The sequence below is a fragment of the Galendromus occidentalis genome, unplaced genomic scaffold (assembly GCF_000255335.2).
Source record: "Galendromus occidentalis unplaced genomic scaffold, Mocc_1.1 scf7180000077488, whole genome shotgun sequence".
In the NCBI taxonomy this organism is placed as follows: domain Eukaryota; kingdom Metazoa; phylum Arthropoda; class Arachnida; order Mesostigmata; family Phytoseiidae; genus Galendromus; species Galendromus occidentalis.
This window is the reverse complement of record NW_003805476.1, coordinates 1086565-1230743: the sequence shown is the minus strand read 5'-3', so window position 1 is coordinate 1230743 and position 144179 is coordinate 1086565. Positions and strand designations below refer to the sequence as shown.

General features: G+C 51.2%; 3 protein-coding genes across 3 annotated transcripts; 2 read left to right on the top strand and 1 right to left on the bottom strand.

Moving 5' to 3' along the window:
• The first annotated feature begins 45721 nt into the window (after nt 1-45721).
• LOC100904962 (transcription factor egl-13) lies at nt 45722-46417 on the top strand. Its single transcript, XM_029112260.1, has 2 exons — nt 45722-46041; nt 46160-46417. The coding sequence occupies exons 1-2, from the start codon at nt 45740-45742 to the stop codon at nt 46257-46259; spliced, it is 402 nt and encodes a 133-aa protein (XP_028968093.1). The 5' UTR covers nt 45722-45739; the 3' UTR covers nt 46260-46417.
• A 5953-nt stretch (nt 46418-52370) lies between these two features.
• On the bottom strand, nt 52371-83051 carry LOC100904820 (transcription factor Sox-5). The gene is made up of 3 exons (XM_018640566.1): nt 82962-83051; nt 67905-68098; nt 52371-53214 (listed from the first exon to the last, which is right to left on the bottom strand). Exons 1-3 carry the CDS (start codon nt 83049-83051, stop codon nt 52371-52373), a joined length of 1128 nt encoding a protein of 375 aa, XP_018496082.1.
• Nucleotides 83052-141058: 58007 nt separating this feature from the next.
• LOC100904673 (uncharacterized) lies at nt 141059-143116 on the top strand. Its single transcript, XM_003746174.1, has 5 exons — nt 141059-141509; nt 141666-141967; nt 142175-142324; nt 142540-142770; nt 142882-143116. Exons 1-5 carry the CDS (start codon nt 141189-141191, stop codon nt 143114-143116), a joined length of 1239 nt encoding a protein of 412 aa, XP_003746222.1. The 5' UTR covers nt 141059-141188.
• Nucleotides 143117-144179: the final 1063 nt, after the last annotated feature.

Sequence of the window (144179 nt, the reverse complement as noted above, 5' to 3'; positions counted from 1 at the left end):
TCAAGACAAAGCTTCCCGAAGTGGGTTGACTTTTCTCCTCGCAGAATGTGCATCCGCGGTAGCGGGTTTGGATGCCGTTTCCCCGCGTGATCGTGCGGCTGATGCCCTGCGCCAGAGACAGTCCACGCAACATATATGAATGCAGAGGAGCGGAACAAAAAGAAAGGAAAGCAGGAACAGATAAGGCTCCGCCCACGTTTGCACCCTTGGCTGCCACCAGAGCGGCCGTCGCTGCCGCAGCTACTCTCCTTGTTGGAATCGATCGCCGGCGTGGAGGCTGCAACCGCTGCCGTCCTGGTAGCATATTGTCTCATTGGTGTGCCCCGCACTTCTCCATGCTCTGGATCCACCTTCACGTACAACACGATCGAATGATGGAAATTTGCGTCTCACCCATGAAATTTATTCACGTATGTCTTTGTGTCTTCCGTTTGAGGAATCTGCTACGGAAAGCTCCGCTTGAGCCATATCGGAGATCTCCAGATGAGCTCATCTTTGTTATTCGGACGAGAATCTTACGCGTAAAGGGGGAGCCGCGTTACGCGGTAGTCGAAAGAACGGAGAGGAAACGGATGGTGAGTGAGTGAAGAGCCAGCCAGTCCGTCAGTCAGCCTGGCCGGCGAGCACAGCAAAAGGGACTACAATGGCACGAGACTCCGCCTGGCTTTGTTGGGTGGGCGGTCCATCCCTCTCCGCCCGAAGTGGCTTCAGCGTCCCCTGGCGGACCCCGAACGGAGGCCGGAGCACTGCGTTAACAGCTAGATTCGTGCTGCCTGTCTGCCTGCTGCCAGCGAGCGAGCGACTGACGAGCGAAGCATACCGTGTGGCAGCCTACTTCCAAAGAACACTCAGGAACAATTGGGCGGGCTGGCCGTTTCCACTCAGTCCTGTGGATAGGAGAAAGACAGAAGACTCTGCCTAATCTGTGATTTGCTCGGGGGCTAGCGGACAGTGAGTGAACAGTGCCACCTCCCCCTTCCTGGTCCAGCAGACTGAGGAACAAAGCTTCTGTCAAATCGGATCGGAGCCAGCTTCAAGCTATTCCAAGCTTGAAAGTTGTTCTGTGAAACAATACACTTTCTCGATTGGTGCAATCGACGAAGTAAGCTCTGAGGCCACCAGTGGCTCAGAACTCTGAATCTGTTTGTGCAATCAAGTGACTCCGTGACACATAAGATGATTAGTGTTTAGGAGGTCGGAGGACACGGAGAGACTCGGAACCCTCGAAACGAAAAAGTGCGCCGTTCTTGTCCAATCTTGTTCATTGAGTTCTTGTTGTTGAGTTCTGAGAGGGAACCGCAGGACTACTAGTTGTATGGACTTCTAAGGGTGAGTTGATGGCTTTTGGGTTAATCTGATTCGTCCAGGCCGAATCTCAGCTCTTCGAGCGAGGCGGGTTATAATTCGTGATCATCTCGTTCAGAATCCGTGAGATGATTCCGACGATTTTGTAGGAAAGACCTGGGGGGTGGTCAGCACGGGAGTGGAACTCAGCTCCTCCGCGGAGTTACCCATTATGCATAGTTTCAAATCGACCCGTATGCGATACCACCGGAGCTACCATCGAGAGAAGCGCGGCTTTTTCTGATCCGCACTAAATTCTGCGAAGGTGATGATTTCGTCGCTTGCGGTGCAGAATGGAGGGCCCTTCAATCTGGAGCAGCTCTATCATTCTCCGCACGGCCTTTGCTGAAGTCCTCTGTGACTCCGTGCTCAAGTATGCGAGCACATCATTCTTATGTTCATCTATTCTACCAGATGAAGGAAATTCAATAGGTGTATTGAACGGCTCGTTTATAGCTGTGAGAGAGGTTGAGCAATTTGCAACAATTCCGCGCTCATTCCGATACGAATCGTGGGAGAAACTTCTGCCGATCTACAGTCAGGATCGAATGATCGGAGATACTGAAGCGAAGTTTCCCTTCATTGTTCCCGCAATCCCATCATGGAAGCAACTGATGATTGCACGGTCAAAATTCGGGGCGAAAACGGCGATTGGTATGAGGAACTCCCGTTCGATCGATGAGGCGATTCGCTTCATTGCGGTCCCGCTCCGAATTATTTGCATGCCGGGATCTCCTCTAATCTAAATCTTCTTCTCGAACATGATTTTCGCCGGGGAAATTTTGTTCGGGGTTTTCGTCGTACACTAATATTATTGTCTTATCGCTCTCATTATCAGGAATGTGACTCGGAGATTTGCGACTTGAATGAGTCGAGTATCGCTTTCATCCAACTCTCGTCGGCTCGGTCGCTTTCTGCGAGAACGAGAGGTGACTGCTGATTCGGAGAGAATTTACGAAGAACAACAACAAGCAGAGCAGTTGTATTTTTTCTTGAAAATTGCTTCCAGCTCCGAGGCTTCTTGTCCTCGTGCTCCGTTGATGTGTGAACGTTTCCAGTGAAAGAAGCGATTCCTAGTTTAGGATCCTTCCGGCAAAGACGTCGCCTTCTGCGTCGTGGGGAATTTTTCTCTCTAATAGGATTGTGATAAGTACGCGTGGCCCGACTAACTCAAGACTCGTTGTGCTTGGAGCCGAGTTTAATCGGAAGGAAACGATCAATCGATCGCTCCCCTGCGCGAACAAACGTTTCCTCTCGACTACATTCATTTATAATGTTGACACATTGCCCGAGAGAATAAGGGGCGTCGGAATTCCATTTGAGCTCGCTCAGCTAAGCCCGCAATCTGTAATCGGCTCAGAATACACCATCGACTACTTGATACAATTGTATCTCAGAATAGGCGGCAGAAATCGTCGTCCAACGCTTGTTCCACGACGTCTTCGTTGTCACCGCGGAATCCTGTCCCTGATCTCCGGCGACGTTCACTCGTTCCTTGTCCATTTTATTCGAACCGCTACAGACAATGCTCATCACGTTGACGGAGCGACAGAGTATCGAGAAACTATCCAGAAGCGACACTCTCCAGGTACAGATAGACAAGGGCAGAAATTGTGTGGTCTTTGACCACTCTACGTGGAACCACGACAAATAGTCATTGTCTATTGTGTGCGACCCTTGATTTACTAATTATTTATTTGTGACCGCACATGCTGGGGCTGCCATATTCGGAGTGCGACTTTTTACGATCACAGCTCCCAGTACCGATTCAGACGACCGTGTCACTCTCGGTTTCCGACCTGTCGAGGACACCTGATCGTTTGTTTTCGCAGAGGAGCCGAACGTACTGTTTGCGCGGATCCGCAGCAGATGCGATCCAAGCTCACAAACAGAGACATCTCAGGTTCTGTCCATGTTGCAACTTTCATCCCGTCGAGAATGAAAACATGAACTTATCGGCTTCTCTCCATTGGCTGGAAGCGCTCTGGCTGCCACGGAGGTCGCTGTCAAGCAGGGGATCGACCGTGCAACCTGAAGAATGTGATATGGTGCAGGTTCAAAGGTCGCAAGGAATCTAGCGGTCGCATTACGTCGATTTCTTTCTTCGAGGTTTTTCCTTTCTCACGTCTCTTCTGCTCGCGGTTCCCACAGCATCGTAGATAGATACTTCTGCTGACGCATTATTATGCAATATCTTCCATTGTGATCCCGGCGCTCATACTCCGGTGACAGTTCCTGTCGCGCCGCCCTCCTTATCTCTGCCGCTTGCTGTCCTCTTATTCGACTGCCCGTCTTTTGAATTCACGCCCGTTATCCGGACGCACGGGTGATGAGTCTTCTTCGGCGGTCCGCGAGACAATCGGGACAGATTATTATTACCCAGTCATCATCGATACGGTTCTCCTTGATACGAGGCGGTCGAGCTTTAGGGGAACAATTACGCAGAGTTCAGAGCGATAGTTGGGAGTGTTCTCCGAGGGTGTCTCCTTGAGATCCGTCGCTTCCACTACCGCGCAGACCCCGTGGAAGTATTCTGAGGCGAAGGACATCAACTTCATGGATATAAATGCCCTCCAAACTGCCCGATTGATCCTTTATGAGGCCGGTTGATCCTATATGAGGCCGCATGGTTTTGCGCGATGCGTACGCGAACGGGAGGATCGTTCCGACCTTATGGTTAGGAGAACACAGTTTGTAGCGCGGGAACCCACAAAGATATCCAATCGACGCTACGAGGAAGGGTTGCAGGTGCGTCAGACGATTTTTTTTCCCTGAGTTAGAGTTCTAACCCCGGCTCGGGAGTCACTCATGTTACTTATGTTTTCCTCCTCGCTCGAATCCGTGAAGTCGTGAATTCGAATGCCACTAACGAGTTGTTGGGATCGTTCCGTTTATCGGCTCAAGTTAAGTCTCACTTTTGGCGAAGGTGGTGGATTGCAGGCGTGCTTGGCAATTATAGTGGATTACCGAAAGGAGGACGAGAAGACAGGCCGGCTGGCTGAATAGCAGCAAGGAGCAACGGAACCCGAGAATCCGTGCAAGTCAAGCACGGCCGCCGCATTCAAAGTCGGCTCCGAAAATCGCCGACAGAGCGAGCCAAATTACCTCAAATTATTTTATTGTTGTTAATAATATCTCACGCTGGATCAAAGGGAGAAGAACAACTGAAAGAAATACAAGAGGTCGAGTCAGCGACGTTCAAGACAACGAGCGATCCCGAGCGGCAATCGCGCACGGCAATGATCATCATCATCACCATAGCCGCCGCGCCGACACCACCGTGAGCGAAAGCTACAATGAGAAGGTATTTTCGGCCTCCCCAATAAAAATCTGATGAATCGCTGCCTACCGAAGTCGGACCTGCCGGCTTGACAACGCCTCTCTGGAGCTAAACGTTTATTCGCTGCCCCGTGCGTTCGCTACGCTCGATCGGGAATACATCTTCCCTCGTGATGCGCGGGAAATCGTAGCGCTGATGCGCTCCTTCTTGACCGAGCTGAATTTTCCGAGATCGGAATATACGACACACCACACGCTTGAGGTTAGCGGACAGGGAGAAAATGGTCACAGAGCGACCACCGAGCCCGACTTGACAGAAGGACGAACTGGCGTATCGACCCGCAGATGGACGGCCACATAGATAGGTTTACACACACACACACAGACAGACAAGCGGAGGGCCGGTGAGAGCGGGAGAGAAACAGACGGACGAATGAACGAGCGGTGATGTTCTCTCCGGGGAGACCAAATGCACTTGCTGTGTTCAGGAGAATACCAAACAGTACTCGACAGTGGTTGCTAGTTGTTCCCTCATTGGTTGTTCCCTCTCACGTCTGTGCTCTGAACAAGCACCGAGAGAAGCCTTTCCAGGCTTCGGATTCTCCGTCCACAACCAATCCGCGAGCATCTCCTCCGCCACGTAGAAATCCGTGCTCGTTCTCGGGTCGCATTGCGGTAGATTCTCCCACGACATAGAATCGAACTCGTGAGCAACTGAACACGAGCTCGCCTACATCCATCCGGCACTTCGTCATGCCGAAAACTCAATCAGAAGAAATGCCACCTCCATTTTTTGGAGCAGCCATCGCCGCCCGAGAGATAATGAACGATACTGAGTGAGTTGTGGGTAAAATTCAAAAAGTCGGGCGCAACATCGCTGACAACATAATGCGATTTGGGCGGCGACGTGTTGCAGTCAACGCCGTCAGGAGTCTTGCGTGTGCGTGTCACATACATAGTGGTATATGTTAATAATGTCACAAAGAGCGACCGCACGATGATTCGGCGTTTTGTGATTTATAGTCTCGATTAAACGTTGCTACGTTCGTCTCCGGCAGACCGAGTAGTGGCTTCTTGTCGTCCACATCGTTGTTGTCGTCGTTGTTTCGGTGTCGCCGCCACCGTCGTCGTCCGATCAACTTCGGAGACGGCGACGACTACTGAAAGGCTTCACCGATGCTACTGATGATGATTTCGCTGCTTCTTCTTCTGGCAATGCTCTTGTTGATCAGACAGAAGGACAAAAAATCTCATTATAGCCACCACCACGGTCAGTGGCGGCGGAGAAGCCGTTGTCGTCATCGTCGACGTCTTCTCCGGTGAAGCTCGTGTTAACTGTGGGCAGTGGAGATGTTCCGCAGCCATTTTGCTTTTCTGCCAGCGTGCGGTGCAGTTGACCTCATTGTATCTTTCGGCGGCACCATATTTATGACGCTCCGTAATTTCTGTCCCCCTTAATCAACGTTTTCGCGACAACGGGGCTTCCTGTCGCATCTGTCGCATCCATTCGTTCCGAACACAATCGTTTCAGCCGAGTGGGTACCTACGCTTTCGGGGCGATTTTACGCTCCGCGTTCGACTCTCCGAACGGATTCATCTGTTCATTGAAGACCACGATGTGCCTCAGAGCAAGGCTTGTGTTTTACGAATGATCGTAATTTGCACTTCAGGGGGAGGAAGCCGATATTTTCCTCCCCGATCGAATCAGATCTCGTTGGAGGCTTTCTCCTTACCGGTGGCATTTTTACAACCGAATAACGAGACGCTCGTTCTGCCGCTCGCCTTTGTGCAATCCACCACCCGTCCGCGATGTACTCTGACTAGCTTTTCAATGGAGTGGAGGGCCCGCTCGAGAGTACAGAGGATAAGGCAGCGAGCGGATCATCGTATCGCCCGTGATCATGACATCATCTATGTATGCCCGGCCGCTGCCGCTCCGCTCATGTAACCCCATTGAATCGGTCTTATCTTGGAGGGATTTCATCGTTGTGTTTCAAATCGGGTCATTTGATCCAGTTCTTCTTTAATGGAGTGCGAATGGGGTGCGAATGGCTTCGGGTTTCGGTTTGGCTATGACATATGTTGCATGTTTGTTCTCCCCGAGGGGGTGCTCGGCAACGACCGACCGACCAGGCGTGTCTCGGCTTATTCTCTCCTGGTCCCCATCGGCTGCTGCTACTGCCATAGCCACCGCCGACAAGCCTGGTGTTACTCCCTCCGTGTTCGTACCCCTAGTAAGTCGTTTCTCCGGGCTTCCTTTTTCCTATTCCAAATCGTCCGCGAGCGCAGGTGAGTGCGAGACGGCAGCTACACCCTTTAGTCTGAGGGGTTGTGCTTCACCGCAAAGCACTTATCTGTCACGCACACACACACTCTCACTTGCGAGCTGATGGAATGAGGAGGCAACGTGTGTCAGCTTGGCCGAGTGACTGCTGTTCCGACGTGTCAAACAAACCTTTGGCTTGTCGATCCTCCGCGATGTCCCCTCATAACTCTATCAGAGGGTCTAGTTGCGAGCTAATTCGCTCCGGACGAACTCCCGACCAACTCTGACTGGCTGAGTGAGTCTCATGTATCTCGATTGTTGACGAAATATTCGCGATATATTCGGGAAGAGTTCCTCCGCATGCATATGTACATATCAGAAAGAATAAGCGAGCGGCCGACGCTGCCGTCGAGGGAATTCGAGGGGGATTTCATGGAGGGATGCATATCTGCGGCGGCTCGCCTAAAGTTGTTTCTCGTAACTCAAAGAGAATCGAGAAGCTCGGCTGAATTACCTGCACCGGCAGAGAAGGCTTGCGCTCGCTGTTATCATACCTAGCTCTCGCGACGGACATGAGTGCAGCGATGCGTGTTTGTGCATCGCTTCCCTGGCGCTTCCGAAACGCTCTATATTCCAAACTCAAATAATAGTTGGCTATTGTCAGAGCTCGGGCTTCCCGCCGTCCGTCGCTTTGGAAATATCTGAGCGGAATTCTTCTGCACTGGAAACCTGGGCTTTTCCCCCAGGCTGTGTATGTTTATTCCTTCTTTGCCGCTTCTCTTTACTTTTCGGAGGTTTCAAGTCGCTGCGTGCCGTCCCTCGTTCGCCAATAGTGCTCGCTATCCACGATCGGCGGTCATTCTCTTGGATGAGTTTGAAGAGTTTTCCGAGTCCGAACCCGGAGACAGTCACTCAGCTTGAGAGACCGGCGGCGATGGTGGTTTGAAAAAAGACTGACCTCAAAAATATGACGGGTCTTTGTCTAGCGGCTTGCTTGGTCGCAAACGCTGCCGGCGTCGCTGCTACCATTGTTACGGACGGGTGCATTTGCCTTCAGAATGCCACGATCGCGCCTTCGAGTGTACCTCCGCTCTCGCTGTCGAATATTTCCCGAAAAAATCTTGCCCATCAGACGGGTCTGGGCTGGAAGCACTCTCGAGTGTTGATGCTGGGACTCCTCTTGGGATTTACTGAGCTCTTTCTCGAGCTTTCGAGCTCGGGAATCGTCGGCGAGGGGACATGCGGAGCGAGAATCAAAATCAACCGATTCGATATCGAACTTTCTAGAGGACAGAGAGATGTTCGAGAGCCCATCCCACGCATAGACGTGTTTTGAAAGCTCGTTGTATCCGACCAAGCGCCTCGGATAGCAACAAAAAGGTACACACAATGCGCTGACGCTCATCACCAACAGCTCGAAACGTTTAAAATTAGAACGATGACGTATGCATCACAATCGTGACCGCGACAAAAGAGATGAAGCTCGAGATAACAGCTGTCTCGGGCACCCTGAGTACCATGGGCCGAACGCCACAATTAGAAGTTTCGCTCTTTTTGATTCCCTCTATAGATTGCAGAATCTCGCGGTAGAATCGATGCTTCCGCAAATAATAATTGACGAGCTCGCGTGGAAACCGAGGCTCGACAGAAATGCATGTCGACAACTTTGAGTTATGGTCCCGCTCCGAAGACAGAGTTCCTTGGACAGATAATGACAGTGGGGCAGAGAGTTTGTGTTCGTTTGTGTGTGGTACTACTCCAGAGACTTTTATCAAGATCGGTCAAGCTTTCTGCTGCTGCAAGCGAGCAGCGGCGGCAGCAGCAGAACCGGAGAGGCTTTTTCTACCCTCATCTCTTGTCCCCTCTCTCTGTTTCTCCTTTTCCTTAAAGACCCGCTTGGTTCTCCGACAATAATTAGCGAATATCACCGAGACCACACACAACGAAAATCTTGATGGGATGAACCCGTTCAAAAGATTTGCACGTCCATCCATCGTTTCCCCGCCGGACGGTCGGGCGGGTCGTGAGATCGGTCGGCCCGCCGGCAGACGCCTCTCGACCTGGGCCTGGAATGGGTGGACTCATGGACTGAGAGGTGGTATGGCGGGTGCGATACCGATGTAAGGTGGTGGGAAAATGATTTTCGTTGGTTTCCGCCGTCTATTTCTCGAAGATTCTGTGTCTCTCTACTTACGTGCGGTGACAACGAGAGCCAGGAGAATGATTGAAGAACATTTTCCACCGACATTTTGCGTGCTACCAACGAGCACCCCACAATTAAGACGTTTTTTTCCGTCGCCAGCGGACACCAAGGCACATTGTCGGTCAGCCGATTGGTCTGACGCTATGTCCGTCGACTCGATGGTCTTCGACGACGCATTTATCTATGTATCCGGCCGTCCGACCGGCTAGCCGATCGGAATACTGGATTCGCCATGAACCACGATCTCGGTGTTGGTGGTGTGTGAAAGATGACTTTGGTAATGATAACGCCATAATATCTCCTCCGAATTTCGCGGTCGTGGAGCTCTATCCCGGACAGTTCACCTTGCCGTTATGCTGTGATGACACTTTTTTTTGATATTCTCCCTCTTCCCGAGTGGCTCCGTCGCGCAAATGACGCTGAAATTAATTACGGGCCGCAACAGAAGACGAGGAGCCGCTTAAAGAAATATTTCGAAATGACGCTCGACAAGAACGATGAACGCTCACTTCGCATAATGATTCTTCAGGCCGCAAAATTATGCTTGCGGCCGGACAAAATTCCTACCCGGTGGCTTCTTCTTCAGATTGTGCGAAAATCGGACTCGTTGGAGGATCTTCCGAATAGGGCACATTATGCGCTAAAGTACCCCCATTTCCGCAAATTGGGGTGAACGGCGCATCTCGTCAAGTCCCAGACGAGGATCCGAATTGAAAACACGACTACCGGGCCAAAAGCACTTGTAATCGATTGTCGTTTACACGAGCGGTAATTCGAACGAATCCATCGCGGAGTTCTTCGATGGGAATCTGTCGCATTCCCGGTGACGATTTCCCAGCGAATTGCTACTTCATCTCTGACAAAATGCCGGGAAACAGCTCTGAGCATGCCAACATGTCTCATGACGTGGTCGGTCAACAGCTGAAATTCCGACGTTTTTTTTCCTCTCGTGCGATTTGTATTTGGCAGATGACTTCCCTTCGTCGCTCTGTCAGTGATTTTAATTAACAGAAATGGATCGCAGCTCGAGCCGCGAAGGTGATTGTGCTCCGGCGGTAAGAGCGCGATGGAGCCACAGATCCAGAATGCACGACGACCGGAGCGAAAGAGAGGAAAACAGTAGGAGGAGGAAAAGGCGAACACACTGCGGCAACCGAGGTAGCGAAGAACAGCGATCGAATCGGCAGCTCCAACACTGAGGCCAATTATTCATCGCAGCGCCCGTAGGACAAACGGACAACCACCGTCCGAAAGAAATGAATCGTAATGGAACGGAGTTGGTTCGTCGTTGTCGTCGAGCGCTCCGAAAGTTGTCTTCGACTTTTTCTTCATTGCTTTTCGTATTGCATCCTTAATTGCCTCTCTCTCTGAAAGAACGTTCATGCTTGATCAAATATTTAAGGAATTATTCCAGAAGAAGTCTCTCAGAATTTCTCGGCCCCGCCTCCCGGCCGGGAACAAAATAGAAGTTTTCCTCGGCGTCGCGTAGTTTCCAACTCGGACCGCAGGCGACGTTCCGATGTTTTTCTCCTCTGTCGCGATGCTGATTCGGAATCGGCTTTTCCCGATCTACGATCCCGGTCGTCCAGAGGGGGGAGTCGCCCGATAATCTCCCATACATATACGTTGTACATCTGAGGTTAATAGATGAGAAACCTTAAGCTAGACCTTAAGCTATTTTGAGACATTCCCGTGCTGGGAGCGCTCCTGCGAAGAGCTCCCTCAAAGGAGATCCCGATAGGCGCAGCTAGCCTCAGAACTGACTTCTTTTTTTGAGTCTCCGCCGCGCTCTACAAGCGACGCTGACGACGAGCAATGGTCGTGCTACGACTGTTTATTTTTTTCATTCCCTATTCTTCACTGTCTTCGCCTTTGAAACCAAAGTTCGGTTTCAAACCATCTTTTCGGAATCATATCCACGTTTGCTCAAGGAGTTCCTCTTTCGTTCGGCGTTGGCGGTGGTCAATGGAATGGTCATCGTTCGAATACTCACTCCCCCGACAAAAGCCTCGAACGGGATTCTTATTCAACTTTTGACGACGAACGCTCGTCTCACGAATATCTTCGTACGACGAGCTTTGTTAGCCTATTCGGACCAACAACAACAAGAAGTCTTTCTTCTCGAATTCGTTTCCCGATGGCCACCAACAATCGAGCGGTAGATGCGACCAATCGAGCAATAACGAGACACTCAACGAAACGATTCCAATGGTCAACTTCAGCGCCCGATCACGCGGACGAGCACCGAGAAAACATGCGATCGAGAAGCATGGGACTTCTTTCGCTACAGCGAGCTGCGGCTCGAGAAGTGTCTCCCGGGCAAGATCGGGAAAATGTTACACATCGCCATCGGGTCCTGGTCTGGCTTCTCACTCCCGTCATTGCTTTCTTTGTCTATGTCTCTCTTCTTCGTCGACTTGTTACCGCATTCCCAAGTATAACAGATCAGAGAAAATTGATAGCTGCCGCTAGCCGCCGAGAGTGTGCTCAGCTTTCGAATATTACTCCTATGGACGCCTGTTGAAATCTACACATCGATCTCCATCCAAGAGACGAAGCATCCGACGAACTGGGCGACCAGAGGTTTCCGCAAAGCCTATCACAACAAACGTGACAGTTCTTGCCTTGTTTGTCGAGCAGCGGAGTTCCTGCGCTTTTTCAACAGTTTTCCATTGAATCTGGAACAGCTGGCAGAGATCAATCGCTTCCGAAAGCCTCTCGCATTCAAACAATCGACTTAACCCCTCTCTCCCTCGTGAGCTCGAGCTCGAAGCTATGTTGAAATGAAATTTGAGCTCTCGCTCTCTTTGCTTACCTTGCTTCTCTTCTATTCGGTCGGTCTCGAGATCCGAGCTCTCGACTGAATTCCCGCGGTATTCGATCGAAAGAGGGATTTCCAAAAGAATGTTTCTCCTCGAGGCCATTATCGACCTGGGAGACAAGCGATACCTGACATCGCGAAACTCACGGAATACCGCGGGTTCGGGACTTGGGACGAAGATGCCGAGGCCTCCACAAAATATCGGTCGCTGATTTTCATTTGCGAATCAGTCGGAATCTCTCCCATTTTCCTCATTCAGTGCTACAGGGGGCAGATAAATGACCAGCGCATATGAAACCGTTAAATGGTCCATGGCCTCGAGCACCTCCGTCTCGTTCCCCAATCCCGGCTCCCGTCTCCGCCATAATGTGGACCGTGCCCCCGCCCTGGTCCCTCCATTCCTCCGTCTTTCAGCTCGAGTGTCTGCTAGCTCGCTCGTTCTCCTGTCCGTCCGTGGGTCCCTTCGCCTCACACAACCACTGCCTACCTACTTGGAAAACTGATCCCGATGTGTCTTCACTTAAAAATCCTTGCCACTTTTGCCTTAAGCCAGTTCAGCACTATAGTAGCCTGGCTTAGAATCGAGGTATGACTGGTGAGTGAGACTCGGGAGAACCGCAGCCCCTACCCTCCGCGAGCAAGCGACAGAGAGACTGGTCGATCCCTATGAGCGCGAGCCCATTAGAACGTCGTCGGTGGAAAGAACCTACCGCAAATGTCCTTTTTGGTTCGCAGAAAGAAATGAGCTGCGAAGTTGTAATAGTGCAAAAATGGGGTGGACTCACCACACCTTGCACAGCTCAGCACACACAGTTAGCCAGCTGCCATTGGTGCCATTGCGGCTCGTTCTCGATGGAGCCGCTGCCGCCGCCAGCGACTTCGATTCTCCACGACAAAGAAATCGAAGATCCGGAATGAGCTCTGAACAAATAATTCTCGTAACGAATCATCCGAGTCTCGACGCCTCGAGTCGGCCCATGTTCGGTTGACGCTGCGCTCGACGTGAGGCGATTCGCGAACGTGGAGGCTGTACCCCATATCGATACGGTCTGGGACTGGATCAATAGAGCATGGGGGAAAAACTGCAATGGGCAATAACCGAGCCCACCGAAAATCCGGTCCGGATTCCGTCTGGTCGCTCCACCGCGGCTCGGCTGTCATTGAGTCGTCAACGGAAAGCCTTGAATGACTATCCGCGAAGAAATCGCCGATTCGCCCGCCCCATCTCACCAGAAAGCAGAAGATCCAATGCGGCCTGTCGGAGTTGATAATAATGAATGCACAGGGTATTTGTCTTTCTTTGCGGCAGCCTTTGCGTTGTCTTGTCCCGGGGCGCATTGCGCGACCGCTCGCCTCCTCTCGGCTTTCTCTCATAGGAGGTAAGTCAGGTCTTATTCTGTTCATCGCGTCATCGTCCATGTCGTCGCCGCCACCGTCGACGTTGTTGACGTCGCTGTGGTCTTTGATTCGCCAAGTGGAGAGGAAAAAGAATAGAAAAAGGCAGTTTGGCGCTTCTCGCGTCCGTCGGTACGTCTGGCTTTCTGTAGGTCCTGTCTGCTCGTCCAGAGGTCATTGTGGGATGACCTGGGCCCTGCCTCGTCGACATCCCACTGGGACTCACTGCAGGCGGGCACGATGACAGGATGACGCGGAGCCGACTCAACATGATACCTACACGCTTCTGATCAGCAATACTTCTCAACAATACACTCCTCTGACTGAGGCGCCCGCTGCTGCTGACCGTTCGGTTTCATTTGAGCCGTTGATGTTTCGCCTGTCTCACCGTCGGTCGGTCTGCCATCCTATCGACTGTCTCAGCAATCAAGGCGGTTGTACAACATGCAGCCGAGCTCCTCAATGGTCTACGCATTCAAGCTTGGACCGGACAATTCATCAATCAATCATTCGATCAATTTCATCCATCTATCATTTCGTCTCGTCACATCCAGCGTTCATCCGCCAACGGAGGGTCTGAGCGAGTGAGGACTGTGCACTCGGCGTCGACGAGTAACATCGATGGCTCATGGCCGAGAACGAGAAGTGCACGTTCTAGCTGGCATGCGATTGAAGCACGCCAATGATGACATCTAACGCCGGTCATCACGGAAACCTCGTCCGCGACCGTTGTTGTGATGAGTGGCACTGCGTCAATGTACCCATCGGCTCGATCTGCTCAGCGGAATCATCATTGTCAGCATGGTTCTTCATTATGCTTACGAACATGGCCGTAGGAATCGTCGTCGTAGACGTCGACTCATCAAGAAGTATCGTCCGCGGCTACATGTCGCAGAATCGCTCGGAGCCAAAGCAGGCTCGCCCGAAGATTCATGAGCTCCTGTGGATGTCGAGAGAAATACAAGATTCCGCATCGAGCTCTTTCTTCCATGTCTCGAAGATTCAGACTGACTGAGTTAGAGATCCTCGCTCTACATTGTCTCGGGGAAAAATAATTTCACCGGAATGAGAGAAAAAGCCGAACCAGCGATCCCATCAACAAAGACGGCAGAGCGGAACGGTAGCGGGCAGGACGCTCCCCATCATCGGAGTGCACATTATACCTATTTCCCATTATTATGAATCGGACGACAGTTCGACTCGTAATTTAGCCACTAGCAGGTGATTTTTTATGTTTGTGTACATCTCGAACTGTCGCTAGCCCTCGCTCTGGGTCGTTATTACTCTTCATGCTTGACACGGTCGGCCAGAGATGCAGCGGGCCTGACTGTCCAGGAATCTAGCCATGGCCCATCAATTGAAAAGCAATTAAAGCCGCACTTATCAACGGAGTTGTTCTTCGCTTGTTCCCGCTGTCCGTGTTGAGTTACACCCCGGCGTCCAATTGCTCCAACAACCGATGGCGAACGCCGATCCGTCGGACTTCGTTCGACTCTGACTGAGCTTGTCCATCGCCGCTTGAGAGAGTGCTGAAGTTCTAATTGCTGTCCCAGCCCAGAAAACTTCTGCCGTGGACAGCAATGGCAAAGCATGAGGCTAGCATAAAACTCCGGATGTAGGTAGGTATGGAGAGCATTCCGATAAATTCTCCCATTCATCCGCAAACTTCCGTCAAGGGTTTCTTATTTGTCCAAGGGAGTCGTTCGTCGCGTCGTTCCGGAAACTACGACTTGAGCGGCGGTATAACGATTATAACTCGACGGTTGAACGTTCCAATGAATATTTGATTGACGATATCGACTGGAACAATTAAGTTTCGAGCTATCCGCACAATAAAGAGTGAGGCTTCGGGTTTCTGACATTTTACGGCCACGTCGATACCAATGTGCCCGCTCGGACTGATAAGGTGCGCGATGCGGCGGCGGCGACGATATTCTCCTCCGATTGTATCGTTTGATCGTTTCGTTGTTGTCGCTCGACTCCGTCTCGATTCCGATCTTCCGACGCTCACTGTGACGAGGGAGCGTAATCCACGCGTTTGGTCGTATCTTCCCCCCTAAACGCGCGTTCGTCTGTCCCAGGTAGTTCTTCTGCTTTTACAACGGAGCGAGCACGTTCACTGCAGAGCAAGCTTGACGGCGGCGACTCCTCGCCGATTGTGTCAGATTTGACAAGAGGATAATTTGTGGCCGGCGGTCTGAATCCAATCGTCGAGAGCGGGACTTTTTGCATATAACCTATCTGGATGGTGCACGGCTCATGGCTCTGCAGCGCGATCCTCGCGCGCAGTAATTGGCATCCGCGGTGTCACCACGCAAAGAAAGGATCCAGAAGATATCAGGGGTGAGATTCAATCTATCGATCGATCAATCAATCAATTACTGGGCATGGACTAGCTCAATGGGAATATTCCGTTCGTAGTATCCTCGACAGTGATCCGCAGCAGTGATCGGCTGACCCGAGCTCTTCACCATGCGAGCGCTCTCAGGTAGAAGATTGTTGCTGAGATTCGAACAATTCGGCGGCGGCAGCAGCAAGCAATTCACCCTGAATCGTAACGGATGCGTAAGCTCAAAAGTGCGGTTCATGTCAGGACCGTGGCTCCTCAATTACCTGCAGCTACCTGACTGCTGGGCAGGGAATCAAGCACCGGCGGCAGCGACCCTGCTCGCAGGACGAACAAGCTAAGCGACGAGCACGAACATAAAATACGGCAATAAGCATAATATCTTCCTTATGTGTTCCATCTGTCCATCCGAGGTACGAAGTATGTCGTTATGGGCTTTATGACCGACGCGTCGATGGTTGCCCCACCTCGTCCACTTGCGCGCTCTCTCAAGTGAGGCTTTGGGCTTCTCCTGAGCTCGTCGAGCGGGGTTGGAAGACGACGACGGCGAAGGGAAAAAGAGAACGACTCGGATAACTTGCAACAGTTTTTGGATGGGGCAAGCTGGTTTACTCGCGAGCTACTTAAGAACGAGGGCGTGCCCGCTCTCTCCGCACAGACATGGGATGCATGCACGCGTGACGACGTGCTTGTTCATCGTTTCCCCTCTGTGGCTTTCTTCTTGTTGTTGCTTATTTTCCCTTTTCGGTCAATGAACAATCTGACCGCATGGAAACTCATGTGCGGTAACTCTTTGACGGAGACGAGCGGAGGGATATCGAACGCCTGAAAGACTTCATCAATGGCGTAGACTCTGTCGATCCGTCGGGAGTTATCCGTTTCGTCCGGTGAAGACTCCTTTAATTACTCCGTTGTGAGTAGCCATGAAGCCTAAGGCTCGTTTTCTTCGGCGGAGTGCCGCGGAAAAGCATGAGAAGAGCTGAGAACATAAATTTACCCACGCGACGCGTCTCCGGCATAAACCGCATTATCATGGTTCAATCTAGCAATGTATCTTTCCATCTATCTGGTCATCCATCCATCCGAGGCTTTGAACGTCCAGCTAAGAATGCTGTTTTGTTTGGCCTTTTCATCGATGTTCCATGTGTCTCCCTTCGGCTGGCTACATGCTCGCTCAGAGAACTAGCTGAATGTGTCTGTGTTTTGCACCACAAGAAGAAAGTAGCAAGCAAAGGCGGCCTGGAGGACATATAATTATCTTTAATGACCATCGAGCCAGGCAGCGAGCAAGCGAGCCGGCCGGTCGACCAGGGAGGCAAGCGAACAGCTATCCAGGCAGACACCCTTTGATGGGACATAATTTCTGAGCGAGTTCTTTGAACTTCGATTCCCGCTTGCGATTGGCAAAGGCTAATCGACGGCCAGCTGCGGCGCCAGCTCCGTGTCGAGACCCACTGGTGGACATAAAAGCAGAAGACGACAAGGGACACTCATAAGAGCGACATTACTTTTTTCTTCGCCTCGAAATCGACGGCGCAAGAAGCAGCTTTGAGTTCGGCGTCGTCAAATGCAAATAGACAAATCCACTCCTCCAGGACCTTCTGAATTTCCTCGTGGAAATCATACGGGAGTTTCGAGATTGTGTCGCCGGTCTTCCGAGGCCGGAGGAACCCAAGGGAATAGGCGGGGACGAAGCGAACAAGGAGTCGAGTCATAGGAGGATAATTTGAGGACCTGCCTGCCTGACTAGACGAGGGCCAACGGAGACGGCGAAGATGATGATGATGACGACGAGAGAGTTCGGGAACGAAGGAGCGTGCGTTTTGGAACTTCAAAGGGAAGCAAGTGGAACCAACTTGTGTCTTTCATTCTTTGGTTCCTCACTCGCTCACTCTTTTCAAGTTTCTCTCTTTGAGTCGCTCCGTTAGGGTTCCCGCTCGCACGGTCTATCATCGGACTGGCTGAGTGAGCTGTTCGTGTGCAAACACTGACACGGTACGAGTTCCGATGGACTTTTGAAGAAGAAAGAAGCTCGGAAAAAAAAGAAGACCGCGACGATGACGACGACGATGTGTGTCGAAGTAGAAAAGAACTCGAGCCAACGAGCAAGCAATTATGAAGTCGCTCATCGCTTTGCACAGCATCTCCACCTCCTGCCCGAACGAGTGGTCGGCCTTTTTAACATTGAATCGGTCTCCTTCTTCTCGCTCGCTCGTTCCTTCACTCGTTCGTCGGTCCGTTCGTTCGTTTTTTTTTGCATGACATCGTCATCATCGTAGAAGTAGTATTTGAAGAGGGCTCTTTTTGGTCATCATTGTTTGGCTTCGGGAGCTCGCTCAAAGCATTGTAAGCCGCTCCCTTAAGTATTTTCGCTTTCCCGTTCTTCTCCCTCCGGTAGGACAACATCATGCCGACCAAACCTCACACTGATCGACAGCTACCACCACGACGTATACCTATGTAGATAGAGAGATAGCGCAGACCCCTTGCCGCTTATCGTGGCTTAAGGTTCACTTAGGCTTCGCATCGTACATTAAGTAATTCCTCTCCACCATAACCACTTCCTCTTATATATGACCACGCGGCGGACGATGCTACTTTGCCTTGTTCGGTCGTTTTGTTCTCGCTCCTTACGGATAAACAATTCACCCTTGTGGGAATCCTCCGTTGCCTCCCGCTTCTCTACTTTCCCGTGACCCCTATGGTTTCTGTGGTCTCGAGCCGGGGTTCGAGCCGCGGAGAAAGTGAGCAGGCCAGCTAGCCGGGGACCATCTGGGGGAGCGTGACCAATGAAATAGATTTGTCTAAATCAGACTTCTCTCGCGGAATCACACCACTGCAGCATATTTCGCCACAGTCGTTCGTTTCAACTCGCTTAGCGAGGGCTGCTAGAGGAGGTGCAGGTGAAGTTTTCCCGGAGAAAATTCTGAGCTGAACTGCCACTAAAATACATCTCTGCCTCGGCCAACAATCAAAGATGGATGGCCGGCGAAATGTGCGCCCTTGTTAACTATGTACCGCGGTTTGCGCTTGCGGTTGTAGCGGAGACCATCGCAAACACTGGCGCTGTGGTTAGTTTTCTTCTTGATCTCGCGAGGGATGGGTACTCGGTCCGCTTGTTCCACACAATGTGCGATCTCTGCATTGATGTACTTCTAATTTCCATACATGACCATGGTCGACGGTCGATCGACCGATCTGCCCCTCCGCGTTCATAGAGACGCTGCTTGAGTGGTCGGGATCGGGCTCGCGGACGGGCGGACTTTTTCGTGGCTCGTATGATGGTCCTCTCAAGCAAAATCCTGTATGGAGAGAGGACAAAAACTGACGATTGCAACTGAATGATAGCGAGGAATTTCGCAACAATAAAAAGCGCTTCATCACGGAGAAGCGCGGCGTAGTCGGAGGGATCCTATGAACAGTTCGCGGACTGGAATCGAGATTACCAGTCGGGGAATTCCAATCTTTTCCCTCGACGGGCGTTCCAGCTGCCCTGGCCAGGGACTCGATCCGAGCTCGAGAAGCTTCGATCCCAGGATCGAATGGCGTTTCGATCTCTTCTTCCACCTTTCACCAAGAGCATGGCTCCGCTGTGAGATCAAATACGCTTCGCGACATCCCCGTCAACCCTGTCCCGAGTGGATTCATGACAGCTGGCTGTTCCGCTGGTGGAAGGTAACCGTTCGGCGAATCCTGCTTGACTTTTTCTCTCCATATTCATTCATTCATTTTTCTATTCCTGCCTTGTCAACGTACTGTTCGAGTTTTTGTCCAACATTTCTACAACATTCTCCGGACCCAATCCCCTCCACACCTGGAACGGAGGAAAAACCCTGACAGAATGTAACACATTTCTGAGTGCAGAGCACCCGCCGAACATCTCACTACGTATGTCTCCATCGGATCTCTGAATGAGACGAACAAGAGTCCGATGACACTCGTCACTCAGAAAGGCAACAAGCAGCGCAGACAAAAACGAAGACAAAAAATACGCGTCGACATGCTCCTACAATCGCCGACACAGCTATAATCGTCCGACACGACATTTGAAGTACCATCCAATGTTGAAAATTGGGTTTTCTCGCGGCGCCAGACAGCGACGCCAATCGTATTGAAGGACAATGCAATAAAACTTATTTGAAGGCAGTCGGAAGCCCTAGAAGAGAAAAAAGGCTTCGCCATGCAATGAGTGAATGTTAATTGCGCTTTGATTCCGAGTTCCCTGCGAGAACAAGCAACACCTGTGATGATAATCCTCCTTTACAACTCGACTCGCTCCTTCGGAGTCCATAGTGTTTTTCTCGGCTGCGGAAACCCGTAATGGGGCGTAGCCTAATAAACTCCATTGGGGCTCTCCCTTCCTCTGGGCTCCCGTCGACGTTTCAAAAGCCCACTCGGATCTCTGAACTCGGATCGAATGGTTCTTTACCTCGATAAGACTCCGAAGCCACCGGTCTTTACGCTCTATGTTCGGTAAGAGTACGTGGTGCTCGGACGAAGCTTCCGCCGAAACGTCAGAACTTCATGCTTGGATACCCTCAGCTGGCTCCAGATCTCTGACGGAGCTCTGCCCGCTTGCCGTTGGGAGGAGATGATAATGAGAGAAATAGTCGAGTAATTATTTTCGTTCTCAAAAGAAGAGATTGCTGTGTGAAAATCCGAGTTTGTAAGCAAATCTCCATTTTGCTGTTGCTGGCTCAGCTGCTGAATATAATTATGGGAGGGTGGCTGCCGGTCGGTCGGTCTCACAGAGAGCAGCAGCAGCAGCAGAATTACCACCGCTGCCGACCCCCGACCACAAGCAAAGTTCACGAGAACCGACATGAGAGGGCGAGACTTGGAGAAACCAAGACACTCAGGACCGAGATACGGATCAAGACTCAGAGACTCGCGCGGCCGGGACTTCAGACCCGAAAGAGCGTTGGGGGGACCTCCCATTTATCGAGCGGTACCGTGAGGAAAAGCACGGCAGCGGTTAAGACGTCTCGAGGGCGAGGATTTTAATTTTGAAGAGATGTTCGCGAACTTCATTTTGCTAACGTTTGCGTTCGCGCTCAAATCAGTATCGAGATTGCATAATTATTATTTTTGCTTAGTTTTGATTTTCCTCTGAGTTTTCCTTCGTGCCGCCGATGTGGGTGGAGAACTCGTCCACCGTCCGCTTGTTCGAAAGAGCTCGGGAAGCTGTGGAGTGGATGAGACTCGTGAGTAGGGAAAGTGTCACTCCACCGATGTGAAGTGTTGCTCTATCCATCGTCGCGGAAGAAAAAAAGAAGAGAATAATGCCTGTGGAACCGAATCAGAAGAGGAGAAAAAGCCGCGAATTTATCCCGGAGAAATCTCGACTTTCTGCCTCACTTGCCCCGAAGAGAGCATTGTGAACAGTTCTCGTGGAAATGACAGCTCACCCCACACAGACCACAGTTGTCTTCCTCATGCTCAAACAATTCCCTCGCCCGTTTGTTCATGCGCTCGTTTGTTCCTATTACGAAATCGCTGTTGGGCTTCGTGGGGTTTCGTATGCGCGGTATCCATGAACTCCTTCCGAGCTCTTCACCTCATTCAGTGGAGATACGCATCAGGAGTCAACGAGGGCGGCATGGCTTCCGCCGCAGTGGATCGAACCAGATGAAATCGAGTTTTTCCTCGGAAACTATGCCCCGAACCGCCGCAAGCGCATGGAAATCCGATCTGCTCTTACCGAGCAGTGCCTCGCCTGAATTCGTCCATCATCAAAGCATCGGGGTTAAAGAGCCGACGGGGCAACATAATTTCGACGAAGGGAATTTCGCCAAACGCTGCCGGAAGGGAGGGAATCTGTCTGTGAGCTGGACACAATGCTTGGAGACTCGTTTTCTTCTCTTTATTCCTTGGCATCAACCACCGAAACTGAAGGCAGACAAAAAGAAGATCCACGAGATGGAGAAGTGTTCATGCAATGTGGGCAAACTGAGTCACGCATCTTGAGCCTGCCCGCCGCTTGCTCGGCCGGCCGGCCTGCTCGCCTGCTTCGCTGCCTGCCTACTTGACGTTCAGAACCGGTCGGCAGTGTTTGCTGGCTGAACTTGTGCAGCGCCTCAATCAATATCAATCAATCGTCTTCTGGTTGATTCTTCTCTTTTCTTCTTCGATAATTTTGTCGCATCTGCCATCGGCTCATTGTTACGGGTCGTTGTTGAAGACCAAGCGACCGACGTACGTAGAGCGGACGCACATGAGGACTTACGGGTGGACGGAACGACAGGCGAACGAAGCGACGAACGGGGGATCTTCGATAACACCGCACAAGAGGTTTAAGAGGAATTTTTTAATCAAAGAAAATGGCGTCCAATCCAAAATAATAGCAGTCAGATCATTTCAAGAATGGACACTGCAGCCGCGGCGGCCTGTCATTTCGAAATAGCTCGAACACAAAGAGCGTGTTTTGCGTGGGATGGGAGGAAACTTCTTCACAATGACCGAGATTACTTTCTGATGGAAGCGGTATAGCGGCTTCTGAATATAATCGGGTGGGTGGGCATCGGATTTCGTTATCGAAATTCTCACGGAAGAATGATTTTCATTCCAGATGGCCTCGAGGAGGAAAAGCCCTCCAACGAAACTGCATACTCCCAACGGAGAAGAACTCAACAACAATATCAACAGCAGTTGCAACAACAACAACAGCGAAGGAAGCGGACGCACGTCACCGGAAAACAGTAGTCAAATCGTAAGCGAAGCTCCACCGTAATAAATAGATCGAGCTCCGACCCAAACGTGGACGATTGACGTGGACAGAACTCACACGACGCCGACGATGGTCTATTCGAAGGAGCCCTCTTTTTCCCATGATTCTCTTCCGCGACAGTTTCCGAGAGTATGGGATTTCCGAGTCTCCCCTCGACTCGGGGAAAGGTCGCTCCGGCTTTTGTAGGATTGCCCCTGTGCAGAATGACGAGTCTCAGAGACTAGGGAAACACACAGACATAAGCGCACGATCACATAGACAGTCGTCGCCGGACTAAAAATAGCTGGCGCTCGCTCGCTGCCTGGATGAAGGAGGCTGGCACTTCCAATCAGCGGACTTGCTCGTAGAACGACCGTGGTACGAGCAGCGGGCGCGAAAGCTCTTTTCCCGGCAGTCGCTTTCTTCTGACAAGTCTTCGGTCCTCTCTCTGTCGCTCATGGTTTCTCTGGTAGTTGTTAAGGTTGTCCTGCTGTCTTTGCTCAGTTGCCTGCTTAGCGGATGGACGACAACGGCAGAACTCTTGTCTAAATCAGATAGAGAAGATTGAACGAAGATCAGTAGCGTATTTTTCACTGGATCAGTTTGTGTTGTTGTTGTCTTTGCTTTTGACTCGACTTGTGATTGCTGCCGCGTCGTCGACGCGACCGCTACCTCTGCACTTGATGAAGCCGTCTTGGTGGCCTCTATCGAAAATCTGCCGTAAACCTTACCCGCCTGCCTGCCTGACCGCCCGCCCGCCGATCACATGCGGCCTGAGACAAGTCAAGCAAGTCGAGCATGCAGCCGGCTTAAGTATTCGGAGTTCCGACGCTTAATCCCAAGTCCCAATAAACATGTTCTTAGATTATTTCGCCGCCCGCTCAGTCTTCAGAGAACGGAGTCGAGTTTTTACGAGTTCGATTCGAAGTTGACTTCTTCGGTTTTCGGGGCTTCCTCCGTCCGCTCGCCCGACGAAGCTGGCATAACAACTGGCTTGCCGTTCCTTGCTCACCGCAGGGTTCGCCATTGAACTCCAGAGCGAATGACAGAGTTTTACTACAGTACGCGACATGTTGGAGACCTTAGGAGCATCGCTGTCGTGTCAGTACTTCTACCGTCATTGAGTTTGTGACCTCCGATCGTAGCGGTGATACTCCGGCCCGTGGCGGAGAAACTGCTGCGGCCACAGGAAGGAATGCGGGCTCGGACTTGTATGGACAATGGTTTTAGACCCGGGAACGATATTCGCGGCTTCGCATGTTTTCATCGCGACAGAGATCTCTACGATTGATGACGATCGGCGTGATGAATATTCAATATGGAGGTTCGCTCAGAATGATCTTCCGTCTAATTAAAAGAAAAACGTCTTTAAAGACTGTCGGAAGAAGGGGGTGATGAATCGCTCTTAGAGTCTCCTCGGGAAATCTGCCTCCTCGCCTCTGCGGCTCCGGTTCCAGGGTCGTTGCTAGTCGCCGTGAAGCCTCGACTTCACGATGATTCCCAATGGAAAAACGAATTCCGTACCCGGCCGATAGTATCTTTTAATTTGACGGCTCCGAGGTGTCTTCATCCGACCGTGAGAGTGCGTGAGAAAAGCGAAAAAACTCGATGTTTCGGGTAGACGCCGGCGAGCCATGTTCGGATCGTCTATATTCCGATTCCGTATCGTGAACCGCGCTCCGAATGAACGCATGAAACTACCTATTGAGGGATCCATCTGGTCCGCGTCTCGTTATCGGCGTCGATCGGATGCGTGAACTGTCTCTCTTAGCGATCCATGCAGCATCGCAGAAGAAGAAAAAATGCTCTCTGGAACTGCGAGCCCGAACTATTCGGAACCGAGATTCTCCTGAGTCGGCCCGTGATTCGCCGTTGATCGAGCCGCAGCTCGGAGTGTGGACTCCTCCGCGAGATTTCCGATGGGCAAAGTGAACGGCGGCGCGGCGTTTGTCGCGGCCCGTCGAGTCCGTCGAATGGCCAAGTGTTGCGACCCATGTCACAGTGTTTCCTAAAGTCGCTCGATCGTTCGCCGTCGAGATAATATCTCGGTCACGAGCTTCTCTTTTGTAGGGCCGTCATCTTCGGCTCGTTGAACGGCCGGCCGGTCAACAGGCTAGCGTGCCGCCGTATATATCGCCGTCAGTTTTCCGATAGAAGCGCCGTGGGCGCCGCCGCCGCCACCACCACCGCCGCCGCCGCCGCAACTGAAGAATTAATACCGATTAAATGTTTTTCGTTTCTGAGCTGCTTGAGAGCGGCGATTCAGGTAGATCTTCGGCGGTGAGCGACCAACGGCTGCAGTCAGTTGTCAGCTTCGCGAGCCCGACTGTGCCGATTTACGCCACCGCACAACAAACGGTATCGACGATTCTACCGATGGTTGATCGGTTCGACGGTCGGTGACTAGCCGAGAGATTCGAGCGTGGTCGTGTGCTCGCTTATTAGGAACACCGAACGATCTCGATATATATTCTTGTTTGAGATAAGTTTCAAAAGTTGTTTTGCCGAACGAGGAGGAGGTGGAGAAGTGAGGATCCGTCTCCACGTCCGTAAGCAGCGACCCCTGTAGTGAGCTTTGCTTCATTAGAAACCTACGGCGCCACGACCCGTGACCCTCCTTTGTAATAAGCTTTGCCCGAAAGAAAAAAAAGAAAAATAATGTACCTAGCGCGGATGGACCGAGAGCCGTTTTCGCTGTTAATGCCGCTGCTTTTTCTCCCGAGCATGATCCGGCTCGTTTTCCTTGTTCCGAAATGACGATTGATTCTGTTGTGAGACATTGCGTGAGCCCGTTGAATTCATGCTAAGGAGCGACACAACGGTCCCGTGTGAGTTTCTTCGCCTCACAATAGTATTCGGCATGCACACCTCGCTGTGCGCCGGCAGCGGCGGGTTCAAGTCTCGTTACAGCCGCTGGTGCCGCCGTCGCTGGAGGAATTCGAGCCCTCGCGGGCAGATGCTTGGCAACAGGTTGTCAATAGATCCGCTCGGTATATTTGGGTGACTGTGTGTGAATTCCCTCTCTCGGCAGCGAGCGATGTTTGATTTTGTGACGACGTCTATTTAAAGTAATCGGAATTTGACTTTCAATACCGATTTCAATTCTACCCTGCTGACCTGTGACCTCGTCGCGGAGAAGCCAACAGCGCCAGAGATAACAGCATCAGAATAAAAAAAGGGCGCTGTGGTTTATCTTATTCCTTCTCCGACGCTCCATCAAGTATTATTGTCATTATCAGCGTCCTCCTCATTGTGCGCGATCCGAAGTGAGCATTGACGTTTCCGCTCCTTCCCTCACTGAAACGAGTCATTGTAGTCCCAAGTGAGCCGATTGCCGATGATCTACGTGCGAAGGGACGGAAGAATTTCTGAAAATCCCGAAGGTCTCGAACACTCCGAAGAAATAATGGAAGGGAATTCGGAATTCCTCGCTGGCCCGTTCGTGATTCAGCCGAGGGCTTATCGAATGCAAGTTTTCGAACTTGTATTGTCATATCGGATCAGCGCGACGTCGGCGCTGCGCCGCGACAGTAGACGTTCATTGTTTGTCGGCCGCGAGCTCTTTGTTCCCCATGTACGCACCACGCGTGCTTTCCGAGTCTTCGGACATTTTCTCCTTCCGTCTGTGTGAGCAGCGATAAATTCCTGGTATCTTCGTGTAGGGACTGTGAGCTGTGTGTGAGTAAGTGAGCTTTGCCACGAGCAGTCGACTTCAGTGAACAGGAGGATGTCGACACGGATTCTGAGACAAACCGAGGCGGCTCGAAAGCGATCGGAAGAAAGTTTTGTTTCAATTTTTCTCCTCCATAGAAGAGGTGATGCGAATCCGAATGCTACGACAACGTAAAGCGTCAACGATTGATTGATCATGACGTCAGCGGTACTGGTGATGATGATGATTGAAGGCGATGGCTATGATGATGACGATGGTGGCTCGTTGCTGTCGGCTGTCGTCGCTGGAGGCTGCGGTCATTTATTTGGTCGAAGTGTTTCTCGTTATTGGATTCTCTCTGGCTTCGTCCATTCGCTCCGCGAAGAAGGTAAGAGTTAGCCGAACGAGCAAACGAGCTAGCTAGCGACCGGCCGGCCGGCCGCCGGTAGAATCGTATGTCCATCCATTCGACCAAGCGAGCGACTGACCAGCTAGCGGGCTGGCTAGCTTTCGGACTCTCTGTGGAGAGAGCAGCGAGTGGAAAACCTCCTTCGTCGACGACGCGGCGGAGACAGCCCATCTGGAGGCTTCTGCTTCATCATCGGCTCTTTATTTTTTGACTCTTCATTTCTATTGACAATTTCAATTAGCGCGCGCGGCCTCACTTCAGCGGGCAAGACATGGGTGGCCGTCCGAAGGGCTATCCATCGGTCCGCAAGAGGATTTTTCTTCGTTTCTACTCGAAGACAGTCGCTCGGGGAACTGTTCATTCTTCGCCGATCGCCTTCACATCGTTTCGAGCGGTAGCTCGGCTCGCGCGCTGTCACTCACAATCAGTGCCTGTGATCGAGCCCTGTGTCTATTCCATGGGCGATCTGCCGCCTCATCATCATACTCCCCTCGGGATGCGTCTAGATATTTCCAGGAAAATAGTGAGGAGGTTATATGTCCGGGGAGGAATCGAGTTGAATTCCATTTCTTCTCCACTTTTTCTCCTCTATACTGAGGCGATATCCGATGGATTGTATGAATTGCAGAAACCACCGCGGAGACTCTCCGATACCTCACCGATCTCATGCCCGCCAATTCAGCTCCGGGCCCTTGATCGGTCGAGCGGTGGATCGCGCGAAAATGCCGGCTAGCACTTGACGGCTCGCTTTATGAGCGAAGAATTCGCTAATTTAGAACACAGAAATCGGAAATTAATTATTTTAACGCTAAAAGCGATTTAGGCGCCATTGTTCAAGCGAAGAAGAGAGATGCCCGCTCTGCCGAACTGAGCTGCTTCAGAGCCGAGCGAGATCCTCTTCTCCAATCCTGCTGAGATGGCTCGTTGCTACCGTTTACGTCAAAGCGGTCATCAATTCTTGCAAACAGCTTTAGACGGACGGACAGCAGCAGTTATCTTTAATTGCTATTGTACTTTGGCTACATCTTTGGTCGCCAGGTCGCTTGCTCGGACGGTCGCTTGTTTGGTCGGTCGGTCGGTCGCTCGATCGACCACTTTACTTCGACTTGGCGGTCAAACGCTGGCCAGAGATTTTTGTGAGAATGCTCACAATGAAGCCGATGATGATGATGTTGGTATGCTGAAGTATTGTTGTCGTTGACATCGTCCGAGGGACATCTCTGCTGGCGCGGCTTCAGCTTTCATCTGGTCATCGATACATGTCGTCGTCAACGTGGTCGAAATCGTGCCGGGCCCGGTCGCATCTCGTTCACCACAGTAAAATTCCTCACGTTAATGAAGGCTCGAGCAGGATATGCAGGATGCGGTGCCCGACGAATGAAGCGGTACTCGAATTAGCCAGGGAAAAGCGAGGAAAGGAGCAGAGATCCGAAGCCAAGCTCGTCAGGCTACCGAGCAGGCGAGTTCCACTCCCGAAGCTGCGCTCCCTGCCGCCATCCCGAACAATAACTACTGAGCGATTCGTTACGAGTGACTCCGGGAGCCTCCGCGAAGTCTCTAGCCGAAAGAAGCTTTCGAATTTGATTCATGACTTTCACTTTGTTTCGTTTCCCGTAATCGATCCGAGTCCGAATTGATTGTCCGGCAGAGAATCAGCTCGACCGGTCCATTCTCTGCGTCGCGTTCTGATTGAAGCTGGCCAGCTATATTCGTAAGTCCTGAGTTTCTCGAAGCTGTCTCACCGCACGGCCATGATACTGTGGTGTGATCGATGCGAGAACTCGAGCCCCTACGAACGCGGGACCTTCGTCGAGGAGCCTAGATTCCCGGTCAGATTCCACGTGTGTTCTCCAGTCAAATAATTTCTTTCATTCTGTCTGTTTATTATCTACATTGAAGAGCAGAAAACGACCGAAAAAAGTACCCGCAATAGCCAATGACTAAATAGCCAATGACTCTCCCGAGCGATGGCTGCATGCTGGCTCCTGCACACAGTAATTGCGCACTGTATCGAGAAAAGTAGGAGACGAAAAAGACGACGACGGCGACTACTACTACGAACGACGCCGACGACGTCGCCGATAGCGAATGAGAAGGAAGGAAATCAGGCAGAGTCACAGGAAAGCGGCGGCGACGGAGGAGATACCGCTCCCACTCCCAGAAGCGTAACGTCAGTGGCGATTATTGAAACACTCTTATGCAAATGTAATGATTTCATTATCAGCTGCTGCTGCTGCTTCTGTTGTCGTTGTTGACGGTTCCATTGCTGGCGGTGTCCTTATCGTTCGCTAACAATTACCAAAATGATTATCTACACGGTCGGCGTCCCCTTTAACGTCGCGAAAAAGGGTAACTACTCCGAGAATTAGAGCTCGAAGGCCCTTTTTATAGCTCTCGACACTGGGCCATCGGGAACATGACATATGGAATTCGGATCGTCCCGAATCATGCCTGATCGAACGATTGTAAATAAAGTCACTCGATGCCGTATATTTTTCGTTTCAAGTTGGTTTTTCCTCTTTACAGAATCTCGGCGACAGCATGACGCGACATTGGAGCTCTGACGAAGAGGAATGCCATAGCAGGTTGGTAGGAATTGAAACGACCCTCACTCACTCAGGAATTATTTTCATCGGTGTCCGAACCTTCAGGACACTATGGTTTTAATTTATCAGCCATCAGTGTGTCATCGATGCATTGGTGTCTCCAGAAAAAAATTGAGTGATTCCCACATGCGTCTCGAGAAGCCTGCTATGATTTAAGACCACGTCTCGACTCTCGAGAGGTCGCTCGGTCGAGCGGGCGAATGTTCCGTCGCTCTCGAGCTCGTTCGTTCGCTTGAACGGCTGGCAGAATGGTAGATTTAAGAGTTGCTTTCCTTGCTTAAAAACGCTCGTAGAGATTTTTATGCTCGCACTTTGAGGGAGATCTCCCGGGAAACATCGAACACAGATTCTGGCATTGTGTCTGCAGCTTGCGATCATTCTGAGATTCAGTTCCCTCTTGTGGACACGTCGAGTAAAAAAGTGCCTCGCACCATTACTCGAATCCGATTTTTCCTCAAGGATTCCCCGAAGTGAAATGCGACCAGACCCACTTCGAGATGCTCGGGTTTAGATCAACCAAATGTCCACAGTTGAGCTATGCCGCACCCATCCGCCGATAATAATTATTACACCCGGTCAACCGTATTCGGAACGGGTTGGACTGCGACGAGGAGAAAGAGCGAACGCGGAGTTGGAAATCTTAGAGGTTGAGACATATCTCAAGAGTAACACCGCAAAGGCTACATGTAGCCATGACACGACCGGCGGCGCGGTGATAGCATTGGTGATGGTTGGGCTTCTAGCGAGTCACCGACAAGGTGAGGACGACCCTCCGTCAGTCTTCCTTCCTTGAAAGCTAAAGACATCGCTGCGTAGGGCCTGCTTGTCACTTGAAGAACCACAACAAAGCAATAGCAAGCAGTCGACTGAGCGAGAAATTTCAAGCGCGGAGAACCAACGACGATTTGACAAAGGGCCCTTCGGGAGCTGCACCAAGCGCTGAGCCAGTCAGTCAGTCAGCACTGCGCCACTCGGCGGCCGTGGTAGGAGGGACCACAGCCGTAAAGACAATGGCCCGGCCCAAGCGGAATCACAATGCCTTATTATGCCGTTGTTTTGCTTCTTTTGCCAAGCCTGTTGCTCTTCGGTTAGATGCTCTAGAGATCGGTTCGATTGGTCCACCGCCGAAATAGCTTATCCGGGAACGGTGACGGGCATTATTTGGGCGAAATATGGGTGGTGGAATTCTCCCTGAATTTCCGCGTGATTCGTTAGCGCCTCCGTTCCGGAGGTACCTTGCTCAGGATCCTCAGACATCGAATAAACCCGTTCTCTGTTTATTGTTGGTCTGAGTGCCGAACGTACCCTTACAACACGTTTACGGTTTTTCCTTTGATTTGGGGGCTGTGGAGAAGTTTCCCGTCTGGGCATAGTCATGTCACGGTGTCGATAGTCTGAGCTGAAGGACTCTCGGATGTATCTGAGTAAGTCTAGGCGCTGCTCTGGGGAACCATTCGGATACTTGGATCAAGGATCTTAGTATTCGATATATTCGCTGCGGATATTCCTCCTGACGAAGACCGCTTCCCATCTCGGTGGATTCCCGCTCTGGAACAAGGGAGCGCTGCAGGGAGTCGGCGCGATATTTTCCGTTCCAAAGCAGAGGATCTCTGCCAATGGAAGGTCATAGAGTAAGCAACGAGGAAGTGACGGACGTCAGTCTAGAGACAACGAGGCAAGTCGCGTCACGCCGTCGACAACTGAAGCCAGTCGCTGTGATGAAGCGTCGAAGCGGAGGGTGGTGATGTATGACACCATCTAGAGCCACTAGCCGCACCATCAGCCGCAACGCCGCCACCACCACCACCAACGCTACATCCAGCAAATCAAGTGGCACCGGCAGCGAGCAGAGCTGCTCATTTCAGTCGGTACACTAGGCTGCTAGACTGCCTCTCGCTTCGCCAATGTTTCTCGCCAGTAGTTAAGTCCGCCGTTTCGGATGTAGCGGCCGCCCCTGCCAAAACGAGAGACCTCTGAACATCGTTTTCTACGCAAGCGCCCTGGCGAACGGGAAGCGCTAGCTTACCGCTGAAACATCAGATGCTTCTTCTGGTTCCATCCAACAAGCAACAAAAGCGGAACATTGCTTGACAATCGTCGCTACTGTGTGTCTTCCGAAATTATTGTCTATGCGTGATGAGCGAGCGACTCACTGACCGAACAAACCGACGAGCCTCAGAGCCCGAGGACGCCGAACACTAAGCGAAGAAGAAATGACTTTCCGCGAGAGATCAACAGCGGGCGGCCAAGATGCGCGATGATGATGAATGTGTCCCCGAACAAAATCGAGGCATTCCCGCAGGATCGAATTCTCGCCACGAACTCGTTCGAGGTGTCGACCTCGGAGTCCCGCAAGGTCATCGACCCGCAGCTGGATGTCTTCCACTGATACAATTCCATTCTACTACTCAGCTAAGGGGACCGTGTACCGGTGATCCGGTGCGGTATCCATGGGAGATCTCCCCCAATCGCTTTCATGTGCTAAGAGTTGCACGCAGGAATGCATGAATGAAGGAACACCCGGAAAATGACGTGGAGCGCTGCGAACCATCAAGCGGATAGTCCACCGACTCTTTCCGCGACGACTCGATCGTTCTTGGAAAACTCATTTCTTGTGTGCCCGTGTCTTAACTATTGTGAATACACGACTGAAATGCATGGCCATTCCCAGCGAGGGAGACAGCCTGACCATTGGTTTTACGTTTTCGCTGAACAGGACACAGAAAAATGAACTCTGACCAGAACGTATTGAAAGCGTCGGGGAGCGGAAAGGAAAGGAAAGGAAGGACGAGGTTGGAGGTCAATTCTACTATTTTGGGCGGGATGGAATTGTAAAAAGTTAATTCACCATCGTTGTTGGAAGAAGCGGCTCCGAAAGAGAATCTGCACCCTCGAGCTCGGTTCACAATGTCTAAACAGATTTCCACGGAACGCTGCTGACGCTTCGGGGAGTTCAAGCTGTTAATTGAATTTTCGTCAATACCATTTGTCTCTTCGGCCGATGTTTGTTTTTCGAGTGATGGTTCTGAGTCGTGGTTTTGGTGACTGTCGCTCGCTCGCTGGTTGGCTCGACCGGTCGATACGGTCTTCGTACTCGCGGTCGTGCACTTCGATGACCAATGTAAGACCTCTGGCTGGGTGCGAACGAACGCCTTCCCCACCTTGTTCACCGCGACCGGGAAGAGGGCACGTCGACGACGAGCCGGGCAAGCAATCGAGTATTTAGCATCATGACGGAGTGTCCCGCGAGCTTCAACGATTTGTTGATAAATTCTGTCTCCTAACGACTCACAAACTGAATTGTCGTGTCTGTGTACGCACGCCCCTGACGCCGAGGCGAACAATTCCAACTGATGGTGTCGTGGATTCGCTCCGATCGGTCATAGATTACCTTGTGGTTTTCGAAGTGAGTGGAACAAGAAAAATAAAAACCGAGCGTCAGCATTCCGAACGGATACCGGGAAGCGTTAAAAAGCGATAAGAGTCAAACTCAGGGACAAAACTTACGGACGAGACGGACGTCTGACGAGCCGCCATGAGCCAGACAAAAATTATCTAGCCAATATCATCAACGAGATTTACTGCGTTCCGATTTGGTCAGAGTTGTCAATTAGTAGTGCGTGATAAAAATATCACTAATCGATGGTTATATCTTTGTCATGATAGTTGTCGTAGAAAAATTAGGAGGAGAAGACGACGACAGAGAAGTGACTTGCGAGCGAATCGGCCGGACACCGTCGAGATATGCCTTCGCACAAGGCAGCCAGCGGCAGGCAAGCGGTTGGGCACTTGCTCGACTTGTCGCTTCCTTAAGTCACTCGGTCGGACGATCGGCTCTTCGGTTAGTCGCTTAGTTCATTGGTTTATTCGCCGCTGATGGTGGGGATGCGGGTCGCGGTGCCGATTGCGATATCACAGGCTTCAGGTGCAGTTTTGCTCGAAGAATCTGCTTTTCCATTCTTTCTAATTTTTGTCGTTGTTGTTGTTACTGTCGTCAATGTCGTTAGTTTCCTGTCGCGGTGCTTTTATCGCAATGAGAATGGATTCCTGATATCAGCACCTTAATTATTATCTCCGATACCATTGACGTTAGCGTCGAGTCCGCTACCGCGACGTCACTGCTTATCGAATGGCGAAGGGTGGTCACTGTGCATCATTCTACCAAGTCTTGGAGCTCCTCTTGACTTCGGTCCAGTTTGCCCCGAAAGAAAATGCGCGGCTGCCTTGGGAACTTCTCGCAGGTTTCAGAATCCTCCCGAGTGTTCTCAGTCAGTTGATTCTCGCGAAAAGTCACGGCAATCAGTCGTCACCTCGATGCCCGGGTGGGTTTGCGGTCTCCTTCCACTTTGTCGGTCAGCTCTTCACCAGCCTGGCTATCCGGAGTACGTATTCGACCCAAGTCCGGTCAGAAGCTGGTCGATTGGATTCTCACGAAGCTCAGATATCTATCCGTTGACGCTTCGGAAAAAGTTTGCGGATTTCTTTCAGTTCGGGAAAAGAAAAGAAAATTAATGTCGGATTTGGCGAAAAGGCTTTAGGCTTGCTACTCGACCGATTGGCGACTACTCTACTTTGGTAATTCCTTTCAATACATTGATCCTTCCTCTTTTTCCTATCGTCGTCGTTGCTCTTGTTGTTGTTCTTGTTTCTCTCTCTTGTTCGCGTTTGAGAAATGCCTCAAAACAGAAAAGCATGAGAGTGAGAATTGAAGCGAAGAATAAAGATAGATAGATGCCTCCGGATCGGTCGAACAGAGACGAATCAGGGAAAAAGAAGGTGTCGACCAAGGTGACGTTAATCCAATGAGCATATAACAGACAGACTCAAAAACCCTCCTTTCACGCTCGAAGCTCGGTCGAGAAGCTCCAGCTCTGACGATGTCCGACACATAAAGTGACGAGATTGCCCTTTTGTTCGTGAAGCTTGGGGATTTTTTGTTCTACGAAGGTCGGCGTGATGAAGTCGGTCGAGATGCTAGCTGCGCTGGAATGAATATTTTTTCTTCATCTGTCTGCCGACATCAAACACCTTCATGATCTGGCCGAAGCATTGAAAGTGATGTGACCAACAGATGAGTTGATAGAATTTCGCTAACGATTGGTGGCTCTCTATTCCACAGGAAACAAGCATCCCTCACGGCCGCGTTGGGCCGAGAAGACGAGGCCGATAAACAAAGAAAACTCGCTGAGATGCTCCACCAATTACAAAACTTACGTCAACAAATGGTGAGTTTCGGAGCTCCTAAGTAAAGATGCCTGTAGACCGCGCAGAGAGAGGTGATTCATCCAATTTGATCAGTCTCCGCACCGTACCCCTTAAAACTCCAGTAGATGACAGAAAGATCAGCTTATCCGGTCCGTGTTCGTCGAACGCGACTTCTGTCGCGATTATAAGGGCACCTCCCTCCAACGGAACATTGGAGTTTCTCCGTCGGACCGCGTGACGATAACCCACAGAAGCAATATCGGCGATCGGCCCACGAGGCGAGCCTATACAATCATTCTCCGATTTTTGGCTCGCTCGGCATTAACACCTTTTTTGACTGAACGGCATTTACAGCGAAGGCAAAATTGTTGTTCGCGTTATAAGACATATATCTCTTCCACGCCGTGTGAAGAAGAGCCATTTAAATGGCGATCACAGCGGAGTAAGAAAAGAAGAAGCGGTTCCCCCTTGATCATGACGTTTCTATCGCACTGAAACATTGTATCAGAGACGAACAACATACATAGGAACATTCAGACGCGACCGAAGATGAGGACTACGTCGTTCCTGAGAGCTCGGAGTCGACGGACGAAAACTGCGGATAGGGTCTTGGCCCTCCGGGCTCATCATGTCGGATTACGACCATGTCTCAAATCCACGCCACGTTCTGGGCTTGGAAATTTGGCTTTTTTTTTTAGGAATTTCCGTTCGCGATCAGAGTCGGCGCCTCGACCGTTGCGCTGAATGCTGCTGACAAGACATTCGGAGTCGAGCGACCGAGGCTGCGCAGAGAAACGGGCGACCGAACAGACGGCACGAGATTGATTGAAAACGCGTGAGGGCCCCGACTGATGCTATCGTCGGATATAGTTTCGATAATGTTCATTAGGGAGACACTGTTTGGACGTTTCAAGCTCATTTTTCAGTCGGCTGACATGGGCGCACACAAAGTCAAGCGGGCCGCGCACGGACGTACTTGCGACGTTCTGGGTAACAATCAGCGTGGCCGTGACAGATACGGGAACGATCGTTTCCCGGCGGAGAAGAAAAGTCTATTCACTTGATGAGCTCCGGTTCTCGTTTGATGCTCCTGCTGGCGACTCTAACCGAATGAAATTCGATGGGGATTGAATCTGTCTATGGCTTCGAACAAGCTCTGCACCCCCATGGGTTCCGTGATCGCCGTGACCGGAGCACCGGAGCCGTCGTTCGCCGTCGGGAAGAAGTACTGGATTCGAGAAAAGGATGACGAGGAACCGTGAAAAATACAGAAGAAAAATTGACGGAAAAAAGACTGAGGGAAGGCGAGTAATCCCGGTTGCGGAAAGCTCACAGCGGCCGGCTCTTTATCGGAGATATATGCACTTGAACGTCTCCGTACAAGTATGATGGGATTACAGACGGCCGGCGCAGATACAAGAGTCGCGTCGTACCTCCGTTGGTCATCTCGCGAGCATTAGCTCGGTAACATTTTTCTTCCGTTTCCACTTCTCGCCGAATCTTTCGTCTGTCCCCAGAATGCTTATCGTGGACAAATGAGGTGCTCGAAGCCATTTTTGACAATGACACAGATCGACCAAGAGACTTCTGGCCGAAAGACCCTATCGGTGGCGACTGAAGTAAGAGCTCAGATTGTTGACCACGTACTCGCCGATTCATGGCGAGCAGCGAGGAATTCTCCAATCACGATACATTCAGTCCAAGGGGGTACATTTACCAAGTTCAGCGGCTTCTCGGTCAGATAAGACTCCCGTAGTGCTATTGCTCATCGTCTTGTGGCTTCTGGATACGTTCCGTCGATCGACTGAACCGCTCTTAGGAAATGCTCGCCGAGTTTTCCTCCCTGAACTCAAGCTCAAGGGTCGTACTTCGGAAAGTCGTCCACGTCCGTCACTCTTGCGGCTGCGACATTCTGTGGCTGACTGCGTGCTAACGCGTCGAATCGACGTAATTTATTGGCGACTCCAATTATACACATTCGATAATCTCCTCTTTCATCCCGTGCTACCGCGTCTGCCCAATCGAATCGAGAGGAAAGATGTTATCTCCTCCGGGGCGAGCTGCAGAGGGAAAAAATCAACAGATCCTGTGACAGACAGAGAATCGGGCGACCTGTCAAGCGAGCGCTCGCTTGACGAGAGAAGTCTACCAGCATCAGATACAATGATACTGCTGAGATTCTACTGAAGCATCTCTTTTTTCATCTCAGTCAGCCGTAATCGTCAGGTCATCAAAAAGGTGACGAAGGAAAACCGTTCCGAGTTCCGACCTATCAATCAGAGAGCATGGAAAAAGAAAGAAGTCCTTCTCCCTGCTCGATCTGATACCTACTCAGCAGCTCGGGCCGAACGAATAGCCGATTTTAATCTGAGCGACACATTGCTTGAATTGCCGCTCGCTATTAATCCGTTGATTCATCCGTTTATCTGCGGCTGAATTCTTCAACATCGCCGACTGTGGCTTCCTCAGATACAGCTTTGCGAGACAGCATCTTTTCGAGCATGGACACAAACACCTTCCGAGCGCGGGCAGCCGGAACCGAATGCCGTATCGCGGGAATCGCACTATTTTTTCCGATTGGCCTGTGGCTTTTTCTGTCGTCCCATTTGTCGCAGGTTGTCTGTTGTGTAAACTCCTCCGGTCGGTTATTTATGCTTTATCGTACGTAAGCTCGTGGTTGGATGGCTAGATGACTGGCGAGCTCGCTGGTCGCTTGCTTGCGCCACACCCCGCCGATAGGAGACCTGTTATCGTCCGTTCCAAGACGCTTTCTTGTCCAGCGTCAGAGGGAACTGCATCAACGTCATACGCCAGCATCAAAATCGAGTCCTTCCGTCGTTCTTCGTTATTCATTAGTTCTCTGTGATTTTTCTCCTCATCCGGCGAGTTATCGAGTGCCCCGGCTTCAGCTAGGAGTCTTCCGGGCGACTTTGCGAAGACCGCGATCCGAGGTGCACGCTTGTCTTGGTCGAGGCAGATTGAGAGTTGTCGTCTCTGTCGCGAACCTGTTGTCCAAGCTGTCCTTGTTCTCAGCAATCATATAAAAAACGCATAACTTGATAGACATGCAGGATTATCGTCACCGATATGATTATTCCTGACGCTTCCCGCGTACGGGCGCCGGATATGACTCCCGTCGTCGGCAATCGGGATGAAGCATCGCAGGGATAAAGCAGCGCTGGGATAAATATTACAGTCGTAATCGGAGAACAGAAATATTCGCCTATCTCCGGATCGACTGGCTCTATCTAGAGTATCGATTCTGTAAAAAGCAGCAGAGAAGAAACGGGACGGACGAGAGAATATCTCCGGTCAGGTGTTCTTTGTGGAGAATCTCGAGTCTGTGTTTTGGTTGTATTTCCATTGAGAATTTTCTCGCTTCGTAAATCCCTGATTTGTGCCCTGCGCCGCGTAACCTGGTCCGTTTCTTTTTCTCCCCTGCGGAACGACCGAGCAGCGACACACACGCACATAGACAAGCACGAATCGCAAAAATTCCGCCATGAATAAAGGACGCGTCAAGGGCCGCTGACATTCCTCGCTGTGCACCTCTGGGCATTGCCTCGAATTCTCAAAATATAGCTGTCATCTCCACGACCTCCAAATTTTTGACCAGCGGCGTTCCTTGTCCCCGAACCTCTGTTTCCCTGGTCGAGGTGATCTCGACCAGCTCCGGAGCAGCTCCGAACGGACGATTTCGCTCGCCCCTAAGGATCGGAGCTTCCAAAGGCGACTTCTCGCTAAGCTGATGATTTTTCTCTCTTCCAGGCCTCGGTCGGCGCTCTAGGGGACGATCGACTCCAGATGCTACTTCAGCAACAAGCCCTCGCACTCCGAGTAAGTTTTATGTTTTCTTTCGCTGAAACGCCCCCTCCCTTTCCAACGTTCTGTCCTTCCCGAGGCTCTCCTGAATCCCGAGATCCTGATCCCTTTTCAATCGCGGGGGAGGAGTGCATCACGAAACGATTGTTGCTCTTAAGCGAACGACTGGCGTTCCTCGATGCTCCCGATGCTTGCGAGTCAGCGAGCGAGCCTGAATGGTGATCATAGTTTCGATCGGCATCTCGACGAAACGTAATCAATGGTGTTGTGAAGATGAAACGGGAAGCGCTCGAGTCTCGTAGATCGTTTGAGACGAATCGACCCAACGATCAAACAGACACCGGACGAAACGCTCGAGCAAAGGACGCGCGGGCAGAAGGTCTATCCGTCGGTCGAACGCGCTGGAATGTTTGTATCACTGATCGCTGCTAGGCTCAGTAGCTGCGACGGCGGCAGTTGAAATTCTGACAGAAAAGTGCCAATTATACATTGTGCGGCCGACAGGCCGCGTGTCAGTCAGTCGTCATGAACGGCGGCAGCTCCAGTTGTCGCTCGGACTCGTTTCATTCTTTTCCTCCGCGGATCTCCTGCGCCGGTTTCCGTGGATGGCGATGGTGCCCACTGAGTGAGTGGCCACCTCGCCCTTGGATCGATGAGCTGATTGATAGAAACATCGATAATAAATGTTCGTCTGCTCGTTCGCTTGAGTTCGCATAGCTGCGTCCGTCGTCGACGAACAACAGAATGTTCGGAAGCTGCGCCGTCAGCCTCCTCCAAGCATCATTGAAATTGTCGGAACAGCTCAAATGTTTTGTTTCATGTTCACCCACTAAGGTCTTCTAACTAAGGTTTTCACTAAGATGTCTGTCGCTGTCACGGATACCAACGGAATATCAGCCAAACAAAGCATAACTTCTGCGTGTCTGATTCCTCATGGGTCTCGATCGCCGCGTCAACGAGCTCGGTTTCTCCCGCTGAGCGTGCGCTTGCGAGAGCCTCCACAAGACTCTCCTCATCGAGGTGATATATGCGTGCCGCATAGATAATTGCGGGAGACCTCGGCACGCGACTTGGTACTTCGGGTCGTTGACGGCTGCGCCGTAGATGGCTGCGTTTGTTTTTATGCGGCCCGCGCTTATGCTGCGGCAGAAACGGCTCATTCCATCAACGGTTATTATTCGACTCGCTCGGCCTGGCTGGCTGGATAGCTGAGAGTCGCTGGTTGGCTATTGAGCTCGTTTGCTTGCTTGGTCGTTGTGTTTCGCTTGCAGAACGGAAAATGATCACAATTGAATGTCGATGTGTCCGCCCCTCTGACGTCGTCCACCTTGACAGCGAGAGGAGACGACGACGAAGCGAAAAAGGCGGAATTATGTCAATTCCTGCCGCTGCTCAACAAGAGAGACAGAATGGGACGAAGACAAAAATCTCAAGAATTGTGCAGATCCCGCCTCCGATGTAGCAGCAACGACATTCTTCATCCATGGATGAATTTCGAGTATTTCGTTCGATCTCCGCCGTGGAATCCACGCGGAAACACCATTGGAGGACTCGCCCGTTCGGGAACGAATCACAAACAGGTCTCCCTGGTTAGGGGAGAGGCACAAGAAGACTGCTTCAATGAGTTGGCGTTTCATCCCCCCGTTTCCTGGAAGGTAGTCCCGGACAAATCGGTTTCGGCTCCACGTATTCACGTGTATTTATTTTGGAGTCGCATTTCAACTTTTGCCATATTTCAATGCTGTTTGATGTGTGACAGCATTGAATGACGGACGGCTGTGTGTCAATGAAATCAAATCCGGCAGAACGTTGGATTCGTCGAATTTCGTTTGATCTCCGGTTTTGGATTTCGGCCGACTAGTTGGCTCGACGGTTTAATATGAGAGCTATCCGATCCGTTCATTCATTGAATTGCTTGACACTGTGTCTGATCATGACAGGTCCATCATTTGTGCCGCTAACGGGAAACGGCGACTAGCCGCCGTATCCATCCAGCGCCATCCCGGCTGAATCCAGAAATTTGTCACGGAGCTGCTCCCCCAATTTCATCATTCTTAATAATTATCATCATGGATATGGAGAATTATTCCAAATCGGACTTGGGACCAGAGCCACAGAACAGGGACGGAAGAGACGCGTGACACTCCGATCTGAAGACCGAATCTGAGCTGTGGAGAACCGTTTCTGCAGATTCTGGAGCACCTGGGTCAGGGGGATTTTCCAACATCCCCCTTCTTCCCCCTCGCTCGTCTTGCTTCGGGGAGCTGGGTCTGTGACACCTATTTCGAGTTAGCGGCATCGTTGGAAAACTGAAGTCTGAAATCGTCGCTTGTATCATCCCTCTCTCTGTATGCGATATCCTCCATGTGTGAATCATTCTTCACCATCGACCGATCTATGATTGCGAATTCCGACCCGGAATCGACACTCCGAGTTCTCCTACCGGGACACCTATGTACGGTCCCAACTGCCATGAGCAAGTACGATCTGACTGGACCTCGGGAAAAAATCTATTGTAGAGCTGCTTCGATAGCGATGCTCAAACTCACGAGATTTTGATCATCATCTACGGTAACGAGATGATCTTGATCGACACGATTGTGATGGAAAGAAGCCGACGGAATCGAGAATTCACGAGGATTCGTCGCGGGTGGTTCCTCTGCCGCACAGCGATATGCCTCGTAGGCACATGTCCCCGACAGAAAACGAAGACTACGGGGAGAATGAGAAACGAGAGAATCTACGGGAGTACGGAAAATTAAATTCTTATTATCGAATAAAATAACACCGGAGAAGACACGGTATTATCACGATCGTCTGGCTACAGAGAAAAGAAACCGACTGGGGCGTTACGCGTCGTAAGGTCACGCAGAGAGCCCATACGAGAGAAAACAAGAAAATGCTTGAGAGTTTGATTGTTGTCGTCGTCGTCTTCAGGCTGATTTATGGTGAAGCCTGCATTCAGTCTGCGGTAGACTAATGAAATTAGCCTTCATTTACTCATTATCAAGTCTCCTGCCATTATCATAATACTGATGACGGACTCTTCGAACGAGAGAGTGAGTTACCGTGAGCCCGCGATGCGCCTTACTCCGTGATACCACTCGCGTTGACTAACCAGACCATTAAGACAATGCCAGAAGAAATTTTCCGCTTTTTCTCTTCTACCTGATCCCATGACGTCCCGTTGCCATCGTCCTGCCCTCTGTTTGAATCTGTGAATGGCGATCGTCAGCGAATGGAAACCTGGCGAGACTCGCATGGATATTCATCGTCTTCCCTCTCGCCTAATAATTTTGAAGAAAAAAATCCTCTCAATCCACAAATTAGCTTGCGATGATGAACAGCTCGCACGAAGGCGTTGAGAGATGTTGCGCACGATGAAGACATCATTTTTCGAATACACAACTCCATTTCGGTATCCATATCCGACGGCGTACGACTGTCAGTGTGAGCGTGTGTGTGTGTGTGCGATGTGCGCTGCCTACCGACAGTACCGTCCGTCTACTCGGCCGTCGACTGACTGCTCGAAAAGTAAAGGCAGGGAGGGGATCATTTTCATTTCGAAGCGTTAAATCATCTCACAAGCGAGCGAGTCCAACAGCCGATGAGAATATGGCGATTGCTTTTGCGGTGGCGCGCGTCGGTCGAATCAGAAATAGATGTAAAGCCCGATCGGACACGCAGTGTCCGGCCGGCCGATGCTCGAAACCGAGCTTCGTTCGGAGTGTATCCCGAAAGCCGCGGTCGATTGGGGTTAACAACAAGGGACGGGTAGGGACGGAGATAGGCGGGCGGGCGTGCAACGATAGGTTATCGTCAGCGAATAATTTTTCTCGCTTTTTCTTGCCTGCATTCTCCACGATGCGGCAATGTGTACATTTTCGCGATGATTGATCATGGAAAAAAAGGTGTGATGCACGACTTATTCTTAAAATGAAATCATAATGAGCGGCGTTGATATCGCCACCTCGTTAAGCTCGTCCCGCCCGGCTGACGCCAATGCTGACGCCGATGTTTTAATTGAACACATTCTCGGAAAACTACAACTCGCTCCTGATTTGGAGATGAAGGATTCCCCCGATTGACATGCCCTCAATCAGCCGACCATGAGAATCTCCATACTCTTGGTTCCGTCGAGTGTTCTGCCCCGGACGACCCTCGTTGAAGTCTCTCCTCGTCTCCATCGAATCGTCCCGCGGAGTCTGTCTGTCGCTGTACTTAAGAACAGAAGCAAGATTTTTATGACAATCGGACCGCTTTTTAGCTAGAGACGTGGAAATTGAAGTAGAATACGCAATCGAACCGCTCTTGGTATCTCCTAGGGCCGAGAGCGCGCGCACGAAAGAAGGAGAAGAAACGAGAAAGAAAAAAAGATAAATTCTCAATCGTTAAGCTGAATTCAGAGCATGAAGCGAACTGCGCCAGTCGAGCAACCGCTACCGCCGCCGTAGCTCGCCGAAGAGCAGTAATTAAATTTTTCTCTGACTCTGAATGCGAGTGGAGCTGATTCGTTACTGCTAACACAATTACCAGATCTACTACGGCGCGGAGCGGGAAGAAACTCGAGCCGAAATCGTGAAAATCCGTGAATTTTCAATCGGCATCGCTCGTCGGCCCGCCGGCGACAGAAATAACTGCGATCGAAAGCCAGCAGGTGGACCTCTCTTGGGATTTGCTCCTCTAGGGAGGGACGTTGCGAGACTGGATACGCGGCCAGTCGGGTATCTCGCGGTTCGGGGGCGGTCTCGGACACTCTAATACAATAATTTTCTCCTGATGAGCTGTGGAGGGATTATCGATCATTCTTCCCTTTTTCAGCTACCCTGGATGCTTCCTCACAATCCGAAACCTTCAAAATCAGCTGCGCCGCCAAAGTCTCGCTCTCCGAGTCCTCCTGCGAGAGAAGTTCCCCTGCTGCAGACGAGTCCTCATCCCACAACAGACGACGCTCCGTTGAATCTCTCGAAAAAAGCCGAATCGCCTCTTTCTTACAATGGCAGTCAGCACGACAGGCAAAAGAGGTAAGGTGATATATGTACCTCCCGGAGCAGTTCCTCTAGCGCGCGTTCTCTGTCTTCCGAGCTCACCCTTTCCTGGACAACGAAGAGTGACAATAGCAAATGAAATATGCTACTCCGGTTTCCGTTAATGCGATCCCATTAGAACATTGTTGGACCCCCACGCTGCTTCCGCCTGTCTTCTAAAGGCGTCAGGTAGCGCAGTCTGATTGCGAGAGTAGAAAGGAGAAACATCCACGAAGCGAAAGACGGATACAGCGTTTCTCGCTCTCGTCTTCTCCACCTGTGTCCTACAAAAGGAGCAATCGTTTCCGCCTCGTTTGACTCTTCACGCCGTGCCTTCCGAGTCTGGAAGAGAGCCCGACCGAATGAGATGAGTCTACGCCGCCAATCGCACAGACTGAGTACCCGTATACCTGCCTCGTTCCCTGGCTGCGCCTACGGAACGAGTGAAAAAATACTGAGGGGGTTTCGGCTCCGAATCCCTTAACATCGCCGGACGGACATAATAACACCCGCGGCTCTCGTAGCAGAACGAAGCCGGCGGCACCGGACGCCGAGGCGTTTTGGAAAGCATAAACTATTTTACTACCTGTAATGAAGCCTTTTCTGCACATCGATTCATACAGGTGGAGGAGGAAGGTGGCAATATTTTACGAGCAAAAGATCCCCTGCCTACCTGCAGTCGGCCGAGCTCGCTGGTTCTCTTCCTGCGGCGAAGACACCGATGGCGGCCGCTGCAATCTGCCGGTGCCATGGAACGTGACAGGAGGGACACGAGTTTTAATGCCATTTTATATCGAATCCAGTTGCTCGGATTGTGGTTGCTGTTCCGTATGTTCTGTTTTATGACTCGGAACTTTTCGCTCGGAGCCCGGCTCTCGACGACCGAATACAACTCGAACACCAAACCCACCCGCCCGCCTACCGAGTCTGCTATCCGAACCGGCCCGCCGACGGAAACCGCTGAGTGGGTGACTGAACCGACGATCCGGTGCCCTCCGAATCGCGGAATCCTCCGGTCAAACAGAGACCGGATCCTGGAAATTATGCGACTGCGAAAAAAATAACATCGGGGTGTCCCGAAATCTCGACTCAACCCGTTCCCATGAGGAATATCCCTTCGCTTTCTCCACAGAGAGATCCCGATCCTAGGTCATATGGAAAACTAATCAGCGTGTCGCATCAGTCTGCTCGATTTGAGTCGGACAGCACTCGACGCTGAGAACACACATTCGAGCCTACGAACGGAGGGGACGGACAAAGACATTCCATTCTTTCGAGTTACTGTTATGCGGTTCGGTAACAGCGCGAGCTTCTTTTTTTCTCTCTTATTTCCATTCTCCTACTCGTGTTCCCGAGACCTCTCTCGTGTTACAGACGTCTTTCTGTCCACTCGAATGAAAACCCACTCGAATCCCATGTGAATTCGTGCTCGGCGCAGGATGTGAACCTTGTTGCTGACTTGTTCCTTCTTAGGGCTGTCTTGTTTTCGCCCGGGAACGAGTTAAAATGATCACCTTGCCCACATCCATTTGGCACCATTTTCTGACGGGTCGTTCCCACAGGAAACGCTTCATCAGTCTCAGCCACTACGCGCGGTGAGAGCGGAGTCCCGCGGCCTGTTCACTACAGGGCCCTGGATTCGAGCCCTGCTGGAATAGATACGAGCTGCTGGATGCTTTCGCAATCATCGGTTCAATCGACGGCTCGTCCTCGGCTGCCGGACCATCTTATTCCAATTGATGGACGGACGGATGGATGGAAGAGATATTAATCGGAGCGGATTGTAGGCGGCCGATGGCTGCAATTAGGAGCGGGTCCTCTTCTCCTTAATGAGTTCTTCGTTCGCGAGGCTTAGCGGAGTGACTGGAGAGAGTTACTAGTGACAGCAGTCGGAGTAGCAAGAGAATCCCGCAGTGAGATTAGGGGGCCGAGACATCGTCTAACTCCGGTCGTCGGTATTCTTCGAGCTCGCTGTGGATTCCATCAATTAATCGGAGGTATCCTTGCAGCGTCTCTCCAGTGGCCGTGAGTTCGCCGTCACCATCGAAAATGCCCTTGGGGGCCGGTTTGGATTCTCTGGGCGGTGACCTACACCTGAACCAGCTGCAGCATCTTTCGGTGAGATTCACCTGAGAGTTCGACGGCCGTGCGATTCTCGCGCGTGGAAAAAATCCAGCATCGAATAAACGAAATTAAATTTTTCCAGAACTTCCTCCCTTACGTGAATACCTCGTGTCCATCAACGATGAGTTTCCCGAGCTCTCCGACATTCAGCTCATCGGCCAGCTTACCTCAGATGTCGTCACCTTTCGCATCGAGTGAGTTTCGAAAAAAGAGACGAGCAGCGGACGCCCCCATTCCGTAGATATCGCTCCACTCACTCCTCTTTATCTGATACAGATGGTCTCCTATCGATGTTCAACAGTGGAGGTCTGCAAAACCAGCTGAGCAACGGGGCTATCGGGAAAGAGAGCTCATTGTTCGCATCGTCGCTGACTCCCGGTCTCACCGACCTCAAGGACGGATTGAAGGAAATGAACTACGAGAGTTCTTCGTCGGAGTGCGGGGATAAAATGTCGTCGGATCCCTTGCTTGGAGCGAAGGTCATTCGGACGGGGCGAGATCCTGTCGACCGCAAGCAGCACATCAAGAGACCAATGAACGCGTTCATGGTGTGGGCCAAGGACGAACGTAGAAAAATTCTCAAAGCGTGTCCCGACATGCACAACTCGAACATTTCGAAAATCCTCGGAGCTCGCTGGAAGTCGATGACCAATGCGGAAAAACAACCCTACTACGAGGAGCAATCACGACTGTCGAAGTTGCACATGGAGAAACACCCCGACTACAGATACAGACCGAGACCGAAGAGAACTTGTATCGTCGACGGGAAGAAGCTTCGCATTTCCGAGTACAAGATGCTCATGAAGCAGCGCCGTGAGGAAATGAGAGCTCTATGGTGAGTGAGATTCCCTGTCGCTCCTTGAGCTCGATCGGCGGTCCAGGACTGTCGCATCCAGCTCGGCCGAGTCGCGGAATCGATCGGTGAAGCTCACCGATTGTCCTTTCGTTTTCAGCGGAGATGCGGGAGCTAGTTCGAAAGACATGCCCCTCTCGATGACACCGGGCGACCAAGCCGCCTTCCAAGCCGCCTTCGAAGCCGCTCGACAAGCATAGCAGGAGGCTGGCAGAGTTCAGGAAAACACTGAGCTCGGCCCCGAAGGACACAACATCATCCGCAGACCGTGGGAACAACCTCAGTAATCGATTCCGCTCCATCCCGAGTGAAGGAGAACGGGAAGCTTCGGGATATTCGGGGAATCCAGGATCGGCGAGCGAACGATGGCAGGTTGCGCGTCTTCGGATGAGAACATTCAGCACCGGGAATGGTTTCAATCAGTATTCGAGGTTCGGTGCCACTGTTCGGCGGAAGACGGAGAAGTGGAGAAGATACTCAAAACCAAAATCTGTCACTGCAACGATCTTTCCCTAATTCATCTCTGTGTGTCTGTCTCAATGTCATTGGCTGTCTATCTTCCTATGCGGAGATTCATCTAATCTATCTAGGTATATATACTGGTAGAGCCAGAGTAAGATGTAGGACCGGAATGTACAGCAACCGTGTGATGAAACAAACCAAGCAAATTATGTAAACGATGGGTAAGCGTGCATATATGCGATCAGAGTCAATACTCACAGAGACAGACGTGCCTGGAGCTCGGGATTTCAGGTCGGGTCTGACGCGACTCTTTCCAACGTCGACGTGGAAATCTTCGATCGATAGGTGGGTCGACCACTACGGGAAATACGCGACCAAAGTCGCGATAGCGATGGCGTTAGGGGATTGCCACGTTAGGGATTTCAGTCACAGAATCAGTGCAATAGGAGTGCAATTTTTTCGAATCTCTAATCTCTAATTTATAAACACGAATCGACTCACGAAAAAAAATATACATACGACATCAATATCTATTCTGTTACTATCCGCTAGCGGAGTAGAGGTGCAGGGAGTAGGAATGAGCAGCAGGTTCGTGTAAAACGACGTGCGTTCAGTCAGTCAATTAGTCAGTCAGATAGTTGATTTAATATCCAGTTAGGTGTCTCCAACAAATGCATTTCTTTAGTGCAGTGAGTGCTGACTAGTGCAGTAGGGAACCGTGAGATCGACAGGGAACCTCTACCGGCGGCGGAGGTAGAACCCCTCATCCACGGAGTCCTTTCAACACTCGAACTTCCGCCAAACGGTTAGGATTCCAGTTTTGACATTTCGACTAGGATGTTGAGTTGAGCTTTTTGTCAATCCGTCGCGTTGTGAAGCTCGACGCTTTCTGTCGGCATCCTCTGTCGTCAGGGATGGGTCCTCCCGATTTCCCGTCTTTTTATTTATTTAATCTTCCGCGCCTCCTCGGGCCCATCAATGAGCGAGGCATCGGCGGATCGAGGGACACAGAGCCGAAGAAAGGGTTGGGCCCGGCCCGCAACGGGATTGCTTACGAAGAGATAGAACAACAGAGCTGGACGAGCTGGCCCCATGACATGTCATTCACTCGCGAAAGTTCCAACAATTATTAGGAGTGGACGAATCGACATCTGGACTACTGAAGTCTCTGCAATAATATTCCGTGAAATGTCGTAGCGATTGCACTGTGGTCGTCAATTCTAAGCGAGATGTCGACAAAGTCTCACTGAGGCTGTGACGCGCAGAGGAATTCGGAATCCTACCGTTGCCGGAAGCGAGTGGACATCTATCAGAGTGTACATTCTATGTAATACGAGTGTAGTTGAGTCATTTGTGCGGAAGAGGTGTGGGCTCGGCTCACACAAGCGGTACACGCGTCAAGCGTCGAGGCCTCGGACACGTAGCGTGCTTGGAATTATCGTTCTCACACGTCTCGAACACCCCGATGGCGACCAAGGGCAAAATCGCGGCTTCTCTGAGCGCTACCAGCTGCCGTTCAAGCCTCGAGACCCAATGAGAAGAATCCACTTTGGTGCGGTCGTTCGGGCGTCCGCTTGAAACGAACAGTGTACTCTATAGGCGTGATTCTCATATTTATTCTGTGTACATTCCGCGGAGATGGGGGCGAAATACCACAAAGACAACAGCAATGGGGAGGCTCAGTTGACAATGTCGATCATTGTATTCACGAATCCTCTTCAGACAATAATGTTGTCATGTTTAGATGTATTCATATTCATTGTCAGAGAGAAAAAAGAAAACTCACGAAACCACGGCATTGTATGTCAGAAGCATACTGGGCGAGCAACGATGAAGACTCTTTCTAGCCGGTTATCTAGCATCGGACCTCTTGAGGATGGAAATAGGACTTTTAGGATCGAATAATTGAATGATTGGAGCATTTATCGAGGGATTCATCAAAAAACCCCATTGTGCAACACACAGCAATGTAATGTTCTTCTCAAAACAGAACAACCCACAATAATAAGAATATTAACAACGGAAAAAGACCCAAATCCTACATGAATCGATCGAATGACGTGCGGGAGAATAAAAGGAGCAAAAACAAAAAAAAGTCAATACTTATAAACTTGGCGTTGTCATTGACTCCCGACGATAGCTAGCGTTATTGGTTCGTGGAGAATTGTGTACTAGAATCCAGGGAACACGAGGCTTCCCCGTGGGTCTGCTTCTCTATTGCCTCATTACTTATGACTGGGAGAGACTGTTTCTTGAGATTGTTTTCCCAGCAACAACCAACTTATCGGTCGACTACGAGGACCTTAATCGGGGGATTGCGACTCGGAGATTCGGTGAGCAATACGCGACTTCCGCAGTCTGGTAGAAACAAGAGAGAGCAAAAAGCAAAAAAAATAATGGTGAAACGAGGTCAAGTTTAGCTGGTGGCAACTTTCGAACGGGTGCGCAGCGTCGACCGAGCAGCTCACGTGTACGCTGCCGGCTTTGACACATCGTTACGTATAATAGAACAGGAGCCGATGGACATTTATATGGATGATAATTCCTCGATCTTTCCCTTCACTGCTGCTCTTACTGGCTTGTCTAACGGGCAACTGCTGCCTAGCTGGGGACTGACGACTGTCTCGGCTGGCTGCTGCGATAAAAGAATTGCACGCGAGTCCTACACCGACCGCGACGGCCGCGGTCGCTTCCACTGGAGAACATTATCTCTTCTTCTCTATCCGCGGCCCGGTATCTTCGGCGTTAGGAGCGATAGCTTTGATACGATGAGGGAAACATGTAATACATTTATTAAGATGATAACTCCGAAAGGTAAGACATCGAGAGAAGACGCGAAGAAACATCAATAGAAGAAGATCTTCAGGGGAGACACTCGCTCCGAAAGGTGACCTACCTAGTCAGCTTTCGATCCGGAGTCGTTTTTCTCCGCTTCGTTCCAAGGAGCCGGGCTCTTCATGTGGAATATCCGAACGAGATAGTCGTGGTACGGCCAGCGTGAGGCACGAGAGTACTGTCTTGGGTTCCTCCTCGGGTACCCACACGGCCCTCTGGCAGATTTAGAGCGAGAACTCTCGCGATTGTGTCGGTCGGAGTGACGATGTTCAGCATCTACGATGACCGTGGCGGCCACCGCGGCAGCAGCAGCAGCAAGTACGTCGGCTACGGGATACCCACATAGCGGGAGAGCGAGCCGGAGCCGCGCAGTAGAGCTAGCCAACGGCATTTTTAATTCCTTATTAAATTTATCTATTGAAAATATTAATAGACTTCGACTTTAGACCGACCGAATCCCATTATAGCCGAGGCGTAATCATTCGGCTCTCGTCCCAAGAAATATACGGTGCTGTTTCTCTTGATGTCTGCTCGACGAGCGGATCTCATCTCGTCTGTCTGCCCGTGGGTCTGTCTAGATCAGTTTCATGCGGAACTTCTAACGTATGTCTTTCAGTCAAATATGGAATGACAGGAACTGAGAGGAGAGAATCCATCAAGCATTTCGTTCCACGGAATCTCTGTCCGAAATTGACTGCTCCGGTGATTCTTAGAGAGCCTGAAAACTTCGGGATGTGGAACCCCCCAGAGCTATCGATCACGTTCGGATAGGATCGGGAATCGATTGTGATTCCCAACCGTTTGCTTTTTCTTCTTTCCTTTTTTTCGGAGACTATCCTACGTCTCCCTTGATCCCTAGCGCGGATGAGGAACAGCTACAATTCAGCTCTTCGTGAGAACTGAGATAGGAACATCGACGAAATGAAGGTTCAAGGTTCACCAGTACATCCCTCTTTTATTATACCATTATCAGTGTTCTCATAATGTCACCGTTCCGAAATCTTTTTCCTCACGCAAACACAGACTTGCAGCTCCGAATAAATAATAGTAATTGATGTATTCGCTATCGCTATCTACTCCCGGTACGAGTTTATATTAAATGCCTCCCTACGTTTGTTCCTAGAGAATTATCTGGAGCGTGCTTTCTAAGCCCTTCATTCCTAAAATCGCATACACTACAGAGGTGGGTCATCGAGTGACGGATAAAATTGACGAATCTCCTGAGACCATCAACTACCGAGTGAGATGGGACTCTTCATCCCCTTTCGCCGAAGATCATTCCCATTTGCACGGGGAAGATCCGCCACGATTTTCTATCAACGCACGACCGCGTACTATATACAGAGTCTTTCCACGACGAGACACGTAGGAGATCCTGACGTGTTGTAACTAACGATGTGGGCGAGCGCCGCAGGCCAGCGGCAAGACTGTGACAAGTTCCTGCAAGGGGAGAAGAGAAATCAATGACTCGGTGCGTTCTGCGTCTTATTTCGATTCTCCAGAACGCTACTGTCGCATTTCGGACTGCACCCTTTGAAGGCAGAAGCGAACATCGACTGGACGTAATTGTGGCGGTCGTCGTCGGCAATCGGATCTTTGCATTCCTCGGGACATTCCTTCCGAACAACAGATTTGATGCTAGCCTTCCTTCCGTCTTGTTACTAAAACCGTCGAATGATCGTCGTCCTACAAGCGTCGGCAACGGCGACAACGACCACTATCACACAGGTTCCGCCGCCACTGTGGGCTGAGAAATGCGATCGCGTCTTTGATGGCTCCAATAATTCGGCCGAGTCGCGTCTGATCCTAATCCAAGAGACAATGCAGTCTGCCTCGGAAGCCCATCGCATAGCTTTCCCCCAGAGCCGAAAAACGCCCGAATTTTCTGAATTTCGGAATCGCCTCGACGCTGCCAGATGCGAAGCTACGTTGTGACAAGCTGAACTCGGAAGCATCGTCCCGGAAGGAGCATGACGCGAGACGGGTGAATTTCAGATAATTCCTCTTCAGACTTCCATGACAAATCATAGCGTTTAGCGAGGAGACTCACGAGGCACGCTTCGAAACAATTGACAGGGAGGAGGGATTCAGCTCTCTCCGATGATCCAAAGGTGACGCTACCTTAGAAGCGGGAGCGACGACGACGATCGAGCCGTACACCCTTGCCTTACGGATAGCTATGCGCGGAATGTGCGAGTGCAGAGGCTCAGTTTGTCTGTCAATAGCTATTATGAGAATCATAGAGGATCATGACAGTCGGCAGCCGACGAATTAGCCGAAGACTGACAGTGGCTACTCCGCAATAACAATATCACCGTTCCTTCACATTGCCAACCAGTCAGAGCTATCCAGTCACTCTCCGTCAGTCAGGTCTTCCGCGCACTATTCCGAGGGTCCTTTAAGACGACCCTCTTCAAAAGCTCGGGAACCTACGGCTTCCGGGGCGTCCCCGGGGCTTTTCCCCTCCGAAACCTCCTTCGAAGCCCCCGCAGCCTCTCCATCGGAATACCCAAACGAGGAAGCAGGAGAGGAGGACACTGCGGAAAATTTCGCCCTCGAGAGACATGCGTGGCAAAGCACCACATCGGCGGACGCTCGACCGTAGCCGGACAGCTGCTATACGGTAGCAGCGAGAGAGCAGCGCGACGTCAAACAAGCCAATCAGCTGATTCATCGTTTGTTGTTCAACTTAAGAACAAAGTGCTTATTAAGCGACGAAGAAGAGAAGGCTTCAAGAGCAACAATTTCCTTCCCTTGGCATCTAAAACATTCCTTACCTGCCCTCGTGGATTGTGTAGAAGTTCCCGCATCGGCGTGGTGTTGACCCAAAATGAGCAAGAGATCAGGCTGAAAGAGCGACTTCGTGAGAATCAGGAATTTATTGTATACGATGCCCTCTAATTCCACGCTCGCTGGCGTGAGAAGGAAATCCCAGCCGCTTTGAAATCGGACGGGACAGGAGAATGAACAGCATCTGCCCGACTTACCAAGTGCTAAAACGTAGCTACATCGAGTCAGGCTAGGGGTTGGGTCGCGGTCCCGGAGGAAGTTCTGCCGCTCACGCCGATCGGGGTCAGTGTCGGGGAAATCGCGGGTGGAGGCGGCGAGTCTGCGGTCGATCCCGATGCGCCGACGAGGTGTTGAACTTCCGCTCGACGCTGTTTCATCAGGGTCTTGTATTCGGAGATACGGAGCTTCTTGCCATCGACGATACACGTCCGCTTCGGTCGTGGTCGGTATCGATAATCCGGATGCTTCTCCATGTGCAGCTTGGACAATCGGGACTGCTCCTCGTAGTACGGCTGTTTCTCGCTGTTGGTCATTGCTTTCCAGCGGGCTCCCAGGATTTTCGAGATGTTCGAATTGTGCATGTCGGGACACGCTTTGAGGATCTTCCTCCGCTCATCCTTGGCCCAAACCATAAAAGCGTTCATCGGTCGCTTGATGTGCTGCTTACGATCGACGGTATCGCGCCCGGTCCTTATGACCTTAGCGCCGAGCAACGGGTCAGATGAAATGACTTTAGATCCGTCACCACACTCGGAAGACGAGCTGTCGGCCTGTTCCTTCTCGAAAGAGCTCATCGACGACGCGTGGGAGAAGCTCGGCGAATCCTTGCCGAACAAAAGGGCTCGCGATCCCGGTGGCGATGACGATTCTGTTTTCTTGGACAAGCCTCCGAAAGCGATCGAGAGTATTGAACTAGCATTGAAACCTACAGGAGACGTCGAGTGCTGGTGGTGATGGTGGTTGTTGTATGGAGCCGAAAGCAGAGGCCCCATCGGAGACGCGAACGGGAACAGTGCCGAGAGATTCAAGGGGTCGTCGACATTCGAGACGCCAGGAATTGGACTACTGCTGCAAGAGAACACCTCAGGTTAGCGTCGAGTAGAGCTCGTGGCACTCTGAAGACAGTCGACCAAAGCGGTCCGCTCCCATACTCCCGAGAGCTGGGGTAAGAGATAGGGGGGAGGGGGCGGCGAAGGAGGAACGAGGCGAAGTCGAGAGACACCCACAAATTATTTGGAAGCGAAAAACAATTGGAAAATAGGAAAATCTCAGCCGGAGTTAGGATCTTGGCGTATGCTGAGTGAGTGAGCGTCGCGTTCAGGCCACCCAGAAGGGAGCCGCCACATTTGAAGCTCATGATCCCTAATGATGAGCAGAATGATTTTATTGATCATGATTTATCGAGTGATACTCTTGGCCCGCTCGTTGACCTCTGGCCCAACCACAGATCGACAGTAACGTGCAAACGGACTTTCAGTTCTTCTGCACTGTTCCTCAGCGACCATCGGAGCTTTCGCGTAGGGCTTTGGATCCCATCCGCCGCAGTCGCATGCGGTGCTACTACGCTGGCATGAGACTCAACAGAAACGGAAAAAAAAGTAGATGAAGCAGAAACCGAAGAAACACTCGTAATACACCGCAAAGGTGGCCCTGTCATTGGTGAGACGGCAGCGGCGGCGGCAACGGTAGATCACGAATTCCGGTTTCAACGAGCAAGGTGATCCATTCCTGAGACTAGCACGACCACCAGGACGCCGTCCGAGCGTGCGCTTTCAACGTTTGTGATCTGAATGAGCCCGGTCGTCGAGAGGTGTTGATTTCTCCGACTAATTGAAACAGTAAAGTATTCAACGAGAAACGAACTCCGCCACGCCGTGCCGTAAGAAGGACGCCGAAAGATGCCTCCCCTTCGAGAGGAGAGAAGACGAGCCTTCGTTTCGGCACATCGGACAAAAAGATCCAGCACCTTCGATAATGCGTGTTCACTTCATTAGCGGCCGACGTAGAGTTCACAAATAAATAAGCCAAGCGAGGAAAATACAACAACAGAAAAAAGGCGGTCGACCCCTGTGAGTTACAGGGCGCTCCGTAGCCAGCTATCATTCTTTTGTCGAAGCCTGCTACGGTCAAAGGATCCGGGACCCTTTAGATTTTCAGATGTGAAAATTTCAATTTGACTTCTGAAACCCAGAGCGATGGATACTTTTCTTCGTATCAATTTCTGCATCGCCTAGCTTCGATAATGCACCCGATTCATGAATGCTAATCGAAAAGTATCCCTCCTCGCGTGAGAAGAGATTCCGCGGGTCGAGTGACTGAAGAAGTGCCGGAGAAAGCAGAGGACTTCGCAGTCAATGATTTCTAGACCCTAATTTAACGTAATTTCGGCGAGTGGGTCTTCTAGTCGGCTCAAATTGAGTTGTCGACTCGACAGTGTAGCCGGGGGATTTTATTTATCAACTATCTGGGTCCAGCAAGTCAGACACGACCGGATCGCAAGTTATTTGCATGCGTTATTGAAAATTGATGGCGAGCTCTTCCCGTATGCGATTCATGGGATCGTGCAAACGGTTAGATCTGTCTTCATTATCGGAACTCTTCCCCGATTCTCTTGAAAATATTTGATCGTTTCCTCCCTCAAGAGCGGACGTCTCACAATCTGTCCGTGATTCCCCGGGTTACAATCCCGCCAGATTCGATCCCGATTCGAGAAAAAAACGGGCCGGAAGGCAGCTATCAGGCTCTCTGGCTGGGTGTGGGTTCCGTGCTCAATCCAATGCATCAGCTAAACTGCATAGGTACAATAATGATTCATTTTTCGCGTGGGTCGGACGAATTTCTTCAAAACATATTCAATTCTTCGTCTCTCGGGAAGCCGCTCTCGAATGTCGTATCGGTGCTATGCTTCGCGAAAGAGCGCTTGTTTGAACAGAAGATGCACACATTCACTCGCTCATACACACGCGCACACGAAATTCTTTTCGAGACGTTTGACCCGGCCGCGGATGAAAGACGGCGCCGTTGCTGAGGGCCTAATTTCCGATAATGGCGGGTGGCGGGAGCATTCTGTGCACTTATGGAATATTATTTAATATATATTCATCTCAGCGGCAGGATCTTCACTGATATCGTGACACAGCAACAGGCCGGCTAGCTAACCAGCTCGCTCGCTTGTCTGCCAGTCAGCTCTCTCTCTCGCCGTCGAGTAAAATCAATCATATTTTCACCGATTAGCGAAAAATCAAGCCCACCGCCTGCGGACCAGCGAAGAGAACACATAATAGAATTTAATGATTCCACAGGACGAGTCCTCATCGACGTCGTCGTAGTTGAGCGAACAAGCGGTGGAGGGATAAAGCGGCACACACCGACCCGGGAAGGAGATCAAGAAGAAGACTTAGCCGCGGTACAACAGATCGTGCTCTGCGGAGTGTGCCTGCCCGTCCGCCTTGTGAAAGATGGCGACGTCGATTTCCGTCCGAATTCAGGCAAGCTTCGGGCGCACAACGACCGACCACTCGACCATCGTTCGGTGACCGAACGAAGATGAGCAGTCTTTTCTTCCACCACGTCGTCACACCTAGAGGTGAAAACTGCACAAAATATTTCCATCAGGAAGTTTTCCCGCCCCGCCAATCGATCGATCGATTTTTCTCCAATACCGGACCGACGTCGAGACGAAGTAAGTGGTGATCGGAGCTACAGATGGAGCTCGAAGGAATCCTTCCTCCCATTTGAAGGTGGAGAACAATACGCCGGGTGTCCCTCCTGCGCGCGTGAGTTCTCCGCACCCGCGATCCGAGGACTCGCGTGACGATCGCCGACGAGCTCCCTTTATAAATGGAGAGAGAAGTCGGGAAGCTCTAAAGCTCAGCCGTGATGTTACACTGTCTTTTTGCAACGAAAAAAAAATCCTGTCGTAGAAAGAAGAGAGGCCACTAGCTCCCATCCGTCGTGGTTTTGACAAAACAAGATCATCGCCAGTCGGCCGACGCTCACTCGCTAGTCGGTTTCGAACGAGGCCTCCGTTAACAAGCATTGTTAAAAATGGAAGCGGGACAATTTTTCACCAAAATACTTCTCTAACCAGCAATGGCATCGGCTGCAGCGTCGGCATCGGCCCTTGTCTGACTCGTCGTCATGTTATGACTTGACACAAACCGCTACGAGCAGCGAGCGAGCTGGCCGTCCGCTAGCTCTCTCATTCATTGACATCGAGACAAAACATTACTGATCATCGGGGGGCGTCGCTTTTCGTTGGACTCGTTTCTAGCCTCTTTGGGTCCCACATAGCTTCTCGAGCACCCTCTTCTCGAGTATTTCCTTGTTTCGCTCTTCATCCAGAGCTCGTCCCCCAAAAGCCGAGAGGGCAAGAAGTCGAACAAGTGCATCGCAACAAGTAGCTCCGACTCGGAAACGGACCCTATGAGCGCCTGTCGGTTGCTGTGTTCGACTTCAGGAATCTCGGCTTGACTTTGTGGTGCCTTGCTTTACTAGAATAGTCTGGCGTCAGTCAGCCTCTCAGCGTGGGAGTCTGTTGACATTTGGCAGAGGGAATCTTTCATGCGTTGTTTGACGAGAGGAAAAATTTCCTACATATAGTTCCTGAAAATCGGCCAGCGAGGAATTTCTTCAAAGATGTGGATTGTTCGAATTTTCAAAAGTGAACGAGTCTGTCCGTCGGACTCCGGGCTGGGAGAGCATGCCGGTTAGGCTACCTTACGGTCGGCTTGCTCGTGAGTGTATGCCTGGCCGTCGTGTGCCCAGCGTAACCCGAGCCCACCGGATCATTAGCGAACAATGGAATACTATTAAGTTGTGATGTCTAGGCTGTCATCTTGGTCGTCGTCGTTGTCGGCGACGGCGGCAGTGGGGACTATAGTACATTCTACTACACAGTTTCTCTCGGTGAAGATAAAGCTAAGAAAAGAAAAACAATTAGCGTTGAATAATGTAAAAAGCTACTCGTCGTTATTGCTTCGGAGGCGGCCACTTTCCCCCGAGGCGATGGGCATCGGGTTCGGCGGGCTCACAAGGCAGCCCAAGCGTTTTCATACGGAAGCCGACTCTCGCGGAATCCGCCAGGGGTCGGAAGATCGCGCTTGTCGTCGATTCGCTTGCAGGAGGCCGAAGATGAGTCGGACGTATCGGATATTTTCTCGAGAGGGGATAGGTTTGCGTTGATTCGGCTGTGATCGGGACTTCTTGGGGTGCGAATGGTGTCATGCAGGGTATACTGCACAAGGAGTGTCGCAGAGTCGACTCGTGAAAGGCTTCTCTATCCCGACAGTAATCCATTTCTTCTTGAAGAGGTGTTGAAGGATTCCGGAAACGGGACCGGGATGATTGATCCAGGGGAATCCCACCTCTATCTGTGGCAGGCCGTGTCTGCCGAGATGACGTTCGCGAGCGGGAGATCGGCTGCTGGCTGCGCTCCCCCAGTCCTCCGGCACCGGCGCTCGAGCCAAGTTTGGCGGTTTTTCGCGCTGGTGTCTCGTTTTTAGTGAACTCGCTCCGCCGACCGTTTGTTGGATTATTAATTGTTCAGCCGAGTTCAGGGTCGTCGCGTCTGGGGAAGCGGCTTTCGACTGCCTTGTGGGTATCCCTTCCTATTTCAAGCGGTAGCGGCGAAAGTAGTTTCCGAGAAGCTTCTCGGGTAGTTCCGCATTTTTAAGGTCTTTCATTTTTTTCGGGACTTTCTCCGACAACTCACCAGCAGCAGCGATGCTATCGTCACTCATATCGCGGTTTCCGAGGAGACCGGCCTCCTGTAGATTCGAGAAATCTCCGGAGCGAGCGGGTGTGGACTCTCAATCGGTGTCCAAGCCCAGAGATTCCAGTTCTTCGGGGAAGGAGGTTCCGCTTTCGATTCGGTCGGGAGTCCCGAGACTTCCGTGTTCGTCACTGTCGTTCTTCCCGATTTACGATAATTGACCTTGTACAGGATCATCGAAAATTATTCTTGTCTAGGTGAGCTGCCGGTAAACGCGCTACCCCACATTCTCTGCCAACCTCACGCGATGTGCGAAGAACGAGCTCGGCTAGCAGAAGCGAATGTTAACATAAATAAGATTCGGTCGACTCTTTATCTTTCTTGTGTTGCTCTCTCGATAGTCTCAATGCACACCCACTCCCAAACACAATGTGAGCTCGGAGGAAAAAGAAAGAACCGATGAAACAAAGAGCACTTAGCGGACGTAGTGGAAGAGCCTAGAGTTCAGTTCTTCTTCCTCCCGTTGTATACAACATAGACACAGTGTTCGGCATGCCACCGCCGATTCATGCCGCTCCTTTCGTTTCCTCTGTCGTCGAGACGTTCGATCGGTAAACACATATGGTCTGGCTCTTATCAAAACACCGATGAGAACAACGGATAATAATAGGGAACATGACCCCGTCGCGGAATATCATTTGACACCGGCCGCAAACGTTTTCCGGAGATCGAATGCGATCGATGTGGTCCGATAGGATTTTCGAAAGGAGAGACTTTTGCGAAGTCCCAGACGAAACGGTGCCGCCTGGTTTTTCCCCAGATGAGACCTACTCCTCCTGATACCTACTCTGAAGATTTTCATTCTCACCTCATACCGGCAAAGCTATTCTGAGATCTTCGAATTGTTCGAGAGCGCGAGCAGTTAGATAGCTCATTGCTTACTACACATCCCAGACGAGAAGGGCAGCGGTGAAGCTTTGATAGAGCGGGATGGCTCCCCGTGAAAATGCTTACAAATCAAAGTAGAGGAGAACACAGACGCACAACGAGTATAGATTCAAGCAGACAAATAGTCGGCAATAGCTTCAACTTTGACCGACACAGTTGCCTCCCACCACATGAAGTGAAGGAGAAGCGATCTGATGACGGATTTACGTGTTCAGGCCCTTCGCTTAGTGTTCAGAGCGTCGTGAACTCGGTTTAGCTCACGGACGAACGGACAAACGAACCAAAGTACGCTCGGACAGAACTATCATTGTGCTGACGTTCGTAAACTCTACGAGCTCTGGAGTTCGACTCGATGCGCCGGGGCGCGGTCGTCCGTTCGTTTCGAAGAGGGCCGCCGGCCGCCGACCGAGTCGCTTAGAAGGGCGCGAAGTCAGCAAGAGACAGAATTCCCGATATAATACCTAGATCCGAATTCCGTACCACGAAATTCGGCTCGGATGCCATGTCAGCCACGCGCTCGTCCGAGCGCGTGAGGTCACCCAAACGATTGTTCCGGCGAGCTGTTGCCGGCGATTGTGTGTCCTCGGCTCATGCCGGTGTTGGTTATCGCCTAGCTGGTTTTCATCAAGACGGGCCTTTTGTCGAGCAGAGCATTGTCGTCGATTGTCCATGTGTCCCTCCGAGTGTCCGTTCATCCATACGTCCATCGTCGTCTACAAGAGCGTCTTGCTGTTGGGCGCGCGGAAGGCCACTGACTGAGAGTAGCTGCTCTGACATCGTCGTATCGCAACTGGTGCTTGTCTATCATGCTATCATCACCTCTTTGTTGTACGAACGACACGAGCCCTGTGCGTAAAGATGGATGGCGAGCATATTGTCTCCGAGCTCTTTTTGACTATGGGCGGCATATCGGTGAGCCGAGATTCAAGACATGATACCAACTACGATGACTACCACTGCTATGTAGCCTCACCGCAACGACAAATGTTTACCAGCAGAGGCGGGCGCTGGCGGGTGGAACTCTGTGAATCTATCATGTTTTGTTGTGTCATATCTGGCCACACTTATCTTTCGTATCCACCCAATGACAGCCAATGTGCGGCCGATGGCGCAGACCACCGGGGAGACTTGGCCAGAAGGGAAGCGTCGTTTCCGAAATTCCCGTCTAAGTGCGTCCGGGCGTCGGGTTGTGCAGCAGAACGCGAGTTCGTACTGGGCTCGAACCATCGCTCTAATAACGGCTCGAAATTTCAGCTCGAATCCGAATCGTCACAACCCTTGTCGACCGCGACCCCGGCTGACAAGAGGGAGGGATGGAGGGAGAGTTTGTCGGAAGAGTTCGCTTTGATTCTTTTCCAGTAGCTCGCACAACGACCGATGCGTACACTTATTCCCATTGGGGACTCCTATCGCAGCACCGCCTACAATGGTGCAGCGGAGGGGCGGCTGTTTGGCTTGCTGGGTTCGCATCCTGTGTTTCCGCTCATTGCGTCGTAATAGCAGCCGGGATCGCAAACATTGCACTTGTCACATTCGCGGCTCCACTGAAGCGTATTGTCGCGCCTTGCGGCTCCAGCCAACATGGGCTAGGTGGTCGAGGTGGCGATAGAAGTGGTTAGACGCGGACGAATGTGTGCTAACCATTCAGCTCCACTGAACGACAAACGTAGTGTGAGATATGTATCATCGTGGTTTCAGAGAGGTTGACGACGACGACGACGACGATGAAGGGAAGCAGAAGCGCTTTTCGTCGTATCGTCGAATGGGTGTGGACTCCTTCGTTCACGGCGCGTAAGATGATATATGAAATTAAGTTAGTTCACGAAAAAAGAGACGACACCCTTCGGATTCTGAGCGTTCGTCTGCTTGTGAACGATTTGTGTGTGAGCTCCGAGATAAGTCACGGGATGCATAACTCCTCCAAAGAGCAGCTCCCGATGACAACGGCTTCTGACAGTCTTCTGTCCGGTCGATGTCAGGTAGAAGCCGTTCTCGGATAAAGGGTCGGTGGGAGGGAACGAAAGATTTCCCCTGTCGCTCGGGGAAAATCTCGTTCTTTCTACCGTGGTCAGAACCCTTCCGAGTGCGAATCGACACTCGAGCAGCTGATCGCGGATAAGACCCGGTATGGACGACGCGAGCGAATGTGTGATCGTGTAAATAAGTTTTCTAGCCGACCGCGCGACAGGCACGAGTCGACGGAATTCCTCGTCGGGACATCCGGCCAGCAAGAAGCCTCACAGAACGGTTAGAGTCGAGTAGCTTGAAAAAAGCTCAAGAAATACAACATAAATAAGCAGCTACTTCCGTAGAGAGAAAAATCAACGATACTTTTTCGGGTCTGTGTCTGGCGGTTTTTCACTCGCTCGCTCGTACCTGAGCAAGAAGCGAGCAAAAAATCGAAAGGAGGCCACACGAGACAGGACGAGCATGTTTTCAAAATGATCTATTCAACAAGTAGAATCAAATAATTTCTCAAGTCGCTACAACCCCGCGATGCTTTCGTTCGTTCCCGGCTTGGCTGTCTCGCTCGTTTCCTCACTCATTTTAGCGCCGCTTGTTCCGTGCGCCGCCATGGTCACAATTCGTCAGACATGCTTTCGTTTCTCTAGTTTCCGAGCATTTTTCCCTCCACCCGCTCCGGGCAGTGCTGTGGAATTCCTCGAGCGATTTCCATATTCAGAAATGAAGGATGGTTCCGAAAGGAAACAGCCGCTGCAGCTAGCAGGACACCTTGGCGAAATTCAGAAACTCCTGGCTCGGCCTACCTCCGAGCCCTGGGCATGTGGAACTAACTCTTCCATGGAAATGACTACGCGGCGAAACGACAGAAAAGCGTGACAAAAAATCGAAAACAAGCAGGCTGCTCTCCGCCATCGCCACTAGATCAAGGAGGACGGCCAGCGAGCAGGTAGACAGTAGACATTCTCCACTGTCCAGTGTGACCATCAAAACAGAATCGGAGTGTTTTGTTTTTACAAAGCCGATAACAAGCCATGAAAATGATCCTAATTGCATCAATGAACCACAATGGTATCAACTCTTATCCGGCGATGGCGGCGGCAGAAGCGACTCGCATACAACGGAGCCAGCATTCACATCACGGCGCAGAACAGCAGATAATGTCGATAACAGCGGCCAACATGGTCGTATATGTAGATGTTTAATCGCCTGAGGATTCGTACAAATATAGCTCGATTCTGTGCCGTTGAAGAGCTGCAATCAATTCCCCTCGCCAGGAAGGATCCTCGAGCCTCGGGCCCCCTTGAAAACCTTAATCGCTCGTTTCCTGCTCCCAACGCAAAGGTCAGTTGTCCTCGAGGTCGTGTGAAATGTCGAGAAGACTTTCCGAATGATCGGACTCCAGGAAAAATCTGCGCGACCATCGACTGGGACGGGAATATCGAGTCGAGTCCAGAACACAAAGTTCCTCTCCTGAGATACATATTTCTCCATGCCCCGGTGTTCCGTTCGGAACATACAGAAAATCTGCAGGAATAGAGTCGACGCCACTCTCTGACGGCGGCCACTGATTACTTCGAATAATTGCTTATTCTGAGAGATGATGAATAGTCGATGACATCTCGCTTTGCTGCCGCAAGATTGCTCGCTCGACCTCTCCGAGCCATCCGAGGAGAGCTTCGGTCATCCCTGCTGCAGTCATCCTCAGCGCAGAAAACAAAAACCGAACCACAGGAATGCTCATATGAGCTCACCTGGCAGAAGATCCCGCTCTTCCAGAGAGGGCAACGATCGATGGGTCCGCGCGACTGATTGAGAGTGTTTCCGTTGACATCGATCCTTAGCTGTCGTTCGGGACTGGTCCTGCTGCTGCTGTTGTTATGCTGACGACGATGTCGTCGTCATCATCGTCGTCGTGGTCGCTATTCAGTCTGTCCCGAACTCCGAGCGGGAGAGGTGTTAACAGCGCACAAAGATCACGGATCCGTCATTCGATAAATGGACGAAACGAACGACGACCGAACATCGTGTTTGCAGCAAAGCTCACTGCGGATTCCTTAGGTACGAGGAGAAGGTGGATTGATGGCTCCGAGACGAACATTCACTCATGTTCTCCGGCTCAACTCATCTATTCCGTGTCGCTACCTAGCTATTCATCCAGGAGATATTCTGGTCGATGGCTTAGCCAGTCGAAGCAATGACATACATAACCGGCGGGGAGACGGAAAAAAATAATAAAAAACTCTCATTTGTACTGGAGCTTTCTAAACATAGCCGAGTGTTCCATCAGCGGAAAACACGACGATTGACACATAGATTTCGTCAGGTACGAGCGATGCGACCAGTGATTGAAACCTATCGACGGCGATCGATTATCCCCCCCACATGACGAAGGGCGCGGGTACAAACCGATGAATACATCATATCTGTTTTTAGATTTGTACCCAACGCCAATGGCGTCCGATCGGGACTCCTCAGCTACGGGACAGCCCAGCTCCCTCTCGAGGAACCGTGTTCCGAAGTGAACGAATCCATATCGTACACGGACGGAGACGACTCTGCTGCATCGATTCCCCGACAGCACCGAGAGAATCCAGGCTGAGAAAAGAAACTCCACACAGCGCCCGCGACCGAAATGGAGAAATTCCGAAAACCGGCGACGTCGAGCATTAGGCACCGGGGGATACTAACTGAAAGCGGCGCACCCTTCTGCTTTTCGAATCTTCGGAACATTCGACCGTGCTTAGTGAGTCGAATGATTTGGGCTCCGGTGGCGGCTGATAGTGAACTTCTTTTATTCGTTGCGGTAACCAGGTCCGTATTTCGTTTCGCTTTTCTGTGTTGTATTCTGTTCTTTCTCCTTCCTCGTTCCATTTTATTTCTGCTTGCTCCTTCTAATCCTATTATTCAACAATAACAACAACAACAGCGAATTCACCATCTCATCGCTTGCGGTCGTCGCCGGCGACGACGGACGTCGTTATTGCAATCGACGCGATCGTGCCCGAGGTAGTCGACAATGCGAGTAGTTTACGGGATGAAATGAGTAAACCGGTCGGACATCGAGTCGGACGTCTCGGTGCAGCGAGCTTTCCGATACGAGCTTCTCACTCCCGCTACTCATTCGAGCCTCTCTCTCGCTGGACGTTCGGATCGTAGGTGACTAGTTTCGCTCCCTCGATTGTCTTCATGCCTAATCCCCACGGCCGTCGGAACGTATTTCGGGAAGAAGACATCGTTTGGATCGGCGATCGATACGTCGACTCGATCCGCGCTCGACGAAAATGACTCTCTTATCGGACCCGTCGAAATTATCGGAGCTTTCTCGGCATGGAAATGGCTCCAGAAGAGGCTGGCGCAAGACCTTTTAGAATCCTCTGCCCACATTTTCGAGTGGAGTAACTGCTGTTGCATTGAATGATGTCTGACAAGCATATCGTTCTGAAGAACTTATTTCATGCCGAACAAGCTCATGTCATCCAGCCGACTAGTCGTGTAAGTCCATTGGCTCGCTCGCGCGGTCATTCATTCTCTTCAGTCGGTCAGGCAAATTGTCCGTTTGTCCGTCCGTCCCTTCGTCTGCCTTCGCGTCAAAAAGTCGCTTCGTCCGTGTGTGGATACGTCGCCGCGTCGGTTCGTCTGTCGCCCTATCTACCATGTCCCCTCGAATATCGCGTCGAAAAGGGAGTGGCAGCCGCAGGCATCGAACGCGCGGTCGCTTGCGCATATCGGAACATTTGAACAATGTTCCATGGCAACCACCACTTACTACGCAGATCTCCTGACATTGCAAAGCGCCAAGCTGGACGGTGGCAAGGATGGTCGCTGGAGCGATCGATCGTTGGATCGATCGAATTGACCGACAATCGACCGGGCGGACGGATGCTCGATCGCTTGTCGGACGATGCGGTTTGCTACCGATTTATTCCGGCTCCGTTTTCGGACATTGTCAAGATCATGCGAACTACCACGTCGGTGGATTCATGCAGGCTCGATGCGGACTCGGGGCGAGTACTCTATCCAAAGCTGGAGAAGAGGGGATCCTTCCGACATGTTGGTGATTCGCTGATTTCCTCTTGCCTTCCTCCCCGATGACGTCGGCTGACTCGATCGCCTGACAGACGAACTTGACGTGCGGATCGACCGCCAGAAAGACAGACGGACTTACGTACGAGCGGACCGAGCGAGCGACTGACAGAGGATCTGACTGACCTAGCAGTCAAGTCAAACGGCAGCCGAACAAGCAAGCATGTTGTTATTGTATTCGGTCCCATGCTGGTCCCCTATTCTCCTGGAGACGGACACAGCGCTCCATGCGATGTAACTTCAGCGAAGTCGAAGATCATCAGCAATGGTGATTGTGCGAGTGAGCGAGTCAACGACAATGTTCCCTAGTGCTTCGGTCGCCGTCATTAGCGACACTCAACGACAACGTCACATGCCAGCCAACCAGCCTGACAGACGAATTTCTCCACTGACCACCACCAACACAACCACCACCTGCACCGCTATTGCATCTCCAAGCAAAATGATTTCGATCCGATACGACCGCCGTCTAAAACAATCATTATGAAATTACTAATGGTCCAAGCCGTCACTATGGGGGAAGACCGAAAAGGTCTGACTGTAAGTCGTCGTCAAGTCACTCAAGTCGGCGCGGAAGCCTCGCCGAGAGCGTACGTGAGCGTGCCGCAAACCTTTCCGTTCCATCCGGTGCTATGCGCCTTGTCGGCGTTTCCTTCGGGTGTCCCCCGAATCGGAGAGTTCAACGCCGCGCGAGCGCGTGCCAATTTCACGTTTCACGGCTGGACGACAACAAGCGTCCCCCGTCATGCTATTTCCCATTGGCACTTTTGACTTGTGTGTCGGATCGCGGCGCGCGCTTTGTATCGAAATAATGACGAACAGCCGTCCAAGGAAACGCAGAGGCGATTGTCTCAGCGTCGACCTCTCCGCGGAATTCCACTGTATTCGAATGTTCATGGGAGGACGAAGAGCATCAGAGTGCCGTCGAGCGTTGAACCCAGTGTTCTCCTTATCAGGATTCTTTAGGGAGCCCCCTCCAACGCTGAACGCAAATTCGCTGAACTTCGAAACTCTCCGAGATCTGGACCGGATTCCTCAAATGCCGCTTCGGTCCAGAGGAACTTTAGGGGGGGGGATTGCTTGATCATACGTGTGATGGCCGGAGAGCATTCTCGTGGTGTGCATAGCAATATAACACATGAGGTATAATGCTAATGACGGAACGTCTGGGCTGCTCACTTTCTAACATTCCCAGGAAGAATCGATCATTTGTCTGGTAAAAGCGCGGGTCTCAAGGACAAGGCTAGAGAAATCATTCACTCATGAAGATTTGGAATGAAAAAAAAGTTGGATAACACGTCGGAAGTGGACACTGTGCGAGTCCCTACACTATAAAATGGAAGCGAGGAAACAGAAGGAAGAGAGACCACGCTGCTGGTGCTGACAGTTTTTTTTCTGATAAGTCAGAAAAATCAAGCGATCGACAAAGCGAATTTGACGGATTACCTCCTGAAGACGCGTTCTTCGAAAAACGCCACCGTTGCCGATGCTGTTCTTGCCTCCATTGCCGCACGTCAGAGGTATCATGCAAAGGCTTGAGCAGTCGGAGGGTCAATGCCGATAGAACTCGAAGACGCGAACCATATGACGGGAACAGGATCTCGCTCTAATCAGGATAACCTGCGATGCCTCGATCAGGAGCCGTTGAACAGCCAGAAATCCAATGGTTCCCTATCGTGGTCAACTCACCGTCGCGGGTCGTCGTTGCCTCCGCTCGCTCGCTGGTCAGCGAGACAACGAACAGTAATTGGTAGCGACCTCACCCAGAAGAAACATAGGTACGGCCAGACACCACAATTAAAGCCAAACAATTTTCTCTACGGCGCCTTTGATTAGATTCAGAAAGACATCTCAAAACGATGCTTGAACTCCCGTCGGAGTTTTACGCGTCGCATTTCAGCGCACGTTGTTCCGAGCCCTCCCCCATTTTGTTTGTAGTATCAACTCGTTTCTCCGGCTGTATGTTTCTGGAAATGTGTGCATTTGCTTCGTCTCCCTCGCCATCGTACCCATATGCTCTAGGTGCCAGCGGGGGTCGGCATTTTTCATGTTTGACAAATGGTCTTTGTCAAAAATTTAAAAACACGCTACCACCGAATAACACTGCGCGCCTTCTCGCCGAACAAACAAATAAACTCATACACAAAAGAGGGTTTGTCACAGACAGCGGCGGGTAGGTCGCCCGCGACGTCGAGCGTATTCGACAGAGACATCAAGAGAATTCCAAAACGCCAGGGAAATAGATCATCGAGCCGTCCCAGGAAGCCATGCATGCGACGATTCATCAGGACGGCACAACTGCGTCTTGGATCCCGACTCCCGACCCGAATGGGGGCTCGAATTATCTCCGCTCGGACTTCCGGGGGTGCAACGCCGCGCCACACTGCCTGATATGGTGTCGTTGGACCCCGAAGCCGACCGAAGGATTCTTGTCCTCTTGTTCGCGAGATGAGCGAAAGGAAGCGAAGAAAATAGCGAATGCGGCGGCAGCGTCGGAAGAGCCAATAGATCGAAGGGAAGACTAGCAAAATTTGGATTGGCTCCGACGATTCTGTTCAGCGATGGGAGGACCACAGAAAATTTTCATGATGGTCTTCCCAATGACAGAAGAGCACCGGCTACAGGAGTTCTTTCTTCTTTTTTTCGTCTCCGTTTTCCCTTCGCGCACAAAGAACTCGATCGTAAAGCGTGTTTTCGTCTGTTGCATCGCTAGCTCGGACGTTCGGTCTGGCGATCGGTCAATCGGTTGTGAAGTCATAATACCTCTGTCTAGCGATGACCAACAACGAGTTGCGCTGCCGTTCCTGATTCTCTACAATCCGGTGGTGTACCGCGTGCTTTTCGAAAACCGCATCGTCGAATCCATCTTCTCCGGCATCGATATCGACGCGGCCAAATAACCATTGACTTTGTTTAGTAATGATGATAGCGTTTTCCCTCGCCACGCGTTTCTACCTCCAACCAGTCCAGGATAGTTACGGGGTGAATAGAACTAGATCCGTTGAGTGATTTACCCTCCAGACGGGCCGCGTAGAGCCCACGTACTCACCTCGCGCTGCCGTTCGGACTTGCGGCGTTCGAGTGTCCTCCGTTGTTGACTTTCTTCGAGAGATTCAGAGGAGTATCCGACCCTTCCACGGATGTCCGCGTTTGAGCAGCACAGGGTGGACTTATGGGGGGTGTGACTCCGGGAGAAACCCCCAACAGAGGACTCAGGCCATTGCGCCGAGACCATGGAGGTACCTGTAAGCAATAGAAAATGTCCCTAAAGGCTCGATCCGACGCTCGCTCAGAGGATACACCGTCGACCCCCCGACTCCGCAGAACCCGCACATGTGAGCGCGAGAAAAGTATATTTCGACATCGGCCACTACAAAAAAGGAAGGAGGAGGAAGAGACAGCATTGCTCGTAGCAGTTGATGTGACAGTAATTGAGTAGGATCTATCTTGTTGAGTATTTCGATGTGGTGATGGTGGAGTCGATCCACCTCCAACGTGAGGAGAATCTCTTTGCCCTGAGGTGTAGCGACGATGATGATATCCAACAAATTCGACACAAACGAGTGATATCCGACGACGGTCTGACATCGGATCTCGACTCGCGGGGGAATTCGCGGACAATACCGTTTGCGACAGCGTACGCTTAACGTGTTCGTTTCATGTTATCCAGGCGCCTGCTTTAAAACCATCATGATGCTAACTAATACGAATAACGCGGTGGCTAAATCTTCCAGCGGTAGAGCCGCGGCGAACGTCTCTGCCCTCAACGCTTATCGATTCGCGTCGCAGTAGGTAAGCCAGGTCCCGCTAAAGATCGGTACCATTTTCATTATCGTCAGGAATGATTCCGAGCTCTCATAACTAAATAATTAGGACTTTGTGTGGTACTGTTTTAATCGTTTCTCCAGCGATAATTGTTATCGTCGTCTTCGTCGTAATCATCGCAAATGTCGTCATCATCATCAGCAGCAGCACCATTTGGCTCGTGGTGATGCCGAGGCTGCCGCCGATGCCGAATAATTTGATTCGAGCCCGTGACCCCATTGTTTGAATTGCGCGAGCACTTGATGGCGAGCTCGCGCGCACCTCCTGGGAAACGCCCCTATCAGTGCACTCGGACCGAGAGACCCCGCACCACGCGAGCTGCCTCTGAGACAGTGGACGAGCAGGTAGGCCTACAGTCCGTCACGGAATGGCATAAAGCTCAAGCTGAATCAAAGCGGTCGTCATAAAACAATAATTCACATTTGTATCTCATTCGGTGAACAACTGCTTTTTTATTTGTGTAATAATGACATTGCGCCCTGAATCGAAGCAGCAGTCAGTCAGTCAATCGGCACACCAAGTGGCTCCGGCATGGACTGTCGAATTCGCCGGCTGGCTGGCTGGCGTGGTGGCTGACCCCACCCGAAATTCTGACACAAAAGAAATCATTCGGGTCTTCGAAATCTAATGGAGCCTCCATGAGTGAACCAATAAAGGGACAATGAGGACGCTTTATGCGGGAGCTCCATAAGAAAAAAATGCTCGGTCGTTTTACTGCTATTGAAATCAATATTAGAGGAGAATCGAACGTCGTCGATGACCTGAACAAATTGGTTGTCAATTAATGCGCCTTCAAGAGAGATGGATTCGGGCGAGCCTTTATAGGCCGCGCTTTAGAATCTGAACAATGGAGCTCGCCTCTGAGTGGCTTGCTGGTCTGTTCGTTCGTGAGAAACAATCTCTATCGCTCTCGTCCCCAGGCAATTTCAAGTGACTAGAACTTTGAGAATCTCTCGCGTTTCATTCGATTATTCTTTGGAACCGATTCGGCCATTGGAAACACAGTGATCCTACAATGTTCGGATCCAGACGTCGACCCGGCACCGCGGATGTAGAGAGTCAAATGGAGCGAGCAAGCGAGGCCTGGAACGCACGCTGAGGTCCTATCCATCCGTCAAGCTCTTCGTGCTTTCTGTTCCAACATAGAACGCTTCCAGACTCAAATTTGTCCACGGAATTCTTCGGAACCTCACTTTATTCATCGATTCGGAGACGCGAACAAAAACTCGTAAATCCTCCGTCACGTCTTGTACCTGGCATACCATTGATCAGCTTCCCCCAAGTAGTATATCCGATTCGAAGATAAGAGTCGGAATCGCGCATCGGGACATGCGGAATTCTTCAACAAGACGGGTGGAGAATGTCGACTTCAAGTATGGTCCGAGCATCCGGCGGAAAACGGACAACCCAGTCAGAGCATCCTCCCCAATTCGCATATGAGTGAAATGTGATATACATTGTCACCTCCAGAGTCACTCAAGAAAGAATTGGTCCTGGTTTCATCCAGGATCGTTGCCGTTTACTCACCGATGCAGTGAATTCTTCTCGATCAGAGGACTTGTTTTCTGTCCGCCGACTCACGGTGTCCTTGGTATTCTTAGCCAGTTCTAGGGAGTTTTCCTCCTGAAACAGGATACCCGAAACAACTTCATTCCCTCCTGTGATACTCGCAGCACCTCTCCAAGGTTATACACGACATTCTGTAGGTGTCCCCGCTCGAGTTGCAAGCAAGAAATATTTCCATTTCCGAAAGAAGTCCCAGAAGGTGTTCCATTTCAGACGAGGAGAAGAAAGCAATTCTTGGGCAGCGTCGTTTGTCTATGATCGGCAACACGGAACGATTCCCGCTCAGACCGAATTGTTCAACAGCACGCAATGTAAGCTGCTCGTCTAGTCGGCTGCTTTCGAAATACGATATCCTCTTAGGACAAAAAACGGCCAATGTCCATCCTTAGCAGACCAAAGCAGACACATCGGCTCACACGAAAGGAACAAATACAACGAGCAGAGTGCTCTACCGGCACTTGCGGAGGACGCGTGATTCGGCATTAAGATTCCCCTACAATCGAGTGAACGGACCTCGCAGCTGTAATTCGACTCTCGGATGACATCGCCGTGCGGCGCATTCTCTTCCCTTAATTCGGGGATAACTGTTTCGGAAGTGTTACAGAACAGGAGGGATTCTCCCTCGAGAGGAATCGGTTCCGTTCACGGAAGCTTCGTGCATATTCCGTCGGCAATCTGGAATTCTCAAATTGCCTACGTATAGCCAATTTTCTCGAATCTCATCACTCCTGCCTCTTGAGCCTGCATCGTACTATCCGCCCGCTCCGGTCGACTGTCTCGCCGCTTCGATTTTATGGAATGGAAATACTTCTCGGATTCCAGAGGTATGTTTTCCTCGTCTTCGTTTCGCCTGTCGTTCTGTCCGATTTCCAATCGGCTGCTTGGCACCCAGAGCTGTCGGATGACACCGAACGCGGCGCGTTCTGTGTCTATTATCTCTCCCACAGAGGAATTTTTGCTTTTCTCTTGCTCGCTTTCAGAGAGAAGCCGAACCCAATACTTATCGCTTGTTTTGGGAACCACAAGAAGGAATATCCTCTTACTGATTGACTATTTTCCGAAGGACATTCCATTCTTCCGTTCTTCCCCGGGAACGATCGGCCGGAGAAACTTGCGAGCTTCCACGTCCCGATGCTTGAGACATTTTGCGCAGAACTCTCAAAGATGTCATAGTCACGAGCCTTTTGCCAGCGGGGGAAAAGTATGAATCGACGGTTGTTCGGACATCCACGAGCCTTCTGAGCTTCTACTCCGAACGTTGTCGGTTGCTAACGAAGTCTGAATGGCGTTTCGCGCCATACAACGACAACAACAAGCGAACATAGAGACAGGGAGATACCCTCTCAGGAGTTTGTCGTTCGCTCGCTCACTCGCCCGTTTGGTCGTACAAAAGAAGCCCTTCTCAGGCATCCGCCGGACAGGGAAAGGCAACAACGGGGGTTCGAAGGGTTGCGATGCAAATAGAGCCCGCGGTCTCCTCGCTGTCCGTCGCTCCGTGCAGGAAGGGGTTGGGAGGCGTTGCTTCCTAATCCAATCTGTGAGCGCCATTACCTTGGTGTTAAGAATCAACAGCGATGCAACAACGTCCTCATCAGACAGCCATTCATTTGCCTTTATTCCTCTTGTTCGATTCTCTTCGCTCGCCTGGCGAAGCTGTTCTTGTTGTCGTTATTGCTCGGTGGCTGGCGATGACATGAGGGCATGGTTTTCGTTCGATGGAACCATCACAACAAATCGCGATTCACTCCTGGCAAGCAGAGGAGAATCGCAACTTATTTGTGGCACCAGCAAGGAAGCTCTTTGGAGAAGTTATCCACCAAAATCGAATTTATGGAACTTCTCTTCGGAGTTTCGAACGCGAGGGATTCGACGAGGTCGCGGACCACCCGTGGAATAAGATCTTTGCCGGCAGTCATTCCGAGGAGATTACGATTTCTCGAGGATTCCAAGGGGAAGGGGGAGGGGGGTTCTGACTGAGATCATCGGACAATGATGGCGCGGGGAAACTACTGAAGCCATAGTTGTCGTTATTATCGTGTCTCTCATTGAGCCACAATGGATTCGAACGAACAAAAATGAAACCTTGTTGTCGGTACACTTTTTGAGACTTCGACAACCAGCCGTCCGACCGATCCGGCGCACCGCCAACCACCCGGACCCGTCCTTCTCTAAAACTCTAGTCGTGCCTGTCTGCCGACTCGTCGTTCCCTTGCACTCGGCGTCGGAGCCCCTCGATGACTCTCGAAAAATTCCCCCTCGGCCCCTCCAGCCATCAAAACAGTTAGGGTTTGAAATGTGGCTGCGCTCCGAATGGGTTTGCTCCCTGTGTTGGTATGTCAGTCTGTCTGTGTCTATCTTTTCCTCTCGGTGTACTGCATGCGGGGTGCTCCAAAGTGGATGCGGTCACGTGGCTTATTAGCTATTGAGGTATTTGTTTTGGACGAGAAGATGAAGAGCTGAGGGAAGGGGCGAGTCCAAACCCCGGCATCTCTTTCTCGCACTCCCTCCCGACAGAGGAGGGCTCCCAGTCTCGGCTGCCTTCTCCCCAGCACTCGCTCGTTCATATCAAAGAGGAACACCGCTGCAAATGAGATAATTGTGCAGCCTGTCTGTATTAAGTGGCAAGTTTTGATGGATTATCAGCTGCTGCTGCTGCGGTGGCAGCGGCGTGAATCAATTTTCGAACTACAATATCGACGGACGTGAATGCTGGCCGAGCAAGGGTTGACCAACCCCACAACGGACAATGCTCACAAACGAGCGCCGGAACACGCTTCCGGTACGACCGGGATCTCGATCATCTCGGTCTCCTGGAGTGTTCCGCGGAGCATCGCCAGCTGACCGAACCGAGATCAAGCTGGATACAACGATCCAGCGACACCCGATACGAATTGCCCCAGCGCGGACGAGGATCGGAGGACCACGGACGAAGTCAACTTAGGAAAGAGCCTCGAGACGGAAATTTCTGCCTGAGAGGTGGCGTTTAACGCCAGATGAGAAAGACCATCGAACGCAAGCGGAGGTTCGCATCGAGCGTATCCGCATCGAAGGGCCGAGTTTCCCATCGCTCGTCTCGCGGAGGACGGGAACCTGTTGAGGCGAGGCATCCCCTCCTATCTCATCGAGCCCCGGCATCCTCCTCCCTGCCCCACACTTTTGGCTCATACTCGTTCGTCTCCCTCGTTGGAGACTGATTCAAAGCTCTATGGCTGGGTCTGTTCACTACTCTCTTCAAATACGAAGATACAATACAATGTGAACAGAGGCAAGCCTACAGAGATGAGGTTAGATATGAAGCAAGGGATGATTATAAAAGCGAGCTTTCCTCCCAGTCCCTGTCACTGTCGGAACTGTTATCGTGGGATCCGTTGTTGACATCGTTCGCAACGAAATATCATCGGCGGTGGAAAACCTTATATGGTCTACGAGAGCGTTCGACGACCATTACATGTATTCTCTCCCTGACAGCTCAACGACTCGAATTTACGACGATTCTGAATTACTTACGAATTTCCCGGAGAAATGCTGAAGTTGACTGATCATCTCCGTTAGCCGTCTCTGCTTCTCCAAGAGCATGAGATTCAAGTTCAGAGGATATCCGTTCGTGGGCACTCGACTCGATTCTCTGTAATGAAATGTTTTCCCTTTGAATTCTCCAAAACTAGCAGAAAATATCCAGCTCACGCGGCAGGGGTTGCCACGAGAGAGCTCGTTCCTCTGGAATGTTTCGAATTTCACGGATTGTCACCTGTCCGACAAGAGTATAAACGGCTCGATTGACTTTTCGCACGAGACGCACGAGCCGTGACGTAACGGCTTTCTCCTCCCGGTGAGACAACGGTACGAGATAACGGTGCTTTCCACACAATGGCTCGTTACAACGAGCGAAGACGAAAGTGACAAATTATACGGTAGCCGTTCTTCTGTGTCGGCCGCCTGTTTGACAATGGACGGAAGGGGCGGACCGGCAGTGAAAGCAGAAATGCTAGTTGTAGTGGCGGCCGCTGCGGCGGCGGCAGTGTATCCGAAAAACGTGACTGACGGCGACGACTCCCTTGTTGAGCCGAACAATGGGAGCTGCCGAACTGCTGATTCCGAATGACCGCCTGTTTGACGAATCGACTGACGGATCGGGAGGGAGGAAGCCACAAAGAGAAGCGCTCGGCAGCGAATCGAGTAAACCCTTCAACACCGCTTGAAAACATGGATGACGTAAAAAAAAGTGATTTCTCCCATTTGACGAATGGTTTGTCCTTCTCGATTCTTTTCTGGCTGATGGCAAGAGTCATTGTTAGATTGTTTGTTGAATGAACGCCAGGGAACAAGACTAATGATATCTTCGGGGAAAAATGTTGTCTATTTCCTCGGCAGAGGGAGTACAGCTGGCGCCACACTGCCAAACCAAGGAGCAAAAGGAGCAAAGCTTCCCCGTCGTCTTCGGTGTTCGATAGCCGAGTGAGCTCTACCAATAGTTGCCCGGCAGCAGTTAAGATGGTCCGTCGATTTAGGTACTTCGCATACGTGGCGGGGTAGGCTGAGGCGTTATCATGAGTGTTCTATATGAGCAAACGAGGCACCCAGCCAGCCATGTGGTAGCTTGGCTGCCGAAGAACCACCAAGAGAAGAGCAAAGTGTTGTATGGGCAACAAAACGTATTGATCAAATGATAGGCTAAGTTGCCATGGCAACCCTCCCTCCTCCGTCAGGGGCAGAGGTTAGGAGCCGACAACGTTCCCCCGCTGGCCACCCTCGCTCGCTTGCCACTTTTGCCACTGCCGCAGCTTCTGTCGGAAGAACACCAGCCCGCGGTTCCCCGGCTCCGGAATATTTACGGCTATCGGTCGCAGCGAGGCTCCGTATTCCTGGGTCGCATATCCTGCGGAAGCCTTCCGAGCCTTCCGAGTCGCTCGACCGAATCATTTCCATCGCGAAATGGTGACTTGCTAACTGATGAGAGGAGAAAAATATCAATTCACTCACTCTGGTGCGATTGTAGGCTCGTCAAGCTCCATCTCGGATTCCCCGCTTGATTCTCCGTCTTCCTCGCCGCTCAACTGAAATGAATTCTGAGATCAGAGCTCGTCGGCCGCTTACACTTGAATAGTTTTTCCTAGCTAATCGAATTATTGCGCCACGCGCTTCGCTCAAGGTTAGCGTTCGAGATAAGGTCACACGAATTTCGAGATAATGTGAGTACCGACCGTCCGGTTTTTTTTTGCGAAACGGGTAGATAAAAATGCTCCCCCGGATAACAATCAAAGAGAATTCTTCATTCACACATCAACCTTCCTCCTTGGAGCTCGTCTCTCGTCTCAAATAATCTGCCCCGCATCATCGGATAGGGGGAAATCCTTAGTCTCCGGGATTATGTATTTAGGGTCTGAGACGCTTAGTCTCACTCCAGGCCTCTAATGCTCGATCACAATACCGTAGGCTGACCGAAGGAACCTCTCTGGATTTCCATCCGTGGAGAGGAGGGTTCCGTCTCCCGGAAGTAGTTAGACTGATCCTCTGCCCGGTATCTGAATGAATTCGGCGGCGAGGAGGAGTCGTTCAGATCGATCTCTAGAAAATTCCGGTCTACAGGAAGCGAAGTACCAGGTCGGGGGAACTCAGCATCCTAGCCACGGAAGCGATCTCAGTCACATGGGTTGCTACCGTTGATAGAACGTAAGGAAAGCATTGACAAAACGTTTCTGCAAGCCAGGGAAGTGCTGGTGGAAGCGGTGGAACGGCCGGAGTTGAGCGAAGCGGGACCAGGCGAAGCAGGCTTCTCCATAATCATTCCCCCGCCGCCGCTGCTGCTGCTGCCATCGCCGCAAAAGAACCGAGACGGGAGCCGGGCTGGAGCGTACAAAGCTCCGCAGATAGGCCTCTCACCCTCCTTTGTCGCAGCGGACCAGCAGGAGCGCAGATCCTGCTGCAGGCCCTCAGGAGGAAAAATAGGCCCTCACACCGAGGCAGGACTGTTACGGAGACGTAATGCGTACGTCACATCCAGCGACAACTGGCTTTGTGTGGAGGACGATACGACGCTTTTTCCTGGCTCCCGTTCGATTCAGGACCCCTTTCCCCTCGGGCCGGGCCCAGGGCACCATGGAGAACGGAGCAGCAGGAGGGGGAAGAGCATGCCCAGCAGGGAGGCCCGCCAGGCCATTGTGGGACAACTCGAGAGCGAGGGACGGTTCCACAGAATGAGGGAGAGACTGGCTCCACCTCCGGCCGGGGGGGACATTGTGTCCCTATGGAAATCCCCGTTCCCCTCCCCAGCGATTCTCCTCTTCCACAAGGATCTTCGACCGTGTGAGCGGGCGACTAGCAGAGAGCTGCTACAATAATACAGCAGCAGCGCCAGCCGGAAAGGCCCGGATAATGCGCCGGCGCCGGAGGAGGGGAACCGTTCGTTCGAGAGAAAGAAGCAGCCATCCACGCAGGCCAGGATGGCAGCGAGCAGGATGGTCGAATGGCGGGGAGACAGAGAGCACAGAGTCGTGCCAGCAACGAGAACGAATCCTTTGAGGATTTATCTTGAGTCATTCACCCTCAGACGGGCATGGATGTCGACGACGCTCGTATACGCACTCACGTAGACAAGTGAAACTTTCGCCGGGAAGGCCCCGGTGCCGAAGCGGCCACCGAGCCTGCAAACGGAATCTTCTCCTTAGCACTAATCCGGTGCTGTTGCACTTTCAACGTATGCGAATATTTTTCTACGGGCCAACAATCTGCTGCAATGAGTCGATGTTAGGGGGTCCGGTTATAAGTCATTGGGTCCCGCGGTGTTCACGGGCTGCCTCTCCGAATTCTACCAAAGGCGACATACTCATGCAGTTGTTTGTGTCTCCTCGACAAATCCTGACGGTGGAACCCTCGGAATTCCACGCACCGCCTGCCTAGATTCGTCGAGTACACGGAGGGATAGCGGGCCGAAGGACAAGAACGTCATGATACTGTGGGCGATTCGAACTCTCGGGGACTGGGCGAGGCTGTATGCGGACAGAGAAGACGCGGGCAGCTCCCGGACGAGGACGACAGCAGGAGAGCATAGCCGGAGGATGGGGGGAACAGCTTGGGACCAGCATCACCGCCGCGGAAGGACGTGGGACCCTCAGCGAGGACGCCTCAAAGGGTCGTGGGGGATTCGGCATTGGAAAGATGAAATGTGAGAATTCGATCTTCTCAGTCTAGCTGGAGCCCAGAGTCTGCTGGCGCGACCCTTCGCCCGCTTACTCGGCAGACTTGTCGCGAGTTCGCGCTCTCCCAATACTCGAAATGGCGGAATAGTTCTCGATTCTTTGCAATCAGGCAACGCAAACTTGTAAGTCTGACACGCGTCGGAGTCGTCGCCTTCCCAGTTGCTGCGCATTCAGTCAGGGTCTGGTTCTTCATTTGTCATTCATTGTAAAACTCCCGTTCGGCAACAAAGCCGAGTTTAAATTTAGCAACTAATCAAGTGACTTTCAACGCGTCAAAGCGATCCATCTCTTTCTGCTGCCTGCCGCCGCTGAATCTCCGGACAAAAGAAGATCAAACAACGAAATTAGCTCGACACCGCACACCACAACACCACCTCCACCTCCATCACGTCGTCGTCATTGCTCCGGTTTCGGCCTATTCCAGGTCGCGTTGTTTTGTTCCTGGTGCCTGAAACTCGTAGCTGCTGTGGAAACCTAAGGTCCGAGCCCCACGAAAAGATGATTCTCCATGATGAGCGCGAGTTTGAAAGTTCACAGCGAATCTCCAGATCATCAATGTCCTCATCGCCGTCATCAACGCCCACCACGCTCATGCAGTGACACTCAGGCGAGGTATTATCTCACCGTTGGGAATCTCTGTCGCTCCACCTGAGTGGCTGTGACCGAGATCGGTGTTTCTTTTTGAAAATGGTCTTCCTTGAACGGGAAGAATCGCTTGGCTTCTTTTCTCGGAACAATTCACAAGTTCGAACAACATTCCTCGGAACCGTGTGTGGTAGAAAAAAAATGAAACAACAAAACAAAATGACACAATGACTAGTGGGCATGAAGGGTAAACAGGGTGCCCGCACAACCAGAAACAAACACGCCGATAGTCTTTGAGTTTTGCAACTGTCTCCTCGGCTGCTCCGCGGTCTGCGTCAGACGAATAACAATAAAAATGTAACGAGAGTCGCGCTGGAGGAACGCACAATAGGTAACGTTGTATCACTCGGAATTCTCTATAGTCCAAACCATAGTGCGGAGTACAGAGCTTATTACGGAGAATCGCAACAAGACTCATGCGAAGAAACAAATAAACTTAGTGAATCAGAGAAACACAAGCAGGAGATGGGCGACGATAAAATTTTCGTATTCGGGTTGGCTCCCGTGTAAGAATGGGGAACGAATCCCGAATAAAGTCTGAGCAGAGAATGGGAATGGATGCCGGGCGTGCCCGTGAGAGGGGACGATTCATCCCAGAATGAATTCACCCAATACTGAGGGGCGAAAGCACGGGGATTCCTGAAGTTTGATGCGTTCCTTACAGTGAGCGAGAAGCTCACTCCGTAATCGTTTATTTCAGACAGGGCTCGGGCTTCTACTCTCGGAATTCGGGCTCGAAATTTTCACTTTGATGCGCCCTTTCTCCGAACCTGATCCCCCCGTATACATATACAAAGACCTCAGCCGACTGTCGGAGGTGCGTAGCTCTCGCCTTCATTTTCACCGAAGAAGCTTTTTCCGGACAGAGAATTTCAGAAGAACTACAGAATTTCCACCCAGTTCGGAGACTTGATCGTTGAACCCAGCGGCCACAGCACATGTATCGGAGGAAAAAGACCCCGTCGATAAATGGATAAGAAAAAATAAAATCACATGTCGTTATCTGTCGAGAGAGTGAACACCACCAAACACAACAGAAGCGGTGGTGGCAGGCGAAGCATTTTCTAATCCAATGCCACACCTTCGTTCTAACAGCCCGGGCTGCGGCGGGCGGCGGCAGCATCCACAGCACCATCAACAACACAAAATGGACAAGTTCTGCTACAAAAAGATGGGAGATGACGCACAGATCGAGCCGAAATATATATATATTGAACAACGACCGAGCAGTAGCGAAAGCAAACTGAGGGATTTGTTCGAACGGCGACAGCTCCCTATTTTCCTCAGAAACAGAACAGAAGAACTTAATTCGTTGGAGCCTGACAAAGAAAAGAAAAACGGTAGCACTTCCTCGGAGAGCGTTCGGCCTTTGCGAAACGGCCTCTCAGAAGTCTGGTAACCCGCCACTTCCGCTCATCAGCGGCAGCGATTCATCGAAGGGAGCAAGGTGTTGCGGCCACACCCTAGCCTTCTGTTGTCGCTCCTCACCGGGTGCGCACATGGGTAAATCAGCCAGGATCCTCTCCCGAATTCTAAGTTCCCGCAGACCTTTCTCCCTCGACCGTGTTCTGATTCATGGCAGGGCTCAAGATCCCGAGCTCTTGAAATTCGTATCGAGCTTTATTTCTCGCGCGATGGGGATAAGAATCGCGAATCGGTTCGCGCGGTGTTCGGGTTATAATCGGGAGGGAATGAATAGAGTTCATGAGTGGGCGATTCCCCTCATTGAGCGGAACAATCCTGCGAATTGTTCGATTCCTCGCAGAGAGTCGTGGCCAGAGAGGAGCAAGAAAAGGAGTGACAGAATGCCTGAGAAACAGAATCGCGGATCCACGGAATCTCGTGATGGCAAATTGCTCTTCTAAAAGAGTCTTTCTTCACAGCGGGATACGCGGTGGTGGCACGGGAATAACGTATCTGAAGCGAACGCAGTGAAAGATATACAAAAAGGAGGCGAGCATCGCTCAACAAGCTTGGATGACTTGTCTCTCGCTCGGATTGTACGCGTAATGCTTCTTTCGTTCGCCATTATCATCGGAGATACCGAGACGCTAAACGAAAGAATATAAAGCGCGAGATAAAATCACATAAATCTTATTCAGTTGTTTCAGTTTTTTTCTTCAGTGAAAATCGACCGCCGACTGACCACAAAACGATTGACCGAACAAGAAATATACGCATGGAAGAAAGTTTGGGGAGATCTATTGAAATCACCAGAAAGATTGGTGATAAACCGCGCATTCGACATGACCCGCTCACAGCGCGTGTCGACAGGCCCCGAAAGCATAAAAACGACGCGGCTGGATTTTCGGAACAAATCGCGGAGAATCTCGCCCCTCTAGAAAAAGCTGCAGATCCAAATGGGGATCTCAAGCCCCCGACAGCCTATGCGCTCCGAGCATAGTGTATTATAATATAGTATAGTATTGTACGCTGTACTTAGATATATCAGTACTCGGAGTGTATATCAGTGTTTGGTCCTAGCCAGGGAAGCGTGCTCGATACTCACGACAGAATACCCTGAAAGCGTGACGCTCGTCGAGGATTACCTAAGCTCCACTGAACGGCTCAAGAAACAGCTACTCTCCTCTGATTGCCTCATTCAAGACGAGCGTATCCTTCGACAGCCACATGGATCTACAGGGTCGGAAAGACGGACATAAGGGAACGTCAACCGTTCACGAAAATCACCGGAGACTCGAGCGGATCGGGCATCGGGATAGCTGTCGGAAGCGAATCATGGTAACTGGAAATGAAGACGCAGAAGTACCTCCAGTTACGCTCATTACGCGTCATGCCGTTTTAATGCCCGTCTCGACGATTCTCCTCGTCTGTTGCCGCTCCTCTTCATGAGACATCTGACTTTCCGCTCCTATGCTGCACTCGCTCGCAGGCATGGTCGATCGAATTCGCCTGTCGGACGCATTCGAGAAGCCATCATTGGATTTTTTTCGCGTTTCACCCAATGCCATGCGACTTCGGTCCAGGCCGGGAGTTTGACGTTTATGCGTCACCCGTGCGTTTTATTAGGTTATGAACCTAGAGCAACTATCCGTCGCACAAGAGATTTCCGAAGCGGACACAGACGGTGTCGAAGCTCCCGTGAAACGTCAATTTCATATATGTATCGGTCTGAAGTTTCGAAGTCGAATAGATTTGCGCAACAACAGCTCTCAAACAAAATTGCGGTCGCTTGTTCGCCGTCGTCGCTGTCCACTTGGGACGCGGCGACGGAACGGTGGACACTTCTTCCGGAGCCGAAGGCCACATCGCACGCGACACCACGCCCTTGATCGCCGCAAAGCAAAGTACCAGAAAGCAGAGGAGAATATACAAGAAAAGACACTGCTCAGGTGCGAAGGTGTCGCTAGCTGGATTTTCTGTACGTTTCAGCTGTTTTTCGGCGACTGCCAACGTAATCTTCGACGAGAGCATCACACAAGCGCGATCGTGGCTGCTCCCTTCGTCTAAGGATCCGTCGGTCGCTCGCTCGATCCGTCGGTCTGTCGGTCGGCTAGTCTGCCCGTGAGTCGATCGCAATATGAGCTACGATACGGCATTGTTTGGAACCGCATCATTCCCGAGAAACACTCAGCACGATCCGCGGGCAGAACTGTATGCAGATGCCCAACAACAGATGTTCCGGCATTCGCTCGCGGATACCTCGAGCGGGCGAATGAGCGACCGAACGAGCTATAATTGTGTTATTAGTGCATCACTAAAAAGAATGCAGCAACGATATTAGCATGAACAGCAACAACAACAACAATAATAGGTGATAGCAAGTGGGCACCGCAGGAATAAAATGCTGCCACCCGACACCGACGCCGAAAACAATGCCAGTCAACCTCTGACCCCTGATCGCTTAGTGGCTGGCTGCCCGCGTTTTCTTCTCGGATTCGAACGAATCCGCTTTGTTTCCAGTCATCTTGTCGGTGAGCCGATCTGAAAATCTCTCTGCCGTCTCGAGGGATTCGAATGCAGACGAACGCTCAGTCCGACAACAGTGGAAAAGCAGACGTAAGGCGAAGCAACGTCTCGCGTCGATCTTGCGCTTCGATCGAGTTGCGTTCCGTCCAAGTTCTGCTCGGAGCAATTAGCGCAATCAGACTTGGACAGACGACACATGTATGCATGCAAGCAGAACCAAAGATAGGAGAGGTTGTCGCAACAGGACGAAAACTGTAATGAACACCGACGAGCGTCAGAAAATCAGAGAACGTCGAATTCTTGAACGGGCAGAAAGCGTAGATAACGATCAGCCAAGAATTCTTTGTTTTTCTTTACCAACGCCAAAGATAGCAGGCCTACCATAAGATCGGCGTACTTCAATATCATTGACGATCATCCAGCTCGGAGAGTCGGCTGCCGGACCAGAGTGTCGGACAGCCGTGCAAATCGGCGATGATCTCTCCGTCGCGGGATTTCTCCCGAGCGAGAAAATGCTCAAAAGGGCTAGACTAAGAGTGTGGCCAGCGAGCTTTCTTTGTACAGCTGAGAGAAAAAAGATTCGGGTCCCGAAATCTGCGGATACGCATAACTCCGATAAACATTCGTCCAGCGCCTCAGGTTGAGAAGCGAGTTTGATCGAATCCGGATGTTTGCTTTGAAGACGGAACGACATTACGACGCGCTCAGACAGAAACAACTATCGAGAGTCAAACGTCTCGAAAGACATAAGCAAAGCCTATGTAGGGCCAAGAAAAAGTAGTAAACTCCTTGACACCCGCCCTCAGTGTTAGTTTTTCTTACATCGGGCTCTCCAATCCTACTCCGAGCTCTGTGTCGGCGCAAGGTCGTCACACGTAACTCGCTCGAAAGCCGCCGAGCCCATTCGCATGTTAGAAGAAGCGAGATGTTCACGGAGCACTCACCCTTCCCAGTTTGGCGGCGTCCTGGTGCCCGGAGTCGTCGGCGTTCTCCGCCGGAAGTTTGGTTGGAGTGGATTTCCGCTTAGCAGACATTCTGTTTTCTCTCTGAACGCTCCCTCTCGTTTTGATGCCGTTCCGCGCTTATGGAAACATACGCAGGAAGACGACGAGAGCACGCGCTACGGCGACGAGAAATTCGTCTCCACCTCCGGACAGTCGAGTCGAGTTCCCTCTGCAAGGAGAAAGTTATAAACTCAGCCCGGACCAAACATGAACGATTATTTCTCCCGAAAGCGAGCCAGAGACCCCGAATCCCTTGCTTGCCCGTTCTCCCGTCTGTTATGTTTCTAGTTCTAATGAAGTTGGGAAAAATCTCTGCGCCTCGCCATCGACTCGTATCTATTGCAGGATCGATACGTGAAAGACTCCGAAGGAGACGGGAGAAATGCGGCGAGTATCTCTGATTGACGAATGATACAATTATCCGTGACCAACGTAATGGATACGTCGGGCACGATGAGGATTAAGGCGAATCGTGCTCCACCCTAGCACGGGGAAAGGAATCCGCGACAGATCAATGTCTCGTTTCGGATAGGACATGGCCTTCTGTCAGAGTCAGGAGTACTCCGGAGCAGTCCCGTACAGGAACTGGGAGTGAATGAAAAGCGAGCTGGGTCGGTGGTGATTTGATTGTAGGTTGAAGTTGAACAATCACTTGAACTAATCCTCCGATCTTTGAGGGTGATCCAGCGATTGGAGAGTATGAAGATAATGACCGACGATAATCGTAGTTAGGAATGCAAAGTGCGGATCACTCGTTCCACACAGCGATCAAAGCAAATGCACCTCGCGAAAAGAATGGGATTACGACGAATCGGAACTCTCTCTTCCCAGTCGACTTGGACTGCTCTTGATGATTCCGCTCGGGTAGCATCGTATTTGATCGGGAATAATCTCATTGTCATCTGCTCTGACATTCGAATCCTTTTCCGAATGACGCAGTCCTTCGAGAAATTCACCATCCGGAGAGGTCATTCCTACGGTTTGTGGAGTAAAAAGGTCGATGACAACAACGCGCTTGCGTTTTGAATGTTATTCGAAGCAGATCAATCGCAAGAAAAAGCGAGCACCGACAAAAAAGAGCGAGTCGCGGGGGAAGGAGCCATAGTGGAATAGATGTTTAGAGCGATGAAAACGTTGAAAGGATGAAATTTACATGAAATATTCCGAGTGTCATGCTTGACGAAATTCACATTTGATCCCGCTTTCGGGGCGGTTGCTCTCTTGAATCCGACCGTCTATGTTTGAAAAATATTCCCCATCCCCAACTGCTTCATTGTGGCATCACTGGAATTTCGCGGAAAGTTCCATAATTTTAAAGCGTCGGAATCCATCCTTTTCGTGGCTCTTCTCAAAGGAACCCTTGACGCAACCACCGCCGTGTAATTGTCTATGGGATTGAATGTCTGAAAGAAAGCAAGCAGGTCGACCCGGTGTGGTTGGCATCTTTCACATCATTACGGTCTGAGGGCAGGGGTAAACCGAGAGAGCAGAAGCCTTTGTGGGATTGAAGTCTCTGAGGCCACAAAGGGTTTAGAAGGAGGAGCAGGAGACACTTCAGGAGTTGGCGGAGAGCGCGGCTGCATTGGGGAAAGCCTGCTCTCCTGAGAGCACTTCCAATTCACATCCTCCTCGTCCCGGCTGCTCCACCTCGTTGCCAACCAGGTCTAACTCGATCCAACATCAGAAAATAATCTCCAAGGAGCAGTTAACTCGGGCTGAATAATGGAGCTTCTGGCTTCGAATCGAATCTGTCCGGTCGGCTGTCAAAAGGCGATGCGCGACAGCAGACGGAGAGAGGTTCATTCGTCAGAGGAGAAAAATATGAGGGAGGAAAAATCTCAACAATTCGGTGGACAGTGGTGCTGCTGCTGTCGCCGACTGCGGCGGTCGTTCCTCTTTCGACTTGCGGATGGTAGTGTCGATGCGGAGGAGGCGTGAAGTCCTTGAACTACTGTCACCAAGAAGCTCTTCTGATCGATCAGCGATATTCCGAGCGTGAAAGCCTTTGACTCGACATTCCACGATTACAGAACTCGTCCGAACGAAACAAAGAAAAACGCGGGGAGAATTTCATCTCGTTTTCCCCGCTGCCTCCCTCTCGAAATTTTTTTCGGGACTTTTCCCACTACGAAACGCTGCTCCCTCCGGTCAATAGGATTGGAGCGCCTGTTCACAGGAGCTGATCAGCAACGAATTTATTTTCTGCCCCTCGTTTTTCTCCTGCTCTCGCTGCTCTCAAAGAGCGTGTGTTGGTGCGTTTGTGCGACGACTACTATGGGAATTTCTATCGGGAGAAAGAGCTTCTATTGGCAAGCTGCGCCTATTTTTCTTCTCAAAGGAACCCCCTCCCGAGAACAGCTCCGTCGTCGTCGTCGCCGCTGCCGCCGTTGTCGTCTCCTAGCTGGACCCTGGCTCTGGGATTGGCTTACGGTCGAGTGGAGTCAGGATTGCCACGCGGTACCCACTTGCTTCAGAAGAAAGGGGGGATCACCATCTAGGCCCAGTCAGCTATCGGGCTGGCCAGCCGGTCGCAAAGCCGCTGGCTTCAGGAAAGACCAAATGGACACAGGAGACCCTCCGCAGACGAAATTCTCTGCGCTCAAATAATGCTCCCATCCGTCCCACGGAAGCGTGGGTAATGTTCCTCGCACCTGACCAAGGCGGCCCTTCGAGGCAAGCGATTTCCCGAAACAAACCGATCATTGCTCGCCGATGCCGCGGGAAAGAGGGGGAGGTGGTTTCGAACCAGACCGGACCCCAGGACTTGATTTCCGAAAAGCACTGCATGGGGGAAAAAACAGATACATATGCAGTCCAATCGCCAGATCCGCCCGGAGAACTAGCTCCCTGATACCGAGGTTCACACGCCCGCGGAGTCCAAGGAGGTTGAACTGCAAATAAGCAATCTGAAAGTCGCTCCGAACCCCGGTGATCAGCCGAATGGTTCGTCACATTGTGGCATTCATTGTGGGGAAGGAACGAGATCAGCTCCGATTCGATTCGGCTCATCGACATCTTTGTTGCGAAGGACGACGACATCGACAACAACAGGGGGCGACGACATCGTACGCTGCCACTAACGCTACAGAGAATGAAGCAGCAACTATAACGTGAAAATTATGCACCCATCTACTGCACCGAAGGAGCATCGATGGATGGATGGAGGGAGGGAAGGAGCGAATTCTCCCCCTTTCCCCTCCCCCTTCCGAAGCGAGCCCTCGATGTTTTATCCCTCACCGCGGCTCCCCCAATGAATCCATGTTGTATCGCGAAGAGATTGATCGACTCCGGACGCTGTCGGCAAAGAGTTGTTCTCGAGCAAAACTTTAGTGATCAGAGATTCTCTGCCGCGGGGACCCGTGAGCTGACCATCGGGCTATCGAGATCGGTATATTTCGTAGGTTCATTCCGTCACGGTTTTCGCGTGAAATGTCCTTGGGTCGTCTTCGTCAAAGATTAGACTGTCGGTTCGAAAGCCGATTCCCCTTATACGGAATTTTGCTGGGAAATCAGTCTTGATTCAGCTGATTAGCTGATCCTTTTTCTGAGCGAAGAACAAGGGGAAAAACCTCAGAAAGAGCTGTATGCACCATCGAGATTGGGAGAGCGGCGACTCGGGTTACTTCACATCGACTCCGACATGAGCAGTGGAGGTTCGCGAGAGAAAAAGGATAGTCGGCACGCAGTCAGAGGAGGAAAAGAGGAAGAGAGCAGGAGCGGGGGGGGGTACCGCTCGAAGGGCTGAGGGGCGAAAACGGGAGAGGTCTCTCGAATGAGGAAGTCCATTGTGGGTAATGAGTCCTACTTCCCTTTTACAGCGAAAGACATCGGAAGGATCGGAAGTGGTGGATTATTTATATAGCTCGCCGTGGCTCTTTGTGCTTGCGATTCTATTTCGTTCTTGTATTTCTTGCAAATAACGGAGCCTGCCACTTCTTCATCTTCTCCTCGTCGCCGGCGCTGTACTTCTCCGTTCGGACATGCTGCTGTATGCTTGCAGTAGTTGTCCTCCCGTTTCTCGGTTCATTTCCCCGTCGAGCCGGTTCCCCACGGAGATCTCACCGGATTCCGACGCCGGCTCGTTTCGCGCGGTTGATATTCAACGGGAGCAAGTGCGCTGCGAAAAGGATCAGTCGGAGCAGCTGCAGCAGGTAGCTGTGAGCTGCTGTTGCCGTCGTCGTCGTCCTCGCCGGAGCTTCAACTGTGGCTTCCCCGCGAGGAAATGGAACAGACACAGCGTGCTCCTGAAAGGACTACGAACTCAATCAAGATGTCGCACAAAGAGACACACGCCATCATCATCCTCAGATGTGTGTAGTCGTCTTCGACTACGACCTGTTTTTATTCAATGGTTGTCTGTTTCGCTTCTGCTTTGGCTCTTTGCTTCTTTCTCTCCTTGTGTGCCGCTACCGCCGTCATTCTCCCCAGTGACGGTGCATAAAGAGCCTGTTCAAACCTGAGGACGTTCAGAAAGCACACAAAAAAGAAAGAATCGCAACGAATCAATTCATTGCTGGCCCGATGTCGTCAGCGTAGTGACTCGTCGCTCTGGTCGTGTCTCGAGTTCCTCCGAATGACCGCACTCACAGTTCCCTTACGTCTCGGCGACATGCTCGGCTCGGCCCAGTGCGAAGTAGTGCAATCGTGCGACGGCTGAGGAGTCGCTCGCCGATGTTCACGATCGCTTTCATGGCGAAGGACGCCTCGAGGAGACGAGAAAGGCGAGCATAGGGCTCTCCAATCACCGATCAAACCACAGAGTTTTCTGAGTTCGGAGTGCTTTTGAAAGCCGCGGAATTCCTAGTTCGTAGTAGTCACCAAGATGCAGTATTCGTTCCGGCTCAGCGCTCTATTCCTCTCGATATGTCTCCCGGTGCTGTGTCTTCTCCTAAGTGAGCGACTTCGCCGAAAAGAAAAAAAACTTCCAGCGATGATTCGTCACGGGGGCTCAAAGCAGAGTTAAATCGCTGACAGCGAACGTAGTCTCGGTCAGAAGAGATGGAAAGCGCTTAGAAAGTTGTGTGCCCAATATTGATCCTGTGGGGTGAATGTTTGACCATGCGTTGCTCGGACTGAATACCCCGCTATCGAAAAAGGAGAGGAGTACCGAACGTAAAATTTACCGATAGATAGAAACAGATCGATCGGTCGATCGATCGATCGATTGATCAAGCGACCGACTCGAGGAACGACAGCTCATGGAATGCTTTCAATGAGAGTCTCGACCACTGCCGAGTTCATACACAGAAATAGTTTTCGTGGAGAGTTTGGACCGCAGCGCGATCGCTGAAGTTTTGCTTAATACGACTCGTCGGCGACGAGTCGTCACGTGACCCCTCGGCAATGGGGCGGATGGGATGGCGCAAGTTTCCCGGAGCGGAAGGTTACTACGAAAACAATCAAACCATGCTTCGATTTTGAACAATGGAAGTTGACATAATGACGAAATAATAGATGGAGGAACGGATACACAAACTCGAGGACGACCCGATGCGCGAGAGGCGGGAAGTACACTCACACGCTGCCGACATCTGTATATCTATCTACACACAGCGGATTTCGTCACGTGACCGTGTTCCCAGTTAATTGAGGAGTGTACACTCGAATAAAGGAACCAACAAGGGGTCGATATATAAAGAGAAAATGGGAGAAGGTCCAAGTCGGAAACACGGACGATAAGAAATGACCCGTGAAGACCCGTGCTCGCTCAGGAAACCTAAGCTTCAATGGTGAAAATGGAGCCGAATTCCCTCTATACTCCTTCCTCCCTCTTGCTCCGCTTCTTTTCCCCGTCCTCCGTCCTCATAGCCGTCCCAGTCTTGCTCACAGCGGAAAAGCTGATTTTTTGTCCCGCATGGGGATCGCTTCGGGCCTTGGTCAGAGCTACAGCATTTTTTTAGAGAAACTCCAGCGCCCACTAACGGAGATCTCGGAACGCCAGTGTATCTTCGACCTTAGCGAGACCTCCAACCTGATCCTGCGTATTGTGCGTCGAATGGAATATTCATCAACATCGCGAGATCCCAAGAAGTGAATTAAAGAGAAGAAAATTGAAAAATGCTACAAAAAGCTTAAATTAAAATGGAGCTCGTAAAGTCCAACATGCTCTTCTCGATCGACTGCCACTGTTGGAAGTAATCACCCTGTTGCAATCGTTGCACGCTGCGTGGAAGACAACGGCGACCACTCGGAGCCACGGACACAAAGCCGAAATCTATGCCTGCTACGTGATCTGACTCTGAGTGAGAGTTACGAGCCGCTCGCTAAGTGAGATGTAAGGCCGACGATAGAAGAAGAATGGGCGATTTGAGCCGACAAACACTCAGCTACTTCGCTATGTTATTGAATCTGATCAACGATCCTCTTCCCGTTTTCTGATCCCATCTCTTATGTATCGTATGACGTCTCTCATCAAGGTGATCCTCCCGAGCGTCTCCATGCTGTGTTTTGGGCTGTGGATATCGATCGTATATGTTTCTCGCCGATCCATGACTCATTTTCCACTTCACTTGACTAGATCATGGTTGAGCTCAGCTTTACGCGGAAGCGGGATTCTGGAACACTATGGCGTACGAGAAGAGCAACAACAGCGACGATCTCTCGAGCATCTGATCGGTATCTCTTCCCCCGGATTCTACGCAGCTATCGGGAAGATCTCTGAGAGACGGTGAAGTTATCGTTCACGGAATTTCCTCGTGCTCAGTCTCGCTTCTGGAGGAGAACGAATGCCGGGACTCGTCGGGTACGTAGGGTTCGCGAGTGCTCGTCCGCGACTCGAACGAGCGGTATGATGGATCGCGAGTGTTTTGTTCCGTCTCAGCGGCAGCGCAAACGACTTCGATGACGACGACATCCACCACTTCGGATACGCGCTCGCTGCGCGGACAAACAAACTGTCCTGGTCCATGGAAACAGAAGAGAGGAACAAGCGAGCCAATGAAGACGCCGTGAGTCAGTCACCGAAATCACCCCGGCCGGTGTCACACTTCTGCTGACCGGAGACACAGGCAGGCAGGCATGGTGTGCCCACAGGGGTCCGGTGTCCGCGTTTGCTGACCGCGGCGACCCGTGGGTGCCTATATGACAGATGACAGTCACCAATAACCGCAGCGTGTAACTCAGGACAGGTCGTCAAGTTTGCTTTCTCACCGGCGAGTTGTCTTGCCGTCGAGTTGAAGCTTTTGAAAAAAAATCGAAGGAAAGCTCACCAGCACCTGAGCGGGGCTCCCATGCTTCTCCCTCGTCGCTGTGCACTCGACTGCTTCGAAGTTCTGGCTCGCCGAACCTGCGGTCCGAACTGGCCCGGACAGGAACGGGGTGAATCCAGAGCGGGACGCTGACAACAGTCGCCGATGATGGAGTCGGATGGAAGTAAATTATATCGGAGAAAAAACAATTTCGTATTCGAACCCCGAATCCGATCAGTGGCGCTGGACAAGCAACCGCTCCCTCCGGCGAGTAACGGCTGCCGACCGGCCGGCGCGGCGGTGCTTTCACCACCGCCGACTTAACCACATTGTTTTCTGTCGGCCGCATCGGACGCTTGATCGATGTTTGTCTGTGGGCTACCGAATGTTCAGCGGACGATTGATGAGCATTCAACGCCCTTTCTTCTAGTTTGTTCGGTCATGGGTCTGCCACGCTTCTGCATGGCGGCAACAGTTCGCAAGTGTAAGCTGCGACAAAAGCAGAACGATTTTCGACAACGTGATTGATAATAATTCAGTGAAGTCGGCGGTCTAACATTCCGGAGGCAGGACCGGAGATCTCATCTCCAACATTCCGAAGTCCGAATATTCTTCCGGGCATGATCTTTTTCTTCAAATAATTGTTTTTAATTTTTTATCTCTCGCTGTTCCCGTTCGTTTCAGTTTGTCCCATTGACTCCCCTGGTGCACCTCGCGATAGCATCGGATCGCTGGGATTCGAGTGCAAAGTCGGGGCCGTCCGAGAGAATTTGAGGGCATTGCAGGGAGAATTTCTCGGAGCGGAATCCTCGAGCGGTACATATCCAGCCTGACCCTCAGGGTTTCGATTGGCTAAAAATTCATCGAAGCCAGACTATTCAGGAGTCGGGAATATCAAATTCATATCTGAAGCGGAGCGTCTCCGGACTGAGGTAAGCAACCCATCCGAGCGCACCCCACGATCCACCGGACGGACGCAGGGACGACCACGTAGTCGATAGTTGTAGGTTTGTACAGTTTGTATACAAACAGAGCTCCCGTGGCGGTTATAAACATGTCAATAACGGGGCTTCGATACAAGCACAAACACACGCCCCGGCCCTTGTCTCGCTATCTTTCAGTCATTCAGTCCATCTCCTCCGCTCGCTCGCTCGCTAGTTCTCCCCCGGCTTTGCCCGCTGTTCTCCAACACAGAATAGATAGTACTTGTGGTGGCGGCGGCGGCGGCGGTTCTCGGCCCGGCGCGGGAGGGCAGGCGGGCGGGCGGGCATATTAGCTTGCTTTTTATTCATTCCTATAACTCAGCGGCCGGGTGCTCAGTGCAAAAAGGACGCGGCCAACGACCGAGTGGAGAACGCAGAGAATGAGATGCCGACTGACTGAGGCCAACCAGATGTATGAGCCCAGCGAAATTAGACGAGATTATTGTTCGACAACCGGCTCCAGCCGGCATCGGGTGCACCACCGAGCAGACAGCAAACTTTTGCACCGTCTCTCTCTGCTCGACATCGTCGACGGCACGAAAGTCGTTTCATGCGTTTCATATGTATTCGCTCTCGGTGCCCTCGAGTCATCTTCGTCGCCCAAGGAACTCATTCGGAAGACTCGATCAGAACTAGTTAACCTCTATTGATGCTTGTATGTACATACAATCATGCTATTCGGTCTCATCACGACCGCCTGTCTCAATCTGTTGTGTGGAGCATCCATGTATGTATTGTTCACCAGGTACCTGTATTCTTCGTCGGCTCTCCCCATCGCTGTGGCCCTCGCCCCCCACAGGACGGGCGAGCGATTCTTCCCTAACACAACAATAGCTACCCCCGTATCGGCAACAATTACATCTACGATAGCTAGATGAAGAGGCAGAGAGACTCACTGGAGAGTAGGTTAGCCGCCGCCGCCGATTCCGTGGCCATATTCAACAGTGCGCCCACCATCAGATAGGACACGTGCCGCGCTCGGGTCGAACGGGCGGGCGAGCTAGCGCCGCAATTCTACTGGGACCCCATGAAGTTGGTCGCTCGCTCGGTTGCTTGTTCTCTGTTCGCTCGCTCCTGCGTCGACGACATCATCCTGATCCACTCCTGTGGCCACCATGTCATTAGAGATGCTTTAGTTAGCAACAGAGATTCTTCTTCCCTATCGTCTTGCTGCTCTTAGCCGCGGCGGCCACAGCAGAAAAATAAGGAGAGAACCTAAACCAAAAAGGAAAACCAACGAATGATGAAGGGAGCTTAGCACAAAGATACCGAACAGCTGGATCAGCCGCTCCGGATGGATATGGAAATGCCCTCTTGATGAGCCCGGCGACTAAACAGCCTCAAGCGCCGCCAGCCGGGTAAGTCAGGCGGTCAGTCAGTCAGATAGACAATCACTCCCCCTTCACGATGATCTCTTGAGAAGATACTCTATCATCGAGGATATCGAGAAGGGAAAACAGATCAAGAGAGCAAAAATATGGTCCTCCCAGTCGTCGATGAACGCCAAGGGTAAATCAAATTCGTGCTACGTACCGTAGGAGATATTCGAGTCCTCTTTTTGTCCCTTCGCCCGGGGGGGGAGAGGTCTTCAGCAGTGCTGATTATAATTTGTCAAGGGCTCCGTGTTCCTGGCTGTAGACCGTCGGAAGTCTCCGCGGGATCTTTCACGGCAACTCCCCCCAACCCCCAATGACGGGTACTCTTCATTTTCTAGCGATTTGGAAATCCCCAGAATATGGAGAGAATTCCTCGAAAGCTCCAAAGGACAAGTCCCATTCCGATTGGGGGCGGGGCGTACTCCTTGAGAACCCATTGCACAGAGCTGACTGTACCGTGACTCCCTTGAAATATTAGGTGTCAATTGTTGGTTCGCGGCGTCGTCATGGTCGTCGGGGCGCGTGCTTTGGATTATAGTGTTATGGAAGGAAAAAAAGACTCGATCTCGAACTCCTGTTGAGCTCCCGCCGAAAGATAAGGGATGACCCAAGCGAGCTGAACGAGCTCGTCCCCGCTCAGGGTTGACTCTGAGGATCATTGATGGAAAAATGCTGGATGTCGCGTTCTAGCGACCCAGTTACGCTCCGGAACTCAATCTCAGAGAGCGCCCCCGGCGAAGCGCTCTCGTATCGCTCTATTCATCGCTCATAACTGGATCAATTTCACTGGTTACACAAGACGAAGAGGAGCAGAAATAGATTTCCAAACAAATGAACGGACGAGTTGATGGAGACTCGGCGCGGCGGAAAGCGACGACGGCAAGAGCGAAATCAACAAATCCAAATGGGATCAGCAGAAAAATACTATGACGGAACGCTCTAACTGTGCGCTGGGCGTCGCAGATTTCTGTTTGTGTAGCCGACAGGTCCGACTGGCAACCGGTCAGATTGTCGGGTACACCGGATCGTCTGCCAATCGTTGTTCAAATCGGAGGCGCACGCCCCAAAAACTCCGACCCTTCTCTGTTTTTTCTCTCTTTGGTCTTGACGTTCCGAGCGTGTCAATGGAGACCCTCGGCTTGTGATTCCTTCGTGTTTTTGTGGGGGGTCCGAGTCGTGTCCGTAGTCTTAAAAGATTAAACAGCTCGACGGAAAACAATCATCGCCTCGTTCGCTCAGCGTCATTTGTTTACGCTAATCTTTTTGTCATTGTTCAATTCTTCTCTACTCACGATTCGACCGACGAAAGCGAGCGATCCGTACGGCAGGAATCTTCTCTTCCTCCTTCTTAATCAATTAAGCCCAGGCGCTTAAGAAGATCATGTTCCAACGTCGTTCGCGTCGCACCATTCATCAAAACGTAACCAGAACAATTTCCCATCGGATCCGTGGACCCCAGCATGCGTACGAATTCGCTCCGAGATGCATTCTTCCAATACGAAAAAATACCACGAAAAGATTCTCTCGGCGCTACCACGCGCTCTCCCGTGCCCGAAAGTCGAGTGAAGATCCAGCGAGATTCATATGGCGCGGGTTCCGGGGAACAGCTCACCGTCGGAGAACGTTGAACAGATAAGCAGTTTCCGAGGAGCTCTAAAGAAAAAAAAAGACGAGCGAGAGAGAGAGGTGAAAATAGTCGTTTTAATGAGAGGATGATCGCTCATCACCGACGAGGGCATCATTCAGAATGAAATGGAAGAATAATAACGACGCTTACGAAACAACAGATTCCTATGGCGTTTTAGCCGAAAAGCAGTGCGAAGACAGCGACCCCCACTGGGCTGAGTGATTGCGCGTACAAGTCTCACACGAATACACACGCGCACAAACACACAAAAGCAAAAGAGGGAAAAGAAAACCCCCCGCCGGGTACAATGCGACTAAGGCAAGCGATGCCAACCAAGAGCAAGTCCTTCATTAGAAAAAACAAGCGCTAATAATTGATAGTAATGGACAATGTAGCCGTGCGTCCGATGACGTCGGAGAAAAAACGTGGGAGGGCATCAGATCGTCGCCAACCTCACACTTGAAACAACAGGCGATAACTTGGGGCCTTTTTTCTCGCTTCGAAGCTCCGCTTCTCATGTGAGACTTGAAGGATCCGTAAAGGCCGCCGGCGAAGCCTTCGAAGCTCATTCGTTCTTCCGGACCAAACAATTTGGAAACAGTAAAATCCGATGGGAGCCACTCCAATAATACTTTTCCTCCCAGACTGGACGTCGCTATTAGTGACCAACGGTGCTAGACAAGGGAGGGTCCGGACATTACGATCTTAATGACCCGATAGACCTCGTTTTGCCGAATCGATGCTCCATGCATCTTCGATGGCGACGACGAAAGCTGTCAGTGCACTGGATGCTAGAACAGTTCCATGCACGCCTGAGCTCCAGACGTCCGAGGGATCCCAAAAACGCAGCTGGCTGGTTGTTTGTTCTGGTGATTGAGCCTGCAAGCGAACACCCGCCGCAACATGAACAATCCTGGCGCCTGAGAAATCTCCGGTTCGGCAAGTGACGGTGGTCGTCTGACCGCGGCGCGGCATTTATTGATGACTTCGGGAGAAAAACGATATGCTAATAAGAAATCCAGTATGCGCCGTGAAGACAACTCAACTAGCTAATGTCAAGAGAGGCTTCGCGCGAGAACAGCGTGTTGTTCTGCATGCAATTCCAGAACACTTCCCAGGAGCCCTGAACTCCGAGCAGACTCGAGTCGACGAATAGGCCGCGGCGAATCACTCCCGTGAATAACCTCAAGGCGCTAGGGACCGACGTCGATTCGAAACTAATCGACTCCCGAGGAGTTCTGTCAATCGAATGGATGAGTTGGAAACGAAGCTCTAATAAGCGGTCGCTTCGAGGAGAAACATTGAGATAGGAATCCACGGTATGAACCACCGAGGGGATTCTGAACGGACGGACGGGAAGAGAGGTCACCAGCAAACGGCTCAACTTTGACCCTCGTGCTGAGGGTCTCTGTTATTCTCTTGTGTGCTCGTGCCGTGGAAACACCTGGACTTGCTAAAGAGGGGGAACGATGTTCCAGGAGCCATTCAGTAGCTGCGGAAGGATCCGATCGGGACTTATTTCGCTATTCATAAAATGGCGACGCCTCGAGCAGACAATCAGCTATTCGGACGAAGCTAGCGATAGATGGACAAACAATTAATAGTTTGATGGATCGGCAGAATTGTATCTTGTTGTTGCCGATGATGTAGTTTCGTATTCAGCGATCTGAGGAATTAATGCACGGGCCATATAAACGGAAAGGCTGGCAGGCAGGCAGTCGAGCAGACAGTTCAACAGACACAGATAACAGCTTAATCACGAAGTGCACATCAATTAGACAGCGAGCAAGAAGCAAGCTAGATGGATTCATAGATAAATGAATGGAAGAATTCATTGATGGATGGACGGAAAATAGATGCGCTCTCTCGCGGGACCATCGCGGGATCGACCATTGGAATCATTGTCGACCATGGCGACTGATGGTTTCCATTCAGTGCGCAGAAACTACGACCCGCGGAGCCGCCGCCGTCGTCCGCGTTTGCGTGATCGCAACGAACATGCAAGCGGGCGAAGACGTTTCGGCCCCTTTCCAGGGTCAGACTCGGCTCGGACCTTTGTTGGAAACCTTTTCAATCGATCCGAAGATCGAACCGATTCTCGGTTCTCAATCGACTCGAGCGAAACGGTTTGCCGGAAATACTCCGTTCGATCAATGGTAGTCGAGTCGGGAACCTCACGGCTCGGAAGCGGCTTCGTGTTGAGAAATTTCAGACAGCGCGGCGTTTTCCACCGATGATCCCAGCCAAGCCGATGAGTATGATGATGTTGATTATCGTAGAAGGAAAAGATACAATTTTTGTCCAAACGTACCGGCGGCGACAATCGATCAATGCTAAAAGAACGCGCCGTCGGAGGTATGTTCGAGTGCCGCCGATCCCGCCGCCGTACCGACGACGACCACAACAATCATCATGAACGAACGAGACAGGCACCGAACGAATCGTTTTCCTAGCACGTCATGCGAGCATCACGCACGGCACGTCGAGTACGGGAGACATCGGGTCGGCTGCTTCAGATACCCACAGACATAAAAGCTGCTCGAGACTACCGACCGACCGGCTGACTGAGTGAGTGAATGTCTGTTTGTCGGTCCGTCGGTTCGTAGTGGATTCCACTACAGATGAAAGAACGATTGTATTTTTGCCCATTGGTTTCCTCCTCGTTTTCTCTCTTCTATATTTCGGCGAAGACAAAGTGGCTCCTCGGTTTGTTGGTCTGCCTCGCTGGCTGGCTGGCTGCCTACCTGTCGGTGGGTCGGTTCTTCTGCTCGTTCGCTCGACTGACTGAAAACAGTGAAGTCGATGCAGCGGCCTGAAGTGATGGAAGCGATCCCTCAAAGAAATACAACCGAGCGGTCCAACCAGCCAAGCACTCATCCACAATCAGCTCTGGTTCTCCCATTAGCATCCTTATGGATCGGAGAGATTCCGCAACAGGGGGTCTCTTCTATCCGTCCGTCTATCCGACAGTCCGTCCGTGGCTGCGTTCGTCGGTCCGACTGTTTTTCCGTGCGGCTATTTTTCCGTACGTTTCATGGCAGAAAAACTCGCGGACAGGAATCGAGTGCCGAGCGGAGGCTGTCGAGTTTAGTAGCCGCCTCGAGAGTATCCGAATGGAGACTTCGAAAGAAACAAACGGGAACAGAGGAGCGAATGTATCAAGAGAAAGAGTTAATTGTCGCGATGCCTCGTCCTATGCCGATTCCGGAGCCATGACTCGCACCTCAGCGGTGTCCCCTGTCCGAGAGGACCAAGAGCGTGCAGCCGACTTGCGCAATAATATTCGGCGGACGTCATTGTCGTCGAGATCGACGACGCCGACGGCATCGGAATGGCGATCGGCTCATTCTTACGCAATGACTTCGGAGAGGACCAAAACGTCCACGGATGATTTGGCAGAGACGGACATGGGTCAGTTTCGTACTACGAGAGATAGAGCAGACGTGGGGCAGGCGGGAAGATGGAGCACATAGACGACGCCGACGCTCGAGACAGATACTATGTATGAACGACGTGTTCAGCGAACGAACCGTGCTAACCTTACTCATTTGACCGGAGCCACAACCAGTTCGCCTCCTGATACGTCTGGTCGCCTTTTGATACGTCAGAGGTTCCCGGAGAGAACTCGGTGAAATATCCCTGAATCTTCGTACGATTCTCGACAATGGCATCGATCCGCTCTGGTCTTCGCTAAGGTTTGAGCCGACTGACATGAGTCTCCGACGGGCTCGTTGTCAACAATTATTATGATCTGAGTGATTCGGGACCTTCTCGACGACCGTCCTGGCTTGCTACATAGCTAGCTATAATCACCTTAAACGTATTTTCGTTGAGTGCAGGCCTGCTTAACGTGCCCGACACGATGAAAGACGCACAGGCTCATGTAACAAAGCCAAATTTAGTCATTAGCTCTATCATGTCATATTGTTCGTAACAACAAATTATAGACCTTAGTCCTGAGGCCACTGGCTGTTTGGCTGACTGACTGTCTGCCTGCCTACCTACATGGGGGCAGTGTAAATTCTTCGTCGAATAGCGGAACATCGAACCGATGCATCGACGGACCGAACTGTTGTCAGAAATTATCCGACCGATGACAACAGATACTTAAATCTCGAGCCAGCTCGGAGCATCGCTCGTTCTCTACGCTTCATTTCTCCGGTTCTCATGTCGTCGTCGTTGATGATGAAAAATATCACCATCATGATCTTTGATGTCGCGGCTATCGTCACCTGAACTTCTGCATCGCTTCTGCTTGTTAATGTCTTGGGTACCTCACACGATGCCATCGATCACCGACGGTACCGAAATCTGTGCTTCAATGAATCGCCACAATTTCGGCTACGACGCCATCAGATATATCGACTGCACCGAAATCAACCGTGGAAAGCTCATGTACGTCGACGAGGAGAACCCGATAAATTCCATTCCTCTCCGGGGGTAACGTTCTGCTCCCCCCCTGTCTTTGCGTCTAGTCTTATTCTCTGACTTGGACGAGGCAGTTCTCAGGGATGAGTGTTATAGGTTCTCCGATGGGGATTAGCATAAAAGGGACAGAAGTGGAGAGTGAGCATTCCTGCCAGTACTATGGTCGAGTTGAGCGAGATCTGTATTCCTCCGCCTAACAGGCTTCCTGTCTGCCTGGTGGTATTCTCCATCGTGTGCCTCTCGGCTCTACGAATGTGTGTCACAGCGAAATGTAACGCAGGCTAGATGTACGAAAAACGTGATGGTCAGGTGTGCCTCTATGATTAAGGAGTACTTCGGTTTCCATTGAGACGAGGGCGCGGCGGGCCGACTTTGAGAATGGCTTCTATAATAATGTGGAGGTAGAACACTCACCTCGCTTCTCTTCTGCCTAGCGAAAGGCTTGTGTCGTCTCCGCGGTCCGCTTGTCTGAATATTGCCCGAGACCTGGAACACGATGGAAGTACTTCGCAGGTAATGTTTGATACACTCCCCTCGGATTCAATCAAGCCCCAGCATAGCTTCTCCTAGGCAGCCGCCTCCCCCCATTCGACTTCTGATAGAGGTGAGCCTCCTGGACGAGGGATGAGGAAGGCGCCCTTTTCGCAGGCAACAATCGTATCGTCCGGTGCTAGGAGGATCGCAGGAAGGGAGAAAGCTCTCAGCTCCCCATAAATCATTACCGACCAAACAAGCGCATTGGGATGGAGTCAAAGCCCCGAACACGCTATGGAGAAAATCTAGGAGCAGAAAGTATCTCGTTCGCACGGCCTGACTCATCTGACAAGCAAGAGAGCATCGACCTTAATTACCAACAGAATAGCAACAACGATACCGCGGACACTCAACAAGCGATGTCAACAACAACAACAGCATTACCCCGTCGTCTGGATTGGGTCATTGTCACAAAAAAGGCGGAACAGAAGAATCCTTTCTGCCGAACATCAGTCCGGGCCCCGCGTCGAAGTGGGTTCTCTCGATTCGAATCTCGTGATCGAACCCATGTCGAACGTAGCTCGCATTGTCCCATTCCCCATGAGCCGGTTTCCCGTCGACTTCCCCGCTGTTCTACGGAGTTCGGTTAGAACACGACAGTTTTTCTATCCGGGTATTTATTCCTCTCTTTTCCCTTTGGATACGACTGTGTTCTCATTTGAGGCACAGAGTTATGAAGCGGCGTCAGTCAGCTGAGCAGACATAGCTTCGCGACATTAACATGTTAGCCTGACCGGTCGCTTGGTCGGTCGCTCACTCGCTCGCTTAGTGGTTACATCACTAAGCCATGGTATGATCATGGTCCCGCAGCAACAAATCAATGCCGACAGAAGATGCTGCTGCCGCCTCTGCTAAAGAAGATGGCTGAATGACTGTCTATAGACGACGATCGATGGCGAAACCCGTAAGACTCGGAAGTTGAGCTGGAGTTAGCGACGACAGAGAGGGAACTCTGCTGCCGCTACCGGCTGCTCGCTCCGGCTTAGCGTGAGCCATCCAAGTATCGATATGATGGTGAGAGTTGTCTCGGGCTGCCGATCTTTTTTCTACAGCGGGATCGAGTTAGCGTCGGCTCATCCCCACCCAGGCGTGCTCTGTGACTGACTAACTGACTGACTGAGTAAGGTAGGAGCGTTTCCCCTACGACGACGACGACCAGACGCCTACATTGATCAGACGTCGGTGACGACCAGCTGAGAAAATACCAAGTCCGGGGGACACTTTTCCCCCAGAAGAAAAGAAATAAACCGTTTTTGAGATCTCATGCGACAAAAAACCTCAGCGACGACGACCGGAAATAATAAACCATCACTGTGGGAATAAGCGAGCGGTAACAATTCAGGAACAGCGCTTCTTCTCCGGCGAAGATTTCCCCGTTTCCAGGGGAACGGGAGCAGAGGAGGAAGCTGCGGTTCATGGTAGTCCAATGGAAGCTCGGGAGCATGTCTCGCTTCCTGAGAACCATTGACAATGAGTATCGTCAGTAATCATTATTCTCGCCGCAGTAAGCGTCGTCCAATCGAGGTGAGCGACGCCGCTGCGCTCACGCTATCGGGTGCTCGGTGACAGGTATCCGATACCCAACACCCTTGGTTCTCGGCCGAATCGGCGAAAGCTGAGCAGCGCACCGGCACCATCCGCTGAAGATCTCCGCCTGGGAAGGATAGAGCTGAATGGGTATGGATTCCGAAGAGCTTTGAGCTTAGTTAGCGACTCGTGATGTTCGGCTAAAGCGACTCGGTGACCGACAAGGTGGAACCAACAGCAACACGGCGGGGCCACACACAGGGCTTCATTTCGATTCTCCGAAGCTCCTTGCGGATTGCTTTGCATCCGCAATCTCCGGATCGGCCTCAGCTTTCTCCTATGTCGATCCACTCGGGCAAAGGAGCTCTGGGGGGATGAACTCGTCAGGAGAAAACGATGAGCATTTTCATTCCGGTAGCGCTCAAATCTTGGGGAGATTCAAACGACGGATCATGATGGACTCGCAGCGAGTCTATCGCCTCAGATCCCACTGACCAATCGAGACGCTCTACAATCGATTCCCACAGCAACCCAAGCAGCGGAGAGCTGGTGTCAAGAAGATAAAGATCCCAGATGCAACTGGTGTCTCGTACCGAGCCGCTGCTACTGTCGACAGGGCAGCGAGAATTCGGAACAGATGACGTGAGCTAACGGAGCGACGAGAAGAAGTGGAGAAATGACTCGAATTAGCGTCGTCATAACGCAACCGACGCTCACTCGATGGCATCGCCGATGACTTATGTCCAGAGTGGGAGGTTCTGGCGGAGACGATCTCCATGCGTGGAGAGAGGTATGAGTGCCATTGATTCTCGCCAGACTCTCTGCCGCCGTGTCTGTCCATTCGCCTGCCCTGCCACCCGCTCGGGCTCCCTCGGTTCCCTGACCGCCCGTCCGGCTGTTGCCTCTGCTCTTTTAGCGCTCGAACTCGTTGGAAAACTAGAGTGGAAACCTCTAACCTCACGGGGAGAAGGGTCGAGAGACCGTAACGACCAGAAGCCGCTCCTTTGACAGCAAGAGGGAGAAGCTGTGCCGGAACGGCTGGTGCTCCACTGATCCGAAAATCAGAAGAGAGACAAACTCTATTTGCTCGCAGCCATCCGTTTGTTATCGAAATATGGCGGCAGATGCTTCTCGGTGACAAACCCTCCTTAGGTCTTTCTCGATGGGTCGTTTTTCCCTTGACAGAATGAGTTTGTCTTTTACTCATGGAAGAATTCCCTAAATTTATCACGCCTACTGAGAGATAGTGGGAGCGATAATCTGCCATGCTATATGGATCGTGAAATACGAGAGGACAATAATTCGAGAGCACCAGAGCCTTGCCGCAGCGCTAAGTAATGACGCCCGATATTGCTGGCGCTTCCCCGACTCGAACTCCCCTCTTCCGATAATATCTGACCTATGGACACCGGAATTTTTGTTTTTCTTGCTTGTTGGAGGGGAAAGCTACCTCGTCTGTACGAGGACCGATTGGAGATCGATTCCAGAAGCACAACAGCGAAACGCTCCGAGGAGATGCGACAAGAAGCGGAGTTTCCCCCAAGCTCGATGGCCCTGCATGGCGACGGGTGATAATAATCGAACGATCGTCCGCAGGACCGACGGATGGATGGAAGGACGGACAAACGAACAGACTGACTGACTGACCAACGTCGTCAGAGAACGCTCCAGCTTAATTAATCTTCAATCGGGACCCGCATCGTGCTCCTCGGTAGACTTTATTCGCTGGATCACCCACCGAGCAACGGTTGCAAGCTGAATCTCTCCCACGGCCCACGGTCCTTTGTCTGTGCGTGTGTGTACGCCAGCAGCAACTTCATTCTTCGTTGTGGTTCCGTACATCGGAAAATCGCGGCCTTATCGCCGACACTCGACATTGCAGCAGTATCTTGCTCATCGCTCGACGGAGAGCTCAGCAGGATTCTTTCGGAACTCCCGTGTAAAATTTGTCATTCCGTTCTGGAAACCTCGCACCGCTCAAGAAGCGCCACATTTCATTCCGGCGTCGAACCGCTGATGGGAGAATTTCGCGCAAGGGAAAATTTTCTCGATAAGAAAAAGTGACCGCCCAGTAGAATCAAATCTGCGCGGTCAGGTGCATGTTCGGCGGAAAAGTGGTGCTTTAATTTTTCTTCGCTCAGTTCATCTCGCATCGATGTTGGCATGCAGCATGCGGTGACAGGTCCTTGACGTCTTCAGCCGCGGTGGCTCGCTCTCGTTCGGATGGTGGTTCAATTGATGGAATGTCATCAGCGTTCTTATCTCTGCTCGCTTTTGGAATGGGCCAGTGTTAACAGCTCAGATACGTTTGCTTTGTGTTTGAGAATGTGTGCCTATCTACGCGGCGACGCTAGCGGATCGACGGACGGACTCACTGGCTGCCTGCATGCCTGGTCGTCTGTCTGTTCGTCTGTCCGACCGCAAGCTCGCCCGACTGATCGTAATGGTAATAATGGCACATACATTGTGAGTCTTTCCATCCGGCTGAGGTCGCATGTTTGAGTGTCCAGTTCTATGGTATGGTATGGTATGGTATTCGGTCTATCTGTCCGTATCTCCTGCTCCGCTATCTACCTATGAAGAAAACTACAGACGTAAATTGGAGGACAATTGCATGAAGCAGAAGCAGAGCACCGTCTTCTACATCGTCGTCGTTGCTCTCGTCTTCTTCGAAGTGGGCTTTGGTCCATTATTCTTTCTCGCATCGGCGGGTGCCGAAGATAATGGCCGACTGATACTACGACGACAACAACAAAACAGAACAAAATTCAAGTGGGTTCCTCGGTGATTTTTTTCGCTTCAGTTTTTCGGGTAGGAGGCGTTCGAAGACGACGACGCGGCGGCGACAATGATATCAGAGAAGATGACAGTGCTCTCTGCCTTTCTTCATGACTAAAGCAAAAATAGAATCGAAGAAATAACGAGGGAAAGCGAATGCGCTTGAACCTCTCGACCCGCTGAGCTTTTCGATTCTTCCTTTCCATCGGAGCCCACTTTTTGAACTGCTCAATTTCAAACTTCAAGTTCCCAAATTCATTTTTCGTTCTAGATAGCGGTGCATATCCCCGGATTCCAAAATCCTCGACAGTCCGAGCACCCGATTGGGGGGTGCCCGTCAGTTTAATTTATTGGTTCTTGGGAATTCGACTCTGACACACATATGTACAAGTATCCGATAGCGGGACGCCGCCGATCAATGAATTGGGCGCTGTGCGCAGCTAGAATCGGGTTGCGTACCGTACGGTGTCCTTCCGATCAAATTCGATTGCGATCGCGATAAGTACTTCGCGGGCCAGACTGCCGGTCGGCGGTGGAATTATTGTTGTCGCGGCTACCGCCGCGATTTTTTTCATTTGCTGCAGCCGCTATTATTATTCTTATGATGATATACGAGCCTTTGGACTATATGCTTTGGATGGAACGGCAACCGCTTCATGTATTGTGAATATGATTAATCATTCCAGGTAGGCGGTCGGCGCTGTCATCGACCGATATGATCTGCCATATCTCACACTTTCGCGCTGCTGGTCGCTTTTGCTGCTTCACTCTAGTCTACCATCATTGTGCTTCTTCGCTTTGATTTCTCGCTGGTTTTAATGTGGAAATCCTCCTGAGGTTGGATATCTCCCTCATCGCCTGACAGGCTTCGTCAGTATTCGGGTCGCGTCTCGCGTCGCAACACTGACAAATGCTCGATCATGTTTTTCCTTGAGACGATTCGACTTCGGAGCAGCTTCGAAATCCTCAAAGCCTGAAGAATCGATACTGTTCTGCCTTCGATAGATTCGGACTTCGCTGCGCGGGTACACCCGCATCCAGCGTCAGGCATTTTCGATTTTTTTCGTCCTTTCAAAATATAATTCTGGCTTTTCCCGAGCCTGCAACCCTCCTCTCTGTGGTCGGCTCGTTTCTTTGTTTGAAATTCATTTAGAAAAAGAAGCAGCGGTCGGCAAAACTCAGCTTCATTTGCCGTGTCATGCGGGTGCGGACGGGAACTGTGACAAGACGCCGTGATTTCTTTCGGAGCACCAGTGATGGGGATGGCGAAGCGACGAAAAAATCGAAACTTGCCAAACTTGGACCCTTGAGACCCTCCATCATGAGCTTGGGCTCTTTTCATTCCTTTTGCTCAGTTGCAGTAAATAGTTTTCTGCCGTTCTTCCATCTATGAATCGGCTAACGTGACTCGGCATCGATCAATAATTTTTTCCCTCAAATAATTTCTCGCATCCGTAGCGTTTCAGAGGTTTTGCTAAATGTCAGTGATGGAGATCTATGTGTCGCTCAATTCTATATTCCGCTCAGGACCCTCTATCCCTATGCGACATTTGGCACCGCAGGAGGAGATTGTCCCAGCCAAGCCTCCGCGTCGTTGACCCTCATTTCATCATCATCATCATCATTTCAAGAGCTTCGAGGTTCCGAATATCGTGGAAGCCTGCCTTCAGAGGGTCATCACTCCGGTCATGAATTGCGCCGACGACATCGGCAAACCTGCATTTTCAGATGGAATCCTACACATTTGAATCGACGGAGCTCGAGTGTTCAACCGCTCCGTGTTCCGCCTTGATGCAGACACTTGGTGGATCCACCACTATCTACGTAATGAGCTTGTACATGAACCAGAAGGTTCAGTCGAGCAAGATACTTCCAGAGCATCGCAAGTCGAGCCGATCAATTTTATTGTATCTGGGTGACTATGCTGATGAGTTGTATGAGTGTCTCGGGAATCGATGGACTGTCATACGTTCGGTAGCACATCCAAAGTTTTGGTGAGGTGGCCGAAACTTTTCGATAAGAGTGCAGGCGCTAGTTGGACGGCCAGGTTCCACTATCTACACGTTCATCAGAGTACCCAGCGATAAGCACGACATGGATATCCACGGAGACAACGCCTGGAGCATCATTTTCGCTGAGGAGGCATTGTCGGCTGAATATCGGGACGCTCTTGGTCCAATTCCTGTCGTCGCAAAACGAGTTCGATCATTGCGTTCGTCAGTTCCATGATATTCGTCCTCTCCTTCCGGGAAGTGACGAGAGGCTCATGATAAGTGGATCTCCGCTCAGAGAGCATGTTCGTCGTTGCCTGATTCATTGATACTTTTTTATCCTGATTTTCCAGAAAATTTCCCTCTTATCACAGTTCAGGGAAGGCACGAGCCTGACTGTGATCGAGCGTTTTCGTTCAGATCCGCGGATCGTGTTTCGTTCCGAGAAACTGCGAACTCTTCGTGTGTGGTGTCGGAATCCCCCTGAAGTTCTTGCATGTCAGAGGATTAGCAAACAATGTCTTGTCGGAGACGTCTTCATGAGCAAACTATTCGGGTCTTCAGGGCAGATTCGAAGGAGATAAGACCACGGATACAAGGAAGAAAATTACGAGAAAATACCCAATCATTCCTCTTATCGTCGATGAACTCGTCTCGATTGTCATCCCTCTTTCCACTGAGTTCTGCCTCCGTTCGGCGATGCTGCCGGTCGGAAGACACCGGCAGAAAAGAAAAATGGAGCAGATTGATAAGTGCTGAATCGAATATCATCAATGTGCTTTTGACTGGCCACAAAATAGAAGCTTTCAAACGGACGACGGGTCCTCCGATGGTGCTCGCTACCTTCTCCTCTGGCGTCGAAGTCATCGCTCGTTCTCCGCTTCGCCGGTGAGTTCGCTGCTTGTTTGGATCGACCAACGATCGATAACGCGAGACGTCTCCTCTTATCGTGCATAGAGAGGGGCGATGCGATTGTTTCGCGGATAGCTCTGCTGCCCGTTGAGGTGCAGAATACGCGACGCTCATATCCGAAACCGCAAGACGTCATCCTGATCGCCGCCGCTTCTGCCATCACTAGCAGTTGCTCTCTAGCGTCGAGAACCTACTCAGGATCGACATCTTGGTGCGGGACGGTACCCTACATGCAGGACACAGCCGGTAGAAAGCTCGAGCGAAAGACGCTCTTGAGTTCTTTCCAATTGATTTCACGCCGGGACTTCGCGTGACTCTTCTGGTCGCCTTCAGTACGGTCGGGCGACGATAACGATAGTCGCTGCTGCCACTACACCGTGAGCGTCAACGTCCGGGAAAGGAGAAAGAAAAAAAAGTAGAGTCTTTCCGTACAATGTTTTCAATGGTTCCTTCCATTTTACCGTCGCATGGTGCTTTTCTTTTGTTTTATCTGTTTATCTTTCGTGTTATCGTACTTGTTGTTGTTGTTGTGGCTGCTTCTGCGGCAGGTTCCGCCGAATGTACCGCTGTTGTTGCTGTTATTGTACTGATGTGTGTAATTCCGCCAGCGACATCACGGGCACCATCAGCCACGGCAGCTACAACACTGAGCACCACAAGGGGCATCTATTCTCCGAAGACAGCGGCAGTGTATAAAAACCTTCGCAAACAAAGTAATGTTCGAGTCGCCATAAAGAAGCCGTCGACGTGATGAAGTATCTCGCCGAGGTGAACATACAACGGGAAATAATATATAACAAAAACTATCGACGAAGACCCTACAACCCGCCCTCCCGCTATTTGACGCTTGATCACCCCCAGCCCGAGCAAAACTACAAGACATTCACGAATCTTGCCCAGCTGTAACGCCTCTCTTCGGAGGTTTTCGAAACGATCCTGATTCCGGCCAGATTTGACCAGGAACAACGAAGAGCGTTTGGTCCAATAAGGGCAGGGGGCGAGTCCCCGAGGGGTCGCAAAGACAAAAGTGAAATTTATTGCTGAAAAGTTAAGATCGCGCGCGCTCGAAAACGAGCGAACGTTCTGTTTCGTAAACAGATCGTAGAAATATCCTCAGATGGTTTGGCGTTGCACGCCGCCGCATATCAAAGCGACTGCTGCTACGGCAACAATAACAACAAAAGTCAAACGATGGAGTTTAGTTTTTTTATCTGGATCTTTTCTTCTCCCTTCCCGGATCGGGATCAAACTGGATGATGAGCTTGAACTTTGAACTCTGGCTGCCGGGGGACGCGGTCGAAGTCGCTGACGATGATCAGTACTGCATTGTAACGTTCGGCGGCATTTGTCACTGATAGCTGACGCATTCGCGCGAGGGAACATTCGCGTTCGCTTATAAAAAGAACATTTTCGCAAAAGTTGATATATAGCTGGATCAGCCGTTGTCGTCTGATCGGATGGCGAGAATGCCGAACGCCGGGAATATAGTCAGCGATAATAATTCAACTTTCCGGGCGGCGGAAAACCCTTTTGACTTTGACGGCGAACAACACGGAGTTAACCCCGTGAATTGTCTGTCTGACCGACGATCGGTGCGTCGGTCGGTCGATCCGACGCGAGGACCGACAGACTCCACGGCCTGCAGACGAGCAAGGGAGCTCTGACGGCGTGAGAATTCCGTTACCTGGAGCTGCAGCTACAAAACTCCCATCATTGACTCTGATGTTCCATCTCGTACGATAGATACACATCTTGTCTTTTCCAGGAGCCCAGAAAGTGGGTGCTTTGTCCGTATCCAGATCGCTCGGGCGCGCGCGCTTCAGCGCAAAGACCTGCATTGTGGCAGCGCGGGGAGAGACGAAGCCGAGCACGGAGCGGGCAAGGATGAAGACCGGATGAATTCGATATGATCCCGAAGAGGATCCACATCTGGCCAAGGGGCAACACTGGCAGCGGTGGCGGCAGCGACAGACAGAACAGAAGTAAACTGGCCGAAAACAAAAGCCGCGCCAGCGGGTTGACCACTCCCTGATGTAATTCGACAGTCAGGCAAGCAACAAAAAAGGGAGCGGGATCTGCAGAAGCAAGCTTCGCCAACCATTACAGCGATATAGAGAGATGACGGTGCGACGGACACACAAAGTTTCTTCTTCATCTACAGGCTTCATCTACCACCGCCGCCAAATATCGAAAAAAAAATTCGAACACCGACTACGACATCGAGTGCGAGAACTACGGAAACGGGAACAGATGGGAGTCTCGAGCTTGACCGTTTAAATTCGCTGACGGTGGTGGCTGACGAGCAACCTCATCGTTCGGACTATCGTAGTGCACAGTTCGCGCGGGAACTACGGAGTTGGACAATCGACTCCGGTACCGATGATCGAAATGGCGATAAGTACAACAAGAGCGGCACCAACAGTTTGAGCATCGACGGCAGCAGCGGGTGGCAGCCGAAACTGAGAGGAATCCGGAGGAAATATGATTTACGGTGTTTTTACCTACGGGCAATGGATTTCATGAAGGAGCCGGAGAGGAGCGATAGCAACAGCGAGCAGCGTAAGAACCACAACAACAGCTCATGTTGTCATTGTTCACGCCGTAAGCTCCCTGTAACTGCTGCGGCTGACCCGCCATTGAGCGGCTTTAGGGTATTTCCGTGAGGCTACACTGATGGAATCTCTGGCTCGAGTGGGTCCTCTGACTGAGAGGAGATTTTACGAATCCGCGTGCTTTAGGAAGCAAAAAATGTCACGGATCCCGGTATCGAATCCGATCGCATCCGACAGAAGTCTGCTCCGGAACCGAGGGATTCAGACCCTGGCAAGCACCAGGTCGGCTTTCGTCCTCATCCTCCGTTTTCCTCAGCGTGCTCGCATGTGTTCTGCTCTCAGCTGACATGAATGGCGAGAATCAATTGCTCGAGTGCTCTTGATTGTGAGATATGATCTCCTCCGCTCGTTGTGGAGTTCTCGAGCGTCGGGACAGCTATCCACTCGATTCGCCGAGCCATCTCCCGCTCTCTTTCCGTGTCTTTCGGTCATCCGCAAGAGCTCAGTCATTCCACTTGGCTTTATCGGATTCATGAGCCAGTCAACGGATCATTGTCGCTGCCGCTCCGAAGGCGCGAGAGAAACATGAGATCCGCCTCGTTGCCTACGATTTGACGGATTGAACGAAAAGACTACCGAATAATCGCGGGAAGACGAGCCTCCGAGGAACCCGCGAGACGTCGAACGCCCGTGGGAGCAACAATGGGTGAAGCCGCCTTCGATAGCAGCAGCGGCAGCATGCGGCAACAAACAGGTCGTTAGCTGGAACATCTTTATCAGCCATGGAATCAGGAAAAATGAGCTGCTGACACCAACAACAAATTGGAGTCTGTTTATTTACATTATTGACGAATATATGAATCATCGATGCGGTGAGTAGCGATCGATGAAGGTGCAGAGCTCGGATGCCTCACTCAGATAGGCGACCGAAAACAGCAGATATCGACAGTCAGACACTGGAACGACCGGCCAGAAGACATCAGCGAGCGTTGCGACTGATACTCGAAGCGAGATAGGGGAATCGAATTTATGTCGAATATCTTTCGCATGTGATGATTGCAATGGCTCGACCAGGTGCTCTGTCATCGATTCGGCAGGACATAAAACGAGGCTCGGCCATAAATTCCATAATTATTGTGACTCGCTGGGTGAACGAGCCGCGAGAAAATGAGCTATCGAAGAGCACGGGGCGCCCTTGCTTTTGTGGAAACTCACTCACGAGCGACAACGCGCAGAGTATCCGAGCGAGAGGATCACGAGGGGAGTGAGCAGCTACGTTCCAGACAACGAAACAGAAAGCCTGTCGAGGCCTTGCCCGTAAGTTCTTCTCCCTTTTCTGCGTTGATTGAGAAACCGCCGGGAGCACTCGAGTTTATTCCCGCAACCAAGCGACCTGCTCGAATACCAGGGCTGAAAAAGCGTCCGGACTCTCCAGAGGTATCCAGGCAGGAGCCCCAATATCGACTCGTGCTGATGAGCAGCGGTGAGTGGTCCATGTTCTCCGGTGCAGGGAGCAGTAGGAGCTTGAGACATCCAGTGATGAAAAGAAACGTTGCATCGGACGAGAATTGGTGGAGAGATCGGGAACGTTCGCCGCGATGCGACCTCTGCGAATTTTCTCGGTGCTCGTGTCGTGACGATAATCATTGTCAACGAGCTCTCTGGCGAATTTCGCGCACGATAGTCGGTCCATGGCGTCTCAGTGACAGGCTCGTTCTCTCCGTCGAAGATTAAGCATTTATCAGAATTTTCGACGGTACGAAAAAACAAAGAGAAACTGTTGGTGGCGGCGGCGGCGCTGGCGGGTGGACGAACCGAGCCGTCGGACATCGTACACGTAGATGCACCGCCAGACGTAAGGATAGACGTACGGATAAAGACGAGAAATCTGCAGTAGTGGTGGATAACTTCTACAAAAGATAGCATGCCATTTATTTCAGTCAGAGGCCTTTTCTTAGCGCAGAGACTAAAAACAGTGGAACAGAAAGCGGAGACACACACAGAAGTAGAAGACTCGGGAGCATCTGAGAACGAAGAAAGGAAGAGAGAGCGAAACTCAAATAAATAATAACCAACAGTGAGATGATATCGACAATCGACCTCCGATCTGGGTTAGCGAGGGGGCGCTCGATGGGGGTCTTTGGTTTCCCTTGTTCTTCTTCCTTTGATTTTAGTTCGTCGTCGTCGTCATTGTGATCTTCAGGGTCGAAGACGAGCCCCGATGTTTATTCTGATCCCTCGACTCGTCTTTACATCGGGATCGATGCTCGGCGTTGCTCAACAAGTAAGGGGATCGAGTCCATCGTCTAACCGTGTGACGGGCACCGGTGGTTCATTCGAGCTGAGATACTCCGATGGAATCGAGCTCAATCGATGTGAATTCCCGAGCTTTTCGGAATCGTACTCCACTCTTGTCCAGCATGATCGAGCTTTCAGACCCAGCGCTCCAGAGCATGACCCAGATGAACGGGGAACAACGGACTCACGACAGGACGGGAGAACGAACATGTAAACAAAGTGAAGTAGGTAAGTACAATGAGCGACCGGATTGAATAAAGGAGCCAAACGTAATGCGGTGATCGGTGGTGGCCTCTTCGCGGAAAAATCGTAACTGTGTTCGCCGTCATTCTGAAGTTAACGATTTCGCGGATTCGATTTTTATTCTGACGCCAGTTTCTCCTGCATTCTCCTGCAATTCTCGCTCTCTCCCCTCGAGTTTAATTGCCTTTGACTGTTTGTTGTGGCAGCTTCTGTTCTTCGCCTTGTTGCAAAGAATGCTGCTCCAAACGTTTGATTGTGAATACCTACAGTCAACGGATTCGCTGTTCCCCGTGAGACTCTGACGTCAGGAAGAATATTCAGGCGCTTGGTCGTCCAAAGCTACCTAAGAGAGCACGCCCTCAGCAAGAGACGAGATGTCCGGAAGCATCCCATCGTATTGCTTGCTCCGATAGGTACTCGAGGTCGAAGAATCCCTCTGAGCGACATCGGTACTAGGAAGCGATTTGCTTTGGAACATCACGGCGATGTTTCACTCCGTACTAAACGCCTTCGGTCGCGAAAGGACAGTGTGGGAACAGTTGCAGTCGAAAATTTTCAAAAATCGTTTAGTCGCGGGCGATCCGTGATGCCGAAGGACCGCCGACTCGTTCCCGATCTGAGTACATGTGCGTCCGCAGTGTTGGCGTACAACAGTTCGATCTCCGTAATTTGTCCGAGAATTGAGGGGGATGAAAGCGGCAATTCACTTGAAAACAAATTTTTCTCCATGCCGTCGTTTCCATGCCCGTCAGAGACGACGCTCCCCGTGTGAGTCCACGAAGTTTCTATTGTGACGCCCACTCCACTGTCTGAAGAGAGTGACGGGCCTGACTTACTGGTCGGCGAAGTGAATGAAGATCTGCCCGTCCGTCTGAGTGACCGGTCAAGGAGAATGAGATCGGCGGTCGTTGATATCAATCTCCGAACGGAATATCGACCCAATCAAGCAGTGCCAGGCTCCCGAGACCTCGGACGCTTGCTGATCGCGGGTCGCAACCCTTAGTCCGAGCTCCTCGCATCGCTTCTATGCCACGATCGAGGAAATCCTCGTTAGGAGTAAACATCATCTCAAAGGTCGTGCTTTTGAAAGCTTTTCGGTTTTGGGAAAGCTCGGGGAAATGCTCATATTCTCCAGATAAAATCTCAGACTAAGCACAACCCACAATGGGGGAAAACTTCCGGAAAGTTCGATACCTACCTATCCCGCACACGCTTCATGTGTCTCGATTGAATCCAATCACTCTTCGGTGTTTCGCAGCTTTCGAACCCCTGCCGCTGAAAGTCGTAGATTTTGTTGCGTTCGCTTTCAAAAAGATTCCGCTCCGAAAAGCTTTAAAAAAGACTTTTCGCTATGCTCATCGATTCACATTGGTGCAGCTCGATTCCCCCGATAGAATTGATTACAATTTCTTTATCCTGACTGAGTGGTCAGCTTCTGACGCATTACACTCCTCCTCCGTCCTACCACCAGGTATCAGATTCGGAGCGGGAGCCCGGGAGTTCTACGTGACCAGGGCGTATCTAATTGACCACACTACCATTCATACGGAATTCATGTGGACCCTCGCCAATGCTGAGTTCATGGTAATTAGGCTTCGCCAAGGATCGCGAGTGCGCGTGTATTGCATACTATACTGGGAGTTGACAATTTTTATGAATGAGCAGAGACATGGCATGCGGATGCTGATCTATCGTCACATTGACGTTTTCCAAGGTCCTTCGAGGGTGTGTAACGGACCTCGCGTGTACGGCGCAGTCTGAGTAGTTTTCATTCGAATACTTCAACGCTTACGATCAGAACTTTCCTTGTCGCACTTTTCTCTGTTCGGCCGCTGGCTCGCTGGTCGCACGGCCGGACGGCGAGCTTCGCTTATCAAGTATCGTCTATCAGTTCCATCGGTCCGTCGGTCGGTCGGTCCTCGAAGTCGCGGCAACAGCACAAGTGGGAGGCTGCAAGCCTAAAGCTGACAGAAATCGCATATACGCGGATACTACAACTAAATATATATCTCGTCGAAAACACGCCATTGGTACCGGTGGAACGACGCCGCGCTGTACAATGAGGCGATAAATGCTAGATACACCATAAAGGGTTAGCGGCCTCACAGGCGATCTCCCGGATCCGACAGCCGAACAATCACTGAAAGGTTGACGAATTTTCGAGGAAAACGCCGAAAACTTAAGACCGAGAACACGTCTCCGCTTCTGCGAAGCGGGGACGATGGAAACGGGTTCTGGACGATATCGTTAAAGAGCGTCTTCCTCGATGTGGAGAAGCAGCGGTGGCCGGGATCGATTACAAGATTGTCGTTTGGTGACAAATTGGTGTGGCTGCGATTTTCAAATTTTTTGTTTACAAGGAGCGTCCTGGTTTGCGTGCTCATTCCCGACCCTACATACAATCATCATCTATTCACATGAGGATGCGTCTATCGATCTTCATTTTCTCCATTATCCATATTGATATATGATCGCGCACATTTGCTTCGAGCAGTCGGGTGACTGCAGCGTCGAGATCTACTACAACCACCACTACTTCTGACGCGCGGACCTATACCCCAGAGTGAGGGAGAAGGCGAATAATTGTTTGAAGAGAATCTCGAGAGGCCGATTTACGATATTGATTCTTCGATGAGGGTTCTACGAGGGACAGAGTACGACTTGGAATCGACGGAGCTTCGCCCTTCCCCGAATGAGAACCGTAATTTTTGTCTCGACCTGTGACAATGAGCGAGAAGTACCTACTCGGAAGTGAGATTCTTCTGCTCTATCAGAAGAATTATCAATCAATCATTGACATCGTAATCCACTTCGGAAACTTCTCGCAAGTCAAGGCAAGCTCCCGAGAATTCTTCAGATGCCAGATGCGGATGTCCCCATACGATCCGTTTCTTGTGCCGCGGAAAGTCGAGTTCCGAACGCGCTCCTAGACAGCGGATTCATTGCCGCCTCAGTCATCGCTGGAATCATCGACGACTTCTGTCGTATATTCCAGTCGGTTCCCCGAACGAGCGCAGCCAATTGTAATTGTCCGTCGGATTCTGAGGCAATAATTACAATCGGATGCAGAACAATGTCTCGCTCGGTGGTAGCTCCCCATCTGACCGCCTGTCCGTCAGTTCGTCTGTTCGTACCGAACTTCTGGAGATAAACACAGGCTCGCGCAGCCGCCGCTTGCTCGGTCAATTCAGGAATTCGTTTTTGTGGGTCAGATGTTTTTCGGATGAGTTGGAAATTCCGTCATAGCCCATCAGTTCTGCTTATCTTCATTCTTGTTTTTTCGGCTGCTGCCGTCTCTTTATTTTTCACTTTTCCTCCGATACGCTGCTCGGACTCGCTTTGGGGTGCACTTGCTGGTGTCGGTGGCTGCCGGTCGCTCGACTGGTCGCTAGGTTCATCCATCCATCCTCCCATCCATTCATGGAAACCGTCGGTCATCGGTGTTCGAACGAGGTTCGACATCGCGTAGCACGCTTCGGATCCAGCATCCGAAGTTGAATCAACGTAAAACCGCAGCTAGTAAAAAGAAGTAGTATTTCCACTCATCCATCGATCCTCGATTCACGAAATGACCCCCACCTCTTCTTACCTGGAAGCATCGGAGCACAGATGAATTAAAGGCCATCATAATCGGCGTAAAGAACGCCATCTTCCCAGGAAGATCACAAACGAGTAGCATCTAGCTCCAATATCCATCAAATAATGTCGGGGCATCCGCCCTTCTCCGCGAAGCGTGTCAACTTAGAGAAATTCCGGGGAAGAGCGGTTTATCGATTATACGTATCCATCGGTTTACACGCGCTAGCGCGAGGAATATCTCCGAAAATTCGTTTTCCGAAAATCTAGAGGAATACAGGGAGGATCGCCAAAGACGTGACCGACACCTAAGCACGGTCACCCATGAACGCGACGAGGGAACGGAGGCTCATGGGCGGCGATTAAATTCGCCAACGGGTCGCCGAGATCGATATCGATTCGCAAGTCTCATCCAATCGGTAGAAAGGGTGATTATGGATGCGTTTTGGATTCGTACGCAAGCAGGATTGTTCTATCCCGGGCATTCATCATTTCCGGACACCTTCAGGATCTCTTCGCTCTCCGCGAATCGAGACGAATCCTTCCTCGCAGCGATTGAACTGTAACCGTGAATGATTTCAACACTGCGTACGAGGAAGGGGAAGATTCGAGGTTCCGCACCCGCACAAATCTCGGTGCGGAGGAGTGCATCGGACTGAAGCAATAGGATGCTCGAACATGCGTCTGAGTGAGATGTCCAGATTTCTGAGCATCAAACGGAGGAGATACACCGAGAAGATTCTCGAAGCTAGAGCATCTCTGAGAATCTGTGACTTCATCCATGCGGAGAACAATGGCCAGAACACTTATACCCTCAATCGTACGGTGACGTCTAAATAAATGAGTGAATCAATGAAGACGCCTCACGGCAAAGCACGACCGAGGGCCCGAGGAGAAAAGTAACGAACAGGAAGGCGAAAGACGGCGATCGGACTCGTCAACTCAAGCCAGAGGGCAGCTCCAATAATCAATCGTTGCCAACAAAATAATCAGACTTGTCAGACAGCCGCCGCCGCTGCCACAACAACGACGCCATCATTGAGAAACATCGTTGTAGCTTGCGGTCACCTCAATCTCGTTGAACATTTTTAAAATTGGTAGATCACGATCACGATCAATGGTATTGTTCGCCGTCCCAATCTCTCCCTCTCCTAGACAGCGAGTAAGCGGGTAAGCGAGCTATGCAGTCAGTCGGTCGGTCACTCAGTCAGTCAGCAAAGCAGTCTCCCACTCTCCTCGCCCGGCGGACGAGAAGTACTGAAGGCACGCGTGCGGGACGAATAAGAGGGGGTGTGGGCGGAAACGAGGAAGCCGTCATCTCAATCCAGGATATGTGAATGTCTCGAGCGTCATGAGTAGATGATTCTCCGAACAGCTGACAATAGCGGCGAGTCAACTCAAATTCCCGCAATTTTCAGCGTTTTCCGTAAAATAAAGGGTTTCGGGCATCTCGGTGTCCTCTGAGTTGATCTGAACAAACCCGATCCGGCGATAAGTACAGTAAAAGCTCGTTATAACGACCCCCATTACAACAAAATTCTCGGTACAACGAACAAGAAATTTCTCCTCCTTTGGCCAGCTCGCCATAGGGATAGTGTTGAGCGGCATTCGTTACAGCGGAAACTCGGTACAGCGAACCAGTTTCGTCGTTCCCTTCGTGTTCGTAGTGACGAGCTTTTACTGTATACATGAGCAGTGAGAATGCAACCGAAATCTGATCCAAGTCTCCGCCGGGAGTCTCAATCGCATGAGGAAGTTCCCAGAAGTTTTCCCAATCGAGACGTGGCGGTGGGCATTCTCTTCGGCGCGCGAATTCCCGAACGCAAAACATCTGCCCTCCGGGAATTCTGACGCTCCAATGCTAATATATCGCTGTCTCAAGACCTGAAGAATCGAGCTGGAGGAAGCTGAGGGATACTGCTCAAACACGAAGCTTTCCACGTCGTTCACATAGATTAAGTAAAAATGGCCTTTCGAGTCGTTGCCGCTGTCTCAGTCAGCGGCGCGGAAGTACCCTGTTGTGGCCAGCTTGAGTCAGTTAGCTGTTAAGAAGTTGTTGTCCAATCTATTTCAATTTAAAGAGCTAAGTCCACAATCATGGCAGACTGAACGCCGCAATTGTTGTCAGTCTTGTCAGCAAAAGAAGTAAACCGCTACGCGTGTTCTTCGCCGAATTTCAAGCGGATTGAGGAGCAGGACGCATGGAATTGTTCCCTTCAGTGTTCTGTTTTCCAGAAAAATGTCCCCAGATTTCCCGGTCCACTTCGGGATGACCGACGATGAAATCTACATCGGCGGCAATCGTTGGCATTCAGTCGTGCCGTAGAAGCTTTGTAACGAATCGAATAAAACTCGCGAGAGCTCCTCCGGGCTTAGCATGCTGGGCTTCCAATGCGATGATGAAATCTGATCGTCGTCTCGAGAACTCTCACCCTGGAAACTAGTACAGGACGGTTCTGGCCGCGACTACCGACACTAAAGCGAATCGGCAAGATAGGAATCGATAGCGGCGGCGACGCCGTTGGAGGGGACAATATTAAAAGCCGAGTTTTTCGTTTCTCCGTCGACTATTATAATCATAATTGCCAGATAATTGTGTGAACGGGTATCGGTGTTCTCGACCTTCGATCGAACGTGAACGACGAAGACAACGACGATGATGAGCATTACGAGGGAGAAGAAAAAAAATCGTCCCAGATTGAGGCCTTTTCTTCTTTTTTTTTTCTTTTCTGGATGCTTGGCTAGATGACTGGCCAATCGCCTCCTTTGCTGCCTCCGGTCGTCCGGCCGTCCGAATTCTCATCGCATCAGCCGCTCTACCGCATCTAGAAACAACGACAGTAGAGAGAAGCGAAAGAGAAAAGAGACCGAGAGAGAGCCTAGCCGAGCCATTATACAGACGGCGATGGCACCGATGACGACCACCCATGATTAACGCACAAATTTTGACACCAGTTACTTTTTATACGATTCAGCCTCTCTCGGACATTCTTCCAATCCGTCTCGTCTTCGCACTTGCTCTCCCGGCTCACGATCACCCACACGGATAAGCAGCTGCTCTCACTGACTCCCTCCGCTCTGCTTATGAGGTGTCACGCTTGATGAGCTCTAAAAAGTCCGAGCGCGCGCGCATGACCTGCCGGACCAGACGCACAGGCCGCAGAGGGAAGAGGCGCGCTACAGAAATCCAGACACCGTCGGCAACGGTGTCTCGGATCGTGGGCTCTGATTGCACTTCCAGCGTAGTACCCAGGCGTTCGGATCGCCCCATCGAAACACCCTGAGGGTTTCTCTAACGTAGAGCGGAAAGAAACTACGAACGCTTCGATTTACGGCGATTCATCGATCAGGTGGAACATCGGCATACCACTTCTGGGCGTACGCTTCGGCTTACTGAACGTAGTGCTTAGTGACCGAACATTGTCCTGACGCTTCCTGCGGCGCTTTTTCGGCCTCGGGATCGATGTCCCGAGAATGAAAGGTGGTTTTTAAAAAGTGATCTATTGTCATGCAGAAAACTTCGTTGAAGTTTCTGCGCATCATCCCGGCCACCAATCTCTGATCGTTCGTCCCTCGTCGATTCTCTCTCTGCTCTGCTAGCAGCACACGACAAGTATCAGACGCGATGCTCGACTTACCCAACGAGTCAGTGCGCGAGCAGGAACGTAGAGGAAACGAGGGATAGAGGCTGAGAGAGACGGGCTCCATTATGTGATCAAGTCTTCACTTAACTCAGCAACGGCAGCAGCGACGAGTCGGTCAAGCAGCTAGGTGCGATCAATATCCATTGTCTGAAGACTGCCTCTCTGCCTGCCTACCTGACTACTTGCTCGACTGACCGTTGGTCGAATCGAACGGATCGAATTGACGGCCGCTTCACTTGAACGTGACCAGAAAAAAAACGAGCTTGTTACTCGCCGCTCCAGCTCTTTTTCTCTCTTCATCTCACTCTTACTCGTTGTTCGTCAGCCCCTCCCTAACAAACAGTTTACTTATACCACACACACAGGCTACACGGCCGACGCTCCACTCACGCGTACAATCTGGAAATATTCAATTGCGCATTTAAACCGATTAATCAATACGGCGATCAGGGAGCAGATTTTGAGGAACTTCGCCGAAGTATCAGTGGATCATCAGGGGGTTCGGGCGGCGGAGCTCGCTGTAGGACTCGACTTCAAATCCCTGCTGCTGTCAGGAGCCTCGTCTAAACTTGATCCTTTTTCCGCGGGGTAATGCTGTGAGTCTCGCTCCGTGATTTATTTACCGAATTATAGAAGTCATAATGACGAATCTCGACACGGTTGAAATGGCTGAGGGGAGGAGGGCTTGAAATGAAATCAAGCAGTGGACGGATGATGATACGAGGCAGAGAGACGGAATGAACCGAAAGGACGAGCGACAGAGCGCCGAAATGTCCAGAAGAGATTGTTGGCCTAAGTCAACAACGTGCCGGTATCATTCGACGATTATAATTGTTATTGTAACAATTATTAAAGACCGTTTCCTCCTCGCCCCTCTCTTCTTTTTTCCTGTTTCTCCCCTTCAACCGAGCATTCCAGAGCTCCTATCGCTGACACTGTTGCCACCGTTGCTCCTGCTCTAATAATTATTGCAGAGCAGCAAGCTAGCTCTCCGGCTCCCTCACGTCACGTCACGATTTCAGTCATTCTCTCGACGGTCGTCGGCGGAAACCGGAGGCAGTTCGACCGATCGATATACCGACAGACACCAAGTGTTCGACAGATATAATGCGAGAGATGTCTGATAGAGAAGAAAAAAGAAGGAATGGGCGAGCTGCAACGAGAACTTGAGCGACGAGAAATACGAGACAGCTACAACGCCGACCTCCATCATTGCGCGCGGCCATGACAGGCGTCACAGAGGCTTCTGCCGTGGACCCTGCCTTCAACGCCTCCAGAAGCGTATATTGGGACAGCTCCTCGGAATGTTCTGCAGGGAACAAGCTTTCAAGCAATGCGTCCGCCGAGTGATAAACGATTGGGGTTCTCTAGTTAGTCGACTATTGGGAGGAACTTGTGTGGTCAACGAACAAGTTGATTGGAGTGTTTTGGAAGGACAATGCCATGATGAGGTTTTCCGTTATCGGTCGGTCAGGGAAATTGGTCCGGCCAGATGACTCGGGGTAGATTGTGCTCCACGAAACTCGCTCATTCTTCCGTGGGCTAATCGTACCGCCGCGCCACTGTCCGATGACAACAACAGCGACGACGATCGATCGAACAAAGCGCCAATAAGAAATTAATTGTGATCAAAATGGGCGGCAGGGAATGCCGCCGACAGTTGACTTGTCATCTGTCGCATTTTCCTCGAAACTACATTCCCTAGCGTCCCTGGTCTGGAATGTAGGAACGACTCGCGATGGAGAGGACCCCGATCTTGAAGGCGATCCAGGAAGGAATTCGGGAGTCATGCGCAGTCGATCGGTTCCCATCGATGTCGTTGCGACGCGCATCATCATCGTCATTTTGTCGTTGTTGTTTCGGAAGATACCGGCGAGCGCGCAGCCGAGATCAGTGATCGCCATCAGATAATGAAACGTCGAAGTCGGTCATTCTCTCCAATTGAAGTCACTTGAAGTCGCCTGAAATCACCTGAACTTCGTCCAATTGAGTAGATGGATAAATATTCGTTGACCGCCAGCGGTCGTGCCATCGCTCTTGGAAGTGAATTTGTCAGGACGATCGAGCGGTCGGCCGGCCGGCCGACCGTCCGTCTGTTCGTCCGTCGGGGGAGGCGACCGCCCGGCGGACGGACGGTGTCAGAGTTCCGAGCGGCGCAGCAAGATAATTGCACTGAATAAAGGCAAGTGTGAAAATCACATAGAAAATCATAATAATGTTAATAATATTTATAATGATGATGGTGGTGGCCGCGGCTGCGATGAAACTTATCTGGCGAACTTGGCAGCGGCGCCGGATCTCGCCGTTCCGCTATCGATCACAGTGGACTGTCACCCGTAGAGCGAATTGTTGTTCCCGTGGTTGTTGTTGTCGCTCTTGCGGTCGGTCGGTCGGTCGGCCGTACGTACGGACGCGCAGACGCTCCAAGCACCGTCCGTTTCTTTTTCGCTCGCTCGGTGCGTCTGCGGCGCTGAGGTGCATCGTCGTCGTTAAAATAATTGCCCAAACGTGACACTACCCAATGTCGGAAAGCTGCGAACATCAACGCGTGACAAGAACGCTGCTCTTTATCGCGCCGGCCGCATCCTTGTGCTTTTCGTCGATTATCGATGATCGGCAAGACAGCGAGTCGGACCGAGTGAGCGACTAGATCCAGAAGTGATAGATGATTCAATTGATTGATTGACTGACACCCAAATGGATGAATGAACAACTTTCCATTCATCCAGGCTCTCACAATCAGCTCTCAAGTATCACACATCAAGGTACCGAGTCGATCTCAGGTAAGACTGAGTGAATGAATGACTTGGATTGGGACATTCTCCATCCTCGGTCTACGAGGATATTCATGAAGTCTCGTGGAACCTAAGAGCGAAGCCGGTTCTGGCTTCGATGTCACGAATCCTCGAACTGGATCCCGAAAAAAAGCCGAGAGGGCGAGTGGATTGAGAGCTCTCGTACGGGAATCCGGGGTTTTGAGCTTAGAGAAATATTATTAATTGTCGGTCGCCGCGGTGGGCCATCACTGAGCCGCTTGTTTTGCTAAATGACCGCGCAGCCATATCGTCCCGCTGCTGTCCCCTCATTGTAGATGAAATATGTGATGCAGCTAGCCAGCCCCCTTTCAGGGTGGTCACTCAGAAAGATGACCGACTCGCCGAGCAAGCGCCCGGCAAATAGAGAGACTTCACAGGGCGCTGTGTGCCTTTCAGGTTCCTGTGAAGGCAAAACAAAAACCAAGGAGGTGGATCTCTTCCGCTCGATGGACGCCCACTCAGAAAACTCGGAACGGCTCAGCTTCGCGAAGTCATTCATGAGGCTTGCCGTATTCCCAAAAATGAAATATGTCGGCCAGCCACGACTTGTTTCCCCGATCTCCGGCGAGGATTTATCGAGTTCCTCTCACCGCTCCCAGCCATAAGTGTTCCACTAGAAGCTCGGTACGGCCATTCGGAGTTAGGATCTCGGACTAAACTGCGACAGTGGCAGCTCTGGCGTTTGACAAGCAACTACGTTGAACGTTTATTGATGGTCGTCGGCTCACTCCTCGCTGCGTGTTTGCATCAGACGGGGGTCACTTAGAGGTCAGGAAAGGTCCAGAGTTTCTGTGGTCAAATCCACGGCGGCGTCATTGCTTCGTCTTTCAGAGCGAAGTCGAAGGATCCGAGCAGCTAAACTGCCGACGGCGCCTATCTCGTTCGTATATCAATCAGATATTGTCTTAGAAGTTCTTAATTCGTTGTTCTCTCGCCGGTTTGATGAGAATGCAGTGTCGTCGTTCAACAATCAGGCCGCCTCGGGTATTGGCCGGTGTACATTATCCAAGAGGACAGACAATCCGCAGGCTCGTCGCACCGGCTACCGTTCGAACGGGAAGTTTAATGAGCGTCCGCACAAAAGAGTTCTTCTCCTCTTTTTCGCCTCGGTGTCGTAGATAGATTCAAAGCAAATCAGCACAGCAGCGTCGCTGTGCGCGCCGCACCCAAATTCCGCGCTTCGCTCGCAAGAAAATTGCGTTCTGCGCGTCGACTGGTCCCCTTGAATTCTGCCGCGAGTTTCCAATCGCCTTCCCGCAGACTCGCGGTCCACAATCGGCGCAGTCCACTCACAGCACGATCGGGGGCGTTTAATCTGGCTGAGTGAACGCGGTCCACCGATCGACGGACCACCGATGGCGACGCGTATCGAACAGCAGTGGATCTGATGACGTACCGAAGAACGTCCTCGCGAGAGTATCAATATATTTCGGGTAATAGTAGCGAAGCGTTTTAATTTGTTCACACCGCCGTTTGTTCGGCGTTCATCCATCGATCCCTTCAGTCGCTCGCTCGATCGTCTGCCTGTCCGTCAGTCCGCCCGCCCGTCCATTCATTTTTGCACCATGTGTGGATCGATGGCGGACGGGGCGATTGAGCGAGCGAGCGAGTATCCATTGGTCAAGCGATCCTTCGATCCTTTGTCGACTGACGACCGTGATGATGATGGACTGAAGCGGCGGTCAAGCAAGTAAGGAAACCAGGCAGTCAGTACGTTAGTCGTTTGGTACAGCAGCTACCGAGTGAGCGCCGCCGTTTAACCAATACGTTTTAGCGCCGCGGGCCATGTTGCCTCATGAAAATCGCCGCCGCTGTTGTTGGCGTTATTTTTTTGACGCTGCTGTTGTAGCCACGACAAAAAAAAGTGACAGACACCACGGCAGCCAACACCAGACAAACCACCAATGGAGGAACGGACGGACGGACGAACCGATGATATGTTCGAAAAATCCGTGCTGTACACGGGAAAATTCTTCCGGTGGTGTCCATCGGCGTCGCAGCAGTCGCATTCCCTCGACCGCGGCAACCTTGGTTCTGTCCGGCTCGAAATATTGACAGTGTCGACTATAGCAGAACGTAAACATTCATTCACTGCCGGCGCTAATTGCTTAAAGAAAGCTGGTCGGTCGTCCTACTAACTGAATGATCGTCGGTCGCTCGAGCTTGCCGGAATCCGTTATAGGCGAATCGAAGCAAAGCACGCGCGGCACAATAATTCGATCGGGCTCCCGCTCTCTCTTCTTTTCGGACGACAGCGGATCAGGACCTTATATATTGGGGATATTGATTGCAGCGCCGGTAACACGGTGCTGCGGAATGGGAATTCCGCCGAATTAAAAGAGGCATTGTTATCGAGTGTTATTTGGCGTCTGGCACAGCAGCGGCAAGTTGCGCATTCCGTTGATGAAAACGAACAAATCGAACAAGTCAGCTTCGGTCAGGGAGCGGCTCGTCCCTCTCAGCAAATCAACGATTTCTCTTCGCCATTATTACTACCGCCACAATGATCATCATCATCATCATCGGCGGCAGCAGTTGAACAAGTGGCAAAATTTATAGGGTGTTGCTCGTCGCGGGGCTGCTACTTCTGCTCGTCCGAGCGTTCCATTGTTTATTACTCCTCACAACACTTTAAAGCACTTCGCCGCTTCCTTCGCGACTCCTGTTATCACTGCTCTTGTCGTTGAGGTTGCGAACATGGTGAGTCTCGCAAGGCGTTCCTAGTTACCGCTGGTCCTCAAGGTAGAAGCGTCGAGTCGACCGCTTCAAAGAAGACGTGTTCTTACGTAATCCCCGCGATCGCACTTTTTTTCGGTACCTGATTAGATATTCTCCCGAATACTAGCCGCGGACAGAATCTCCCTCAATTTTCCCCGCCGTTTTTCTGTCGCGTAAACGATGAACAATAAGTCGTTGGCTGCGCCGGCGATGCTTTCGTCGATGGATGGAATACCTTCCCTTCTATTCCGATTCTCCGTTGTCGATGTCCATGATGTACTCGGTAAGACAATATAATTATTGGTGATATCGCGTCGGTCTGGAACAATTTCATCTGGGAGTGTCACATCCTTCCGCTTTCCTCGAGTGATTTTTTTTCACCGTGCCGTCTCGCTTTATTTTCGCCGCGCGGCTGCTCGGTATTGTCGTGGACGAGTTTATCCGATCGCATGCTATTACAATCAGCCAAATGGGTGCTGTCCTGTCCCTTCGGCTTCCACAGAAAAGTGGAAAAGCAAATAGCCACTGAATTCTCAGGATAATGCCGAGCTGGTCGACGCACCGATGTCATCGGAATATGCGTGGAACAATAATTGTCTGTGATTGTGTGTCTTGTATTTGTCGTCAAGCACACAGCTCCCCAAGATGAGAATGTCCGCTGCGACCAATGTCGAGAAAGCCGCCGCGCTGTGCTGACCGGGAGCACCGGTTTCCGGAGCGTTGCCGAATTCGGTGGGAACGTAACAGAAACTCAAAACTTCGTCCAAATCGACAATCAAACGGTTTCTAATGATGTCCGTTGTCACGGACAGAGAGAAAATCCAGCAGCGTGAAACGATTCCATCGTCGAACTCGCGTCCCTATTCCACGCGAGCATCATCACGCGCAATGTTGAAGCGAGGTATCGTTTTCGCGGACTCGAACGAAGCACTATTAAAACAGTGAGAACGCCAATTCTGGTTCCTCGTTCGAAGGTACATCTAATGAGTTCTCACTATCGGTGGAATCGTGAGCATTTTGCGAGCCATCGTTTTCAGCTGACGTCACTTCTATTAAATTTCCAAAAACGTCATCGATCGCCGCATAGAGAATTCTGCCTAGAAGCTTGGGACGGACCCGTCGGCTTTTGTTCCCGGATTTCGCTTGGAGAATCGGTTCGAGTTCGCAGTATTCTCCAGGACGCGAACCCGAGATGGCGGCATCCTCGGGCTTGAATCGATTCGGAATCGATCGGGACTGGAATGCGTCACGAGGCCGGCGGAAGGATGCGAATGCGCAGCTAGTCATCCGACTCGAGCGGGCACAGGCGCCCAGAACGGATTTGAACGAGGGATGTCACTCGGACTGACACAAAACGAGTAGTCTCCGACGTGACGCGAACGACACTGACTTACTGACGCGAGCCTCACCAATGATTCCCACTCAGCTTTCAGTTTCCGTCCGCGCAGCATTTACCTACACTTTTTTTTGTTGTTCTCGGATGCAAAGCTCTGTGGGAGTTATTCGTCAGCGTGCTTCGCGTCGCAAAGAACCTTTCATGATGGGCCCGCTTCAGGTGGCTCAGTCAGTCACAACTGTCGCTCAGATTCGTTCGCTCAGAGGGCTCCTCCGCAGCCGTTGTTCTCCGTCGTTTAGGGACGGCAAGCTTATGGAGCGATTCGGCGGAATCTGCAACAACTACAAGAACGTACTTCGATGATTTGCATACTGGGTGAGGCATGGAACAAGCGTCGTCACTTCGCAGACAGTTATTCCAGAATAGCGCGATATATCTGCTGGAGAAGAGAGGGGAAAAATTGAAATTCCCACTCGCGTTCATCGAAGGATTGGTCCAAGACAAATTGTACATCTTTGAGCGAGCTTCAATTCAATATTAGAAGTAGTGAAGCCAGCGCTGCAGCACTCATGACAACGAGTATGGACAATCAATGGCTTCTCTTGATTTCCCCGAGCTCGAGAAGAACGGCGGAGAGGGAAACGATCGGCCTGACGATCTTGATGAAAGAAATCGCTTGAAGCTTCCCTTACGCGCTTCACTAGCTAGCTTCGGTCGACGCCGACGCCGCGGCAGCAGCAGCAGCAGCAGAAGAAATATCTCCAGCGTGGAGCTACCTCGTTCTGTCACGCTTCTCATTAGCTCTTGAGGCTTTTAAGTAATGCAAGTCAATTTCCAATAATCTGCAGAGATGGATCCTTTCGCCGCCCGCGGTTCCGCCGGCAGGCGCGCGCCGTTATGGCTGCTGCCGTTGGCGCGCTGTATTTTCTTCTCCTACCACAGCAGAATAGGGGGCGTGCTGGCACCAAATTTAATTTTCTGAATGCGAAAAAAATAATGAAAAACGAAAACCGTGATTCTGTCAGTGAGTTCGAAGCACCGAGAGCAGGGCCGACAGGGGAGCGTGGGCCATAAACGAGGCTGCGAGTGCAAATGTGAAGTCGGTTTGGTTTTCAAAAATGTTTTTTTTTTCGATGATATCATCGATCCGGGTCTGAGCGGAATCTTTTCGCTCACCCTCGTCTTATTCGTTTCTTATTCCTTCCCGGAGAGAATTCCTCCGGTGATCGGCTGATGTACAATACGACACCGCTGATAATTGCAGTGATCTTTGCGGTGAGGATGATGAAAGGTAAGTGCCATGCTCGTTGGAAACACTTTGCGGGCGGCGCGTGGCCGACCGCGCGGGAAACGGTGCCGCCATGCAGGCACGCAGCGCAGCTTTAGCTTACAATGATCGATCTCTGACTAATAGTATATCACGTTAATGCATATATAAGTGACAAAATGAATTAGCGCCCAATAAACCGACTCGAAGCCGACGCTCACACTTCTCCTCGAACGCGATCTGTCATCATTTGAGCAGATGAACACAAGAGTCGGAACACAAATGCAGTCGGCCGCTCAATTTCCTCAGCGAACGCACATCTCCATCGTACACGGGGACCTCCCTGGCCAGAGCGCCTTCAGAATATGGGAGAGACGGGAGGACACAACGGATTGCGCCTCCAAACAGAGCTCTGCACCCGGTTTTAGCCTCAGGGCTCTGGCTGCTTGGGCTTCGAGCCTCGTCCTCACGACTGAACGCGCCGAATCGCAATAAGTGAAATGATTCCGTCTCGAGAGACCAGGAACCTTCGCAAGCCATTTACAATGGATTTAGTCGGGGCGGATGGAAGAGCACGCGGCAGGATAGTTGGCGATTCGGGCAAACGGGATCGAGTCGAGGGGATGTGTCGATCGGAAATCGACGCAGAGGCGGATCGTTGTCTGGAGTGAGCATTGACTTGGCTGCAATTTTCGTGCGCTCGAAAAGCACGCTTTTACGGATGCAGAGAAGACTGACAAGAAGGCTCTGCGAACGGCGAGAGCTCGGAAGGCAATTTTCCCCTGACTGTTCGGTGAACATAGGACTCTGAAGAACAAGAATGGCATAACTTGCCCTTCTTGTGGTCGTTTCTTGTCGAGTCCCTGGCAGCCTAGACGATGATGAGCTAAATCTGGTCTCACCATGCCGCATAAAAATGCTACCTCTACAACAAAAACCGCCTCAAACGACCAGCACAAAGCGAAGAAGGCACTGACGAGCCGCCTGCCGTTTGCGACGATACGAGAACCTTACCGCCTAACCGCTAGTATTCTCTCTTTTGTAAAATAGCTTTCCCCGTTGGTGAATTTTCCTGGTCTGATTCGGCGACTTGCATTCCTGAGCATGGTGCACAGACTCGGCGAAGGTGCAAATCTTCGATCCGCGCACCACGAAGCTCGTCGAAGGGCTCTCCGCAGTTGCCTAATTCGTCGACTTGATTTGAGCTGAGCTCCAGCTTCGAATGAACACGCTCGGCACAGCAATGCCGTCATGCGACCGACGGTCGGATATGGTCCCGCGGAAAAAGAAGATTCGGTTTCAGATTCGAACAGTCCCTAATGATAATGGTCGATGTAACACTTTTTTTTCTTCCGCCGAAAACAATAACCGTCGAAGTATGGATACTCAGAGGAGACCTCTTTGGGCTTGGCATGGCGTCGACCGGCTCGTATCGACTCGTTACCGCTCGTCTTTGCCCTGTTTCGCTTTGACCGCTCGCTCGCCTTGTTCTACGGCGGGAGGGACGGAACTACAATGACTCATAATGATTGTCGGAACAAAAGAATTCAGAGAATGAAGCGCAAACACATCGATTCAGACCTCGGCCCAATGCGCGATTCGCGAATGTCTTGTCCCGGCGGCGTGCCCCATGGATGGCAATGACATGCCACGAATTCGAAACGCATGCGGCTTGACGTCGGCGTGGAGCACCCCTCGCAGGATTTCTGACGAGTTCCCACCCCATTCTGATCTACCTTTTCTACTACTCCCATCGATTCTAGAGGAATAAATTCCAATGACTTGAGTCCAGGCCGAAGGAGAAAATGGGCGACATTTTATATCGTCTCCGGTTTTTCGCGACCGCTCCGGTTGTTTCTGACACCGCTGACTCCAGTGCCATACCGACAGACACTTCAGTCTCCGTCTTCACTTCCCCGAACGGCTAGAAGAAGGCGACCGGAGGAATCACTCGGCCGTAAAATTCACCTAAAACTAACTCTCGTGTCGGTTGACTCGTGTGTGAGTGAGTGACTTGCTGGCTGGCTTAAATCGTCGTTTCGTTAGCTCATGGGCCGCATATCATCTTCTTTGTTACAACTGTAGGATACCTTAACCTCAGGAAGATCGATAGCGAGGATCTTCTTCTCTGTTTCAGCTTTCGCCACCCGGGTCGCCTGAGGAATTCCTGCTCTCCGTCTGAATGTCGGTGAATTCATCTATCCATCCATCCATCCGTTCGTCGGTCGGTCGTTCGTTTTCTGTCCTTGTAGCTGTCTGTGCGCAAGAGTGTGTGTAGACATCACATTCTGGGTGAAGTGCCGCCGCGGCGGTCGCCATCATCGACAACGAAGATGCAGCGGCAGGGCCACAATCAACATCCTCCAGCGACGGAGCATAAAGTCTTCTGACAACAAGATCCAGTCGTGGCGACAAACAGTTGCTGATCAACTCCTTATTCTTATCATCGACGAATATTATTTGCATTATCTGCCTTCGAGGAGCATCTTCAGTCCGTCTTCTACTTGACAACACTTCTTCAAGGCGACAGCGAAATTTCTCGAATAGCTAGACGTGCGGTCGTCAAAATCGGAAATTCCTCGCCAATTGTCTTGCCGCGCACTTTGTCAACGCCGCGCCGCGACCGGCTCTCTGTGGATGACAAAACCTACATCTGCGGACTGACTATCTGATTGGAGACCGCTCCGCCGCTTCGCTTAATGAAGTGCACTCTTATCGAGAGATGGGCTTGGTGTTTTTTCTTAATGGAATGAAATCAAATAAAATTCGCCCCTCTTCATGACGCTAGCGTGGCGTCTTCGGCCGAACGGTGGCCAGTGTCCGCGTTGACAAGCCAGATGATTTATGGATGCCTCCTGATCGAGAGATCCGTTGCTCGAAAACCCTCGAAGCCTACTTTCCATCTTCTTCCATAATTTTATTCTTCCTTCTCCGTTCCATCCGGTGTTATCTTCCCACCATGCGCTCCAGAAATTATCGAAGAGCGATCGGGGTGTGATTGTGTCTCTGTTTCCTTCAAAATCCATTTTCTTGGTAGATAGTCGTATGCCCGTACGGAGGTTTCCCTGACTAGGACCATGTTGCGCTCTCCGTTCATGAGCGGCCAGGTCGGAGGTTTCCCCAAGAAGGCACCCGCAAGAGAGAGATAGAACTTCACGAAAACTGTCTTGGCCGACGGAAGTCACTGCTCCTCTTCTCCGACAATTGAGTCCGCTACGGTAAACGTTGGCGACGTAAAGAAGACATAAATGAGCCAAGACGAGAGTTCACTAAAATTAGATTCGGTCCTTCTCCTCCCTGTTTCCGCGGACAGCGGTGAACAGGTTGAAAACACGGTAGATGAGCGGGATGCGCGAGCGGCAATTAATAGTCTTATTTTGCTCTTTTCTGTTCACTCACTCCTCCGAAGTCCTCGTATAATTTATGACAACATCAAATGTACTTAGGATCGATTTCTGAAACAGGCTCCGCTCACAACAATGTCGTAAATTAGACAGTTCAGCCGGTGCATGCTTCACGATCTCTGGACAGAGAGAATCTATAGCTGGATACCCGAGCCGCGGTGCATCGTATGCCCGTGTCGAGCTCTTCGAGGAAACTTCCGCAATGTTTGACTGGAGTCGAAGCGCGCCACAATTTTTTCCGCGATACTCTTCACGACTTCTTCGGGGCACTACCAAATTGTCACGCTGGCACTGCCTTGGTTTCCCCCTCGCTCCGATTTCCCACTAACCTGCTCGAGTGATCTCCGGTGTAGATTGTCTTTCCGGCCTGCGGACGGATGGAGGCGGTCCAGAACACTCGATTCTTTTCACTTCGAAATTTCTTGACTTGTGTTTTTTTCTTCTCCGTCGACGACAACGTTGAGCTTATTGATTGATAACTGACTTGAACTTCCGAGCGCACAAAGTTATTCCCACTAAATGTCGAAAATTCGATGGCACATGAACGAAGAGTTGTTTTTCTTGGTATATTTCTCCTGTCGTCTATCGATGGAAGGCGCGCCGAAAAGTCAAAACGTACGTCAGACGGAAAAACGTCGGTTGCAGCCGAGACTGTTTCAATGCGCGACTGGCCCTTTCGGGAGAAGCAACGGTGGACGTCGCGCCGTGCGTCGTCCGCTAGCGGCGAGAGGGACGAGAAGGAAAGGGAGTCAGGATTGGGACGAAATCCTGGACGAAAATCAGGAGGAGCAGGAGGGCGCAAGCCACCCCAATCCGGATGTCTGGTCTAAGTTATCCTCGCTGGGCGAAATTCGTTCCTTGAAGCTTTGAGTATTGTCTTCCTTGTGTTGCCCCGCATCGCTTCGAAGAGCATCGGCTCGCCTCACGCTATCGGCTCTGTATCAGCCGATGGAAGCCTGCACAGCGTTCTTCGCCCCATAGGGTCCCTTTCTCAATTTATTCTCCTACCTAAACAGTGTGTCTCCTGCCGTGTTCTCGGGCGGGCGGTTGCCAGGAGAACAATTCGTCGAAGGAGGGCTGAAAGTCTCTCTCAGACTGGGCGGTGCCTGTTCCATTGTGTTGGCTGCTGGGTTGGCCCTCCATTGTCTGCCCGGCCGGGAGCGGGCCCTGAGTGACGAACGGACGAACGAACGAGCGAGCGAGCAAACGCTCCTCCTTTCGTGTGAGGAAACACAGAAACGACGGCACACACAGACAATGAAAGATGTGGCCAGACGGCCGCATAACGTAAAGATGATTGAGGCGCACGGACTCACAGATACATAGGATCGAGGCAGGAGCTGGGAAGAGAATCGTAGGAAGAGGGCAGCGTTCCCGCAGCATTCCGTATCAACATACGATGTAAGAGGAAATTCATTTCGCTGCTCAGTGGAGGCAGAGAGATACCTCACAATGCCAACATCAAGGCGTCGTCACCGATAAACAGAGGGCCCTATCCGCGGAACGTGGAAAACTGTAGCCTCCGAATATCCCCTCACTTTCTCGTCCGTCCTTGCGAATCTCAATCGATGAGCTCGCGGGAACCATCGAAAGAGACCAGACGCTGGAAATAAGGAGCACAGCATCAAGGGTCATGGGTGAACCTTGTCGCGAGGTTACCCGGATCCAGAGTGTGGGGGCGACGGAAGACCAAGCAATTTCATGCTCATCGGGAAGGAGACCGCCTATCGGTCACCCTCTGCCTCGAGGGATCAACGATGGTTCTCCAGAATTTCATCGATAAATCGAATTCAGGATCCGGGTGAATGAAAATCGGTCTGATGGGACTACCAGGTATCTACTACGCACAAAGCCGTCGAATCTTCCCTGGCTGAATGGGTATCGGACCAGAAAATCGATCCTCCGGGGCTGGAATAATCAATTAACTATGATTTCGAGGCAACGCGTATTTTATATTGTGACCCACCCCGTCTTTGGGGCGATTCTGATTCAACCTCGAGACCAATTATCTCCTCGGGACTGGTATCACGAGCATCGACATATATTCGAGAACTCGATTCTACAGATCGAGAGGAAGATACTCCCGTGTTCCCGTCAAGGCTCCTCGCCTTCTCCACAATTTCGTGAACTTCAAGTCCAAAGTTTCGTCGCCGGTCTCCTGTGCTCTTCCTCTGAGCTCCGTTTTGCTTTGAAGATCGCTTATTCAGATACATGGGAGAGCTTGAGTGTCTCTCATTGGCTCGTCCGGCTCTCATGCCAGTTTGAGAGGACGGTGGGGATCGAAATTGTCCAATTTGATGAGGAAAGCAAAATCGGAGCCAGAAAACATTCCGTCGGAACGCCGCTGACGATACTCCCTGGATTCCCTCCTCATAAGGTCTGCCCTCGAAGACGTCATGTCGCGATCATGTTTCCCATGATCGTCACCCTTAGTCTCGATACCGCTTTGAATATCGAATGTAGATCACGGGAAGTTATCCGCTCCCTATTCGTGCTCGATGCCTTGTAATTTTAATGAATTTTGTGAGCAATTAATTTCTCTACATGATTTCTTCGACAATGGAGAGAGAGAATGTTTCCCTTCAAGGAACCATAAAGTAAATGCCTCATGAAACCGTTTCTGCTGCGGTTGCTACTCAAAAGTTTGCCCAGTTCTCAATCTTCCCCCCCTCCTCCCACAACTAGTGCAGAGAGGGCCTAAGACTTGCAGTTCCGCGCGCGTGAAGCTTGTCGGATGGCTGATGAGCTTACTTGCTGAAGCGGACGAAGGAGAGAACTTAATAAAGCGAGCTCGTTCGCAAGACGCAGATTCCGGGCTCGGACTCTGTTTTCGCGGGCTCATTGAGAGTGCAGCCAGTCTTGAGCTTGCCCAAGCTGCAAACATTATGCCGCTCCGTAATATTGCGAGTGCGCAACCACTCGCGGACTCGTTTAGTCGACTGAGTGGATCAGATGGAGACAAAACCTATGCTGACCCTGCGAAATGCAAAACACGCTCGCTACGTCTCCTCTCCGGGAGGAGACTAAGTTTCGCTCCTATCTGAGGATAGCTCCCTCGGAAAAAGGAAGGACCCCGCAGAGCTCCGTGAGGAGGGAACGAGCTGCTCTCTACGATTATCGACCGATGTTCATCGATGTGATCATACACAACGAAGGTCATTAGCAGTCAATGTCATTCGGAGCTACAAAGGTGTGCCACCAAGCGAGCCAATTGCTTGTTCCCGACCGCCACAGCTCAGGCTGCTGCCCTCACCTGATGCACCTGCATCCTAGAGTATGATGGAGAGGCCGACGACGTCCAACAACGCTTCCCATTGTGACTTGCTGCCTGTGGAGGATGGACTTGCTCTTTGATTCTCTCCGAGCGAGCATTTCCGAATCGCCTGTTTTAATCGCCTTTTAAGACTTTCTGTCTGTCTGTTCGTCTTGTATTCCTTATTCTTCCATCTCGGTCCGATATAGAGACTGACTTAATGAATGAGTGAATTTTCCATGTCCCTTGTAGTTCGACCGTCGACAATGTCGACGACCCGAACTCCCGCACACACAACAACTGACGAGAATGGAGCATGGGAACTCTTTGTCATATCCGTGGACCGCCAAGCCAGCTTCAATCCTCACGAGGGGAGGAGAAAACGCAAGACAATCTTTCTCGACCGATCTTTGATGATATCTTCGGGTCATTTGCTCTACGCAGAATCCAACAGGTATCTCACGATTGGAATTCTATTTTTTTATCCATGCGAGCTCTTCGTGGTTTCGTTTGATGGAACTGGTGTTTCTCCTTCGCATCGGGGAACGCCAACTCCCAAATATGTGTAATGGTGTTTGTCCTGGTGCTTGAGAGCGAGTTGTGTATCGTTTTGCTTTTTTTGCGGGTGTCTTTTGTAGACTGTGCTCGCTCCGTCTGGGCTCTCGGCGGTCGTCAGATGACTATGGAGAGTCTCTTCACTCTTCGTCGTCGTCTCCGTCGACATCGCCCAGAGATCTAAGCCAATCACGCATTCAATGAAAGTTTTGAAATCCTTTCCTGCTGCGGCTTTCAAAAGAGTGCACTCGCCATGCAAATATGGGGTGGCTGAGATGATACGCCACGGAAAAAGAGAAAAAGATGCCGAGGACAAGCACGCTCGTCCTCGGGGCGGAAGAGGGCTTTCGGCTCGTTCTGGTTCCGTTCTCATTCTCATCGTGCCGCTCCTTCATCGCAAGTTTGCTTGCCTTTCGCTGCGTTGGATTCTCTTTGAGGAGAAGGAGAAGAGAAATCTCTTCTCTTCCCGCGAGTAGAAACATCCGTACTCTTCACACTAGGTGACACACGCCCGAAAACGAGAGGCTGCGGTAGTCGCATCACACGCTCTACATTTCACACATCGACGCCTTTACTCGCCGCGCGTTTTCCTGTTCGGCCTCAGTCAACTTCGCGGCCGCTCTCATCGGAAGACGAGCGAAACTTCTGTTTGGCAGACTTTTGAGCTCGTTATCGCTTTTTCTGCGGGACGTTATTCCCAACTCTGGATCCTTCCAGTCTCCGAATTCAGACTCCAGGAAAAGTTGACGTCTCGGGAGAATCCCGCGGAGCCTCATCCTTTCAGCTATCAAGGTCGATGATTCGAGGTTCCTCGGCGAGCATCGTCATGCTTATCCGACTTCTTGATTACCGTGATGGAGACCTACCTACCCACATCCTATCCACTTATTCCTCGGGATCCAATTGGAAAATAAGACGAGAGATTACCATCTTTGGTCAGCTAGCCAGCAAGCCGACTGAGCGGACTGACGCCGAGATCATCGTCGAGTCAAGGCCCGGAAGGCCCACACAAACACGTTCATATTTGAGACGGAAATCTCGGATCGGAAGAGGAAGCAGCGCGAAATGACATTAGCGGCATCTTAGAAAACGACTAAGAGGACTAGCAAAACCGAATGAAAATCGACGGTGGCATCGTGCTCGCCGACCGTGTTGTTAAGGAAAAGCACGGACCTGCTTGTTCTCCGGAAAACAGAGTTCATGAACGCTGGCGATCCGACATTGGCTCTGGATGTATATAAAAATCATAGGAATAAAGCCGCTCTACCGACACTTATCCTTTTTCTCACGACTTCCACCGACTGTTCATCTCAAAGGGAATATGGAAGAACCGAACGGCATTTAGTAAAGGAAAGGGTAAGGCACACAAGACAACGATTGTAAGAGATCCGGCGTTCAATGCACTTGTCGGTGGGGACGCGGACAAGATCAAGGCTGTCCCACGCGGCATCATGAGCCACAACACGCTCCGAGAGAGACCTCGAGATACCCAGGCAAGAATCCGGATCCGAGCTTCCACGTCTCGAGAAACTTGTTGCGCAAATGTGGCTTGCTTGATGATTGGCGAGACTGAAATTCGCTGGGAGGAGTCGAGTTCGAATCGAAATCTCCCACAATTGTCTCGCGCCAAGAGCGGGAGCGTCTCAATCTCAAGGTTAATGCCATTCAAGAGTCTTGCTGAAGAACTCGTCGGGTATTCTCCTCGCGGTTCCTGTGCATTGGATCTCTTCAATTGACGGCAGATAGGCGCGCGAGCATCGCATGATCTTTTCATCCGAGCGGATGGAATCGAATGGACAGAGGCCCGATACGGACGCGTTGCTCAATTCTCCCATTGTCACGGATCTGGAAGGGTGGTGGTCCTCGTTTTGTCTTCAAAATCCCGGCGAGCGGCAGTCTTCCCGACATGCCTTACCGGACAACATATTCCACGACAACAATGATGATTATTTTCCCGATGATTCCGATGCTGTCGATTATGATGGCGGGGCAAATTGGTAGTTTGCCTGCAGCAGGGAATTTCAGGTACGCTCAGATAGCTACCGCCAGCAGCAAATCAGTCCAGTGAGCTTCTTTCTCTCTCCGACGTCATGAAAAATGGTTGTGCACAGCCATCACCACACTACTACTTGATCCACCTTCACTGGCACCACCGTAAAACAACGAAAGGCGATCACTCCGCTGCTCCTTCAGTCGGTCCGTCGGTCGTTCAGTTAGTCAGTCAGTCAGTCAGTCCGTCGGTCTGTCAGTCTCCGATGCTACGATTTTCGGTCGGTCGCTCCGATATTCCTCGGTTGTCTTGATGGTCGTCTCATATAATTATTGTCATTAATCGTTCTTGGCGGTTCTTCGCCTCACGTCGGTCGGGGGCTACCGGCGTCATTGTTCGCTAGCTGGGCCGCTAGGAGCGAGACACCATCCAAGAGACACCACCTAAACGCTCACTTCACTTATCCGCAACGACACGACCATGCCGCCGCCACCACCACCACCGCCGCCGCGCCGCCGACATCAACAGCAGCAGCAGCAACAAGGGCTACCGATCGACCGAAAAATGGGGCTACCGAACATAGCGCATTGCCTAAGTCCATTGTCTTCGGGCCTCCTAACCACCTTCACCATTGCCTTCGGTGATTCAGAGCTGCAGTGTGAGGCAGCCAGAAAGCTATCAGCTTAGCAGCATTAGTCGAATGTACATCGGGTAAGGGAGAGATTTTTACAATTGATGAACATCGAGTTAGAATTCAGCCTCGCTGCTGTCGGGACGACTCGTTTTGTTCCGGCAGAATTAAACGGCGACTGAGAGCTATCCCCTTTTCCGCTAAGAGAATAAACTTCGTGAGCTACCCAACAATCTAGAATGCGAAAAAAGCGAGAGGAACAAATGAGAAATAGACCGGACGAAGACAGAAAAAAGGATACGGACAGAAGAAAAGAATTAGACAGCCGAGGGAGACACGGGACGGCTTCTGCGGCGTTTATGCCTGAGTCACGATGACCACTCATCTTGGGACATGCATGACTGGAGATAGGTCGGCGAGTCTCGTCTCGCTCTCGATTCTGCTCAGAGAAGATAATTTACACGATCGAGTGCCTTCATCCGAGATACATGGATTGAAGTCTGACTGTCAGTAGATGCTCGGCCTTGCTGAGAGCACACTTTCCGTTATGCGTACTCGGGAGATTTCTCTCTGTTTTCTGAAAATCTGCACTCAGGAGATTTATCAGGATTGCTTCCTGCAGATGAGGAACCCCGAGCCCGAAAATGATTATGCCAAATCTGGAATTTTCCCCCATTTTCTTATGTGGGACGGAAAATATAAATGAAGAATATATCTGCAGTAGAGCGCACAACCTCATTTTCGCTCTATCTTCGCTTCTGAAAGGAGGCAATAGCCTTCGCCGAGGGACTGAGATCCATGTTTCGCTTGTTGAGTCCGGAGCCCGCATCGCCGGCGAAAAGATCGAATCAGCTCTTAAGCAAATATCCGCGGGTTGGATTTTCTCCCTCTGGACAAGCTTCTCGATGTTGCTCTTCGTACTAATAGCTCTTCATTCCTCGTTTCGGAGATAATGCCAAGAAGATTTGTGTTATTGTTTGTGTAGCAAAGTGCAGATTACGAGTCGCCTTTATCGTCACCGTGTTCATGCTGTTCATCATTCATGGTCATCATCATGCCCGAGTCGTCATCGGGAATTTCTCATCGCCACGACGGGCCATCATGAGAATTGAGTAGCGATCGAAGAGTTCACGATTCACAAATTTAGTTATTAGCTTTCGATAGTTACGTCTGTTTGCTAAGGTTAGGGCTCTCAATCGTAGACGAGCAACGATTGCGGACGCTCCGAGCCTCGGCACATTATCACGAGTTCCCACAGCTGAGAGACGAGAACAATGCGAGGGACGCCGATTGCTTCACGTTCCATAGGAGACGACAAAGACAGTACGATGATCGGATCAGAATGTCCCGATAATCCTGAATCCCGTCTAGGATGCCCTGGCGTAGCGATACCCTAGGGAGCCGCGGTGGTGTGGAAATAATTCTTGAGCTGAAGCGAAAATGGAGTTGCACCCTGGACTGAAATCAGCCTGGATACATGGTCCTTCTTCGTTCATGATTTCAAACTCTTCATCAAACACGGAATGGCATTCACGGGAATACTGCGGAAATGAAATGAAGGGAGTTGGACTGGAAACACTCATCTTTGAAAGTCTTAGCGTACGCATCTACCCCTCCTCTTGCCCCAAATGGAGCATTCCATCGTTCGAGGAATCGCGGCTCTATCGCTGACTTGGGCAGCCGGTGGTCTACGAGCTGGGCGTATAGGGCGAACAGAATTGAATTTAATCATTATTAATAGTCGATGAGAAAGTTATGGGATAACGTAGGTGATGAAACCGCTCAACCAGTTCATCATCGCCTTCACGCGCACTTCCCTTCATAGCCGCGTTCAGCTCAATTATGTCTGGTTTTACTCAACGCTCTCTCGGACACAGATCGCCGGAATGATTTCGACAGCCAACCTTCAACTTCCTCAGGGGACGACGAATCTTTAGATGGAGAGAATCAGTTTTTATCGTACCAAGTTTCTCTCTCCAAAGTCATTCTGTGAGGATGCACGGAATGCAAGCGAGCTCTTGAGGCATCGTCTCGAAATGAGACGAGCCATCGGCGAGCAGAATCTAGCCGGGAACCATGAGGAGAGATTTGTCGCCGAGTAACGAGGTTTATGATCCCCACACTCAAACTGTAGGCCCGCGTGGCTCGAGCATTTTTCGAGCGGATTCCGTGGTGCTGAGTTCGGCCTCGCGAGAATAGTCTATCTGTCCACCCCTTAAGGTACAATACAGCTAATGAACGAGCGCGCTCGCGATCTTTTCCCCTGATCTTTTCAATGAGTTTGTGGAGGAAGCAGCTCGGCGATGCTGATTAAGTTTTAAAACCGCTCATAATTTCCTCTCATTCACGCCGAGCTTCTCTTTCTCTTGCCGTTCCTTCAGAAGATGATTGAGACGAGACTGGAGGCGAGACGGGGTGAAAAGAAAGCATACATCACCGAATTGTGATCCCGCTGCCTTCTTGTAGGTGAAGGCGACCGACAGAGGGCGATCGGGAAACCCATCGTCAGGTTGACAGACGAACAGACTGCACAACGATCGAAAGAACTTGGCAAGAGTTCATTGTGTTTGTGTAAAATAAATGAAACTCACGAGCGGAGAATGAGGTGTTTATCCATCGGTGATTTACGAGCCCTCCGAGCGCTAACTAGCTTTCGTGGTTTTCGCTCGCTCCCGCTGACGTCGTCGGTTTTTTTCTGTTTTTTTTTCGTCTCCTCTCTCTTTTTTTCTTACTGTGATTCTCGATCTGCGGTACCGTCATTCATTCTCTCGCTGCTGCTGCTGCGGCTGCTCCTCCGCTTACTTAGTCACTCTCAATTGCTTGCCCTCAAGACTCGACGAGCCGCTGTCAACCATTCGCGCCATGAATACTAAACGAATGACGCTTTGTTCCTGCCGTAAGCCCTACAGGAGTCGCAAGCCCTCTCGGTTAGAGTCGAACTACCGCCGACTATCGCACGGCGATTCTTCAAATTCGATCGTTGTTCTGTTGTATGTCAGTTAATTTCGCCGCTCTTCCGAGCGTCCGATCGCAGCTCACGTACCGAACCAGTCAGTCGGTCAGTCAGTTCGAAGTGTTATCCCGGACGTCTTGCCCCCGATTAGGAGAATTATTGTACGTCTGTGTTCAAGAGCTCACGTTTGAGTCCTAAGTTCGAGGAAAACTCACTCGTCTCGTAGCGCGATGCTCGCTTCACAAACACAAAAAGCGGGCGATTTTGTTTGGGAATATAAATTCTCCTCCTTCTTTCATCTTCTTGCTTAAAATCTAATGGCATAAATCAGGTCGCAGTAGGTAGTCGGGCATCGAAAGAATCTACCAATGAAGACTTTTCGCAAACCAGCCGGTCGGGTAGTCAGTCAGTCCTTTGTCTGTCATCCATGGTGTCTGAGGTGTCTAAGTTGAACGACCGTGAGCAGCATCGTAACAGAAGTAAAAAAAAGGCAGCAGGAGAAATCGAAACAGAAGACACAGAAGTGTCGTGCTATTTCGCCAGTGCACGACTCTGACTGACTGTAATTGACATTGTAGACTCGAATCATTGCGGTCTGAGGCACGACGATGACTCTAGCTACCGCAACATCATTTCATTGGCTCACAAACGCCTCTTGTTTGATAAATGGCGAGATTTATTAAGTCGCTTCTCCGACTGTCATTAATTCAACTACTATGCTTCCAGTTTTGATCGCTCTCTGGCGATCCGGCAGAAAGCCATCAATGATGGCTATCGATGACTCGCGATCGCGCTCACCGCTCTTCTTTCATTTTTTTGCCTACAAGCGAGTCGATTCTGTTTTTGGGGTTCCGCGATGGAGTGCAACGTTACAACGAACGAGCGGAGCCGATCAAGGGAAGGTTCTCACCGAACGGGAACCTCCCAAATCTTTCGCTCATTTTCCGGGTTGAAAAAACAGGGGTTGAAAAATTTCGATTCAGCATCTTCCTTAAATAGGAGCTTCTTCATTTTCGAGCAGTGGGTGTCCCTTCTCAGGGATGACTTTTTTCCGGTTCGGAAATCAGATCCCGCTTCCCGATCCTCGTGAGTCCCAGAGTCGTTCCTCGGACTTCGCAGCTCCACTTTGCCGATCTGCTGTAATTTTCAATCGGGACTCCGGTGGACCCCGACGTCCAGGCCCGGCGGCGAGCCTAGGCTCACGAATGTAGGTATGTCGAGTCGAGATTTCGCTTGAAATATGAGTATTTAAAAAAATGTTCGTCTTCGCTGCTTCCAAAATCGAACGTCTCGCCGATCTATTACGTAATTTGCAGCAACGTTGGCGGTCTCAATCGCGACTGTGATCAAGGGTGTATTCGGGGATGCTCGCCAAAACTAATCCATGCGGGAGAGCTTCCAAGCAATCTAGGGATTTTGAGTTTCCCGTGGGCTGATCCCTAGCTGGAAAGCCTGTCGTCTGCAGGTCATTCGACACACTGTTTGTCCACGATGGAGTCGAGGAGTCACAAACTGAGGGAACCATGCTGAATTTCCGTACTTCCGGTAGAAGAAAATAGCTCGGTGTTTTGAGTGCGACGAATCGAATATGTTCCTCGGAAGAGCTCTTATCTTCTCTTATTTGGCAAGATCAGTGATTTCCTACTCCGATGGCGAGCGCCTGGATCTCATCGATGATTGTTGCGAAGGACTCTGCGGGACTATCGATGCGCCAATTGTCATCAACTCAGAGGGCTTGGACAAGAAAACGGAGGAGTTGTCCTCCATGAGAGTCACGTTTGGGGAGCAGAATTTCGCGGGGGAGTCTGAGCGTCCTTACTGCTTCATCCACGCTTACTCGCTAGATTACGCCATGTTGAACTTGAGTTACTCCCTTGGACGATCTGAGAACTCCGAAGAACTAGTATATGTAAGTAAGAGATGCAAACTGTGCTCGGATGAGCAAGGAAGAAATTAGCGGGATTCGAACGATTGTTTTGCTTCTGCGAGGACGGGACGCGGGTTGAGCCTCCTTGGAAGGGCCCTGAAGTTCAAAATCCCCGACTTATTCGGAATCTCTTTCAAGATCATGGAATCGTTTCGTGTTCTCCCGAAGCAAACAGAAAGCAACTCCGAAACGGCCGATGGAGAAGAGCTGAGAACACTCGGAGAATCAAGAGGATACGAGGAGTGGGGTCCATCGGTTTACGCCGGAATCTCCTCTAATAAGCTTGGCACCCGACAAGTTCATCTCAACAAATTCCAAATGCAGAACTATCGGATTCCGCCGAACCGATTGCTCACAATAGCAATCAGGGTCGAGGCGTTGAGGGACAAAATTCTTCGAAGATTCGATGCATCGATCGTTGCCGACAAAGGCACTTCTGGGTGAGTTGACATCCGAATCGCTCCAGGTTCAGTTTTCCGGGAGACAGCTTTATCCAGCCCCAAAAAGCACTGAATGGAGATAGGTGAAGAAGTCAGGCAATCCGATTTTTTTTTGTGAAGAGATGTCTCGTGTAGTGAAACCCTGCAAGGGAAAATATCCAAAGAGCTCTGTCAGAAGAAGAGAGTGAACAATATTCCGAATTGCAGGAGAGTATTTTTCATCATACTCGGCGTGGTGGGAGCGTTTTTCATGATCGGTGTGCCTGGCTCGTTTCTCTGCTATAAACGCTACTTCAGGAAAAAGAAGGAACGCCGGACACAGCACCTTGGCCAGTCAATGCATTTCACCAGGAATGCGTAAGTTTCCAATTCTCGCCCATTTGCAGTCTCGTATGAAACGGGACTCAGACCTTGACCTATCGGCTAGATTGTCGGCCTGATTGAAGAAAGCCTATAAAATTAGTCTATCGAGAATATTTCAATCTGGAGAAATTCAATGAGTACAGGATGGGGGAGCCCTCCGCAAAAGCATCACAAGGATTGGTGCAATGAGTCTGTGATTTTGGATGCAGGGACGTGGTTCGGTACCGGACGAACAATGAGACTGCAGACAGAGGTGTACAACGGGATATCAAGCAGGAAAATCGCGCTGCAGCCTCCGCTTCGTCCGCCTTACCAGCTCAATTCAGGAGGCTCTCTTTGTCAGAGAGAATCTGGAAATCGAGTAAAACCAAGACTGATCCATACATTACCCCGATTCTACCGAAACATGAGCTATTGAAGAAACAAGAGCAACTCATGGGGTGAGTCACAGTCGCAGCGCTTGTCGAACCATGTGTGTCCCGATACTAGCAATTTGCCCCGAGAAGAGACCTTCGGTGGAGAATTCTTTTTCATAGAGTTTTCCTTCGCAGAGCGCGGAGGCCGATCATCGCGGTGAGTCCTGTCCAGCAGAAATCGGAATTCGCTTTCCCAGGAATTGATCCTGGACACGAAGGGGATAGTCCGCCACAAACTGTCGAGAGGGCTCTGCAAACCTCACGAAATAGAGTAATCAGTCACCGAGTGATAAGCGAAGAAGAAGTTTACGATGATACCGATACACCCAACACTTCAATGGCCGGAAGTTGGACGGAAACGCTTTTCTGACATGAGGAGACTAATGTGAATGAAAGAAGCTAATGAACTCCTAGAAGTCCACGATTCCGCCTCATAACTCTCCGAGTAAAGTGCCAATACGATGGAGTGAGATTCTCCCATGGATCGGTGAAGGCAATCTTCTTTGAATTTTTTGATACGTCATCTATTTTCCAAGAAATCTGACTTCGCGTATTTCCATTATTTGGATGGGGGAGAGTTAGTGGGATACGATTCTGCTCCTCCAAGCGACACCGGAACCGTTAGGGTCGTCGGAACTCCCTAACGCTAATCCAATGTGCATGGATATTTAGGGAACGATGAATCTCCTCGTCAAGAGAGACGGTCTCAGCGCCATTGATCTCGCCAAGGAGATCAGGCAGACATCGGAATCGTGCTTTCAATGTGGGCTGCTGACTCCTTCCACACATTCTCATGGGGTTGCCTATCTGGAAGAGTTCTGCATAGCTCTGGGAAGACCCGACCTGGGAATCGTACGATGGGGCATTCCTCTTCGAAGGAGACGGATGCGATCTACCTAGACTATTGCGGAAAATATCATATTTCTGTTCCAAAGCACAAAAGCAACCAATCCTCACGGGGCAACGAAGATCATAAATGATTTCCGGAATTCGAGAGTCGTCACTCAGCTCTCTGCTGAGTGAGAAGTATACAACGGAGAACGAAAAGTATGCCTTTGTCTCTGTCGCAGTGGAAGAATGTGCGATGTACCTGGCGCCCTCTGGTCGGCGTCGGGGGAAACTGAGCGGAAGGTGCAGCTGGCTGTGGCTGTGAAGTCGATAGATGGAGCTCCCGGGAGCTGAGAGCTGGGAATCGATTCTCTGGGAAGCGTGGCTGCCGCATGGCTCGCGTCCTACGTCATTTCCCGTTCCCCCGCCAAGCTCACGTATTCCTCTGGCCGAATCGGGCTCGAGCCGACGGACTGGCAAACAGACATCCTAATTTCGATGGCTTCCTCCAAATGTAAAAACCTGTCATCAAACAGTCTGAAGGACGGTGGACAGGAAAACTATCCGAATCAGGATAATTGAAGCACCTTCATATGATCTCTATT

Excerpts from the sequence above, each read along its gene's own strand:
- LOC100904673 (XM_003746174.1), top strand. The coding sequence starts at position 141,189 with ATGTTCCTCGGAAGAGCTCTTATCTTCTCTTATTTGGCAAGATCAGTG. Across the intron at positions 141,510-141,665 it reads ACTCCGAAGAACTAGTATAT|ATCATGGAATCGTTTCGTGT; the intron begins GTAAGTAAGAGA and ends ATCTCTTTCAAG. Across the intron at positions 141,968-142,174 it reads GCCGACAAAGGCACTTCTGG|GAGAGTATTTTTCATCATAC; the intron begins GTGAGTTGACAT and ends TCCGAATTGCAG.
- LOC100904820 (XM_018640566.1), bottom strand. The coding sequence starts at position 83,051 with ATGTCTGCTAAGCGGAAATCCACTCCAACCAAACTTCCGGCGGAGAAC. Across the intron at positions 68,099-82,961 it reads ACGCCGCCAAACTGGGAAGG|GTACCTCCATGGTCTCGGCG; the intron begins GTGAGTGCTCCG and ends TATTGCTTACAG. Across the intron at positions 53,215-67,904 it reads AGTCCGAACGGCAGCGCGAG|CAGTAGTCCAATTCCTGGCG; the intron begins GTGAGTACGTGG and ends GTTCTCTTGCAG.
- LOC100904962 (XM_029112260.1), top strand. The coding sequence starts at position 45,740 with ATGAACGCGTTCATGGTGTGGGCCAAGGACGAACGTAGAAAAATTCTC. Across the intron at positions 46,042-46,159 it reads GAGGAAATGAGAGCTCTATG|CGGAGATGCGGGAGCTAGTT; the intron begins GTGAGTGAGATT and ends TTTCGTTTTCAG.